At 43.9% G+C, this 144,179-nt stretch overlaps 2 protein-coding genes and 1 long non-coding RNA gene across 6 annotated transcripts; all 3 read left to right on the top strand.

Moving 5' to 3' along the window:
• Positions 1–43,485: 43,485 nt before the first annotated feature.
• Positions 43,486–109,109, top strand: Plac1 (placenta enriched 1). 2 transcript variants are annotated; one of them, XM_045140543.1, is made up of 3 exons: positions 43,486–43,614; positions 67,243–67,314; positions 108,273–109,109. In XM_045140543.1, the coding sequence occupies exon 3, from the start codon at positions 108,334–108,336 to the stop codon at positions 108,853–108,855; it is 522 nt and encodes a 173-aa protein (XP_044996478.1). In that variant the 5' UTR covers positions 43,486–43,614; positions 67,243–67,314; positions 108,273–108,333; the 3' UTR covers positions 108,856–109,109. The 2 variants fall into 2 exon arrangements, with proteins under 2 accessions (XP_044996478.1, XP_004653856.1); XM_004653799.2 differs by lacking the exon at positions 67,243–67,314.
• Positions 87,406–87,636, top strand: LOC101600618 (small nuclear ribonucleoprotein G-like). Its single transcript, XM_045140544.1, has one exon. It carries the CDS (start codon positions 87,406–87,408, stop codon positions 87,634–87,636), a length of 231 nt encoding a protein of 76 aa, XP_044996479.1.
• A 20,949-nt stretch (positions 109,110–130,058) lies between the features above and the next one.
• LOC123456671 lies at positions 130,059–135,933 on the top strand. Of its 3 annotated transcripts, none has more exons than XR_006634613.1 (6): positions 130,059–130,283; positions 131,384–131,988; positions 132,434–132,580; positions 132,696–132,882; positions 134,475–134,585; positions 135,344–135,933. It is a non-coding gene; the product is annotated as an uncharacterized LOC123456671 (long non-coding RNA). The 3 variants fall into 3 exon arrangements; XR_006634614.1 differs by lacking the exon at positions 130,059–130,283 and adding an exon at positions 130,537–131,029; XR_006634612.1 differs by lacking the exon at positions 131,384–131,988 and having other exon boundaries at positions 130,071–130,283.
• The last annotated feature ends 8,246 nt before the right edge of the window (positions 135,934–144,179 follow it).

The raw sequence follows: 144,179 nt of genomic DNA, 5'->3' as shown, positions 1-144,179 counted from the left end.
AGGAAAGAGTTAAAATAACTTAGGGGTGAGGCATTGAAAGCCTGACTCATGGTAGGGGCATATGGTACCAGTGAAAGGATAAAAATATGAGGTAGCTTAAAGGACAAAATGAAGAACTTGGAAACTGATTGGATATAGAGAATGAAGGACAAGGAGACTGATTACAAGAGCTGGTCTGGGAACCAGAAAAGTAAGTGTTATAGCTACTGGGAAAATTGGGTAGATGAGCTCATTTGAAAGTTGATGTTCATGTAAGAGAGCGTCTTGCTCCTTTCATTCCTGTTGCTCAGAGATTTTTTTTTTACAGTGCTATGGATGGAATGCAGGGCCTTGTATACACTAAGTGAGGCACCCTACCACTAAACTATGACTCTACCCCTAACATTGTTATTAAACAACATAATGTATATCACGAGTTACCAGATGAATTCAGAAAATGGGTATTCTATAATACAGCTAAGTATGAACTCTTCAAATAGTCAACATTACACACACACACACACACACACACACACACACACGCACATGAGAACACACACATTTGTAGATAAAAAGACACTAAAACTATATAAGGAAATGTACTGCACAAACCTTTGTTTTGGAATCTGGACTTTAAAAGGATAAAAGACATTCAGAAGATATTGGGACAGTGTGACTAAATCCCTAGTTAATCTAGGAAAGTAGGTAATAAAAGAGACTTATTATTTATTTTCATAGGTATGGATAATTGTTTATGGCTAGCAGGGTGTCTCCTCAGGAGAGATATCCTGGAAAATTAAATGTAGCAGGTCATGATACTTGTATGTATGGACTGAGAGAAACTGAGCTATACAGCAAATATGGCATGTTAATCATGAAACCTTGTAGTATATGTGTGTTCATTGTTTTACTTTTTCAATCTCTTTGAAATTTGGGGGAAATCTAATATATGAGCATTATACAAGGCTAAAACAGTACAAAGAGTATGGAGGGCGCCTTTCTACTCCAGGCACCTGGTACTCTCCCAGAAGTCACGGCTCTAAACATTTCTTGAAATTTTATTTGCATTTATGAGCCCATATGTGTTTTGTAGATTTTTTTTTGTGTGAATGCATGGGCTCATGTTATGAATGTTTTGTTACCTATAACAGACACTGTCTTATCTGTGTAGTTGGGGGACTCGTAGGCCAGTTAATTAGAGGCAGTTGATGTAAAATGACCACGTGGATCGACTAGGCATCTAAGGTTGTCCTACATGTTGTGGGCATCAATCAGTGTGCTTTACAAAGGAAACAGAGAGCGTCCTCTCATCCTGGGAGCTGGCTCCACAAAGATCCATTGAACCAGTTTCCACTGTAATGTTGGCAGCTTGCTGGTTTTTTCACTTCATAAGCCTTCTTGGAGAATGTTCCATCTGCCCCATGTAGATCCGCTTTTAGGAAAAGCAGCTTTTTGGATAAGTATGGTTTTAATCACATCATGCTATGGGTGGCGGTGTGGCATCTAGTTAGAAAGGACGTGCCTGGGTTGCCCCAACTTGGCAAATCATACAGATCACTTGGGTATTTTTTTTTTCTGACTAGTTCCCAAGCTTGTGGTGATACTGCTTGGGATGGGGTACCACCAACAAGATTTCTTGGACAGGATGAGTGGAAGCTGGACTAATGATGCTAATTAAAGACCTGAGAACACACAGAGAAGGCAAGATGCCAGGAAAGTGCTAAAGCCCAAGGACAGAGCCCACAAACAACCAGAAGAGTTGCCATGCCTGTTTCTCCCCCTCCAATGATGACTGCCTCCTGGTGCTGTCCTGGGAAAGGACTCACAGTCTAAACCATGTGCAGCTTGGAATCAGAGGACCCTTCGTAGCTGCCAACACCTGGGCCAATTCAAACTGCAAGCTCAGAAGTCAGATTCCTCCTGCCTGAGAAAATGAGACTTGGGGAGCCACGTCAAGGATTGAGCTGAAATCACCTGAAAAAAAATGAAAGCATTTTTCATAATCAACAACAAGTATTTACTTATTTGCAGCTAGATGCTACACAGCTGGCAAATCTTGGGAGGCAGCCATCCTGTTATCGCTCCTGATATGGACTTGCATTTCTCAGAAATGACTTTTTTTCCCCCTATCTGTAGAATTGAACGCCCACAGGCAGTCCTGTGAATCTTAGCTATAGTGTTTTAAGAACAATCTTTAGATAAGAGCCAGAGCTCTCTGTGGGACCTTGAGCTTGAGTGTCCACAGACCCGTGAAGCTGTCCACTGAGTCTGTTCTAAACATGTCAGCTCGGCATCTAAATCACGCTCTGAATTAGAAGGAGGTAAACTAAGGCTTAGTGTCAGTTGAGACTCAAAATGCCAGAGAACCTCATTGGCTTATGAAACTTAAAAGTCGCTGTCCTATTATACATATATTTTTTTCTTTATTTGCTTATTTTACTAACATACAAAGAATTAGGCTTCATTATGGCATTTTTCGATTTTTATTTTTGTTTTCCTCCCCCTCTTTCCTCCTCCATTTTTGTCTTCTTATGCACTGCCCCTCCCCCAGCCTCCTTTCTGCTTTCATGCCACATGTTTTCTTTTGTTTGTTTGATTGTTTGGTTGGTAGGTTAGTTTTCCAAGGTGGGGTCTCGCTCTAGCCCAGGCTGACCTGGAATTCACTATGGAGCATCAGGGTGGCCTCGAACTCATGGCGATCCTCCTACCTCGGCCTCCCAAGTGCTGAGCTTCTTGTTTTCTTTCTGCACCTTCCCCTCTCATCTAAATCAAAATATCTCAGAGGTAGAGATGGGATCACTTTTTTTTTTTCTTGGCTTTTTGAGACAGGATCTTGCCAGGCTGGCCTTGAACTTGTAGTGACCCTCCTGTTTGAGACTCCCGAGTGATGTGCCTACAGAAAAAACCTCCCCAATCTTTTGAGGATATTAGCTTTACACTTAAGTAAAAGGCCAAATGGAAAAGAGAATAGTTGGTGTATCTGGATTTTGATGCTTGCTGGAGGGTGAGCAGGTACTAGAGAGAGGAAAGGGTGCTCATGCACTGGCAACCTGGACGGAGCCAGAGTTACTGGTGGAACCTTCAGGAAAGAAGAGGATTAGTCCAGGGGCCCAGGGAACAGCACAGTCAACCAGTGCATGGGATCCTCAAGCTGGAACTACACACACACACACACACACACACACTATAATGACCTTGGCTTGGGAAGCACACACCAATTTTCAGTTCCCCAGCCCAGCTTCACCATGACCATGCCAACTTTCTGTGCTCTGACACTGCAGTGATACTACATTCACATGCTCCATAATTGGTGGCACTGACTGATGGTGAAAATCAGCCAGAGTCCTCACACTTCAGGGACCAGACCTCAAGATTCTCGTATTCTCTTTTGTTTAATTTGTTTATTTTTATTTATTTGAGAGTAACAAAGGGAGAGAGAGAGAGAGAGAGAGAGAGAATGGTTGCACCAGGGCCTCCAGCCACTGCAAACGAACTCCAGATGCACGCATCCTCTTGTGCATCTAGCTAATGTGGGTCCTGGGGAATCGAGCCTCGAACCGGGGTCCTTAGGCTTCACAGGCAAGCACTTAACCACTAAGCCATCTCTCCAGCCCTCATATTCTCTTATTGAAGCTCTACCATGTTTCTTTTCTTTAAGAAATATTTTAATTTATTTATTTGCAAGAAGAGAGAGGTAGAAGAGAGAGAATGGGCATGCCAGGACCGCCATGCACTGCAAACAAACTCCAGATACATGTGCCACTTTGTGCATCTGGCTTTACATGGGTACTGGGGAATTGAATCCCAGGCTGGTAGGCTTTATAAAAGCAAGCACTTTGAACTGCTGAGAAATCTCCCCAGCCCCTCATTCATTTCTTTCTTTTAATTTCTTTCTTTCTTTCTTTCTTTCTTTCTTTCTTTCTTTCTTTCTTTCTTTCTTTCTTTCTTTTTTTGAGCTAGTATCTCACTCTCAGCTCAGGCTGACCTGAAACACACTCTGTAGCCTCAAAGCCTCATAGCAATCCTTTTACCTCAGATATCATACCACATTTCCCTACCCCTTTCCCACCAACTTTTAAAAATACATACTATGTTCCAGGTGTTAGAGTAAACATATAAGATGTAGCCTTTAATTAATCCTTACCACACTCTGGAAAGGTTAGTATTATCATTAGCATCATTTTACTTTATTGGTTTTTTGAGGTAGGGTTTTACTCTAGTCCAGGACTGACCTGGAATTCACTATGTAGTCTCAGGGTGGCCTCAAATTCAAGGTAATCCTCCTACCTCTGCCTCTCAAGTGCCAGGATTAAAGGCGTGTGCCACCACACCCGGTTCTATTTTTTAACATTTTATTGACAACCTCCATACTCTTATTTTTTTTAATTCTTTATTTATTTATTTGAGAATGACAGACACAGAGAGAAAGACAGGTAGAGGGAGAGAGAGAGAATGGGCGCGCCAGGGCTTCCAGCCTCTGCAAACGAACTCCAGATGCGTGCGCCCCCTTGTGCATCTGGCTAACGTGGGACCTGGGGAACCGAGCCTCGAACCAGGGTCCTTAGGCTTCACAGGCAAGCGCTTAACCGCTAAGCCATCTCTCCAGCCCACAACATACTCTTATTATAACCCCTTCCTACCAGCCTCCTTTGTACCCATTCCCCTATTCTCCCCTCCACTGGGCCTCTTCTCCTTTCCAACTAGACCCTCTTCTATTTTGATGCATCATTTTTTTAAAAATTTTCTGAGGTAGGGTCTTGCTCTAGCTCAGGCTCACTGACGTGTAATTCACTGTGTAGTCTCAGGGTGGCCTTGAACTCTCCGTAATCCCCCTACCTCTGCCTCCCATGCACCAGGATTAAAGGTGTGCATCACCATGCCTGGCTTCATCATTTTGTTTTTTACCTTCATATTATACAGGTCTTGTGCAGGTAAGCTTAACCATTTTGGGGTTATGAATGCAATGACCATTGTGTATCTGGAATATGGTATTCCAAAGCACTACTCCACATCCTTTGGCTCTTATAATTTTTTTCTTCTACCTCTTCCTCAATGACCCCTGAGTCTTGGAAGGTACAATAGAGGCGTCTCAGTGCTGAACACAGCATTGTCACTTAGCACTTGAATGAGTGTTTTAAATATACTTTGTTTATTTATTTATAAGAGAAAAAGAGACAGAGAGAAAGAGAGAGCGAGAGAGAGAATGGGTGAGCTAGGGCCTCCAGCTGCTGCAAACAAACTCCGGCTGCATGCACCACCTTGTGTATCTGGCTTATGTGGGTCCTGGGAAATTGAACGAGGATCCTTTGGCTTTGCAGGGAAATGCCTTAACCACTAAGCCATCCCTCCAGCCCTTGGATGAGTTTTGATTCTCCCCAACAGTCACTGCCATCTAAAACAAGAAGCCTCTCTAACCAAAAGTGAGTGTATCATTAATATATGGGCATAAACGTGAATATTTAGGGTTGGAGAGATTGCTTAGTGGTCAAGGAACTTGCCTACAAAGCCTAAGGAACCAGGTTCAATTCACCGGAACTCAGGTAAACCAGATGCACAAGGTGGCACATGCATCTGGAGTTTGTTTGCAGTGGCTTGAGGCCCTGGCACACCCATACTCTATCTGTCTCTCTCTCTCCCTTTCAAATAAATGAAAAATTAATAAAATATTCAAACATAAATAGAGAGCAACTGGGTGTGTATTATATATCCAATTAGCCAAACATCAGTAGCTTCCCCCAGGGCTTATGGCCTCCCAACAGCCATGGGCTTCTGACTAGATTTTCAGTACCAGACATCGATTCTCTCCCATGGAGTAAGCCTCAAATTCAGAGTTTAACAGACATGCCACCACTGCACCAGTTGGTACCTTTTGTCTGGCTGGCCAGCCATAAAGCTTGCAGGGTTCACATCTGGTTTAAGACCATCGATGACTTTCCTCCCCTTTCCAGCATTCTGACAGATAGTCAACAGAGAGGAGGCTTCCAACTCAGCTCCAGCTTCCCAATGTCCTATAGCCCAAGCAATTAACGTCATTTTAAAATTTTGTTTATGTTTATTTATTTATTTGAGAGCGACTGACGGAGAGAGAAAGAGGCAGAGAGAGAGAGAAAGAGAGAGAGAGGGCGTGCCAGGGCCTCCAGCCACTGCAAATGAACTCCAGATGCGTGCACCCCCTTGTGCATCTGGCTAACGTGGGTCCTGGGGAATCGAGCCTCGAACCGGGGTCCTTAGGCTTCACAGGCAAGCGCTTAACCGCTAAGCCATCTCTCCAGCCCAATTAAAGCCATTTTAAAGATGTGAAAATGGAGATACAATGCAGTCAGGTAACTTGGCCAGCACTGCACACCTACTTAGTAGCTGAGCTCTCACTAGAATCCTTCAGTTTGCTTTTGCTAACTTAAACTCACTTCTGGCTCAGCTCTCCCTATTGATTTCATTCCCCTGGTGGTAGATTTGTCTGCAAATGAGGTTGCCTGAGATCATCGTGCTATGGAGTCAGCCTCACCACTCACCTGGGGGTAGTTACCTATCAAGCTATATGACAGAAGCCATAAATTTCACTAGGGCTGACCACAAAATACAAAATCCATTATGAGGACCCCAAAATGTCTCTGAAGAATAATAGCCAGATTACCAACCATGCTCCCAGAAAATTACAGAGTGGGATTAACAACTGTCTATACAATTTGAGCCACATGCCTGGCCAACTTGGATCTTTTCTAATAAAAGCTTTTAGTGAATCCAGCTATTCTGGCCTACACTCCTTTTGGAGTCTGCCTGAACTAGCTAGCTGGTTGCAACTGGGCCACTGTAACCCAAAAAGGCTTAATTAAAATCAGTACATATACTTCTCTCCTGAAATGCTATAAACCGTAAGCATGCCAAATTAGGCTGTAAGGACATGCAGACATAAAAGATACTGTAGGGTCAGCATAGTCCTTTGGGACATATATACACACTGGTATAAATTGGGGGGGTGGAGAGAAAAAAGAAGAATTTAGTTGTAGTTAAATATTCTCTCATTGAACCTGGAGATAAAGTGATGACTTGTCTATGATAAATATGATAGAAACTTTGTTTGAATGTGGAGGGAGTTTTCTTTCTAGCTCCAGGGGCTTCAAACAAGATTTGAATGAATAAGCATGTGACCTGGTAGGGAAGGCCACCTGTGGAGTGACTTCTAGGCTGAGAGCCTAAGGGGACAGAGAAAGGGGAGCAGAAGCAAGGGGGAATGAGAGGCTAAAGAATGAAGGTTGGGCACAGGAAAGAGAGGAGACACTAGACACGTTTAGAATCGGAGCCATAAAGCGTGGCGTGTGCAGCGGTCCATCAACACCACATCTCGATGAAGTCATTTCTGTTTACCAGCCATAACTGAGGCATTTTGAAATCTCACACCAGTAATTTAACCAATAGTAGACATTTGTCCCTTTAAGTATTAATAGTTTGGAAACTGGCTTTGGATAGAGAGCGTTTTGTTTTGTTTTGTTTGTTTTGTTTTGAGGTAGGGTCTCACTCTAATCCAGGCTGACCTGGAAGTCACTCTGTAGTCTTAGGGTGGCCTCAACTTATGGTGCTTCTCCGTCCTCTGCCTCTCCAGTGCTGAGATTAAAGGTATGGGCCACCACACGCGGCTAGACAGACTTTTGAAAAGACTGCACACTCCACTGCTTTCTGAAACCAAATATATTGAATATGTGCTGCTAGAGCTAGTTGTGAAATAGACAAGGAAGTTCCTTGAAAAACTGGGTTTCTTCTTGAAAGAGGTATTTGCTCCCACTTCCTGAACTGTGTTGGACTGTGATGCAGTGAGGCCTTTGAGTGTCATAGATATAAATTGGGGGGATGGTCCTTATAGTAAAAGGCTCAAAATGATGGGGCTGGCATGTCCCGATACCAGCTGTTACTTCATGCTGCTGCTGCCACGCTGTTTCTCATCTGCCACGTTACTTAACACACACTTGCCTGAAGTGAGGGTCCTACAGTGACGCTTCTCTGCCACCGAGCTTTGTGATACAGGTTCATTACTCCAATGCATTTCCCCTTCTCGGAGTTCTAAGGATCACTTCCAAGAGCAGTAGAATGGGTAAATGTTTACCGACTATCTTTCTCAGTTGAGGGAAAGGAGTGTTCTGATTGATAGCGTTTGTGGATTTCTGTGGTGTAAATACTCCCATCAAGACCAATTTCAACCTCCCCATCTGATGTCACCAGACAAGGACTGGGAAAAGACGCGCAATAGCACATTGTACAGTATTTCTACTTCATGGACACAATAGACGGAAGCACCCCAAGATTATTGATTGTAGCAAAGTGTGCAAAAATAATTAAGAAGGGAGGAGTTTTGAGAACTCACTAGCTTTGCCTTTACTACAACTTAACTGTAAGTTTATAGAATTGAAATTTTTTTTGTTCATTTTTTAAAATTTATATATTTAAGAGTGACAGACAGAGAGAAAGACAGATAGAGGGAGAGAGAGAATGGGCGCGCCAGGGCTTCCAGCCTCTGCAAACGAACTCCAGACGCGTGCGCCCCCTTGTGCATCTGGCTAACGTGGGTCCTGGGGAACCGAGCCTCGAACCGGGGTCCTTAGGCTTCACAGGCAAGCGCTTAACCGCTAAGCCATCTCTCCAGCCCTAGAATTGAATTTTTAATGATTGCTACATTCAACAAGCTGGATCACAAAACTCAGGTGAATTTGTTTCCCCAGTATGGCTGCGGGTGGTGTTACCTCCCTGTTCTCTTAATCTGAGCAGTAAAATGAGAGGCTGAGGTAGACAGGACCCCGGGAGGCCCAAATTCATTTTAACCACAGCAGCACTGATTATTTATAACGGGGTTCTGTGTTTGCACTAAGGGTTCCACTATTTATTTGTTTGTTTGTTTGTTTGAGAGAGAAACAGAGAGAGAAAGGCAGAGAGAGAGCATGAGTAAGCACCAGGGCTTCCAGCCACTACAAACAAACTCCAGATGCATGCACCACCTGTGCATCTGGCTTTACGTGGGTACTGGGGAATCAACTTGGAGTCCTTAGCCTTTACAGGTAAATGTCTTAACCACTGAGGCATCTCTCCAGCCCTCCAGTTTTTGGTTTTTTTTTTTTAAGTCTTTTTGAGAGTCACTAATATTAATGGCCTTTACAGCTCCTTCAACCTAGAGCATCTTTAGTCAGAGCTTCTTCAACTCTTCCACTAATGATCCTATTCTACCCAAGTAATGGGTAGAGAGAGAGAATGGGCACACCAGGGCCTCCAGCTACTGCAAATGAACTCCAGATGCATCTGCCACCTTGTGCATCTATTTGGCTTATGTGAGTCTTGGGGAATAGAACTTGGGTCCTCTGGCTTTGCAGGCAAGCACCTTAACTGCTAAGCCATCTTTCCAGCCCCCATATAATTTTTATGTGAACCTGGGTATATAGGTACATAAAGTAGGTATACAAACGAAACTGTTACTGGTAATAAATCACAATAATTTTATTTGAAACAATAATTTTACCTTGGGGCTGGAGGGATAGCTTAGCAGTTAAGGCATTTGCCTGCAAAGCTAAAGCACCCAGGTTCAATTCCCCAGGACCCACATTAGCCAGATGCACAAGGGGGCGCACGCCTCTGGAATTCATTTGCAGTGGCTGGGGGCCCTGGCGTGCCCATTCTCTCTCTCCTCTCTCTCCTTTCTCTCTGTCAAATAAATAACTAAATAAAAATAAAATATTTTTTAAAAATAATTTTACCTTGCATTAAAGATTTAAAGTAAAATTTGCATAATAATGACATAGATATACTTGTTGATGTTTAGATGAATAATTAAATCTTGGCTGAATATTTGATACTACTGATGTAGAGCATCTTCAGCATTTTTCTGAGTTGATCAATACTTTGATGTAATCATGAGTTGTCAATCCTGCAGATGCTTCCTGTCATAAAATCATAATACAAACTGGTAGAAGCATGTTTAAGGCTATTTCCAAAATGGTTGGAAATTCTGTGCTAAACCCAAGCCAATTCATTCAACATTTTTTTTTTATGAAAGTCAAGACAGCAAATTAAAGACCCTTTTTAAATTTTTTTTTAATTTTTATTTATTTACTTGAGAGAAAGAGAAAGGTGTACAGAGAGAGAGAGAGAGAAGAGAGAGAGAGGAGAGAGAGAGAGGAGAGAGAATAGGTGTGCCCAGTCCTCCAGCCACTGCAATCAAATTCCAGATGCATGTGCCACCTTATGCACCTGGCTTATGTGGGTCCTGGGAAATCATAACTGGGTCCTTAAGCTTTGCCATTATGGGGTTTTTTTTGTGTGTGGTTTTTCAAAGTAGGGTCTTGCTCTAGCCCAGACTGACCTGGAATTCACTCTGTAGCCTCAAGCTGGCCTCAAACTCATAGCAATCATCCCACGTTAGCCTGCTGCATGCTGGGATTAAAGGCGTGCACCACCATACCCAACAAACCATTCTGTTTCTATAGGAGCAGAAAACTTTGTATATACAGTTAAATAACTGCAATTAGGGCTAGAGAGAAGGTTCAATGATGTAGGTGTTTGCTTGCAAAGCCTAAAGGCCTGGGTTCGATTCCTCAGTACCACATAAAGCCAGATGCACAAGGTAGCACATGCATCTGGAGATTGTTTGCAGTGGCCCTAGTATGCTCCCCATCTCCTCTCACTTGCAAATCAATAAATAAGAATGTTCTTTAAAAAACAAAAAAACTTGAACCAGGTCAGACGTGGTGGCACGTGTGTTTAATCCCAGCACTTGGGAGGCAGAGGTTAGGAGGCTCACCATGAGTTCGAAGTCACCCTGAGACTATCTAGTGAATTCCAGGTCAGCCTGGCCTAGAGTGAGACCCTACCTTGAAAAAGAAAAAAAAAAAAAAAAAAAAAAAACAAATAAATAAATTTGACCTGGGTGTGGTGGTAAACACCCTTAATCCCAGCAGTGAGAAAGCAGAGGTTGGAGGATCGATGTGAGTTTGAGGCCAGCCTGCGACTACAGAGTGAGTTCCAGGTGGGCCTGGGCTAGAGGGAGACCCTGGCTCAAAAAGCCGAACAGAGATTGCGATTCATAACATGCCACGGTGGCAAGTCTGAGCCGTGGTGGAAGGGCTTGTTAGTGTTGTACGGCGCAGACGAAAGCCAATGAGTTATGTGTGCAGAATCAAGGCCACAGTCAAACCATGCAGCGCCCCATGGGTGAGCGCTGCCAGCAAAACCTCATATGCATTATAAGTTTGAATTTGAATTAATTTTTCGTTTGCTCAGAAACCTTTCACTGTTAAAAAAAAAAAAAAATCACAACTCCCACATTCAGTTGCATGACCCCGTATGACCCAGAGTTTAAGAAGCTGTTTCTTCAGTCAGCCATATTTTGGCACCCCCCTATTTCCCCTTTCATGCCTTTGCCCCCTCTAGTCACTCACATCCTATTGCTGCTATTCATAGAGCCTCTTCTGTTCTGTTCCCACAGTCCTTATCTTCACTGTCACCAATTGTAGAGTTGAAAGTAAGATAACAGCCCAGTATGTTTGTGCGCCGCACATAATTCCAGAAGACTTTATAGGACCGTATGAACTCAGGGGGCCAGTTTTCTAAAAGCTCGTGTTCTAAGAAGGGAGGGGGCGACTTCACTGGGTACCCTCAAAATTGTGACACTGCATGGTCAAAGCTGGGTTCTACTTCCCTTCAAAAATCTTTGGATTTGAGTTACCCCTAAAAAGCTACCCAGTAATCAATCTCAATTTCAATCAGTCCCCCACCACCACCACCACCCAGCACACACAGTTATTTCTTTTTCTTGAGTCAAAAATGAAAAGCCTTTTCTAGCAGATGTTTGGTTACTCTTTCCCTGAATGCAAGCTTTTCAGCCATAGGAATGGTGGAGAGGCCACAGGGTGTGGATATGACACAATCCTTTTCTGAAGGCAAATTTACCCTCGTTCGCCTGCCAGAGAAATTATTTTTCCAGGAAAACTAAACAGTAAGCACATACTTGGATGTTCTTTTCAAGCAAGAGAGAAGCCCTTTCTATCCCATTACGGCCAGGCGATTGCCCAAATGATTTGCTTCACTGCCTATCATAATGGGAAATGTGGGACAGAAGCAGCAGGGAATGACTCTCACCCCTTCAGGCCCACAGGCTAGTGGAGCAAAGTGCATAGACCCAGGCTCCCGCTGCAGTAAGGGAAGCTGAGGCTGAGGACACTATGGGCTTCCTCAATACACACACACACACACACACAGAAAGAAGGAGAGGCCCACACACTCCCTCCATTCACAGCAGTCATGAAGAGAGTAAGAACTCTGGAACCAAAGGTTCAGCAGTAGAAGTAACATGGAAGCCAGTGGCTTAGCTGGTAACTGGATGGGGCACAATGGGGACCTTCCCGGTCAGATGCCAAAGGCTACCAGATGCACAGTATTCCAATGCAGGTGACTTAGCCACTGGCCCAGAAGCTCTGAGGGACAGACAAGGAGGCTGTATTTTCTCTGTGAATGGCTACCTTAGAGGACAATGTGTCTTCTCCATAGCCTTGCTTCCTGGGTTCTGTCCACACTCCTGATGCCGATAGCAGCTCCTCTTGTTCCTCATTTTACTCAAGGTTATAGCTCACTATCTGAAGGCTTCAACTGTAGGGCGGTATGTGTGCATGTCCAACACATAAAACAGACCCACAGCCAAATGCTGTCCACTCTAGGCCAACTTCGGCAATAAATCTTGCTCAATTCTCTGGTCCGAATATCTCTGGCTACCTCCGCAAGCCCAGTCTATTCTTGATCCAAAGCTCTTTGGCCAAGATCCCTGCAGTGAGCACTCTCCTCTTCTCTGTCCAAGTTGAGCTCACTCTTCCCTGGCTCCCCCCAAAATCCTTCCCTTTCAGAATCAGAATCGTTTGAACTATAACTTTTACAAAATATCTCTAATTCTCACCTCTAACTTTCCTTCAGTCTCAACTCCTAAATTCTCCTGAACTTACCAGTGCATGTGAATTCAGGGTAATTTAGTTGCTCCAGATGAAAAAGAAAGGTACTCCATATCAATTTAGTAACATCTTACCATGTGCATACATCACCCCAGAAGGCCTCAAGTCATGGTATGATTTCCTTAGGTCACTTACTTTTGATTTGGAGGGTAGTTGTGATTTAAATGTAAGCCACCGGCAAAATACAGTCTTGTCAATGAACCATAAGGAGGGAAAAGAGCGTATTTTTCACAAACCTCCAGGGTACTGTGACTAGTGTGGGTAAGTATAACTTAGAAAATATGAAGGAGGGCTGGAGAGATGGCTTAGTGGTTAAGGCATTTGCCTGCAAAGCCAAAGGACCCAGGTTCAATTCCCCAGGACCCACATAAGCCAGATGCACAAGGAGGTATATGCATCTGGAGTTTGTTTGCAGTGGGTGGAGGACCTGGCATGCCCATTCTCATTCTCTCTCTCTCTTTCAAACAAATAAATAATATTTTTAAAAAGAAGAAGGAGCCAGGCATGGTGGCACACACCTTTAATCCCAGCACTTAGAAGGCAGAAGTAAGAGGATTGCCATAAGTTCAAGGCCACCCTGAGACTACATAGTGTGGCCAGGGTGAGACCCCTACCTTGAAAAAAAAAGAAGGAGGAGGAGGAGGGCTGGAAAAATGGCTCAGCAGTTAAGGCGTTTGCCTGTAGAACCTAACAACCTGAGTTTGATTCCCCACTATCCACATAAAGCCAGATACAGAGTTTGTTTGCAGTGACTGAGCCCCTGACATGCCCATTTTCTCTACCTCCCTTTCTCTCTCTCTCTTTCACTCTCTCTCCCTCTTTCACTCTCCCTCTTTCTCCTGGGCATGGTGGTGCACACCTTTAATCCAAGCACTCAGGAAGCAAAGGTAGGATCGCTGAGTTCAAGGCCATCCTGAGGTTACATAGTAAATTCTAGGTCAGGCTGGGATAGAAAGAGACCCTACCTTGAAAAAAAAAAATAGAAGAAGAGAGGAGGAGGAAGGAGGAAGTCCAGGATCAGTCCAGATGTAATTGTAGAAGTCTCATTTTGCCAAGACCTGTCATAAAGCAAGTCTTTTGGGAGATGGTGAACCTGGGCGACATAGATGGACCCCACCCTTCACCTGGTCATACTTTGACATTGCCAAAGACTACCTGCTGCTCCACTGTGGGCTCCAAAAGCAAGCTGCTTATCATTGCTGCTTTCTAAAAGTAGGCTTCTAACCACTATTTCACTTGATTCTCACTATGACCCTACAAGGTAGGTAGGACAACTATGACTGTTCCCTTGGCTCATTTCTGGAAGATTCCCAAGAGTCCAATTTTTTATGCTTGTAAGTTGACAGCTTTGGTGCCGTTTTTACACGCTAACAAAAATGTAGCCTGATCCAATCCTTATGTAAAGGGAAGATTCATCATGCAACTTTGATCTAAGTGAGGCCAAGAAAAGCCCATCATCGGGGAGTGAGGGAGGGAGGCATCCTGGGAAATATATGTGCCCTATTCCTTTTACCCCTCCTAGAAGATGGTTTGTGATATCCCCAATCTACTCAAACCTTTATTTTTGTTTTTTTTTTTGGTTTTTTGTTTTGTTTTGTTTTTGTTTTTCAAGGTAGGGTCTCACTCTGGCTCAGGTGGATGTAGAATTCACTATGTTGTCACAGGGTGGTCTCAAACTCACGGTGAACCTCCTACCTCTGCCTCCGGAGTGCTGGGGTTAAAGGCGTGCACCACCACACCTGGCAAATCTTTCTTTCTTGAGGATAGAATACTAAGGCTGAAGATTTGGATGCATTCAACCCACCTTATGAATTAATGGGTGCTCACTGTGGGCCTGGGGAGGCCCAGAGAAAGCTGAGATGGGACCTTTATGTCCAGGTGCTGAGAGGTTTGCTGGGAGCTAACCTTGTACACTATACAAGGAAGCATTGCAGCTGGCGCAGCTGGACAGGCGGTGGGAAGAACCGACCAGGCCACACAAAGCAGTCTGGAGCAGCGGAACAGCGGGGAGTTGGGTGCATGAGCTCTGGGGTCAGCCACAAACTCCAGATCTGCCATCACCAATGTGAACCTTGAGTAAATCACTGTACACGGGGACCATGTGACATTGCCGAGCAGAGTGAAGGAGCCAAGTACCTGGCCCACAGTTAAATGTTCAGCACATGGTTTCATTAGCATGTTTAAGAAGCCATCGAAGGGTAGGGTAGAGTTGAAGACACTCTCAGCAAATAGGACAGTACAGGGCCCAGAACTCAACAGTCACTGAGTTTCAAAGTAAGTGGGCGTGTCAGGGGGGCTACATGGTAAAAGACCACCACACAGAGGAATGTGCATCCAATGTGCTAGGAAGCGATGAGCCACTGGACACTTAGGAGCAAGATAGCCACTTGAATGTAATAGTCTTAGAATAAGATCAGCCTGAGGCAGAATTGGTGGCTTGGAGAGGGACTCTGGGACATCCTCGTGTTTTAGGCATGAATTAATATGGGCCTAGACATATTACAGTAAGAAGGGAAAATACTTGAGAAATATTTTCAAGTAAAAGTAACTCGTATTCAGTCTGCAGAATTTGTAGAAATGTCTAGAGGGAAATGCCAGTACCCATGTCCTAACCAGCGTCCTTTCTTTTACTTTCTGACAGAGGCAGACTTTATTCCTGGATAGATTATTATATTTCCTGCAACTATTAACGATTTTGTTCTTTCTTTTCTGAAGCTATTCATTTTTTAAAAATTTATTTATTTATTTATTTATTTATTTGAGAGCGACAGACACAGAGAGAAAGACAGATAGAGGGAGAGAGAGAATGGGCGCGCCAGGGCTTCCAGCCTCTGCAAACGAACTCCAGACGCGTGTGCCCCCTTGTGCATCTGGCTAACGTGGGACCTGGGGAACCGAGCCTCGAACCGGGGTCCTTAGGCTTCACAGGCAAGCGCTTAACCACTAAGCCATCTCTCCAGCCCTGAAGCTATTCATTTTTTTGTTCTTTTGTACTTTGTTTCTTCTGTTTGCTTGTTTGTTTGTTTGTTTGTTTGTTTGAGGTATAGCCTATTTCTAGCTCAGGCTGACCTGGAATTCACTCTGTAGTCTCAGGGTGGCCTCGAACTCATGGCAAGCCTCCTACCTCTGCATCCCAAATGCTGGGATTAAAGGCGTGGGCCGCCATGCCTGGCCTTTATTTATTATTTTGAAAAGCGTTGAATCATAAAATAGTAGTGTAGTACATTCCTGTCTTGTTCAGTTTTTCTTTTTGAGGTGAAATCTACCACTGCCTTTAAACTTCTGGATTCGAGTGACCCTCATACCTCAGTCTCCCAAGTAGCTGGAACAAGAGGCATGTCTGTCATTTTATTATTAACTGTTTGGGCTAGAAGACCGTAATGGCATCCTATTCATAGCCATGTTTATCTCGTTCTTGACTTTAAGGGACAAATTTTCTGTTTCCAAACTTGTAACAACACAGCATTTCAGGGTATGAAGTACAATTATGAACACTTTACTAACATTAGTTATTTCAATTAATCTACAATACTAGAAGATTGATATTATTTACATTTTACAGATGGGGAAACCGAGGCACTTGTCCAAGTAACTTGTCCAGGGTCCGACATTTCAAGCCTCCATTGTCTAGCTTCAGAAATGTCAGCCAGTCAGTCTACCATGGTTGTTACAACTTTAAGTATAGAGTATCCTATAGTTTGTTGATTCTGAGTTAAAGTGTCCTTGTATTTTTTTCTCAGAAGGTTTTTTGTAGAGTTGGTTGGTTTGGTGTTTTTTCTTTGTTTTCTATTTTGAAGGAGGGTCTCACTCTAGTGTGGGCTGACTTGGAACTCACTATGTAGCCCAGAGTGGCTTAGAACTCACAGGATCCTCCTATAGTACCTTCCCAAATTCTGGGTTTATAGGGGTGAGCCACCATACCCAGCTGATTTTTTTTTTTGGAAACATGGACTTGCTACATAGCCCAAGATGGTCTCAAAATCATTATATAGCCTTATTTGCCCTTGAGCTCACAATCCTGGTACCTCAGCCTCACAAGTGTTGGGATTACAGGCATGTACCACCACACCCAACCCTACATAGAGACCCCTAAAATAAATAGGCGCTCAGTTTTCTCAAGCATATTTTGCTGCATTTACAAAAATGATCATATAATCTTTCTCTGTAATATGCACCTATAATGAATTGCATAGGTATATTCTCTGAATGGCAACCCCATCTTGCATTTCTTTTTCTTTAATATTTTAAAACTTTTTTATTTATTTATTTGACAGAGAGTGTGAGTGGGAGGCAGACAGACAGGAAGAGAATGGGCACGAGAGGGCCTCCAGACTCTGCAAATGAACTCCAGATGCATGCGCCACCATGTGCATCTGGCTTTACGTGGGTCCCGGGGAATTGAACCTGGGTCCTTTGGCTTTGCAGACAAGCACCAAGTGTCGTACTGATAAGCCATTTCGTCAGGCGCCTTCCCCATCTTGCATTTCTAAGATAGATGCTTGACTAATTCCTACTTTTTTTTATAATTTTATTTATTTATTTGTGAGTGACAGACACAGAGAGAAAGACAGATAGAGGGAGAGAGAGAGAATGGGCGCGCCAGGGCTTCCAGCCTCTGCAAACGAACTCCAGACGCGTGCGCCCCCTTGTGCATCTGGCTAACGTGGGACCTGGGGAACCGAGCCTTGAACCGGGGTCCTTAGGCTTCACAGGCAAGCGCTTAACCGCTAAGCCATCTCTCCAGCCCGACTAATTCCTACTTAATGATATAATCTTCTTTTGCAGAAGTGCAAGTTTTAGTTTATTACTCATTTATTTAGGGGTTTGGTAGAGTTACTGTTGTCTCCTACAATTTCAAATGGGTAAGATAATAACTGCAAACTAGGATGGAAGCTCCCTATCTCTTTCAACATTCTAAGACAGTTTTGTTGGGTAAGGGGATTGTGTGTTCCTTGTGGTTTTGTACAAGTTACCCTTAAGAATTCGTGTGTAAGCCGGGCGTGGTGGCGCACGCCTTTAATCCCAGCACTCGGGAGGCAGAGGTAGGAGGATCGCCGTGACTTCAAGGCCACCCTGAGACTACAGAGTTAATTCCAGGTCAGCCTGGACCAGAGTGAGACCCTACCTCGAAAAACCAAAAAAAAAAAAAAAAAAAGAATTCGTGTGTGGGTGTGGGTGAGAGAGAGAGAAGGGGACTAAGATATATGTACTTTTGATTCTATTTCAGTTTCTTCTCTAACTTTGTTGATGCAGTCATATGTTTCAATTTGTGAAGAACCATTTTGGGTAACTCATTTCACCCGTGTTTCCAAATGAATTGGCATAAAAATTAATAGTAAATACAAGATACTTATAATTTTCTATCTATACCAGTACTTACATAGTTACTAAGCATATTTAACATTCTCCTGTACGTTTTTGTGGGTGTGTGTTTGTGCATGTGTGTATAGGTGTGAATGCACCTGTGTGCAAAGAAAGGTACATGTGTTAGGGGGTGCACGTGTGCATGTGGAGGCCAGAGATTGCTATCAGGTGTCTTTTTCTTTCTTTTTAAAGAGTTTTAAATTTTTTTCATCTATTTGAGAGAGAAAAAAGCAGATACATATAGAGAGAAAATAGGTTGGCAGGGCCTCCAGCCACTGCAAACAAACTCCAGATGCATGTGCCACCTTGTGCATCTGGCTTATGTGGGTCCTGGGGAATCGGAGCTGGGTCCTTTAGCTTGCCAGCAAGTGTCTTAACTGCTGAGCCATCTCGGCAGCCCTCGGGTGTCTTTTTCTATTGCTCTCCGCCTTCTTCACTGAGACAAGGGTCTCTTCCTGAACTCAGAGCTCACCAATTTGAATAGACTAGCTTGTCAGTGAACCCTAGAAGTGCCCCATTTCAACCTCCCCAGTGCTGGGATTACGGGCATGCACCAGAATGTAGGTTCTGGGGATCTGAACTCAAATGACACTTTATTCATGGGGCCATCTCCCCAGGGCCCCCCTCCCGTATATTTCAAATGTTCTTAATGTAATTCTCTTTCATTTACTTCTTCTCTCTCTCTCTCTTTCTCTCCTTTTCCTTATCTGTTCTTACTCTCAGTGGGTTTTAAAATTTTTTTTAATTAATTAATTTATTTATTTGAGAGGGACAGACACAGAGAGAAAGACAGATAGAGGGAGAGAGAGAATGGGCGCGCCAGGGCTTCCAGCCTCTGCAAACGAACTCCAGACGCGTGCACCCCCTTGTGCATCTGGCTAACGTGGGACCTGGGGAACCGAGCCTTGAACCGGGGTCCTTAGGATTCACAGGCAAGCGCTTAACTGCTAAGCCATCTCTCCAGCCTGGTTTTTAAATTTTTTATTGACAACTTCATAGTTATAGACAATAAACCATGATAATTCCCTCCCCTCTCACTTTCCCCTTCACAACTCCACTCTCCATCATATCCCCTCCCCCTCTCAACTAGTCTCTCTTTTATTTTGATGTCATCATCTTTTCCTCCTACTATGATGGTCTTGTGTAGATAGAGCCAGGCACTCTGAGGTCGTGGGTATCCAGGCCATTTTATGTCAGGAAGAGTGCATTGTAAGGAGTCCTTCCCTTCCTTTGGCTCTTACATTCTTTCTGCCACCTCTTCTGCAATGGACCCTGGGCCTTGGAGGGTGTGATAGAGATGTTTCAGTGATGAGCACTCCTCTGTCACTTCTCCTCAGCACTGTGGTGACTTTCGAGTCTTCCCAGTGGTCACCACCATCTGAAACGAGAAGCTTCTCAAACCAAAAAGTGAGAATAGCACTAATCTATGGGTATGAACGTTAAGAGATGTGCTTACCGGGCAGTTTGGAGAGCGTAATATATGCATTTATCCAGACACCAACAGACGTTACACTCAGTGGCTTGCTTTGAAGAAAAACAAACTTGCTTACTTTCATCCATGTTAATGATCTTTCCAAAGAGCCAGCTACCGCTTGTATTGATCAACTTTGCATTTGGGGTTGTGCAATTCAGTAATCTTTGTTTCAGTCTTCATCAGCAAAGCTTCCTCCTACAAAAGCCCATCTGTGTGGCGTGTCCTGTCCTCATGCCCTTTCACTTGGCTGACTCCTCTTCATTCTTCAGTTGACGCATCATGTCTCTCAAAGCCTTCGCTGACCCACCAGAATGATTGAAGCTTTCATCCTCCTCCCCCGGCAACTTCTAGCCCTTAACATCCCGTGTTATAATTAGTGATCTGTTTGTCTCTTTCTTCCCTATCAGACTATGAATTCCTTGAGGGCAGGGACCGTGTCTAGTTCAGAATTGTATCTCCAAGCACCTAACACAGTATTTGGCGTTCTCAGTAGAAATTCTAGTGGAATTTTATTGTAGGTAGCACCTTCCCCTGGGAGCTAGCAGGCAGACCCAACAAAGGAGCTCACATCACAGTGTGTGACCTGAAGTTTGGGGGCCTGGGGGCCCGGGTTAAGATACTGTGTGTGTGTGTATATACCATGGTACACTTGAATGTCGGTCCTTGCCTTCCACCTTGTGAGGCAGGTCTCTTGTCATTTCTCACTGTATACAGCAGATCAGCTGGCCCATGAACTTCTCAGGTCCTCATGGTCACACAACAACTGCTTTACTTGCTAAGCCATCTCCTCAGCCCCCTTTGGGGGGAGGTCTTGAGACAGACTCTTCCTCTGTAGCCCAGGCTGGCCTCAGACTCGCAACAATCCCCTTGAATGCTGGGATTACAGGCAAAATCTACCTCATCTGATGGCTTTCTTTTCTTGATTTTTAAAATAATCAAAGTCCTTTAAGCGTGTCATTCCACTGGTTATCCCCTGGGGAGGTGTCCTGCCCCTCTCCTCTTACCCCTGCATTCCACCATAGATCTAACAAGTTCAGCTCCAAAAGGAACAAAACCAAGCTTTAGTCCAAACGGAATTGGCACCAATTGCAGTATAAGTCTCCAGACAGGCCCATGGCTTTGGCATTTCAAAGGAGTGCTCATACATTAGGGCCTCTTCCTTCTCTTCAGTGATGGCAAGAGAATCTCATCTCTTCCACTGCTCTTCTTTCCAGTCCCATCTAAATTGTCTTTCTGTCTATTCGTCTTCCTCTCATCCCTTCTTCTCACTAGCCATGGACCACGTAGGCTTTTCTAACTTGTATCCAGAGGTGTTTTGCCAATGTGAACTCAAATAGTAGTTTATGCAATTGGCAACACCCATGCATTGCTACCCTAGGTTTTCTTCTGGAAACTTCTGTGGTTAGCAATCAGATCCAAAGAAAGCAGCATACAGGCTGAACTGAAAGAAAGGCATACCAAAATCATGGAATACCATCAGCACTAGGGTTGGCTTCTGCTCACTTCTCAGCCTCCACTGCCACCCCAAGCTAGACTATTTCTCAAGACAACAATCTGAGGGTTTTCCTCCTCACTTTGAATTTACTTCCTAGGAAACATAGTCTCATTTCATTACATAATCTTGGTTTCCTCTTCCAGGAAGGGATCACAAACTGAAAACATATAAATACTCTTGAAAGAGAACTCATTCTGAAATGGAAAGGAAGTCAGAGGGAACGGGCCTCAAAGCACTCTATACTTCCTGCTGAACACAGAACTCAGGGAGGAGAGAGAGCCTGTGAGGAGCCCTGTGGGCACCGGGGATGCTGAGAAAGGACACTGGAATGATATTGCCAAGCAGTCGGCCACAGACATTCAGTCCACATTTTGTGCAAGAGATTCCATTTATCCATTCTTCCTTTGCACAAAACTTTCCCAACACCTCCTACACACTAGGAAACACAGCGCTAGGGATTCGTCATCCTAGACATGCAGATTTGCACACGATATCCCAAAAAACGTGTGTGTGTGTGTGTGTGCACGCGCGCACGCACACACACATGTACACGTGCACTTATGTGTAGTGACCAGAAGACAACTTCAAGTACTGTTCCTCAGGAATGTCGTTCATTTCTTTTTGAGACTTGGCCTGTGGCATTTCTGTGCATCTGGCCAACGTGGGTCCTGGGGAATTGAGCCTCGAACCGGGGTCCTTAGGCTTCACAGGCAAGTGCTTAACCACTAAGCCATCTCTCCAGCCCAAGGGATGACTTTTTATTCCTGCCCCATTGGTAGAAGATACTTTCTTGAAATGATGGCTTGGAAAAGCCATCTCCATGAGGTGGCTTGACCATCTAATGCTAAGTTTTCAACAGAATCATTTTTTCATCTCCTTTTTGTTATATGATGGCTCTATCCTGGAAAAGGGAGACTTGGGAAATTTTGAGACATGGCCTGCAGCTCTCCAATTAGGATAGGCTGGTTGGCCAGCAAAGTCTGAGGGATCCTCCTATTTATACCTCCCCAGCACTGGGATTACAGGCATACACCACCATGCCTCGCATCTTTTTTGGATTATTTACTTTTTCAAAGTAGGGTCTCATTCTTGTGCAGGCTGACCTGGAATTGGCTGTGAAGTTCCAGGCTGTCCTTGAACTCACAGTGATCCTCCTACTCTGCCTCCCGAGTGCTGAGACGAAAGATATGTGCCACCACGCCCTACCAATGTCTAGTATTTTTACATGGGGTTCAAATTTAGGCTTTCATGCTTGCACTGAGCAATTTCCCCACCCCACCCCAAATTCTTTCAACTTCTTACTGTTTTAAAACGTTGACTTGGAATAAACTGATAGGCAAGTTACATCCACAAACGGGACTATGGGGTCAATTAAATATGGTTAGGGAGCAATGGAGAAGACTATTTTTATTTTATTTTATTTTATTGGTTTTTCGAGGTAGGGTCTTGCTCTAGCCCAGGATGACCTGGAATTCACTATTCAGTCTCAGGCTTTGGCTTGTCCTGGCAATTCTCCTATCTCAGCCTCCTGAGTTTTGGGTTTAAATGCACATGTCACCATACCCAGCCAGAGAAAACTACTTTGAAATAGGGTCATTAAGAGGAATGGCCTTGTGGCAGGAAGGCAAAAAAAGCTAGGGGAGAATCTAAAAGCATTGTCTTCTTTCCATCTGCCTTGACCCCTGTGTGCCCACTGCATGCCTGGGCCACTTGTTACTGGTTCAAGCAGTGTTCTCCTATAATGCTATGGTTACATGCGCCCTGTGGGCATCAGATGCTTTCTCCAACCCACAGCACAGCTCTCAGGAGCTCTATGTGAACACTAGGTTGCCTGAAACTAAGGCCCAATGCCTGGGCCACCTGGAGACCATGGCGGGAAGTAGTGTTCTCTTATAATGCTATGTGTACATATACCCTTGGGCAGAGAACGTGTTCTTCCACTCCTCTCACAGCTCTCTGGGGCTCTGTGTGAGCATCAGGTTGCCTGAAATTAAGGGGAGGCAATCTAGTCAGAGCTGGGGGGGGGGCAGTGCTTCTTGCCATCTATGCTACAGTTAATCCACTGCCATCTGTCTTTATTTTGCTGACTCACTGCTTTCATTTGGGTTGGCAGTTCTCTTGCTATTGGCTGCAGTCTTTAACTGTTTACAGAGGGCTGAGATGGATGGAGAATTAGGGGCTTTGCATTCATTCCCTGTATGAAATCCTACCCAGGTACTGTGGGCCTCTTGTTGAGGGGCTGAGGCCAAGGCCCTTGGATTTTGATGGATGGTAGAGATTAAGTGTAGGGTAACACATCATTTAGCCTGATTGCAAGGCCAGATTTCTCCCAAGTGCTGCCAAATGAGCTGGGAGGTCATGTGAATTGTCTGCCCAAGCGCAAGGGAGCACCGTGCCTTTTAATTAGAACAAGGATAGATATGTAGGACCTTTGTCTGTTGGAGAACTTGGAGTGCCTAAATCCTATACTTCATACAAAGTTCTGCTTAAGCTCCACCTCATCCATAGAAGCCATCCCTGTGCAACATTCTCTCCCCACACTCCTCCTAACCTCTCCACAAATGCACTTTCTTACACGGTGACTCTCATCGGCATTTGGTTTCGATTGTGTCCAATCTTGGCTCACAGCACCATTCTGAACCCAGCCCGCAGCATATTTGAGAGATCTGTTTTTTATCTGAGCAAGGTGGAAGCTCGTCAAGATGCAAAACTTTTTAGTCTACGTGGAGCTGAATGTAATGTTGTTTGCTGCCTAAAGCTAAGATGACCATAGAGTCACTTGTTCAATCTAGGGCATGTTTAAGAGCAAAAAGCAATGCTAAACTGGGTATGGTGGTGCACGCCTTTAATCTCAGCACTTGGGAGGCACTGATAGGAGGATCACCGTGAGTTCGAAGCCACCTTGAGACGGTCTAGTGAATTCCAGGTCAGCCTGGGCTACAGTGAGACCTTACCTCAAAAAACAAAAAAAAAAAAAGTGATATTATTCATAATGGCCTTGTTTGGTAGACAAGAATGGGTACCCAAGAATGGGTAGTAAGAGAAATCTTCACATATACAGGGATACAGGGTACTACCTTATGGTATTAGTTTTGTTTTGTTTTTTTTCTGCCTCTTTTGTTCCTACCCCCGACTTGTAGGCAGGGATGTTCAACACCAAGGCTAGGTAGAGAAATATTTCCACAGACCCTCAATTCTTCATACCACAGAAATGACTGAATGCTGACAGGAAGGGTTAAAATACTTATGACCCCACTTTTCCTTTAGTACAAGTCATTTTATCATTTTATCAGATATCCTCAAACCATGTACACTGGATGAATTTCATTCCTAAAGGCAATTGGTAGCTTTCCCAAGTCTCCCTTTTCCAGGATATAGCCATCCTATAACAAAAAGGAGATAAAAAAATGATTCTGTTGAAAACTTAGCATTAGATGGTCAAGCCACCTCATGGAGATGGCTTTTCCAAGCCATCATTTCAAGAAAGTATCTTCTACCAATGGGGCAGGAATAAAAAGTCATCCCTTGGGCTGGAGAGATGGCTTAGTGGTTAAGCGCTTGCCTGTGAAGCCTAAGGACCCCAGTTCAAGGCTCAATCCCCCAGGACCCACGTTGGCCAGATGCACAAGGGGGTGCATGCGTCTGGAGTTCATTTGCAGAGGCTGGAAGCCCTGGCACGCCCATTCTCTCTCTCTCCCTCTATCTGTCTTTTTCTCTGTGTCTGTCACTCTCAAATAAGTAAATTAAAAAAATGAATTAAAAATATTTAAAAAAAAAGAAATGCAGGAGAGGGCCATTGAGTTGCAACATGGTCTTGAAAAAAAAAGTCATCTCTAGCAATTGGAGCATTCTTATTCTGGTGGAAGGACTGGGAAGTGATGGAATCACCTTGTAAAAAAGTCTGAAAGTCAGTTCTCAAATGATTAAACATACAGTGACCGTATGACTCAGCAGTTCCACTCCTGTGTATATACCCAAGAGAATTGAAAACATATGTCCACACAATAATTTGTGCATAAATGTTCATGGCCAAAATAGAAACAACTCGAATGCCCTTCATCTGATGAGGAGATAAACAAATGTGGTATATTTATGTAATGGAATATTATTGAGGCACATAAAAATGAAATAACAACATATGCTATATCCTGGATAAACCTTGAAAACATTATACTAGGTGAAAATCCATCACCAAATACATCATCTGACTCTATTTTCATGAAATGTTCAGCATCAGCAAATCCATAGTAAGAGAAATCGAATTAGTAGTTGCCTAGGACTAGGTAGAGTGACTAGGTAGCTTAGTGGGGTAGGGTTGCTTTGAGGGTGCTGAGAACATTCTAGAAATGATTGTGGTGATGGTTGCACAACTTTATAAAAATATGCAAAAAAACCACTGAATTGCATATTTTAAATGGGTGTACTGTATGGCATTAAAAAAAAGTAACCTCTAGACTCAAGTCGAATCCAGTAGCAGCTACTGGGACTAGGCGCTCACTCCTAGACTGGCATCAAATCTATGATCCTCCTGTCTCAGTCTCCCCAGTGCTGGGATTACAGGCATATACCAGTACACCTAGTTTTATTAATATTTATTGGAACATCCAACCCAGAGTCACAGGATCTTTCTGTCACAGGACAGAAAGAGCTGTAGTAGCTGGTTATAATGGTGCATGCCTTTAATCCCAGCACTTGGGAGACAGAGGTAGGAGGATTGCCATGAGTTTGAGGCCAACCTGAGACTCCATAGTGAATTCCAGGTCAGCCTGGACTACACTGAAACCCTACCTCAAACAAACAAAACAAATATAAAGCTGGGCATGTGGCGCACGTCTTTAATTCCAGCACTCGGGAGGCAGAGGCAGGAGGATCGCCATGAGTTTGAGACTAGCCTGGACTTCAGAGTGGGTTCCAGGTCAGCTGGGGCTAGAGTGAGATGCTACTGTGAATAACCAAAACCAAAAAAAAGGGGGCCTTCGAGCTTATCCCACTCCCGGTGCATTCTCATCACGAGGAAGTGACTTCCCCATGTCACATATCTAGTCAGTGACGAGGCAAGAACCAGAGCCTCATACTGTACACATCTCCTTCGTGGGCTTTCTCTTGCTCTCATCTCTCCCATTCCCCCTACACGACCCAAAACAGGCCTCTTTGGTCTTCCTGTTGAATCAACACTAAGAATCTAAGCACAAAATCAGGAAAATTGACAATTTTGGAACTATAGTACAGTTTTCCTAAACAGTGGGTCAGGAAATTTGCGTTTTAAGTCTCCCAACATCAGGATGTGGACAAAAGTACAAGATTTGACCCCTGGTACAACTAAATTTGTGGAATAGTCACATGCTTCTCTTTATACTGTATTTGGCAGAATTAGAAGAGAAAAATAATATTCATCTTAGGAAAACCTTGGTAACTGCAAATTTGCTGGCAACCTTATTTCCTCTCGCTTTCTTGGAAGAAACCAAACGAAAAAGCAGCTGTACAAATTAGCCCTGACCACCAGGCCTGGGACCAAAACAAAACAAAAAATAATAAAGCCCAAAACATAACAGGCTAAATATTAAATCAGAATGGAAAATGTCTCCAACTTTATGCCTAATGAAGCTCTTGAAACATGCATCTCTCCTTGATTATCAACATCATCTTTCCAGGAAGTCGGGGCAAAGTGGCAGATTGTTTGAAACTTAGCAAATTTCAAAACCCCTTGATGTGCATTCACATGTTTTTCTGATAGTCCCGTTTTATAGCAGAGAAAACATTGCTCGTGTTCGCTGGAGTCAGATCAGTCCCATAATAAGTGGGAATGTTCTTAGTAAGTCACCGGTCAACAGATGCTGTGTGAGGCACTGTGTGGGTTTGGTAGAGGAGGACATGGGGAAGATATGATACCTACCTGACAGGAGCCATACTTCTCCAGAGTAAGGTAGACCATGGTAGAAGGAAGGGCAGAAGGACAGAGACTGTTGAGGTAGGGAAGTGTGTGTATGTTGAATCACAGTAAAGGCACATGACTCTATCTGGAACCGAGTTCTTTTAAAGGAAATCTATCTGTGGGATATTGGGTTGGAAAAAGTTGGAGATGAATTATGGAAGCGATATAGCATTTGGAGCAGGTGAGTGTCCCGATGAAGACCACACTGGAGAAGTCTTCACCATTCCTTCAACATCGGGTTAGAAGTTCTTCTGCGGACTCCCTCTGGGCCTTAGCATAACAAAAAGTTTCCACGTTTTCCTATAATTTGCTAGCTTCTTGTACTTCTTTCCCTCAAATTGATTTCCTGTGGAAAGAGCTCTCATGCCTATTTGGTGCATACATCTCTAATGCTGAAGTAAAGAGGTTAACATGTAGTTGCCACATGGGAAAAATTTGTTGATGGGGACAGGACAGGATAAGATGGGACTTAATGGAAGGTTAGAACTTTGGAAGACCCACAGGGAAGAGAAGGCAGATTAAGGAGACCGGACAGAAGGATGTTTGTCTGGTACTGATAGGAGGAACTAGAAGGAGGGACGATGAGGAGGCCGCCTGAAGGGCCAATGGGAACCTTAGTGAACACTGCTGACCAGAGGAGATAAAACAAAGTGGCTGTGGAGTCTTCAAGAGGCAGTGCAGTGGGTCCTCCAGACCTCAGTAGGATTAACCAGCCCCGCTTCCACTTTGTGGACAAATTGGTCATGGGCCCAGCTGTCTGTGGGGACCCTGGCTTTTCTATCCTTTTCATGTCTTGAGGTGAAAAGGATGGACCAGACCACTGCCGACCGGCCTTTGCCCAGCTGTCCTTGCCGGCTGTGCTGAGTCCCCAGAGAGCTAGAACTGACCAGGAAGAGCAAGCAGTGACAACCGCCATAGCCTTCTTAATCCTATCCTGTCCACCCAGCCCTTAGCACCTGGAGGCGTCACACAAAGACACGTTCCAAACAAAGAAGAGTGTCAGCCCAAGAAACAAGAGCCTCCTTTTTTCCTCCCCATACCTCTTTCGTTCCACCGTTCTGCTGCTCACAGAGGGAGGGGTGAGAGAGAGAGAAAACCACGGAACTTTGCAAAAAAAAAAAAAATCCTATTTTCCAAAAGCTAAATCCGATTCATTCTGTGTCTCCTGCACAGACTTCATAGTCTGGGTAATGTAAACACCGTGAGGCCACAGCTGTCTGCCAGCTGCAACCTTCAAGCCCATTTCAGGGGGCATGAAAAAACCTGTCTGTAACCATCACAGATGAGAAGTGTTAGCTAATGAATGGGCCCTGCTGAGGCCAGAGCCCAGCTGAGTTATTTCAGTCTTGGGCCTTAGCAGAGGGGTTTTTTTTTTTATTTTTTTTATTGGGTAACACATTTCAAATGCTCCAGTCACTCTTTAGACCCCAGATTGGAGCCCATTGCTCAATTCCACCTACCCCCCCACCTTTAAAAAAACTGATTTACTCCAGGGACATTCCTGGTGGCAGCTAAAGAATCTTGGCTTTTGGAGTGCTGGGTGATTGCTCAAGGAGGGGACAGTGGGGGTTTAGTAATGCCTTGGGCCTCCTCAGGCTCACAGCAGGACCATAGAGCACGCAGTGGCCCTTTTCACGAGCTGGACTGTGCATGGCTTCTATCAGAGCTGGTCAGCATGAGTGACCCAGGGTATAGTTATCTGAGAACTTGGAGATGGCTGTCTCAGTTGAGTCTAAGAGGAATCTTCTTTAGTTCTTTTTTTTTAATATTTTTGTTTATTTTTATTTATTTGAGAGTGACAGACAGAGAGAGAAAGAGGCAGAGAGAGAGTGAGAGAAAATGGGCATGCCAGGGCTTCCAGCCACTGCAAACGAACTCCAGATGCGTGCGCCCCCTTGTGCATCTGGCTAACGTGGGTCCTGGGGAATCAAGCCTCAAACCGGGGTCCTTAGGCTTCCCAGGCAAGCTCTCAACCGCTAAGCCATCTCTCCAGCCCCCTCTTTGGTTCTTGCTGACACCTTTCCACTCCTAATTGTTCTTACTTGTCAAGGTCCAGGGCAAAGCCAACAGAGAACCAAACTGCAACCAGGTAGAATGAAATGAAAGCTAGGATCCAGGCATCTTGCTGGATGTTTTCCTGGAGTGTGAGGACCCCACTGGCTGACCTCTCAACCTCTCTTGGAGCACGCGCAGATTCTCGGCCCTGTATGGGAGAGACTCGTGGAAGAGGATCAAAGTGCTCTGTACAGTCTAGTGGGTTTTGTGGTGATGGTAGTAAAATAGAAATCACATGAGACTTGCTATTTTAACAATTTTTCAAGTGCGCACAGTTTAGTGGTATTCAGGACATGCCATACAGTGTTCACCAGCATGGCCTCTATCTAGTTCTAGAACCTTTCCACCACCCCAAAGATGACTCCCATATGCCCTAAGCTTTCATTCCCCAGCCTTTCTTCCACTAGCCCTTAGAAGCCGCTAATGTACTTTCTGACTTTGTCGATTCAAGATATCCCATCTAGGTGGAATCACACAATATGTGGTCTTTGGTGTCAATCCAGTATTTTGTTGTTATTGTTTGGTTTTGTGGGTTTTTGTATATGTGTGTGTTTGTTTTGTTCTGTTATGGTTTTTGTTTGTTTTGTTTTGTTTTCGAGGTAGGGTTTCACAGTAGCCCAGGCTGACCTGGAATTCACTGTGTAGTCTCAGGGTGGCCTCGAACTTACGGTGATCCTCCTACCTCTGCCTCCCGAGTGCTGGGATTAAAGGCATGCACCACCACGCCTGGAAAGCCAGTATTTTTGACAACCTACTATGTGTTAGTCATCAGTGCAGCCATGAGGAATCCACCTCAGATGCACAGCAGCTGCTGTGTTTTGGGGGGTTGGGGTTTTTTTTTTTGGAATACTTAATTCATGAATAACACATGTTGGGTGACTTATTTGCACTAACCTCTTTCATCCTCATAGCTCTCTGAAGTAGGTAATAGTAATGTCCTCATTGAAAACAGGAGTCCGAGGTTTAGAGAAGTTGGGCAACTAGGCCAAGTTTGCCCTAGTAGCTAAGATTCCAACTTCAATTCTTCAATTAGTAATCATGTCTTTAGCCCTACATAGGGCCAGGTTGTCTACTTGGAGGCTGTACACATATTGCCTTTGTGTTAAGGGCTGCCCAACCCGTCTTGGCCCCCTTAAATTCCCACTGTGATAAAAGCCATAGGCAGAGGAGTAATCCATGAGGCTCTTATGAAAATACCCATGTGTTTGTTGCCAGGGATAAGATCCTGGCATGAGGGCTGGCAATGTAGCTCAGTGGTAAGACTCTTGTCCAGCATGATCCCCAGCACTGCCAAAAGGGCAAGAGGGAGAGCAGAGGCGTACATGCCTGGTCTGAGTACCCTAGTGTTCACATGCCCTTGGGCACACCCAGAGTTCCCAGAGAGCTGAATATACCCACCCCTTTCTCTCCTGCTCATAAGAGCATATTACAATGTCAGTGAGAGGTATTTATGCAGAGATCCTTGAATCGGCTCAAATTCATTTTCTAAGTAAATTATGTGCAAGCTTTGGCGTGTGATTATTGAAAACAAATAACTGGCAGACACCAGCATGTCCTGACATCAAAGACGGGAATCCCTGATCCCAACCTATCTGGGGGCTCCAGGGAAGTCTTGCTCAGCTCAATTGGTTCCAGTTTGCAGGTAAATGCTCAGATGGGCCAGGTCCTTCCTGAGGACTGAGGATCTGATCTTGCAAACAATAGTCTAGAGTGCTCTTTGTGAAGCAGCCTCACAGGCCGCATATTTCATATCTACAGTTTGGTTTGTATTTGAGTTTCTGTGTTTGCTTTTTATTACTGCTGTTGTTTTGAGACAAGGTTTGCTACATAAGCCCAGGCTGCTCTGGAGCTCACTATGTAGTTCAGGCTGGCCTTGAAGTCAAGTTCTTCCTGCCTCAGCCTCTCAAATTCTGGGATCAGGGCTGGGCTCTACCATGCCCAGCTCATACTTGAACTTTTGAATAGTGACTGGCTGCATCTGAAAGGGACTTTCATGTCCCAACCGCATACACAAGAGATAGCATGGAACTGACCCAAGTTCTCCTGCAAAACTTGGGGAAAGGAAAACTGAAAACAGGATTTGCTTCCCTGTTTTATGGACTCCGGGGCGTGTGTTTAAAGGATCCATCCATAAATGAGAACAGCCTTCGGGAAAGTTCAATGCAACTGAAAGAGACAGATATTGATACTCAACAGTCAGCTTCTATAATAATAAGAAGAATGGTACTGCCTGAATTCAAATAAACAGAACAGATGTTCCTCATGTGTTATGAGTTGAAAATCTTTCCTTCATGTGGAATCAGTTAAAAATCAAGCTTAGGACTTAGTGTATGTTTAATATAAAAACTCTCAATAAATAAAAAAGACTCTGGGGGCGAAATCCAAGTGAGGGCATGCAACAATCAGCAGAACAAATAATCAGCCAGTCACCTTTGCCTGAAAGAGATCAAAAAATGTACACGTGTGATCATGATAATTCCTGGGGATGGAGGCGGGGATGGAGAGAAATGCTCCTTGCCATCAAAGCTGACCAGCGCTCACCACAGGTTGTTTTTTTGCTCCTCATAAGTGAGATTTGCAACTTGGAGCTGAGCTGAGTCTTAGAAAAAGGAACTCTCTCTCTTTCTCTTTCCTCTCATTCTTTTTTTTTTTAATTTTTATTTATTTATTTATTTGAGAGTGACAGACACAGAGAGAAAGACAGATAGAGGGGGAGAGAGAGAATGGGCGCGCCAGGGCTTCCAGCCTCTGCAAACGAACTCCAGACGCATGCGCCCCTTGTGCATCTGGCTAACGTGGGACCTGGAGAACCGAGCCTCGAACTGGGGTCCTTAGGCTTCACAGGCAAGCGCTTAACCGCTAAGCCATCTCTCCAGCCCTCTCTCCTCTCATTCTTTTTTTAAAAAAATTTATTTTATTTTTATTTATTTATTTGACAGAGAGAGAGAGAGAGAGAGAGAGAGAGAATGGATGCCCCAGGGCCTTTGGCCACCACAAATGAACTCCAGACGCATTAGCCACCTTGTGCATCTGGCTTATGTGGAAGTATCATTTGTGTGTGTGTGTGTGTGTGTGTGTGTGTGTGTGTCAGGGCCTCTTGCTGCTATAAACTCCAGTTGCAAGCACCACTCTTTCTGTCTGGCTCCACTTTTGCACTGGGAACTGGAACCTGGGCTGGCAGTTTCGCAAGCAAGTGCCTTTAACTACTGAGCTATCCCCCCAGCGTTCTCGTTGTTTCTTTTCTTTTTTTTGGTTCAAGATAGAGCCTCACTATGTTGCATTGACTAACTTGGAACTTGTTGGCCTCAACGTTGCAGCAATCCTTTTGCTTCTGCCTCTTAAGTATTGAAATTCCAGATGTGAACCACACCCCCCCCCCCCCGGCCAATTCATTTGATAGTTAATACCCATAGGAATAATTTTCACAAAATGAGCTCTTAGAAATACATGAGACTGTTCCATAGAATGGCTAATTCCAATTTGAACCGGTCCTATCCAGGCACCGGGGCAGGTATGAAGAGAAAACTTTGCCCATTATCTCTGTCGTCTGTCCATATCACAGAAGAACCTAACATGAGAGCCAAAAGACACACCAGGAAGCAGGATCATACACACTCGCACTTTGCTGAGAAGGAAAAGGGACATAGGTGTCCTTGTGACATGTCCATGGTCACCCAAAGGAACCATTCCCAGGCAGAGCTGAGAACTCTACCTTTCATTCTTCTACTCTGGAAGCCCACTGAATGAAACAGGCAGTGATCAAAATGGAATCTAGTAAACTGTTGCTCTTTCACAATCCAGGCATAAATCAGGAATTCACAAGTAAAACAACAGCAACACATTAGCTTGCCCTTTCATTCCACAGCACCAGTTAACCGCCCTTTTTGTTCGAAAGAATTCTTAGAGTGAAATAGTCACCTGATCCAAAAGCAGGTAACAGAAAACAGACAGCCACAGAGAAAGTCTTGATGAAGTCAAGAAAGGGTCAAGGGCATTGGGAGGCTGCCTAACGAGGCAGCCAGGAAGGAAAGATTAAAGCAAAATAGTTTGGGGAGATGAAGGCATCGAAGGGATGTCATATGATCAAAGTATGGAGAGACTTCTTAAAGGTCATGGCTCCAGGGGACTTAGACATGTCAACCAAAGTTTAGAATACAGAAGAAAGTGACAGACCTGCAATGTGTGTGATGAAAAATTGATCAAAAAAGGCTACATTAATGTCCATAGTGGGTATGAAATGCCCAGTAAACATGAAGAAAATGTACAAGCCAGACATAGGGGTGCACGCCTTTAATCCCAGCATTTGAGACGAAGAAGTAGGAAGATTGCTGTGCGTTCAAGGCCACCCTGAGACTACATAGTGAATTCCAGGTCAGCGTGGGCTAGAGCAAAATCCTACCTCAAAAAAATTACACATATACATATATGCAAAAATCTTATTCCAAAAGGTGTTAAGTAGTTACATAGCATTTCTTGAGGAACTTTCAATGGCTAATTTTGTTTTTCTTAAAAAAAAGACTTTATTGATAACTTCCATAAATCTATATAATACACCTAATCATAAACCTCTCCCACTACCAACTTTGTTCCCCCTTCCAAACCTCTCCTCCTCTGAATCCCTTCTCCTTTGCAACCAGTCTCACTTCTACTTGGTTGTCCTCATTTCCACCTATACAGTTTTAGGTGTTTTTTTTTGCATCATTTTTTATTTTTTTTATTTTTTTAATTTTTATTAACATTTTCCATGATTATAAAAAAAATACCCCATGGTAGTTCCCTCCCTCCCCCCCCACACTTTCCCCTTTGAAATTCCATTCTCCATCATATTACCTCCCCATCACAATCATTGTACTTACATATATACAATATCAACCTATTAAGTATCCTCCTCCCTTCCTTTCTCTTCCCTTTATGTCTCCTTTTTAACTTACTGGCCTCTGCTACTAAGTATTTTCCTTCTCACGCAGAAGCCCAATCATCTGTAGCTAGGATCCACATATGAGAGAGAACCTGTGGCGCTTGGCTTTCTGGGCCTGGGTTACCTCACTTAATATAATCCTTTCCAGGTCCATCCATTTTTCTATACAGTTTTTTTTAAATCTAAACTATTGCTACAATTTTTAAGCACTTATTTTGTGCCAGGCACCATGTTGAAAGAGCTCTACATATTTTTTTCTATGTCTTCCTTTCATCATTACTTATTCCATCCTATGGTAGAGGCGTAGGTACTACTGCCTTTTTCAGATGAGGAAACTGAGGTTCAAAAAGGTTAAGTTGGCTGGGCGTGGTGGCGCACACCTTTAATCCCAGCACTCGGGAGGCAGAGGTAGGAGGATCACCGTGAGTTCGAGGCCACCCTGAGATGACAGAGTTAATTCCAGGTCAGCCTGGGCTACAGTGAGATCCTACCTTGAAGAAAAAAAAAAAAAAAAAAAAAAGGTTAAGTCAACTGTCCTAAGTGAAATAAGTTAGTGGTGGAACCACCAATAATGGCAGGACCCATTCTGAAATCCAGCTCTCTCTTAATTCCAGAGCCTAGAAACATTCTCCATCAGTGTGATGGTTAGCTCCTTAGTACTCTTCCTCTGGCAGAAGAACGATGTGGCAGAGGTGAGATGTTAGAATGTTCTTTATTCCTTCTGCTTTGAAGGATAGATTAAAACTGGGAAAGAGTGGCCCTAGGGACCTATGTATGGGTCATTTAGGAAGCAAAGCCAATGAGGAAATGTGGAGGGAGGGGGGATTCTGAGAAACAGCAACAAGGAATTGACAGACAGTGAAGATGGATGGGATCTTACCATGAAGGACTTTGCCTTTTTCAGTTAGGACATCATTTAGGAACTTCCTGCAACAATATACATAGATCTGTCTTACGCTTGTTATGAATGCTTAGCCCATCACATGAAAAGTACCATTTTACCAACACGAGTTTGGCAAGCACCCTGACTGTCCATATAGGTTTCTTTGTGTACCAGGGATCAAGCCCCTGAAGTGATATTTCTGGGCTGGAATATCTTCAATATTAATAGATTTTGGAAGTGAGGAAAGGTCTTCCATCATGAGCTCATTATTGTTTTAAATTTGGGGTGAGGAAAACCTCCCATGGTAGTATGAAGAAATGATATGTGACAGCAGAAATAAATGGGTAGGTTGCCATTCAGAAGTGAAGTCCATAAGAGTGGGGGCCTTCCTTATCTTCTAAACCCAACGCTCACCAATTCTGTTGAAGCTAATGACAGAAAGAGAAAGAACAGATGGTATGGCAACCCTTTGGGAGCCATTTTCAAATGTTGGTGATCTGGTAACTCATCCTTCTTTATTACTTCTCTGTAAGGGTAGAGGAGCTACCCCAGAGTGCTGAGCAGCTGGATGGCCAATGCTGTCATTTAATAGAGCAAACAACCTGTTGAGAAGCTCCTGGAGGAAGGCTAGCAAGCTGAAATGGGGGAGCCATTTTCAGCTATAATAGCAGCTCGACAAAGTTGGCTATTGTTTTTAGAGGGAATTGAAATAACTTCTTAAAAAAATAGCTCCAGGCTGAAGGGATGGCTTAGCAATTAAGGCGTTTGCTTGCAAAGCCGAAGGGCCCAGGTTCTATATTATACAGGACCCACGTTAGCCAGATGCACAAGGGGGCGCACACGTCTGGAGTTCACCTGCAGTGGCTGGAGTCCCTGGCGCCCCCATTTTCTCTCTCTTTCTCTCTCTCCCCCCTTTCTCTGTCAAATATATATATATATATATTTTTTTTTTTAAAATAGCTCCAGTTGAGCTGTTTGCCTGCAAAGCCTAATGACCCAGGTTCAATTCCCCAGTACCCATAGAAGGCCAGATACACAAAGTGTTCCATGTATCTGGAGTTTGTTTGCAGCAGCTGAAGGTCTTGGCATGCCCAGTCTCTTAATCTGTTTCTCTCCTATCTATTTCTCTTTGCTTTCAAATAAATATATAAAACATTTTTTCTGAGTCAGGCATGGGGGTGCAGCCTTTAATCCCAGCACTTGGAAGGCAAAGGTAGGAAGATTGCCATGAGTTTGAGGCCACTCTGAGACTACATAGTGAATTCCAAGTCAGCCTGAGCTAGAGTAACACCCTACCTCAAAAAAAAAACCCAAATAATAATAATAATAATCATTTTCCTTGTTCTTTGAGGTAGGGTCTCACTCTAGCCCAGACTGACCTGGAATTCACTGTGTAGTCTCAGGGTGGCCTCGAACTCATGGTGATCCTTCTACCTATGCCTCCTGAGATCTGAGATTAAAGGTATATGCCCCCGCTCCCAGCTAAAAATAATTTTTAAAAAAGCAAAAAAGAGCTGGAAAGATAGCTTAGCATTTCAGGCACTTGCCTGAGAAGCCTAAGGACCCAAGTTCAACTCCCCAGAACCCACGTTAAGCCAGATGCACATGGTAGCCCATGAATCTGGAGTTTGTTTTCAGTGGCTAGAGGCCTTGGCATGCCCCTTCTCTCTCTCTCTCTCTCTTTCTCTCACTCTAAATAAGTAAAAAAAAAAGAAGGAAAAAATAGCTCCTCAAAGGAAGGGAAACATAAGTATTAAGGACAATGCTGTCCCCTCAAGTTATGATAACTCAGTAGGCCAATGCTAGAGATGATTCTGTTTGGCAAATCCCTAGCACCAAGTGCCTCTGGCCAAAAAAGCTGCCTAGTCCCAATACCCACATCACAGGCATCACAAACCAAATGAAAAAATAGGGGGTCTATGGAGGGGATGGAGATTTTTGGGGCTAGTTGCCTTTCCTAAATAAGTCAGGATGCAATAAATAAAGGCCAAAAGCTTTCAGAGAGTGAACTATATAGGAAATGATAGGCTTGCTGTTTAAATTTCCATATTTAGAGGCTGGAGAGATGGCTCTGTGGTTAAAGGCGCTGGCTTGCAAAGCCTACAGCCTAGGCTCAATTCCCCAGCACTCATATAAAGCCAGATGCAACATGGTGCGTGTGTCTGGCACTTGTTTGAAGTGGGCATGAGATTCTAGTGTGCCTGTATACACACAAGCAAATAAATTACATTTTAAGTTGCCATATTTCTATCTAACTCACAGCTAGTTTATTCACTCAACAAATACTTACTGAGCTTCTACTTTATGGAAGGTATTATAAGTATTGGGAACACAATATTAAGTAGAAAAGAAGCACCTCATGCCTATCAGTCTTACTGTCCCATAGGAGAGACAGGTGATAAATACAAATATATTCACAGTCTTCCCTTGGGATCTACGGGAAAATTGGTTCCAGGGTGTCTCCATAGGTTCCAAAACCATGTTCAAATTTCCTACTAAAAGGGGTGCAGTATGGCTGGAGAGATGGCTTGGCAGCCAATGCACTTGCCTGCAAAGCTTAATGACCAGGGTTTGACTCCCCAGTATCCATGTGAAGCCAGATGCACAGAATGGTGCATGCATGTGGAGTTCATTTGCAGCAGCTAGAGGCCCTGGTGTGCCCGTTCTCTCCATCTGTCTCTCTTCTCTTTACCTCTCTCTGCTTGAAAATAGATAAAATACATTTTTTTAAAGGGGATGTAGCATTTGCATATTTGCACAATATATCCTCCCATATACTTGATCTCATCACTAGATTACTTATAATATGCAATTCAAACTGGGCGTGATGGCACATGACTTTAATCCCAGCACTAGGGAGGCAGAGGTAGGAGTGAATTCCAGGTCAGCCTGGGCTGGAGAGAAACCCTACCTTGAAAAAGTGAAATAAAATAATATACAATTCAACAGAGACATCATGTAAACAATTGTCTACATGGTGGGCAGGAGGAAGATGGGCGGTGCATGTTCAGTACTGATGCCATGTTTTAGTAAAGTCTTGGGATCTGCAGTTGGTTGAATCCGTGGATATGGAGGGCTTTCATTACTAATGGTAGTGAGTGCTCTAAACAGATTTTAAAAAATAGGTTATATAAAAGAAAAACAAAAACATGTGCGACTCGAGCTGAAGGATCGGGATCACCAGGATGGAGTCCTGAATGAAGGGAAGGGGGTGAGTGACCTCAGGAGCCAGGAGAAGAGCTTCAAAGATGAGGGGGAACGGTTGAAACCGCTGGGCGCTTCTCTGCCTTCTGGCTCTAAGCTTCCTGGTTGGTTGGTCAATGCCCACAGGCCCAGGTGGGTTCCAGAAAGCGACGCGTGCATTTTTCCCAATGGGCATCCACAGTGACAGCCTGCTTGCGGGTTCAGCCAGTGGGATGAGGGTGAGTTTCTAAAGCATTCCTGAAGACTTCAGCCCCAGCGACTTCAGCCCCTGGCACTTCCGATCCCCGTTCCCTGACTTTCTGACTGCAGAGAATACCTGCCCGCCCGCCCCGCGTTGGCTAGGGTTAAGAGCGAGGCAGCGCGGGGCTTCAGGGAAAGTGCGAGCGCAATGGAGAACGAGAACAAGAACAGGAGCCAAGGAAACAGCCCCTGCCAACAACTTCCGTTCCTTCCCTGCCCACGGAGCCCCCAGTGACTGTTTAGGGTGATCTGTTTGTTTCGCAATTAACAAAGAAGGAGGGAGCCCTTTCTGATTTTTTTTTTTTTTTTTTTTTTTTTTTTTGCCTAGAGGCCCCAGATTTCTCGGCATGAAACTGCCAAATGCGCAACTTCGGGTGGAGATTTGGCTGGGGCTCTTTGAAGGGCTTGTCAGTGCCTAAAATGGAAATTGTTAGAAAGCAGAGGAGGGTGGTTGCCAGTAACCATGAAATGGTAATGACCAAATCATTTATTTTTGCAATGAAATGTCATCCATCCCTTAACACTGCAAGGGCAGATTTTTAATTTTTTTATTTTCTGTAGCTTAAACGTACTGACTACCTATAAAACCCTTCACAAGTGATTTGGGGTGCCATGCCCATGTATGCACATACCCGTCTCGCTATCGCCTCTATCTTGCCTTCTAAACTGAACTGCTCCTCTGTGTTCTTGGAGCCCAGCCGCAACCTGGGATGAATTAAGGAGTTGGCTGGTTGTGAAAGGTAATCGGACTTCAGCCAGCCTTCTTATAAAATGTTGGGGAGTTCATTTGGTTCTAAGATGGTGTGTGGCCGACTTTCCTTGCACATGGGAAAATTGGTAGGCAGCAATAGAGTCTACACAAAATCACAACATGGGTCTTTAAATGATCCATTTGAGTCTGTCTATACTTGGACCTAGGAGTCAGCCGACTTAATAAGGGTTTACTGCGTATGTCCGCTCAATGGGCAGCAAGGAGCTCCAGTTTGGTACCTTCTGTTTATGAGCTCTGGTACTTTCTGTGAGTTCAGAAGGAAAAGACTGGAAAATGCATTGTGGGTTGATACTGGGGAGTGCAGAGAATCTGCTAGTATTTCTTTGAAAATAGCCATTAAGATACTGTTCCTTCGGGCCAATTCCTGGGAGGCTTCCACCACAGAGAAAGGTCCAGGTCTTTCTTTCAGGTTTGTTTGTTTGTTTGTTTTGTTTTGTTTTGTCCTTTTTTCAATATTGACTTCTGAGTTGGGCTCAGTGAAAATTTTACCACCATAAAATTTATTTTTTTTTTATTTTTTTATTTTTTTTTTAAATTTTATTTATTTATTTATTTGAGAGCGACAGACACAGAGAGCAACAGACACAGAGAGAAAGACAGATAGAGGGAGAGAGAGAGAATGGGCGCACCAGGGCTTCCAGCCTCTGCAAACGAACTCCAGACGCGTGTGCCCCCTTGTGCATCTGGCTAACGTGGGACCTGGGGAACCGAGCCTCGAACCGGGGTCCTTAGGCTTCACAGGCAAGCGCTTAACCGCTAAGCCATCTCTCCAGCCCTAAAATTTATTTTTAAAGTAATACTTTACAAGCCCTTGGCTTGAAGGTCTTTCAATAGCATCTGTACACGCAATAATGAAAAGTAAGATGGCTCCATTCAGCTCTCATGAAAGCAGGCTTTGGGAGTCATCTTTACATCATAGTCAGTCCAGGTTTGGAGCAGTTTCTTTGTCAACAGAGGTGCTGTTCCCAGGTCATTTGTGAGTGGTAGTGTGAGACCCACTGGATAAACAGATGTGGTATTAAGAAAGATTATAGGAACATTACTATTTAACCATGAACCTTGACCATGCAAAGGTGGCAGTTGCTTGCTCTGTCACGTCATTGGAAGCCCATGCTTCTGTATGTCTGTTATGCAATGCCTATGGAACACCTCACTGGAAAGAATGGCAGACATCTTCCTGAGACTCCCTTGTAGTTGTGGCTCACAGGGAAATTACAAATTAAGCCAGCTGCGCCATTTCACTTCCATTTACTAAGTGTGTGCGTGTGTGTTGTGCTTGTCTGTACATAGAGGGGGTGTACAAGCATGTGTGGTCATGCCCAGCTGTTTATGTGGGCACTAGGGAATCAAACTCAGGAAGTCTCTGGTTCTTATGCTTGCACAGCAAGCGCTGTTATTCACTGAGCCATCTTCCCAACCTCCTTTTCTAACCTTTTAAGAATCTTCTTATCCCTCAGCCCTCAGGTCTCTGATACTATTGCAGTGCCCCATGCTAAGAAGCTGAAGCCAAGCCACCTTCCCTCCAGAAAAGGACCCATTAAATTGTCTCAGCTAAACTGTTGCCTTCTGGTATGCATCCTCTGGTTGTCTATGAATTGGAAGCCTGTCAACAGGCAAGCTGGAAATTGGGTTCTTTCTTCTCAGTAGGACCAAACTATAAATAAATATATTTTCCTTACCAAGTTCTGTTTGCAAATTTCTTTTGAAATACAGGGAAAGTAGGTGGCAGGTGATGGACATAAATATCCAATAGCAACATGCTTTCTCAGCCTCAGTTTCCCTGCCTGTATAACAAGAAAGACTTGAACTAGACAAGTTATTAATTCTTCTCAAACTGCCATTTGACAAATCTAATAGATTTACCAGCAGACAAAAAAAAAAAATACATGACTATTTTCTAACACTTTTCTTTAGCTTAGGGAAAGCCATTTTATATAATATCCTTTCTCTGTGTTTCCCTTTTAAGAGAAAAACGACCCATTTCCAGTGTCATGAAGTGAACATTTTGCAGTCTTACAGGAGGAAACTTTTTTTTTTCCTCTGGAAGGGGCTAGAATGTCAAGGAAACCATGGAAGGTGCCTAGACCTGACAAGTGATACAAGCCTATTGAGATAGGAGGAGCAGTCAGTCTTTAGGAAAGGAGAACCAGCCATATCAGAGCTATCCTCACTCCCTCAAGAATGCTGCCCCACTCAAGACGCATGGTGAGTCACAGCAGACATCCCCGATGCCAGCTCTCTTGCTTGCTACCTGCTTAACCTTGAGTAAGTTAATTAGCTCTGTTTGCCTCAGTTTCTTCATCCAGAAAATATCAAATAGTCATTGCATTGCAGATTAAAGGCGTACAGCTTGGATAATGCTCAGCCAGTATTGACTACTTTCTACTTGGGTCTCTTGTGTCCAGAGATGGATCCAGAGGCTTAGAGAATCTATCCTCTTTCTTGAGTCTAAGACTGCTGCTCTCTTTGTGGCCTAGGACAACGTCTGTCTGCTCTGGAGTAAGTGGCTTTCTCCTTCCTGCCAAGATCCAATGGAGGCCCAGGCTTAGTCTCTCTAGGTTCATGAGTCAGTACCCATGACCAGAAGAATGGAAAACTCTCTGATGAGGGGGAAAATGTGGTCATTCAAACCTCAGCAATAAACCATTGTCTCCCACATTTGCAGAGGATTTAACAGAACTCCGACTTGAAGTTCTTGGAGTTGCCAAAGGATTTATTTTAGAAAAGAATGTTCCCTGGGGGTTCTCCCTGCCTAGGGAGGTCCAAACAAGAGAAAACAGATTGTGGTTAGACTTAGGGAAGACATTTTTTTTTACCACAGGTGGGAAAAAATGCTGGACCAGATTCCAAACCAGGTTGTGGAGTGTCTTTCCCCGGTAAACTGGAGAAAGAATGGCTGGCTCTCTATACTAGATTGTTTCACAGGCCATCAGAGCAAGGAGAGTCCTTTCAAGTTATCTTATCCAGGCCTCTAATTTAAGGATGAGAATCTTAAGACCCAGAAAAAAAAAAAAAAAGAGGACAATTGCCTGATAGTCATATAGCAAATTATTGACAGGACCAGGATTTAAATCCTAGGGCCAAAGATCACCCCACTACAATCATAATGGTCTCTTAAAGTTACACAAACTGCTGTCTCTCCTAATTCTGGAGTGTTCTATAGTACCAACATGCTAAAAAGCAATTGAGGCCCACCCAGAAGGACTCAAAAGGTACTGAGCAGTGCCCAAATTGCAAAGCCTCTAGTTTATCCATCCGATTTTGGAGCTCCGGCTGTCAAAATGTTTCAGCCAAAGTGTTCCTCACTCAACTAACTGGTCTTCTTAACTTACCATTTGAAAGCAGCTGTGGTTAAAGCGGAGCTTGCTGACTCAGCCGATGTAGTAAGGATGACTAAACACAAGAATTTCCTGTGGGGGGATGGAAAATATCTTTCAGATGCAGTTGTGTCAAGGAACCTTTGTGATCAGACAGGAGCTAGCCCACCATGAGAAGCTCAGCACCAGGACAATGTTTGCAAATGTTTTCTCTGTTTTTTTTTTTTTCTTTTCTTTTCTTTTTCTTTTTTTTTTTTTTTTTTTTTTCCTCTCTAAGCAGTATTGTGGCTGTCTCGGCACCATTTTGGTCTGGCCAGCATTTGCACAGAAATCATCTGCCAACTGGTATAACCCAAAGCAGAGCGGAGCGGATGTCTCCCCTCTCTGGAGGGGCCTTTCACATTCCCTTGCTCAGAGGCCTTCCCTCAGGGGTAAATCGGGGCTGATCTGGTTTATCTCAAGGCAGTTTCAATTCAGAGCCCACCTTGAATCATGATGCTGAGCGATCTGAAAACAACGTGGGCTGCCTTCAGTCTCCAGGGCACCCTCTGGGGAACTTTAGGCTGGAGCAGCGTGCATGTCCAGGTCTGAATACCACACAGCGGTTGGACAACTTTAGGAAACGAACATTGACCTTCAAGTGGGATTGTGCACCAGCTTAAGGCATTAGTCCGGTGAAACCAAAATTTGGATAAATATTTCAAAACTCTTGACTGAGACGGAGTCTGCCTTGCTCAATTAGAAAGTTGCAGACACCTGGTGCACTTGGGCGCCACAGGTTTGCTTTACAACTTGTGAATTAGAACAGGGGGGGCGGGGCAGGGAGAGGGTGAACATTCTCAGGCATCTTCTGAAAACCATATATAACTGAACAGTTCGGACATTGAGGATTCCAGTGTGAGGGACCTGCCTCATTCCCTTCTCACCCTTCCCTCGTGCCCACAAGGAGAGAACACGACTCACAGCCTCAGAAGGCTCAAGGAGAGTCAAGGATTTCTTTTGCATAAGTGAGTAACAATTTCTTTTTCCGGGGAGGAGGGAGGGCGGAGAGATGTTTGGGGACAAGCAACGTGGAGTAATGGAACACTAGCCTGGGGGAGGAAGAGAAGAGAGAGAAAAGAGAGGAGAGAAGAGGTGTAGGAAGTGGAGAATATGCCAGTTCCTTGCCATCAAGGGATGTGAGCTTTGAAGTGTTCTTTTGCTTTTGCAAGTCCTGTTTCCAATTCTAGAAAATCTGCCTGAGCTGCCTAGAGCGCCCAGTAATACTAAGGCCTTAATAACTTTCTTTCTGAATAAGTGAGAGGGAGAGGAAATGGAGGAATAAGAGAGCAAATGACTCAGCTCAAAGCTCAAGCTTCAAGTAAAATAATGCTTTGAGTTCTCATGGGCTTGAAATCTTTCTAGTTAATATACTATCTGTATACTCATGTTCTTGTTTGGATCTTCCTGACAGCGAGCAAGATAAATGTCATCTTGGGGCTCACAGGGTTGAGATAAAGTCTCACACCACAGCACAGGCTGGTCTGGAGTTCACTCTGCAGCCCAGGCAGTCCTTAAATTCACAGTCATCTTCCTGCCTCAGTTTCCTGGGTGCTGAGATTACAGTGTGAGCCTGCACACTGAGCTTTCACTAGCCACGTGTTGGGGGGAAACTGAGGCTCAGAGATGGACACGGGCCTCAGACCCAGGTCTTAAAATACGTCACACTGCCTTTCTTTTAGATAAGTTTGAAAAGAAGAGAAAGCACTTCCTATTATTTGTAATAGATCTGCGCATTGTGACTAACCCTTTATGTGAAGGCTTCTATATTGGAGGTGGGTTCAGGCTTTAACTAACAGTGTTTTTAAAGAAGAGGCCAGGGGGAAATGGCCTTGGAATGATTTGGGTCGGGATTATCTCCCAATTTTTGTAAAAGAACAATAGATCCTCTAGTTGGCAAGGAGCTAACAGTTGCTATTGGGAATAACATGGGCCAGTATAAGAAGGTTAACTGCAAACTGAGGTGAGCAAGGCAGTGTGTAGAAAGCCTACCCTGACCAGGCTCCTGGCCTCTCACGAAGCCATCGTTTGCTTAGCAGCTGCAAACCTGCAGTTCACATTTCTACCAGGGGTGCATAGGTCTTAGAACACTTCACACCCAGTGTTCATGGAGCTGCTAAGGCCATATAGTCCAGTCCCCTTCCAGTTCTCCTGTCTTATGAGTGACCGTCTATTCTCTAGTACCAAACAAACATAAGTGTAGTTTCTAGTTGTTTTCTGGCCTGTCCCAGTAAAGGTCAGGCGGTCCCTTGGTGGGTAACTAATAATATGGCAAATTTAGTTGTAAGGAGGTTACACGCAGGCGATTCAACGTTGAAAACAAAAGTTTCTGAAAGCAAATGCTGGGTTGTGTGCCCTTGCTTGGCTTGTTATTTAAAGGAATCATTGTTCTCTAATTTATTACTTTTGAAAGCATAGAATTAGGTTTGCTTAAAGCAGGAGTTTTTAACCTGGGGTATGTTGCTCTTGGATGACACACAAAAAGCTCAATGAATTTTTCTGAAACTATGTGTAAAATTGTAGGTTTGCATTTATACATTCCTCTGAGGCCAGGGTTACAACTTTCCTCTAATTCTCAAAGGGGTCCACACTGACAAAGGTTAAGAACCCTTGGCAGAAGAGGGGTATAATTGTAATCATGTTTGTGAGGCTTACGATATGCCAGTTTAACTGCAATTGATTCTGAAAAGTCGACTTTTTTTTTTTTTTTGTCTGCCGATTGCATGATCTAACTATTCCCTCGGCTGCCTCTGAAGGATAGGCACACATGCGGTCAGCTTTGACTTTCTCTGTCCTGTTTTCACAGTACCAACCATACTTACGTGTCAGAGGAGATTCCACAATTGCAGAGGTTTATAAGCCCACCAATAGGAGTTCAATGGCAGCTTTAAACTGGTACAAGGGATTACTTAATAACAATTTTTTTTTTTAACTCCTTGTCCTCAGTTCTGGGCCACAGAGTGTAGCATACATCTTACAAAGCAGGATATCTTACAAAGATTAAGTTTTAGAATCACATATAACTGAGATCTGGGGCCAGTCAATTCATCTCTATGAACTTTTTCCTCGTCTGTCAGATGGAAAATAACAGGGTTGATGTGAGGATTATGTGTGAAATAAACGATATACTGTGTGGGCCACATACTAAATGCTCAATAAATAGCAATGCCAACAATGTCTGTCCCAGAGAGCCAAGGCATTTGGAAGCTCTGAAGCTTTTTATCTGAGGGCATGGTTAGATCTGTGTAGGAACCACCATGGTGCCTGGGACCACGCTTCGAAGCCCATTGATGAGCATGGGAGCAAAATCAGTTGGACTTTTGTCACTTTATCAAAACATGGAGTTTGGCCTGTTCAACACCCGTGCTGTACTCAAAGCTGTTGAGAAGCCCTGAAACCACATTGGACTACTAAACCCAGCAGTTCTCTGTGGGGATTTAGGCTGTGTTTAGAAAAGGCCAGAACAATTGGAACAGTCAAATCAGCCCCCAAACCTCCAGTCAGTGCTTTCAGCAACAATAAGAGTGTCCAAAGGGCTTCCCACCCAGCTCCTATCTGATTCTCAGAGCAAACAGCCACACGAAGTAAGCGCAGCAGGTGATGGGCACTCACTTATTGGAACACTGAGTTAAGTAAGTCCGATCCTCAGAACTTTGGGGAGATGTGGCTATTGGCAAACAGCATTCAAGTTTCTTGCGTATTAGTCTGTGAGTTCACTGAGGAGAGCACAGAGCTGGCACATGGGAAGGACTGTGTAGCCAGGTGGCGGTGTCAAGAACTATATGGCAACACTACATCAAAAAAGATTTTAGAGCCGGGCATGGTGGCGCACGTCTTTAATCCCAGCACTCGGGAAGCAGAGGTAGGAGGATTGCCATGAGTTCGAGGCTACCCTGAGACTCCATAGTGAATTCCAGGTCAGCCTGAGCTAGAGTGAGACCCTACCTCGAAAAAAAAAAAATTTAGGAGCCACACATGGTGGCACATGCCTGTAATTCCAGCACTTGGGAGGCAGAGGTAGGAGAATCTCTATGAGTTCAAGGCCACCCTGAGACTACCAAGTGAATTCCAGGTCAGCCTGGCCTAGAGTGAGATCCTACCTTGGAAAACCAAAAACTAAAAAAGATGATGATGATGATTTTAGGGCTGGAGAGATGGCTCAGCACTTAAGGACTTGACTGAGAAGGGTAACAACTTCAGTTTGATTCCTCAGTAGCCATGAAAGCCAAATGCGCATGGTGGCGCATACATCTGGAATTTGTTTAGTGGCTGGAGGCCCTGGTGCGCCCATTCTCTTTATATATCTCTGCCTCTCTCTCAAATAAATAAAAAACCAAAAAAATAATTTTTAAAAAAGATTTTAAGCCAGGTGTAATGGTGTGCGCCTTTAGTCTCAGCACTCAGGAGGCAGAGGTAGGAGGATCACTATGAGTGACTCAGGCTGGCCTCAAACTTACAGCGATCCTTTCCTCTGCCTCCTCAGTCCTGGGATTAAAAGCGTGTGCCACCATGCCCAGCTAAATCATTTTTTTATTAAAAATCACAACACATTAGCTGAGTATGGTGGTGCACGCCTGTAATCCCAGCACCCGGGAGGCAGAGGTAGGAGGATCGCTATGAATTCGAGGCCACCCTGAGACTCCATAGTGAGTTCCAGGTCAGCCTGGGGTAGAGTGAGACCTTACCTCAAAACAACAACAAAAAAATTATACCAAATTGAGTATAGAAGAAAATGTCCTCATACACTAAAGACCATTTATGGAAGGCTCATAATGAACAGTATGCCAATGGAAGAAAGCCAAACACTTTTCATGTGAAATTCAGTAGTGGCCAAGAATTCCACTCTTATAGCTTCTGATCAACATAGTACTATTAGTTAAGAGCTGAAGAGATGACTCAGTGGTTGTGGTACTTGCTTGCAAAGGCTGCTGGTCCAGGTTCAGTTTCCAGCAATCCACATAGAACTAGACAAGCATTTGACTGTGGTGGTAGGAGACCCAGGAATACCCATATACACACGTGGGCGTTTCTTTCTCTGTGTCAAATAATTTTTTTTTTAAAAAAATATTTATTTGAGAGAGCGACCAATAGAGAAAGAATGGGCATGCCAGGGCCTTCAGCCACTGCAAGTGAATTCCAGACGCATGTGCTTCCTTGTGCATCTGGCTTAAATGGGTCCTGAGGAATTGAACTGGGGTCCTTAGGCTTTGCAGGCATGTGCTTTAACCACTAAGTCATCTCTCCAGCCCAAAAGTGTTCTCCTTTCTGATTTTTTGAGGTAGAATCTTGCTTTAGCCTAGGCTAACCTGGAATTCACTATGTAATCCCAGGATGGCCTCGAACTCATGGCAATCCTCTTATCTCTGCCTCTCAAATGCTGGGATTAAAGGCATGCACCACCGCACCCAGCTCCAAAAGTGTTTCTTTAATGCTTATTATTATTAATAAGATGTTTCGTATGGATACATCGTATGTTGGTACCCTCTTTTCCCTTGTCCCTGCCCCCATTCCACTGGGACACTCCTCAGTAGGGTTGCAGGTAGTTCCCATGGGGTTGTAGTTTATGGGTTAGGGGAGCAGTAGTCAGTTATTTGGGGGGAAAGGAAATGCTTCTGGGCATGATGTCTCAACCTGTGGCTCTTACAATCTTTCTGCCATTCAGTGTGTAACCTATTGGCTGTGCTTATGGTGTGTCTGTGCAAAAGCTTTTTAGCTTCATGAGATCCCATTGGTTGAGTGCTTGTTTAATTTCCTGGGCTCCTGGGGTTTTGTTGGGGAATTCTTTCCCCACTCCTATATCACGGAGAGTGCCTCCTATTTTTTCTTCCAGTAGTTGAAGAGATTCAGGTCTTATATTGAGGTCTTTAATCCATTTTGGACTTGCTTTTTGTATATGGAGAGATGAGTGGGTCTAGTGTAAGTTTTTTTCATATGGTCATTCAGTTGGTCCAACACCATTTGTTGAAGAGTTTATTTTTTTGCCAGTCTATGTTATTGGCTCCTTTGTCAAAGATCAAGTAGCTGTAGTTACATGACCTAAGATCTGAGCCTTCAATTCTGTTCCATTGGTCTATGATTCTGTTCTTATGCCATTACCATGATGTTTTTGTTACTACGGCTTTGTAAGATAGCTTTAGACCAGGTATGGTGATAACTCCAAAGGTGATTTTTTTTTTTTTTTTTCCTGAGAACATGTTTGGATATCTGAGGCCTGCTGTCATTCCATATAAATTTTGAGATCACTTTTTCAATCTCTGTGAAGAATGATGCTGGTATTTTTATTGGTATTGCATTAAATCTGTATATTGCTTATGGTAGAATTGCCATGTTCACAATATTAATTCTACCTATCCAGGAGCACAGGAAGTCTTTCTTCCCATCTTCTCGAGTCCTCCTCAATTTCTTTCTTGAGATTTTTTGATGTTTTCACTATATAAGTCTTTCACATCATTGGTTAGTGTTATTCCAAGGTATTTGTTTTGTTGTTGCTATTGAAAAGGGTCAGCCAGCCAGGCGTAGTGGTGCACACCTTTAATCCCAGCACTCGGAAGGCAGAGATAGGATTGCCATGAGTTCGAAGCCACCCTGAGACTACACAGTGAATTCCAGGTCAGCCTGTGGTAGAGTTAGACCCTACTCAAAAAAAGAAGAAGAAGAAGAAGAAGAAGAAGAAGAAGAAGAAGAAGAAGAAGAAGAAGAAGAAGGAGAAGAAGAAGAAGAAGAAGAAGAAGAAGAAGAAGAGGGAGAAGGAGAAGGAGAAGGAGAAGGAGAAGAAAGAAAATGGGACAGCCTCACTGATTTCTTTCTGTGTATTTGTCCTTTGCATATAGAAAGGCTACTGACTTTTATGCATTGATTTTTGTATCCTGCCACTTTGCTGAAGGAATTTATCACCTTTAGAAATTTTGAGATGGAGACATTCGAGTCATTTATGTATAGGATCATGGCATCTTCAAATAGGGCTAACTTAACTTCTTCCTTTCCAATTTGAATCCTTTTTCTTTCTTTCTCCTGTCTTATTGCTTGAGCTAGGACTTCTAGTACTATGTTGAAGAGCAGTGGTGAGAGTGGGAACTCATGTATTCTTCCTGATCTCAATGGGAACTCCTTGAGTCTTTTCCCATTAAGTATTATTTGGGATATAAGAACTTTACATATAGCCTTTATTGTGTTGAGATATAAACCCTCCATGCCTATTCTTTCTAGCATTTTGAACATGAAGTGGTGTTGTATTTTGTTAAAGGTCTTCTCTGCATCAATTGAGATGATTATATGGCTCTATGGTTAAGTTTATTTATGTGGTGTATTATGTTGACCAATTTCGCTAAATTGAACCATCCCTGGGATGAAGCCTACTTAGTCAAGGTGGATAATGCTTTTGATGTGTTGTTAAATTCAGTTTGTAAAGATTTTGTTCAAGATCTTTGCATCTGAGTTCATTAAGGATATAGGCTTATAGTTTTCTTGGTGCATCTCTATCTGGTTTTGTTATTAGGGCGATGCTAGCTTCATAAAAGGAGTTAGGGAGGACTCCTTGGTCTCTGGTTATGTGAAATAGTTTAAGAAAAAATGATTTCTGTTCTTCAATGAAGGTTTGATAAAAGTCAGCTGAGAAGCCATCTGGTCCTGGACTTTTCTTTTGGGGGAGGTTATTTATTGCCTTTTCAATCTCCATGGATGTGATGGGTTTGTTTAGGAGATTAATCTGATTTAGGTTTAGTTTTTGTAGGTGCTATGTGTCTAGGAATTCATCCATTTCTTCTAGATTATCCAATTTTGTGGAGTAATGGTTTTGGAAGTATGCCCTGATGATTCTTCTAATTTCATTGATATCTCTAGAGCTCTCTCTTTTTTGTTTCTGATTTTGTTAATTTGAGACTTCTCTGTTTTTGCTTGATCAAATTGGCCAAGGGTTTGTCAATCTTGTTTATTTTTTTCAAAGAACCAGCTCTTCTTTTCATCAAAATTGTTTTCTTAGTTTCCAATTCATTAATTTCTGCTCTAATCATTATTTCTCTCCATCTGGAGCTCTTAGGGTTGGATTCTTGCTTTTCAAGTGCCTTTAGGTAGATACTTACATTATTAATTTGGGATCTCTCTGTCTTTGTTATAAAGACATTTAGTGCTATGAATTTTCCCCTTGGGACTGTCTTCATTGTGTCCCATAAGTTTTGGTAGCTTGTGTTGTCATTGTCATTCAACTCTAGGAATTTTACAATTTCTTTTTTGATTTCTTCCACGACCCATTCATTGTTTAAAAGTGTGTTGTTTAGTCTCCAGTAGCTGGTGGAGTTATTGATGAGTATCTTGTTGTTGAATTCTAGCTTTAAGAAAAAAAGATATCACATGATAAAAAGAAAGAAAAGATCCTGAAATCAAAAAGGAAGAAACAGGGCTGGAAAGATGGCTTAGCAGTTAAGGCACTTGTCTGCAAAGCCTAAGGGCCTAGGTTCAATTCCCCAGTACCCACATAAGCACAAGGTGGCTCACGTATCTGGAGTTTGTGTGCAGTGGCTGGAGGCCTTGGTGAACCCACCTGCACACACATGAATATTCACACAAAAATCAACTTTATTTCCATATACTAGTAAGAAACTAAATGAAAAGATAATTTTTAAAAATATCACTTGCAAAAGCATTGAAATGCTTACAAACAAGTTTGACTAAAAAGGTGAAAGATCTGTACATTGAAAACTATAAAACATTGTGAAACTGAGAAAACATATGAGTAAATAGAGATACCACCCATGTTCATAAAATGTCCATGCTGCTGAAGTGATGATTAAATAAAATTCTCATCATAATTCTACAGATGCTTTTTTTACAGAAATGGGAAAAAAATCTAAAACTCACATGACCCCACAGTATCCCTAATAGCCAAATGATCTTGAGAACGAAAAGCAAAGGCATCATACTTCCTAGACTCAAATTATATTGCAAAGCTTTATGAATCAAAACAGTAAGGCACTGACATAAAAATTGACATTTAGAATAATGAAACAGAATAGAGAACCCAGAAATAAACACAAATATGTACAATCAATGTATTTTTAACAAGAGTGCCAACACAATGTGAAATAAGTGATGTGATCTCCACATGCAAAAGCATCAGAACCCTTGTCTTATATGATATACAAAATAAATCAACTCAGAATGGATTAAAGTTGCAAATGTGAGGCTTAGCCTCCTAAAACACCTAGCAGAAAAATAGGAAGGGTTCCTGAATATTGACCTCCTAATGATATTTAAAATATTTAATTTTGAAGAGAGAGAGAATGGGTGTATGAGAGCCTCTCTAGCCACTGCAAACAGTCTCCAGATGCATGTGCTACCTTGTGCATTTGGCTTACGTGGGTACTGAGGAATCGAACCCAAGTCCTTAGGCTTTGTAAGCAAGTGCCTTAACCACTGAGCCATCTCTCTGGCCCCTCCTAATGATTTTTTGGGTAGCACATCTAAAAGAACTCAGGCAACAGAAAAAGAAATAAGCAAGTGAGAATGGAAATACTTAGTAGCAGAGGCCAGTAAGTAAAAAGGAGACATAAAGGGTAGAGAAAGGAAGGGAGGAGGATACTTAATAGGTTGATATTGTATATATGTAATTACAATGATTGCAATGGGGAGGTAATATGATAGAGAATGGAATTTCAAATGGGGAAGTGTGGGGGTGGGGAGGGAGGGAATTACCATGGGATATATTTTATAATCATGGAAAATGTTAATAAAAATTTAAAAAAAAAAAGAAAAAGAAATAAGCAAGTAAGACTATATCAAACCAAACCAGTTTTCTATATAGCACAGGAACTAATCAACAAAAGCCAGTAGGCATCATACGAGTTAGGAGAGAATATTTACAAAGTCTGGTGTCTAGCTCTCAGGTGAGCAAGAGTGCCGGGGTTGTGGTGAGCATGCTGGGTGGATGGAGGGGCTTTACATGCTGATAATCAGGGCTGTTGCTTTGGGAAGCAGTGGGAATTTAGGTTCAAGAGATTATGAAAGCCCTTGATTGTGCAAAGGTAAGATTTTTGACTTATCTAGTAGGCAGTGAGGAGTGACAAGGGGTGGTAACAATGTCGTCTGGTGGAGAGGAAATGGAGTTGGAGGGGCCAGGAACAAAATATGGACGTCAGTGGTCAGAATGTGAAAGAAAGGGGGGTCTATGGAGCCCTTGCCTAGAGTCACACAGCCTTTTTTCTCTGTACGGAGCAAATCTATTCTTGGTCCTTTGTGTTTGACCAGGCTACGAGATGCCTCTGTCGATACAGGAGCATGTTCTCTGCACTTAGAACACCAGGGGAAAGAACTTGCACAGTGGAGAAATGGAGAGCAGACTTCACGCTGCAAAATGGTTCTTCCCCAGAGGGCACACAGAGGGTCCTTTGATCCAGAAACTACCCTAATGTGTGAGTCACTGCTTGTTTCTGGGATTTGGTCTATGAGGTGACAAAGTACCTCCAAAATCCCCCTCTCCCCCACCCCTCTGCCTCTGCCTGGGGTTCAACTTGATGGATCAGGTCTTGTGAAGGTCTTCAGTTGGAAAAACAGCCCTCAGCCTTCACGCAGGTCAGTCAGGAACTGGTCTCATCCAGAACGAACAGTTGGCTTTTCCACATGAAATGTACACAAGAGAGGTCTGCAAAAGGGCCCAGCCCCCTGGACGCTTCTGAGCATTTCTCCCTTGGATTTGGGCATTTCCCTTGGAAATATGAACAAGTTGGCTTTGTGTGGTGACTCCGGCAAAGCTCAGCAGCACAACTTCTACCTGCTGCCTATACCTGGCCCAGTCCTCAAACACTCGGACTATAGAATGCCAAGGGGAAGATGTGACCCACACTTGGGGTGGAGGGAAAGCAGATACTTGACCAACCAAATGTTTTCCACCAAGCTAGCCTTGGGGACACAGCAGAGCAAAGGTGACGTGCATTCATGCTGGCTGCAAGAAGATTTTGTTTGCACAAACCTTAAGGGTGTAAAGAATGACTTCTTGCCTTTGCTGGATGACGAGGGCCCTGTGACTCCTGGGCTATCAGGCTTCCGTGGGGATTGCACAGTTCCTTATGTGTTTTTGTAGAGATATATTTCCTTATACACAAACATCTGTGTTTAAAAGCCCTAGGCTAAAACTAAGATACTAGAGGGGGTTTTTTGTTTGTTTTGTTATTGTTTTGAATTGTTGCATTTTGGTTTTTTGAGACAGGGTCTTGCTATGTAAGACTCATGCTGGCCTTAACTCACAGTCCTCCTGCTTCACATCCTGAGTGCCATTACAGGTATGAACTCACATGTCCAACATCTCTTGAGGTTTCCATATAGGCAAACATAGTGTTGTAAATATGTGTATCATCTCCATTATATAATTAATGAGTCACAAAGCATACACTAGGGCTGGAGAGATGGCTAAAGGCATTTGCCTGAGAAGCCTAAGGACCGATGTTCTACTCTCCAGATCCCACATTAGCCAGATGCACAAAGGTGAGGCAAGTGCAAGGTCACACATGCCCATTGGGTGGCGCAAGAATCTGGAGTTCAATTGCAATGGCTGAGGCCCTGGCACACCAATTTTCTCTCTCTCACTCTTAAAATAAAATTAAGGGCTGGAGAGATGGCTTAGTGGTTAAGTGCTTACCTGTGAAGCCTAAGGACCCCGGTTCGAGGCTTGATTTCCCAGGACCCAGGTTAGCCAGATGCACAAGGGGGCACACACGTCTGGAGTTCATTTGCAGTGGCTGGAAGCCCTGGCGCGCCCATTCTCATTCTCCCTCTCTCTCTCTCTCGTTCGCTCTCTCTCTCCCCCTCCCTCCCTTCTTCCCTCCCTCTTTCTGTCTGTCGTTCTCAAATAAATAAAATAAACAAAAATTAAATTAAATTAAAAAGTGTAGACTAGCAAGCAGGGTCACCTTCACATCCAGAGGTCAAAACTACAAGGTCTGCCTTACACATTTATATTACTTTTTTTTTTTTTTTTGAGGTAGGGTTTTGCACTCTAGCCCAGACTGACCTAGAATTCACCATGTAGTCTCAGGGTGACCTCAAACTCTGTCTCCCAAGTCCTGGGATTAAAGGCGTGTGCCACCACACCCAGTTTATAATCTTTTACTTAACACTTTTGTTATTAGCCTATGGAGAGGGAGTACTGAGTTAGGAGCTGACCTAAATTGAATTCATTGTGTGTCCCAGACTAGCCTCAAACCTATGGTGATCCTCCTGCCTCACCTTCCCAAGTACTGAGATTAAAGATGTGATCTACCATACCCACCCACTTAATAGTTGTCCTAAAAATATTTGCCTAGGGGCTGGAGAGATGGCTCAGCAATTCAGATGCTTGCCTTAAAATCCTAAGGACATGGGGTTCAATTCTTCAGTACCCATGTAAAGCCAGATACACAAAGTATACATCTGCAGTTTGTTTGCAGAGGTTAGTCCCTGGCATGCCCATTATCTCTTTCCCTCTCTCTGATTCTCTCTCTCTCTCTCTCTCTCTCTGTGTGTGTGTGTGTGTGTGTATCTGCATACAGATAAATAAAATATTTTTAAAATAAAAATGCCAGCCAGGCATGGTGGTTCACACATTTAATTGCAGCACCTGGGAGGCAGAGGTAGGAGGATTGCTGTGAGTTCAAGGCCACATAGTGAATTCCAGGTCAGCCTGAGCTAGAGTGAAGCCCTACCTCAAAAAACGAAAAATATAAATAAATAAAAATAAAAATGCCTATTAGTCAAGATTTTAACAGAGGAGCCAGGCGTGGTGGCACATGCCTTTAGTCCCAGCACTTGGGAGGCAGAGGTAGGAGGATCACCATGAGTTTAAGGACACCCTGAGACTACATAGTGAATTCCAGATCAGCCTGGACTAGAGTGAAACCCTACCTCAAAAAAGGAGGACTGGAGAGATGGCTTAGCAGTTAAGGTGCTCGCCTGTGAAACCTAAGGATCCAGGTTTAAGTAAGCCAGATGCACAAGGTGGTACATGTATCTGGAGTTTGTTTACAGTAACTGGAGACCCTGATGTGCCAATTCTCTCTCTCTCTCTCTCTCTCTCTAAATAAGTAAAATAAATTTTTTTAAAAGTTTTTAATAGTTTGGTATTGTATATATGTAACTACAATGATTGAGATGGGGAGGTAATATGATGGAAATGGAATTTCAAAGGGGAAAGTGTGGGGGGAGAGAGGGTATTACCATGGGATATTTTTTTTATAATCATGGAAAATGTTAATAAAAATAAAATAAAAATAAATGAATAAAAATAATTTTTAAAAGTTTTTAATGGATATACAGAAAGCAATTGTCATAAAATGAGATAGTCACTATTTTGGAATGCTTAAGGTATGTCAAAGCTTCTTAACATTTCAGCACAACTGTGAATGGCTGCAGTTTTGTCATGTCGACCGCAAAGCTTCCCATTCTTTTACCATCTGGCCCCCACGTTCCAGGCTCCATGTGGATGGCTGTGTTTTTCAGTGCAAAATTCCCTTGTCTTGTTCATGGATAAAGAGCAAGTGTCTGGACTGAGCAGAGGGAATGGCTAAAGAGTCAGGAGTGTCCCTTGATGTTGACAGAGGTTGCTGTGGAAGGGGAGTGCTTAATGTTAGAGCGTATATAAGGGATTGAGAAAAACGTCTCTAGTGTCTAAGAAGCTTTTACCTGTTAAAAAAATGTTATTTAGCTGGGCGTGGTGGCGCACGCCTTTAATCCCAGCACTCAGGAGGCAGAGGTAGGAGGATCGCCGTGAGTTCAAGGCCACCCTGAGACTACATAGTGAATTCCAGGTCAGCCTGGGCTACAGCGAGACCCTACCTCAAAAAACCATACATATATATATATATACATACACACACACATACACACACACACACACACACACACACACACACATTATTTGCAAGGAGAGAGAGAATGAGCACACCAGGGACTCCAGCTGCTGCAAACAAACTCCACATGTGTGTGCCACCTTGTGCATCTGGCTATATGTGCATCTGGCTTTTTTAAATAATATATTTATGGGGGGAAGTGCATAGAACGGGTGCACCAGAGCCTGTTGCCACTACACATGAACTCCAGATGCATGTGCCACTTTGTGCACCTGGTTATAGGTGGGTACGGGGGAAGTGAACCGGGACCATCAGACTTTACAAGCAAGTGCCACTATCACTACTAACCACTGAGCAGTCTCTCCAGCCATGCATCTGGCTTTTCAGTGAGGACTGGGGAATTGCACCTGAGCCAGCAGGCCTTGTAAGCAAGTGTTTTAAACTGCTGAGCTATCTCTCTAGCCACAAAATTGATTTTGTTGTTGTTGTTGTTTGTCGAGGTAGGGTCTTACTCTGGCCCAGGCTGACCTGGGATTCACTATGGAGTCTCAGGCTGGCCTGGAACTCATGGCGATCCTCCTACCTCTGCCTCCCGAGTGCTGGGATTAAAGGCGCGCGCCACCACGCCCAGCTCTTGATTTTATTTTTAATAAAATAAAATCTTCTACTACCTTCTCATGTCCCCTTCCCACTCCTGATGAGTTCTTTCTTCCCAAGCAGGGCCCCTCCTACTTTCATGTGGGGTATGTGTGGGTCCCACTTAATTCATTTAGGGATGCTTGCATGATCATGAGTGAGGCATTATTTCCTAGAACATGGACAACTTGCCAGTGATTATACCACTGAATAAAATGTCTTCCCCTCCCCCATCACTAACTGTCAATAGCTCATGAGATCCTCTATCATTCGTGGTGAACTGTTGTTGTTAGGCCCAATCTTGTGCGAGTCTTGTGCAGGTATGGTCATGCGTATAGTGACCATGTCACATGCTTATGCATGGCTTGTGCATTCTTTCCACTGCTTCTCCCATAATATTCCCTGAACCTTGGGGGGAGGGGTGATGCAGGTGTCTCCTTTCTGGCTAGGTCCTTCGCAGTCACTTCTTCTCAGCACTGTGATGAGTTCTGAGTCTCCCCAGTAGTCACCACCATCTGCAGAGAAAGGCTTCTCTAACCTAAGGTGAGAGCAGCGTGAATCTATGGACATAAACATAAATATTTAGGGCACATTTGATGGACACAATATATCCATGTAGTCAAACAACAGTAGTAGCTTCCCCACCAAGGCCTCTACAGTAATAGGCTTTTAAAAATATATATATATATATTTATTTATTTATTTATTTGAGAGTGACAGAGAGAGAAAGAGGCAGATAGAGAGAGAATGGGTGCACCAGGGCCTCCAGCCACTGCAAATGAACGCCACATGCATGCCCCCCCTTGTGCATCTGGCTAACATGGGTCCTGAGGAATCGAGCCTCGAACCGGGGTCCTTAGGCTTCACAGGCAAGTGCTTAACTGCTAAGCCATCTCTCCAGCCCAGTAATAGGCTTTTGATAAGTTTTTCAGTAACAGGCATGAATCCCCTCCAGTTCAGCAAGCCTTAGATCCAACCAGAGAGTAGCTGGTTACTCCAAAACAGTCATGCCAACATTATACAAGTGAGCACATCTTGCCTAGGTGATAGGGTCTACTGCTTGGTGAAACTGTTGATTTTTCTCCCTCAATAGCCTCTATGCATCTTCCAACACTATAGCAGCTAGCAAGCAGAGAGGAAGCTTCCAGCACAGTTCCTGCTTGATGTCTCACTGTACCACAACTAAAGAATGTGGTGTCTTCAGCAATAGGGATTTACCATCTAGTTTTGGCAGGCGACCCAAGGGTAGTGACAACAGCGTCTACTATTTTGGGGACCTCAAGGGCATCCATGAACAACTCACTAGAAGGTATCTTACCCCTGGCACTGGGATGTTCCTTTAATTATTTTTACATTTTCCACTTTAGTATGGGTTTTAATTTTACTTTATTCTTTAAAAAGTGCTGCTTTTACTTTTTAGTTCATGCTCCTAACTTTATCTAAATTTTTTTTTATTTTTCTTTACTTATTTGTTTATTTTTATTTATTTTTTTGGTTTGTTGAGGTAAGGTCTCACTGTAGCTCAGGCTGACCTGGAATTCACTATGTAGACTCAGGGTGGTCTCCAACTCATGGCGATCCTCCTACCTCTGCCTCCCAAGTACTGGGATTAAAGGCATGTGCCACCATGCCCGGCTATCTAAATATTTTTAAAATATATTTATTTGAAAGAGGCAGAAAGAGAGAGTGAGAGAGAGAATAGGTGTACCAGGGCCTCCATTATGCAATCATTTCAGCCCTAAATATTTTTTAAAATATATATTTTATTTATTTATTTGAGAGTGAGAGAAAGAAGCAGAGAATGACAGAGAGAGAATGGGCACGCCAGGGCCTCCAGCCACTGCAAATGAACTCCAGATGCATGCACCCCGTTGTGCATCTGGCTTAAGTGGGTCCTAAAGAATCAAACCAGGATCCTTTGTCTTTGCAGGCAAAAGCCTTAACCTCTAAGCCATTTCTCCAGCCCACCTAAATAAATATTTTTAAATAGAGTCTTGCTTTGTGGTATGCAGCTTAGAACTGGAACTAACTATGCCTCCAAATTATGATGCTCCTGATTTAGCCAATACCTTTATCTCACTTTTTTTTTTTTTTTTTTTTTTTTTTTTTTTTTTTTTTTTTCCAAAGTAGTCTCACTCTACTCCAGGCTGACCTGGAATTCAGTGGCTTCGAACTCATGGTGATCCTCCTACCTCTGCCTCCTGAGTACTGGAATTAAAGGTGTGCACCACCATGCCTGGCTAATTTTTCAACATTATTTTCTCATTTTGTAATCAGATTTTTAAATATTTGCTCATTTAGTTATTTATTTATGTATTTATTTGGGAGATGGAAGGGCAGAGAAAAATAACAGGCATGCCAGGGCATCCAGCCACTGCAAAGGAACTCCAGACACATGTGCATACGTGGGGCCTGGGAATCAAACCTGGACCCTTAGGCTTTGCAGGCAAGTGCCTTAACTGCTAAGCCAACTCTCCAGCCTTGTAATTAGATCTTTCAATTACTTGATCTTTTCATTTTCCTCACCTTGTTTTTCTTTTGGTTTTCTTTTCCGTGGTTTTGTGTGTGTGTGTGTGTGTGTGTGTGTGTGTGTGTGTGTGTGCACACGCGCATACATGTGCTTGTAGAGGCCAGAGGATAACCGAATGTATTATCCTCATGAATACCATCTACTTTTTTTTTTTTTGACACTGTGTCCTTCCGTGGCTTGGAGCTCAGCAATTAGACTAGAGAAGTTCTTTGTCTTCCCAGCTTTGAGACTACAAGCACGTCCCACCACGTCTGCATTTTTACATGGTTACTTGGGATCTGACTCATGCTTCATGCTTATAAGACAAACACTTTGTCGACTTAGCTACTTCCGCGGGCTCCGCCCCACCTTTTCTTTTCTTTTTTTTTAACTTGCTACTTTTTTTTTCACTTTCCCTGCCTCTTCTTTACTTCATCCTATTACTTTCAATTTTATTAATTTTTTTTTTGTTTGGTTTTTCAAGGTAGGGTTTCACTGTAACCCATGCTGACGTAGAATTCACTGTGTATTCTCAGGGTAACCTCGAACTCACAGCGATCCTCCTACCTCTGCCTCCCGAGTGCTGGGATTAAAGACGTGCGCCACCACGCCTGGCCATTTTAGTAATTTTTAACTTCATAGTATGTATTATTTTTGCCATTTTCTTCCTATGATTGCTGGTGGTGTAACAGTTATCTTTAATTGACTGAATGGTATGTTTATGTCTGCTTTGTACAGGTCTTATTGCTGGTTAGGTAGTTTGTTTTCTCCTCTTTGAGTGGTACTGAGGATTGAGCTCTCAAAAGAAATCTTCTATGTGCCTTTTTCACTCTCTTTATCTCTCTCCCTTCCTCAATAAAAATAAATAAAAAATTTTTAAAAAGACTTAAGACATATGAAGGCTTTTGGTCTCCAAGGGAGTGGAGTTGAGGTGTGGAGGCAGTCCAGGCTTTGCCTGGACACTGATTTGAGACCAGCTCAATACAAATGCACACCCTTGGGCTGGAGAGGTGGCTTAGTGGTTAAGCACTTGCCTGTGAAGCCTAAGGACCCCGGTTCGAGGCTTGATTCCCCAGGACCCACATTAGCCAGATGTATAAGGGGTGCCTGTATCTAGAGTTTGTTTGCAGTGGCTGGAGGCCCTGGCACACCCATTCTCCCTATCCCTCCCTCCCTCTCTCTCTCTCTCTCTCTCTCTCCCCCCCTTTCTCTCTTTGTTGCTCTCAAATAAATAAATAAAAATAAACAAAAAAATTTTAATGCACACCCTACAAACAGGCAAAAAACAAAGATATCTTCTCAATAGGACTATCCTTATATAAGATGAAAGATTTATATCCACCACAACAGATGAACTAATCTAACCACAGAGCTACTTCCCCAACACAGCTGATGGCATTTGGATTGTTTCCCCAGTTGACCATTGTGAGCAGTGCTGCTAAGAACACTTATATAGGGGTTTTTGTTTGAATCTCTCCAAAAGAACACACACGTACACACACCACCTAGGAATTAGAGTGGCTGAGTCATGTGGGACTGTGCTTAACTCATTGAGGAACCTGAGTATGACACTGCTTTGATTAGTGAAAAGAAATCCTTAGCAATCCTGGGTGCCTATCTGAGCTGCTTCTATGGCTCCTCTGCAATCCAATGCAGCTCAGTGGGGCACTGCGCAGAACATCACGATGCGCCCTGAGCTCAGGGATGCAGTCCAGGTGTTGCCTGGGTTGCATTATCATCTGGAGCCAAGGGAGGGGGGGGGGCCCTCTTCCAAACTTCTTTGGGATGTTGGCAGAACTCACTTCCTTGCTGCTGAAGCCCCGAGGCCCCTCAGCTCCTCCAGCTGTAATTTTCTCTTTATGGCCTGGCTGCTTCTTCAAGGCCAGCCGGAAATGCACTCTCCAGGAAGGCCTGAATCCTGCTTTTTAATGACTCCCCCCACCAATGAATGGCCACCCAGGAGCATCTCCCTCTTGATAAACTCCACAGCAACTGATAGGAAACCTTAATTGCATCTTGAAGCTTTATTTTTAAACATTATGATAAGTTGCCTGGCCAGTTTCGTGGCAAAATATATCCTGCTCTCAAGGATGACAGTCAAAGTGAGTCATTCAGGATCCCACCCATCACTACAGTTAGGGAAAACAGCCCCAAAACACGGTCTCTGCGATGAAAACGAAATCCCCTAAAGTGTGAGACTGGTGTTTTTGTCATAGCCCCCAGTCACCACTGAAACTGGTGATGTCCTTACTCAACTGGGAACATCTTGAAGCCAAGCGCTTCCCTGAGTCATCCCTGACATCCCAAGGTTAGTAGAAGGAAAACAAGAATGCTATCAGCCCACTAGAAGAGGTGGTCTTAGCCACACTCTCTTTGTTGTGTTCTCCTCCTCCCGCAGGGTATTGGGCCACTTCTCCTCTTCTACAAATCTCCTCTGTGTCAACCATTGCTTTAGGTATGGCACCATTATGGTCACTCAGTGACAAGCCAGTTTATAGCATTTTCCACATAAACAAATAGGCAAGTCATAGAACCCAGGTGTCCCGATTCTGGTTCCAAGCAAAAAGAGCACCGTTGGTGGGCAGTTCCCATGGTCTGCAGCCATTTGCCTTTCCCTTCGGTGAAAAAGCAAATGGATCTAGGCTGGAGAGATGGCTTAGTGGTTAAAGCACTTGTCTGCGAAGCTTAAAGGACCCAGGTTCAGTTCCCCAGTACCCATGTAAACCAGATGCACATTGTGGTGCATGCATCTGGAGTTTGTTTGCAGTGGCTAAGGCCCTGGTGTACTCATTCTCTCTCCCTCTCCCTCTCTCTCTCTCTCTCTCTCCCCCTTCTCTTTTTCTCTCTCAAATAAATATATAAAATTTTAAATTATTTTAGAAAAAAGCAAATGAATGACTGATTTCTGGGTACCTTGAAGCATTTGGAGGAAAATCAAATCTACACGTACAGACTTCCCTGGGCAGTGACTGTCTATGATCCCCTTTGGAGCCTGTCGCGGCTGTTGATATTGACAATACCAGTGTGGGAACAAATGTTGCCATTGTCACAAGGGCCTCTCTTCCCCTAAGCTGGCAGCTGAGGCTAAGTGCTTGAGATCCTTAGGCCAGCTGTTGTGAAGGAAATGGCAGGCAGACGTAACTGATTCTTCAGAGCTGGGCCATTAGCCAGGCTTGCACGGTGGCATTGGTAGAGGGCAAGCACAAAAGTTGGCAAGCGAGTGTTTTCTCGGGAGATTTTGAAAATGCAACGTTGCTTCAAAGGTAGACAAAACACCAATAAGAGGACAGCCTGAAAATTCCTGCTCTGCCTCCCCGCATCCCCTTTAAGAAGCGTCACGCAGTAAAATAGCACTGTAAGCCCTTTCTCAAGGACCCTTCCCTTGGAGCTCAGAAAGATAGCCACACCCTTTGAAGTTATCTGGGAGCTCACAAAGGGCACTGTTGTTTCCTCTGAGGAAGAATGATAGCCTGGCATAATGGTGTCCTTATTCTGTAAAGCTCAGATCTTCTATGATGAGGGGCAAGCGAGCCTGCAGGCTCTGGCGAGGGGGCGGGGACGCCTGTGGCTGATCCACAGGGAAGGTGTTCCTGAGGAGGAGGCAACTGCTGTCAAAGTGGGGAGTCAGTTTCGGAACCCTTCCTAGGAAGATTGCTACTCTAAGATAGTTTAAAAGAAAACACTCGAGGGTGTCTGAAAAAAATGTGTGTCTTCTGTTTCATGTGATGGAGTTCAGTGAAATATGACTAAGGTTTCGAGGTTTGGGAAATAAAAGACTGATTTAAGTCTTTAACAGATTATGTCTGTTGTTTTAAATCAGAATGAAAAGGGTGGGATTTTTAAGTGGAGGGATCCCTATCACACAAAAGCAGTCAGTGGGCTAGAAGGAAGCTGTGTTAACACAGCTTAATAGACAGTTATTAGGGACCAGAGCCCCCAAATTGGACTTGAGCATAGCCTTGACCAACTTCAGATGCCTATGGTATTATAGCATACATATGGTGTCAGGGAACACTTCCAACATTGTGACTCATCTCGCATGCAAAGGAAGCGATGTCAGCCTATGGATCCCACCTCTGGTGTTATCCCAAAACAGTTGTCAGATCTGATGCTAAGCAGTGATTCATTAGGTCTGAAAAGAAGCTCTTTGGAGCAGCGGAGAGAGCCCTAAGCTCTAGTCCTGGCTCTGTTGGCAATTCACTGCCCAACCAAGTGAGTCTGTTGACCAATCTCTATGTTGCTTTCTTTGCTGGCTAAAGGGAAACTTTAACTGGCTGATTTAATGAGGTTCCTTCCAGCTTTAGAAACCAAAGAATGATGGCTGGAGAGATGGCTTAGCGGTTAAGGCACTTGCCTGTAAAGCTAAAGGAGCCAGGTTTGCTTCCTCAGTACCCATGTAAGCCAGATGCACAAGGTGGCACATGCATCTGGGGTCCCTTTGCAGTGGCTAGGGGTCTTGGAGCACCCATTCTCTCTCTATCTGCCTCTTTCTCTCTTTCTCTCCCATCTCTCTTTCAAAGAAAGAAAGAAAGAAAATATTGAAAAGAAAGATAAGGCTGGGGAGATGACTCTGCTGGCTAAGTGCTTGCCTTGCAAGCCTCAGCATCTGAGTTCAGTCTCCAAGACCTCACATAAAAATGCCAGGAGCAGTGACCCATGCTTATCATCCCAGCACTGAGTAAGTAGAGACATGAAGATCCTCGGGGCTTGCAGATCAGCCAGTCTATCCTACTTGACAAACCCCAGGCCGATGAGAGACCTTATCTCAAAAAAAAAAAAAAAAAAGTGGATTGGGGTTCCCAAGAAAGGATATATGAAGTTATCCTCTGGCCTACACACGCATGCACACACATGCCCCTGCACCAGCACTTATGTCCATACAGACAGACAGGCACACTCATACTCATTAAAATTAAAATAAGGGCTGGGGAGATCCCTAAGTGGATAGAGCACTTGGCTCAGAAGTGTAAGGACTGGTGTTTGGATCCCCAGCAACGACATAAAATCTAGACAAGGTAGCAAATGTCTACAATCCCAGGGTGCATATGTTGAGATGAGAGGGAGGAGGTGACAGAGAACCTCTGAAGCTCACAAGCCAGCTAGGCTGGCACACACAGTGATGACCAGGAATCCCTGGAGCAGGGTGTAGTGGCACACGCGTTTAATCTCAGCACTCGGGAGGCAGAGGTAGGAGGATCGCCGTGAGTTCGAGGCCACCCTGAGACTCCATAGTGAATTCCAGGCCAGCCTGGGCTAGAGTGATACCCTATCATGAAAAAAAAGAAACCCTGTTTCAGACAAGGTAGAAGGCAAGGACTTAACACCCAAGGTTGTCCTCTGACCTCCACAGACAAGCTGTGACATGCATTCACACATACAAACACACACGGCAACAAACATGTCATGCACGCACAAAGATTAAATTAAAAAAACCAAAAAGATCTGTTTCTTTTCCCCCATTCAATAATGAATCATAAACATGCATGTAGTCTAATTTTATAATTTTCTTTAGATATGAAAGGGATCCCACAGATCATCTAATCCAACCCCTTTATCATACAGATATAGAAACTGGGGGCAAGAGAAGAGACAGGATTGTGCTTAATTTGTGCAGAGTTGGGGTTAGAGATCAGGTTTCTCCATTCGCAGTCCAGTGCATTTTATTTTATTTTATTTTATTTTATTTTATTTTATTTTATTTTATTTTATTTTATTTTATTTTATTTTATTTTATTTTATTTTATTTTATTTTATTTTATTTTATTTTATTTTATTTTATTTTATTTTATTTTATTTTATTTTAGGGACTTAGCCACGTGGCTACCTAGGTTCTGCAGACTTTTTTTTTAAATTTTTATTAACATTCTCCATGATTATAAAAAAATATCCCATGGTAATTCCCTACCTCCCCAAGTGCATTTTATTATATTCCTCTTTCAAGCTAACACATGAACATCATTTACAACTATAAAAAAAAAATACAGCTGGGCGTGGTGGCACACACCTTTAATCCCAGCACTGGGGAGGCAAAGGTAGGAGGATCGCCATGAGTTCAAGGCCACCCTGAGACTACAGAGTTAATTCCAGGTCAGCCTGGACCAGAGGGAGACCCTACCTTGAAAAACCAAAAAAAAAAAAAAATACAGAAGGGTTTGTCATAAGAAAAGCAACAAGGTCCCTGCCCTCCCCTCCTCACCCATCAGATTCTGTGTAGAGGTAAAACTACCAGAAGACCTGAAAACAGTATTTCTGCCTCTGCTTCTAGTTCTTGGTTTATCCATTTTGGACCTTATCTATTGGCTCTGTGCTACAAAAAGAAGATTTAGCTTATTTAGCATTACTTCCATCATCCCTTTCTGCTACTTCTCCATGTTGGATAGTCATTTTGTGATTTCTTTTCATCCAGTGTTTAAAGTACCATACAATACAGTTTACTCTCTTAGTGTTCCAGTATATGAGTGTAGGCAAGTATATAAACTCATCTCACACCTTGATTCTCCTCATATTGTACAGTTCCATCGTCCAAAAGAACCCTGTCATGCAGTCATATGTAATAAACTCTCCCTGGCTCCCAGCCCCTGACAAGCACTAGGAAGTGTTTGTTTTGAGGTAGGGTCTTGCTCTAGCCCAGGCTGACCTAGAATTCTCTATGTAGTCTCAGGGTGGCCTTGAACTCCTGGAGATCCTACCTCTGCCTCCCGAGTGCTGGGATTAAAGGCGTGCGCCACCACACCTGGCTCTATGGGAAGTTTTATGTTTACTACAAACCAGAATACTATAGAAATGGAATCAAGGATGGAGAGATGGTTTAGTGGTTAAGGCGCTTGCCTGTGAAGCCTAAGGACCCAGGTTCGATTCCCCAGTACCCACATAAGCCAGATGCACAGTGTGGCACATGTATCTGGAGTTCGTTTACAGTGGCTGGAGGCCCTGGCATGGCCGTTCTCCCCCACCCCCATTTGCCTCTTTCTCTGCCTCTCATAAATAAATAAATTAGAAAAAGAAATGCAATCATACAGTATGCAACCTGTATGGCAGTGCCCTTTCACTTACTACAATTACTTTGAACCACTGAGTATAACTAATTGGAGAGTCCTATGCTCATAGTCCATTCTCTTGTATTGCTGGGTAATAATATTTCATCACATGGATGTACCACATTTTAGCCATTGGCTAGTTATAGACATTTGAGTGGTTTCCAGTTTGCCAGTATTATTTTTAGTCATCCCATTGATTTGCTTTTTACCTTGCAATCACCTACTGAAGCCTCCATTTCTTAGCATATCACGCACCATATATGAATCAGGACTTCGTTCTCAGCACAGTAAATGCTTTTGACTCATTTCAGAACGTGGCACTACCATCGTTTTAGACTGTCTTGGAGAGATTTGAGTATGCAATTTTTCACAGGGCGAGAAGGCTCGCTTCGATGCGATCCAGCAGCCCTATTCAGGTCAGCAGCCATTCTGAAGGCCCCGTAGCATGGGAGGCTTCCTCTCATACCAGATGTGCTGGTGCTGAGAAGATCTGCATACGTACTTTCTGTTCTGACCACTGCGAACTCGGGCAGTAATTTTTAGGAAAGAGACCTTTCTTTTTGTGGATTTCAGCTTTTGTCGGTCATGCTTTTTCTGTTCCAGCTGCCTTCACCAGCGAGCACAAAGCCACTTTTCAAAGGAGACTGACAAATTATCCCCAGCTGCCAGGAGGAGGTTAGTTTTCTGTGCATTTCATGTCCCCTTCGCTGATAACCGCCAGGTTAACTTTCTAAAGGCAACTGACCAAAGTGCAATTTGTCCTTTTACCCACATGGGATGTTTTCTGCTTTTTCTTTTGAAAGATGTGGATTTTTAACGCTCCTCTTCATTCCTACTCCAATCTGTCCTGGGAAATACAGTGCAAGTAATCATAACGGAATCTGTGTTTTGCAAGATTATTACTTTTTTATTTTATTGCATTCTTAAGAGTTTATAAGATCTACATTATTTTTAAATAAGCTACATGGGTGTCTTCCTTCAATAGTACTAATTGAAAGTCGAAAGAATATCATCCTGTGGCCATGGAGAGTTAAGTGATATATTCCAGTCACAATTTTTAAACATCTTCATATGTGTTTGTAAATTTTTTTTTCATTGAGAATGATAACGCATGCCTGGCATTTATAAGGCATAAACGGAGTGAGTCTAATTTTCCTGCATACATTAGGTACTTATTAAATGCCCTTAGAATTGAATGATACAATATCATTTCAGCACCCATGATGGTGGAGTCCATGTTAATGCAGGAATTCAGGCATTCTTTAGCATGAATAGGAATGTAAATCGGTACAACTTTCACACAGGGCATCTGGGCAAAATGTGTCAAAACCTAAACAACATTGTTATCCTTTTATATGGTAATTCCCTTTCTAACAAATTAATCTTTGTAAAAGTATATGTGTTATGTGTTCATAATGAAAACCTAGATGTTTAAGGAGATTGAAATACTAACTGATTTAATCTTTACACACTGGATATCTGTATCAAATTACATTATATCCCATAAACATATTCAATTAAAATAGTAATTAATTAAAAATTAAAAATTGTAAAACAATAGGCATGCCCAGATACTAAGAAATTCGTGATAGTATCATTTAAAAATAAAAAAATGGGAGCTGGGCATGGTGGTGCACACCTTTAATCCCAGCACTAAGGAAGCAGAGGTAGGGGGATCGCTATATGTACAAGACCACCCTGAGAATACATAGTGAATGCCAGGTCAGCTTGAGCTACAGTGAGACCCTGCCTCAAAAAACCAAAACAAAAAAAAAATTAAAAATAGAAACATCTGAAGTTGTTTATACTACGAAAGGTGATATAATAACACATCTACTATGAAATGCTATATAATTACTCAAAATTGTGCTTAAAATGTTTAATAGCATGGAGAAATGCCCACAGCCTAATTGAGTAGTGGGAAGGAAGAACACACAAGTGAATATATGCTATGATTCCGTATGTATTGTGTGTTTGTGTGTGTGTGTGTGTGTGTGTGTGTGTGTGTGTAGACAAGAAGGACAGAAATAGAAATGTTAAGAATAGTTATCTTTGTTGTAGGATTGTGATTTCATTTTCTTATTTTTGTAATGACATTATCATACTTTATTTCTCAAATAAAAAGAAATTTTAAAATACTATTTATGATATATGGAGAGCATACGTTCATAAAATCCTAGCAACCTGATACAGATTATTTTATACAGCCAAAATAAAAACCTCTGGATGTGGACTGGAGAGATTGCTTAGTGGTTGAGGCACTTGACTGTGAAACCTCAGGACCCAGATTCAATTCCCCAGGACCCACGTTGGCCAGATGCACATGGTGGCACATGTGTCTAGAATTTGTTTGCAGCTAGAGGCCCTGGTGTGCTCATTCTCTGTCTCTATCACTCTCTCATAAATAAATAAATAAAAATGAAAATATTTAAAAAAACAACCTCTGAATGAGATATAGAGAGTCACTGTAGTGTTCAATTTCCAGAAAGACCAAATGAAGTCCAAAAGTCTTTTCAGCCTTACATGCTGGGAAGTCTTATTTGATACTGAAAGACAAATGTATTTGTTCTTTTCTCCCTGTCTAGTTAATTTTCGTCCTTCCCTCTCCACATCTCACCCCTTTCTCAACTGTCCAGATCTGTGGAACAAAATGTTGGACAAACTAGACAAATAAAATCCATTGGCTTTAAGATCCCACAAAGCTTCCTTTCCAGTGAACTCATGGCTCCATGCCCACTGCGCTCCCCCCAGAGGAGGATAGCATGAAACCAACAAGAGCCCAGCAAGTCTGGAAAGCTTGAGACACACCACACAGGGCTCCTTCCGACCTTCCAAGTGTCACAAGACCTAAACGGATGGGTTTTGGCGGAGGGAAAAAAAATAGTGAGTAAAAAGCCAACCACCAAAGACCAATATATTGTGAATTCTTCCTGTTTCAAAGAAATTGTAGAATCCTAGACCTCTGGCTGTAGAAGGAAAACATTCCAAGTAGAGAGTTCATTCCAAATGTCTGATCATGTGCTGATCCAAATTTTAGTTCATAGCAAGGCCATCTATCAGTGCAGCCCAGTATGTAGGTGAAGAAGCTGAAACCCAAAGAGGGACTGTGAATCGCTTTAAGTTGCATTGTTTGTTGGCTGCCCAGGTGGTACTAGGTCTTACACCTTCTAGAGACTCTCAGGGGAAAGGGGTTTTCTAGTTAGAACTCCTTCTCAGTTGTAGAGATTCCAAACACTCATTGTACATTTGTGCTTGGATAGCTTGCTGCCAGCTCAAGCTCATCAGATACAAAATCAAACTTGTGGTCTGGAGAGATGGCTTAGCAGTTAAGATGTTTGTTTGCCTGCAAAGCCAAAGGACCCAGGTTTGATTCCCCAGGACCCACGTAAGCCAAATGCACAAGGTAGTGAATATGTCTGGAGTTTGTTTACAGTGGCTGAAAGCCCTGGTGCACCCATATTCTCTCTCTCTCTCTGTCTATCTACCTCTTTCTCAAATAAAATTAAATTTAAAATTTTAAAGAAATCAAACTTGTGGGCTGGAGAGATTGCTTAGCAGTTAAGCACTTGCCTGTGAAGCCTAAGGACCCCAATTTGAGGCTCGACTCCCCAGGACCCACATTAGCCAGAGGCACAAGGGGGCACATGTATCTGGAGTTCATTTGCAGTGGCTGGAGGCCCTGGCATGCCCATTCTCTCTCTGTTTGCCTCTCCCTCTCTCTCTCTTCCTCTCAAATAAATTAAATAATTTTAAAAAAAAAAGAAGAAATTGGGCTGGAGAGATGGCTTAGCGGTTAAGCACTTGCCTGTGAAGCTTAAGGACCCCGGTTCGAGGCTCGATTCCCCAGGACCCACGTTAGCCAGATGCACAGGGGGGCGCACGCGTCTGGAGTTCATCTGCAGTGGCTGGAGGCCCTGGCGCGCCCATTCTCTCTCTCCCTGTCCGTGGCTTTCAAATAAATAAACAAAAAATTAAAAAAAAAAAAAAGAAATCACGGTTTTGGTTTTAAAAAAAAAAAAAGAAAAAAGAAAAGAAATCAAACTTATGACAAAGTCCCTCTTGTTTCCCTGTCACCCAGGATCTGAATTAGAGTTTGATTGGCTTTTTATTCTCTTTTAGACCCTACCTTATTGAGACAACTCAACTTCTACCTCCGGAAAATAGTCTTTCTTAGCTGAGCATGGTGGCACATGCCTTTAATCCCAGTACTTGGGAGGCAGAGGAAGGAGGATCACTGTGAGTTAGAGGCCAGACTTGGAATGCAGAGTAAGGGCCGTTAACCTTTGTTCCTCTGCCTTCATTCACACAGCAAGTGCCTGTTGACAGTCTAATAATATTTCGCAGTTTGAAATGGAGCATTTATTGTTCATATCTTCCCAACTAATCCCCTGAAAGGTGAGACCATACCTTGCTCCAGAGTTTCTTCAGTGCTCACTCTAATGCTCGGCAGCATTAGAGACATGCTAGTTCAAAAGCAGTACAGGGGCTGGAGAGATGGCTTAGCGGTTAAGCGCTTGCCTGTGAAGCCTAAGGACCCCGGTTCGATGCTCGGTTCCCCAGGTCCCACGTTAGCCAGATGCACAAGGGGGCGCACGCATCTGGAGTTCGTTTGCAGAGGCTGGAAGCCCTGGCGCGCCCATTCTCTCTCTCTCCCTCTATCCGTCTTTCTCTCTGTGTCTGTCGCTCTCAAATAAATAAATAATTTTTTAAAAAAAGCAGTACAGACTCCAGCAATCTGTCACCAGTTTGTCAGCTCTGAGGATGCTTCAATCTGTAGTTCTGCCTCAACACCTCACAAGTACCCAACACTCCCTCAACAAAGACAACGTATTAGTAGATAACTTTCAGGGCTAGGGTGATGGTTCAGTGGTTAAAGGCACTTGCTTGCAAAGCCTGATGGCCAGGGTTTGATTCCCCAGTACCCATGTACAGCCACATGCACATAACATCTGGAGTTAGTTTGCAGGGGCAAGAGGCCCTATCATGTGCTTACTTTCTTATTCTCTCTCTCTCTCTCTCTCAAATATTTTGTTGTGTGTTTGTTTGTTGAGATAGGGTCTCGCTGTAACCCAGGCTGACCTGGAATTCACTACGTAGTCTCAGGGTGGCCTCGAACTCTCAGCAAACCAAAGTTGCGCAAACATTTGGATTTTGTTTGCAGTGCCAAGAGGCTCTGGCCTGCTCGTTCCCATTCTCATTCTCATCCTCCTTTTCTGTCTCTCTCTCTCTCTCATAAATAAAAACATTTTAAAATACCTACAGCTAAACTAAGAATAATTGGGGAAACAAGCAGGAGTGCTGTTTTCGTGATGAACCTGGTACCAGCACAAGGGTGAAGGAGACAGACACAGAGAACAATAAACTCCTACCAAACCAGATATCCAGAGACACAGAGGCTCCCAGGACCTCATCATGAAGCAGACCTAAAGTGAACCCAACATGGCTCAGGGAAATTTGCGGAAGAGGGGGCAGAAAGAATGTCAGAGCCACATGTTGGGTCATGATATGCAGAGACATTGCCTCTTACCCATAGCTGATGGCTAACCCCACAATGAAAGACCCATATTCCCCAATGAGGAGGGTCCCTGCAGAGGGCGGAGAACAGGGAGGAGGCTAACAAGGGGACCAATTTGACTGTATTCACTGAGTACAAAACTAGTAAAAAAAAAAAAAAAAAAAACATTTTAGTTAATGATGTTGAAAACCTGAGATGCTTTCACACTAAGATCAAAAGGAAGGCAAGTATTTCCATTTCCACCGTTTTTATCCAAAATAATGCTGGAAATTCTAGCCAGTACAATAAAACCAGTAAAAGAAATTAAAGAGACATTGATTTTAAAGGGAGAAACAAAACATTCCTTATTATCATATGGCATGATAGTCTATGTACAGAATCCCATGGAAACGTTTGTTTTTTAATGATAAGGCCTCATGCAGGTCAATCAACTCTGGTACAATGGGGGGGGAGGACAAAAACTTGGATGGGCGTTAAGAGAACTATTGGGAGTGACAAAATTTCTTGCTCAAAGATCTCCCCTCGGCTCCCCACCACTGAGCTCATTTTAGATGCACTTCCTTCTGATTCAAGAGAAAATCTGACCCCAAAAGCACTACAAATGATTTCAGTTTTGTGGCCACATATGAAAAGTGATTATCTCTAAGGTGATATGTTTTTTTTTTCATATTATCTTTTACCCTATATCAACAAGACACAGTTCAAAGATACAGAAGTTTCATGCGATGGGATGCCTGTCCCTTGACTCATCTTCAGAGACGAATGATAAAGATCTGAGCTGTGCTCAGATGAGGGGAAAGGGCTGATAGGAGCAGAGGCAAAAGAGAAGTGGGGAAGAGAGGAAGATAGAGCAAGACATCGATACTGGGAGAGGATACTGGGCCCCAGCTCTGTACCTAGGGCCTTGGCCATTCCATTCATGAGTGCTCACCGTCGTTCCCATCAACAACCCCAAATCTGAGTCTAATGACGATATGAAATGTTTCTTCCTTAGGAAAGGCTGCCAGACCCTAACACGAGGTTGGATCCATGTGTTTTGCATCCCAATAGCTCTCACGCCTAAGCTTGGTAGCATTTATTATAATTGAAATATCAAATGTTTGAGATGAAACATGTAATGTTAGATAAAGAGATATACATTATTTACTTAAATGTCTATCTTGACTTTGGGACTATAAATACTATGAATGTTGGAACTCCATCAGCTCCCTTTTGTATATTCCCAGCACCTAACACAACAAACATACTCAGTACATGTCACTTGGATCAATAGAGGGTAGCAAGATCCTAAAGTAATAAAACATAATTATTCAAAGTCCCATTGTTGCAGTCAGGAGGTTCTCATTGCTGGTAGAAATCACCCAAACAAGAGAAGCTTCTGGGAAAAAGAGGTGTATTTTGGCTTACAGGCTTGAGGGGAAGCTCCACAATGGATAGGGGGAAACAATGGCATGAGCAGAGGGTGGGCATCACCCCCTGGCCAACATAAGGTGGACAATACCAACATGAGAGTGTGCCAAACACTGGCAAGGGGAAACTGGCTACAACACCCATAAGCCTGCCCCTACCAATACACTGCCTCCTAGCGGTGTTAATCCCAAAATCTCCATCAGCTGGGAACATTCAGAACACCTAAGTTCATGGAGGACACCTGAATCAAACCACCACATTCTGCCCCTGGCCGCCATAAACTGATAACCATACATGATGCGAATTCAATGCATTCATCTGACTTTAAAAGTCCCCATAATTCTTATCAATTCCAATGATGTTCATACATCCCCATAGTCTAAGATCTTTTAACTGAGCCATAATACCAAAAAATAACCTAAAAAAAACCCATAATGGCACAGAATAAACATTCGCACTGCAAAAAGATGGCATTGGGCATAGCAAAGAAACACTCAAGCAATACAAGATTTAAACAGGGCAAATATCAAACTCTGTACCTCCGAGTCCAATAACTCTAGTCAATGACAAATTTCCAAGTCTGGTAATTCTAACCAGCAACAAGTCTCTGGCATTCCAATTCCGCCCCTCCAGCTAGGCTACTCACAGTCCTGGAAAACTTCATCCGGGGCCGGCAGCTCCTCAGCAGCCATCTCATGGTCCCGGCATCTCCACTGGGTCTCCACTGCAGCCCACGGTTCATCCTCATGGCCCCATGGGGTCTCTATGCAGGCATCCAGCAAACCTGCTTCACACTGCCCATGGCCATTTCCAAAACACAAGACTGTGTTGCAAACTCAATGACCCTCTTTCCAGCATTTCTTATATTCCACAATAGCAGGTAGGGTGCCAATTTGTTAATCCAGGGGGGAATAAAGCAGACTTTGAAGAACAGGACACTCCTTGGGCACACAGGCCCCTTCAAAAGAGTCTACATTCTTCCTGTTGCCCCAGAGCAGGTCAGCTGGCCCAATCTCAAAAGTTGTAATCTCTCAATTGTAGCTGAACGGGCACCAGTTCACCAAAAGATTTTTCTTTCTGTGCCATATCCCTCTGCTCACACCAGTTCATTTCTACTCAGAGCAACCCTGCACAACTTCTCAGGACATGGGCATAACATCAAGCTTTTCACACAAACTGCTAGTCCAGTCCAGGCAAAGCTCTTTCTCACTCTCATAAGCCAAACCTCACAGTCCATAGTTCTTACTGCATTCAGGTCTTTCAACTCTGACCAGAATAGTCCTTCAAGCTGTACTTACAGCACTGCAAGGCATCTCTTAGGCCAAGGTTTCAAATCCTCCCACATTCCTCTTGAAAATCAGCTCCAAAAGGCCAGGACCACACAGTCAGGTGTCTAGCAGCAACCCCACGCCTTGGTACCACTTCACTGTTGCAGTCAGGTTCAGCATTGCTGGCAGAAATCACCCAACCAAAAGCAGCTTCTGGGAAAAAGAGGTTTATTTTGACTTACAGGCTTGAGGTGGTAACTCCATGATGCAGGGGAAAACGATGGCATGAGCAGAGGGTGGACCCTGGCCAACATAAGTTGGACAACTATAACAGGAGAGTGTGCCAAACACTGGCAGGGGAAAACTGGCTATAACACCCATAAGCCCACCCCCAACAATACACTGCCTCCTGGACGTGTTAATTCCCAAATCTCCATCAGCTGGGAACCTAGCATTCAGAACACCTAAGTTGATGGAGGGACACCTGAATCAAACCACCACACCCATGAAAGAAGATAAACTTAATTTGTATTGATTTTCCTCTCATAGAACAGGAAAACATTGGCTAGCCTATTTATTATGGCATTGGATAAGACAAAATAGATGTGGGAATGTTCTGGAACTAAAAGAGTTGTTCACCTACACAGGAGAAAATCCCAAGGCTCAAATGTTCAGCATCCAAAACTGTGGACATCAGCATTCATGTATAAATTATTGGGGGCGGGAGTTCTTTCCACCTACCAAGGATCCCTTGAAATTATCCAGTAGGTTGATGAAATGTCTGCTAGATTAGCGTGCCAGTGCCCACGTGTAGATAATCAAGGACTGGCATCTGTACAAAATCAAGGTTTCCCTCACCTGTATCTACTGCCTCCAAAGGAAAGTGGGTAGGGAGAGCGAGCATAGATTTGAGAGGTGACCCTACTTTGGACTTTGATGTTGGCCCCCAATGCTCCTATTTAATCTTCATGCACATTGAAACCCTCCCCACTAGGAAGCGCTGACTCCCCCAGTGGGAGTTCCTGAGGGTTTCTCATATTCCAAGTCAGTACAATCCAGGAACAAGTCGAACCTGTTCAGGCCTTCACACGTCAGCTTGCCTTTTCTTTTCTTCTCAGGACACAATTCAGCCCCAAGGTCATCAAGGCTTCCCCTATATCCTCACCCGGGTCCCTTATGGGACATCAGGTCTTTTGTGACTGAGTTCCCTGCTCAATCCCCAAGTGACAATGAACACTGCTCTCCTTACAAATCACCCGCCAACTTTCCCTTGTCTGGTGTTGCATTGAATCAGCTTTTCCCCCTGGGTCCTCCACTAAGCCAGATAGACGCCCCAGCTGCTCTTCTGCTCTCCACAGCTCTGGGTTCAATGCCTCCCTCCTCCCAACAGCCTCCTGCTGACTTTCTCCAGCATGGATTTTTCCCATCTTTAAGTAGGTCCCAGGTTCCCAATGCCCGTTGCTACCATGCCTTGGTCTAAGCCTTTTCTTCATAGTCACTTCACCCGACATCAGCTCTGGTCCCTTCTCTACCCCTCCTGCTGGCCCCTTGCCCACCAGCAATTTCCAGCGGGTTTCTGGGATCACCTTAGCCTCCTCTAATGGATGGCCTAACTCCAAGATACAAAGAACAGAGCAAGGGTCTAAGGGAAAAAATGTGTACACATGGATTTACTGTTCCTGCCTAATTGCATTTTGGTACTTGTTACCGGCTATATATTTTTTTAACAATTATATATTTTACTGAAAAGATTGCATACATTGTATAAATAACTAAAAGAAAGGAATATGTTTCCCAGCACACATAAAAATGATGAATGTTTACAGAGATAGAAACGCTAAGTGTCCTGATTTAATCATTATGCATTATACGCATGTTTGGGATTGCCACATTGTGCTCCATAAAGTATGTACGGTTTAAGAAGTAATCAAAAAGTTAAAATGCAAGATACAAATGTTACAGAATTTTAAAGGTGAGAACAGTTTTCAGAGGAAAAAAAAAAAAAAACACCAGCCAGAGTTGAGGTAGCTAATCAAATCATAACCAAAGAAAATCTATTCGAAGGCATCTCCTAACACGTCCCTGTGCACATACCCGATGTATGTGAGCCTTGTTTAAAGCGCTCCGAGGGAGGAGATGAGAGCCAGAGCCTTATAAATCGGACTTTTCTAGAGTCAACCACATTTTTTTTTTCTAAGCAGGGAGGAAAACTGTCCCAGTTCATAAAAACAAGAAATATGTTGACAGTTGTGTGTGTGTGTGTGTGTGTGTTTTTTTTTTTCCTGCGTGAAACTTGCCCCTTTTATAGCTTGGAGGTTAAGAAGGGAGAAGGAAAGAACAACCTGGATTTTTACCCCCAGCCCCTCCCTACCCTGCCCGATTGAAACACTGCATGTGTCATAAATAACCTGATGAGGCCCCAAGGCCCTGTCAGAGGCCATCCTAACAAACAAGTGAATAAAGAGATAAAGGGAACATGGGACATCTTGCTGGCGCCACTCCTTCCCCTTAACTGTTTCTCCCCCCCCCCCCCCCGTACTAGGGATTGAACCTAGGGCCTCTAACATGCTAGGCAAGCGCTCTACCACTAAGAGATATCCCAACCGTCTCTTAAACATTTTTTTCCCCTTTTTGGACATGGGCTCCCAAAGTTGTCCAGGCTGGCCTTGAACTCACTCTGTAGCTCAGGCAGGCCTTGAACTTATGATCCTCCTGCAGGCCTGAGCCCCTCCATGCCTAGATCTTCTTTCCATGAAAATGGCTGGGAAGAAATGAAGGATTTAAAGAGCCATCCAGGGTTGGAGAGATGGCTTAGCGGTTTAAGGCACTTGCCTGTAAAGCCAAAAGGACCTCATTTCAATTCCCCAGGACCCACATAAGCCAAATGCACAAAGTGGCACATGTGCCTGGAGTTCGTTTGCAGTGGCTGGAAGCCCTGGTGCACCCATTCTCTCTCTCTCTCTCACCTTCTTTCTCTCTCTCAAATAAATAAAAACAAAATATTAAAGGGCCATCCAAGCCAGGCATGGTGGCACACGCCTTTAATTCCAGCACTAGGGAGGCAGAGGTAGAAGGATCATCATGAGTTCGAGTCCATGCTGAGACTGTATAGTAAATTCCAGGTCAGCCTGGGCTAGAGTGAAACCCTACCTCGAAAAAAACAAACAGAAAAAAAAAGTGCCATCCAGATAGTGAAGTGGAAGAGCACTTGCCTAGCATACATGAGACGTGGGGTTCCTACCTTAGTGCCACAAATAAGATAAAGTAAGACGAAAGGAAATAAACAGTAGAGCTGCTTCTTCCTGGAGTTCCTGAGTCATAACAGTGTCCAAAGGAGGAAGGCTCAGGAGGGAATTTCTGCCTTCTGTGGGGAAAGAACTAGCTCTGGAGGATATCAATCTAGCCTTGAGTTCTAGTCTCTTTCTGAAGGATACTCTACCTGGTATGTCATCCAAGTACTCTGAGCCTCGACTTCTTTCCCTCTAACAGGGAATAACACTGCCTCTCCCTGAACACAGTGCAATGTCTGCTATCTTAATGTTTCTTTTATTTATTTATTTGAGAGAGATACAGAGGCAGATAGAATGGGTATACCAACTGTTGTAAACGAACTCCAGACACATGCACCACCTTGTGCCTCTGCCTAATGTGGGTCCTGGGGAATCGAACCTGGGTCCTTTGGCTTCGCAGGCAAACGCCTGAACTGCTCAGCCACCTCTCCAGACCATCTTAGGGTTTCTTTTTTTTTTTAATATAATTTTTTTTAATTTTTTTGTTCATTTTTTATTTATTTATTTGAGAGTGATAGAGAGAGAAAGAGGCAGATAGAGAGACAGAGAATGGGCGCGCCAGGGCCTCCAGCCACTGCAAACGAAATCCAGACGCATGCGTCCCTTGTGCATCTGGCTAACGTGGGACCTGGGGAACCGAGCCTCGAACCGGGGTCCTTAGGCTTCACAGGCAAGCGCTTAACTGCTAAGCCATCTCTCCAGCCCCATCTTAGTGTTTCTTAAATGTCAGCAAGGGAAAGGAGAAGAAGAAAGTGAGGAGATGACCTTGGATTCCTCTGAAGAAAAGGGACCCACCTGCCATCTGTCTCCTTCCCATGCTTCTGCCCTTCATAGCCCAATCCAAGGGTGACTTGCAGACCCCGAGGGTGAACAGCTGAGGCTTTGTTTCCCGATTCCTAGGTGTGCTCTCCTGTGTACCCAGGTGGCACGTTGCTCTCGCCTGCTGCAATTACCCAATGGCTTTGAGGGAAGTGCTGGATATTTTTTTTTTCTTCAAATGAAGCCTGCGCTTGTATTTGCCCACAGTAGATTTTTAAACTACAGAAGATGCTGAGCTTGTTTACTAAATAAATATGTGTGTTTGCATCGATTTGTCATCTCCTCCCTGGCAGATGCCTTTCCTCCCACCCTGGCCAAGGGCTTCAAAAGAACGATGAATTGTGGGGTAGGAAAATGCAAGTTTGTTGGTCTTCTTGGACCCACTAATTATTTACAGAGCACAGGATTTACAGTCAGGAAGGATTTTTTTTTTAAAAAAAAACAGAAATGGGTAAATCCTAGATGCTCTCTATGTATACAAACCTCCTTTCCAACAGTTATGAAAGAACATTTTAAAGTTTAAATGAAAGCCCTGTTAGCAGGACATTCTCCACACTAAGTTCCATCAGGGCATCACACTGAGAGGAAGGAGATCGCATGGAATTGCTACTTTTGGGCCCCAGATTCTCAGTAATGCTGTGACATGGGAAATGGGGGAAAGCTCTTTCTGCGCCCCTCTTTCACTCTCTGGATTCCTTATAGCTGTGAAGTCCAAGCATAAACTAAACATATACCTGTGGACAAAATTCAATCCAGGGTCAATGTGAGACTGGTCAGTTTCGTACAGAAGGCCAGGTTTCAACTCTGCCCTCTTCCAGCAGCTGCTCGGCACCAGCTGCATAACCCAGCTGCCACCACCCTCAGGGTCTGTGCCTCAGGCCAGTGTTACACACACACACACACACACACACACACACACACACACACACACACACACGGTCTGGGGCTCCTTCTCTCATGTATTAGCTGCAGCTAGCCATGCCAGAAGTTAGCTCTGGTTTTTTTACCCCTATTTTTTAATCTTAACAGTGTAAGGGTAACAAATAGGTATCCCTCACTCTCCGCATGTGTGGAATGAGATAAAACCATGAAAAAAGAAAGTTTGCTGAGTCAGATCCCCAGAACTCGATCCAGCCAGAAGCGATGAGAATGTGGAAGCAATCAAGAAGTCACATGTGTTACAAAGGTCTGGCTTAATGGTTCTCTTGAAAGTATTTTTAAAATGGTAAACTTCAGAATGAAGAGTGGAATGCTCACCCTCTTTTTCCAGTTCCCTGTTGTTTTTTATTTGGGGAAAGGATGTTTTGCAGAATTTGTGGGTAACAGGGGATTGGGGTGAAATTGAGGCTAGCAGTTCACAGGGAGCAGGAGGCAGAGTCAAGCCTCCAGGATCTGAATTTGCCACTGCGTATGTGTTGAAAGGTCATCTCACAGGCAATTAGATTAAATGTATATTAATTTTCTAGCAATGCCGTATGAAAATCAGCACATCCGATAAAATATTTAACACCCAGGAAAAGCCAAATGCATCTTCCACATGTGTGTCCTCAAGTAGTGGTTTTCTGGAAGGAGAGCTGATTTGAAACAAATGTCAGAACAGAAGTTGAGCTTATGAAGGACACTGAGAAACCGCAGCCCTAAGCCATTGCGTGTCAAGAGTGTGCTCCTCAGCCTCAGACCCCTCGAAGTTAGCAGGCTCACCAGTGCCCGTGTCCATCCACCTGTGTGTATGGGGGTCTTCGCTTGTTTGCAAACCCCTCACAGCAAAACCTGGTGGTCATATTGCTTGCATGTGCTCCATGAAAAGTGGAGGCAGATTCACGAATCCATTACCTGACACACTGCTGCTTGGTCTCCAGACAAGAAGAGACTCTCCCGGGCTGGAGACATGGCTTAGCCATTAAGGCGCTTGCCTGCAAAGCCAAAGGACCCAGGTTCTATTCTCCAGGACCCACATAAAACCAGATGCACCAAGTGGCGCATGCATCTAGAGTTTCTTTGCAGTGGCTGGAGGCACCGGAGTGCTCTCCATCTCAAATAATGTTTTTTAAAAAAATTAAAGAAGGAAATCTCCAAGCGCTGCATTGGATTATATCTGGATATGCTTTGAGGAGCTGCCCCAGAGTACCATTAGAAGGAAGCTCTGTTTTCTGCCTGCCAGTGAGACATCCAGTGCTCCAAACGCAATGTAGCCCCCCACCCAAACTTCGAGGTAGATATCTCCCAGGGGCCTTGTCATGTGTCACATGTGGCCTTTGCAAAAAGGAGATAGTTGGGTAGGTAGGGGAGCACCCCCCCAAGATAGGATTCCTGGAGGCACCCTCAGGGAAAGTCTGCCACCGCTGTCAGTTCGTTCCCTCCCTCCCTCCCTCCCCTGGATGCCTGCTTGCCGCCGCCTGTCTTTTTTCATTCACTTGTACATACATTCCTGTAGTGTTGACCGAACACCTATTTCAGGCAGGAGCCAGGGCAGGAATATACAGAAGACGTTTGTTTTCTCCTCTCTCTTTCAATGGGTCTTCTCTCCTCTCTCTCCCCATAATTCAGTGGTAACAGGGCTGGATTGGAGGAATATCCAAATTTTGTCTGTGTAGGAAACCTCTGCGCCAGGAATTTTCAACAACCCCCAGAGAGAGAGTGGCAGATTGATGATGCTAGTTGTGACTGACTGGAGAGGAAGGGGAAAGCTAGGACGAGGTTCAGCTCTACAGCACGCAGTCTGCCTGAGCCCATTCTATAGCTCTCACTGATAGGACACTTGTTCTGTGCCAGGCACTGTAACGGGGATTCTCATAACTCCCTTCCGTCCACCAGTCCTGTGAGGCCACGGTTACTATAAAACTGTTTTATATGAGGGAGAAGGCACTTACCCAGAGTGATATAGAAAGTAACAACAATAGCCAGGCGTGGTGGCGCATGCCTTTAATCCCAGCACTTGGGAGGCAGAGGTAGGAGGATCGCCATGAGTTCGAGGCCACCCTGAGACTCCATAGTGAATTCCAGGTCAGCCTGGGCTAGAGTGAGACCCTACCTCAAAAAACCAAAAAAAAAAAAAAAAAAAAAAAAGAAAGAAAGTAACAACAGGGCTGGAGAGATGGCTTAGCAGTTAAGTGCTTGCCTGTGAAGCCTAAGGACCCTGGTTCGAGGCTCAATTCCCCAGGACCCACGTTATCCAGATGCACAAGGGGGCGCACGCATCTGGAGTTCATTTGCAGCGGCTGGAGGCCTGGGTGCGCCCGTTCTCTCTTTCTCTCTTTCTCTCTCTGTCACTCTCAAATAAATAAATAAAAGTAAAACAAGAAAATAACAACAGCCACACTATTTGAGCTTAAGTCTGTATGCGTACCTAATAAACCTGAGCTCTTTGGGGTGTAGGTTTGGGGGACAGGATCGCACTGTGGATCCCAAGCCAGCCTCAAAATCATGGTTTTCCTGCCTTAACCTTCCTCAATATTGGGATGTTTAGGCATGTGCAACCATACTGAAGTTAAAGTTTTTTTTTTATGGTTTGAAGTTAAAGTTTTTAAGTGTGTTTGTTTTCTTGGGGTGCTGGTGGTCAAACCCAGGGTCTTGCACGTGCTATGCAAGCCTTGTGCCCCTGAGCTACATCCTAGGCTTACCTGAGATGTGTTTAATGCCTGGGCATAAGCATGACAGTTCAGTCCTTCAGTGGCTTTTGTATGGAAAGATGGCACGTTGAATGAGACTAGACTGCGTTTTACTAGCTGGATAGTTTGGGTATGACTTGCTAAGCACTGTATAAAGTGAGGAAAATAGCAGTACTTCACAGGGCTGTGGGGATTATGAACTGAAACCATGATGTGAAAACTGTTAGAATCATTTCTGACATATAAGCTCTCAATAAGTGTTAGTTATAATGAAAAATGCATTCATTTATATCTCTGGTAACTCACATTTTAAAGATTCAGATGTGGTTTAGTGTTAACTGGAAATACATTAAGAGTTTATAAAAAGTGTCCTGAGGGCTGGAGAGATGGCTTGGTGGTTAAGGTGCTTGCCTGCAAAGCCAGAGGACCCAAGTTTAAGGACACATGCAAGCCAGATGTACAAGGTGGCACGTGTGTCTAGAGTTCGTTTGCAGTGGCTAGATGCCCTGGTGTGCCCATTCTCTTTCTCCCTCTTTCTCTGTCTGTCTCTCTCTCTCTCTCTCAAATAAATAAATAAAAATCCAAAAGGTGTTATGAATGCTACTTTTTGAAGAGCAGTTTAGTTGTACCTCTACATACAACAATAACAAATTTAATGATAACACTGGTTAAGCATTTATGCATCAGGAACTACACTAAAGAAACTGGCTGGGCCAGGCGTGGTGGTGCACGCCTTTAATCCCAGCACTCAGGAGGCAGAGGTAGGAAGATCGCCATAAGTTTGAGGCCACCCTGAGACTACAGAGTGAATTCCAGGTCAGCCTGGACCAGAGCAAGACCCTACCTCGAAAAACCAAAAATAAAAATAAAAAAGCAGCTGGGGGCCAGGAGGGATGACTTAGCAGTTGTTTGTCTGCAAAGCCAAAGGACCCAGGTTTGATTCCCCAGGACCCATGTAAGCCAGATGCACAAGAAGGCACACGCGTCTAGAGTTTGTTTGCAGTGGCTGGAGCCCTGGCACGTCCATCCTCTCTCTCTCCCTCCCTCTCTTTCTCTCTGTCAAATAAATAAATAAATAAAGAGTCTGGGCATGGTGGCTTATGCCGGCAGTCTCAGCACTTGAGAGGTTGAGACAGAATTGCGGCAAGTTCAAACCTGAGCTACAAAGTAAGTTCCAGAGCAACTTGGGCTCAGAATGAGATCCTGCATCCAAAGAAAAAGAAAAAGAAAATGGTTTGGAGAAAGCACTTGCAAGCATGAGGACCTGAGTTTAGATCCCTAGAACCCAGACAAAATGCCAGGTGTGGTGGTTCAAACCACCACAACACACACACACATACATACGTACATGCATGCACAAAAACCTATGCTAAACAGTTTTCCATTCAAGTTCCATTTCATAATCACAACAACCCTACCCAGTATTATTATTGGGCCTGTTATTAACTCATTTTATAATGGAAGATTCATAGAATTTTAATGCAAAGTCAAACCCTTGTTTGTACTTGTACTTAGAAATAGCAAATGTTATTTAAAACTTGGCTTTTAAAAATAGCCCCCAGGTCTACATCCCCCACAAGCCAAATCCCCAGAAGAGAGTCTAAAATAGAAGGCCTCCCTGGAAATCCATTGCTTTTATAAATAACAATAAACTGGCCCTTGGGGAAGTGTTGCAGATTTCCCTGATAATTACAGCAACCCTTCCTCCTTTTTGTTTTATAAAGCAGGGTCTCATCCTAGCCTAGGTTGACCTGGAACTCAGTCTATAGCCGCAGACTGGCCTCGAACTCACAGCAGTCCTCCTACCTCAACCTCCCAAGCACTGGCAGTAAAGGTTGTGTCACCATGCCCAGCTTCTCTTTCTGGTGTGTGTGTGTGTGTGTGTGTGTGTGTGTGTATGTGTGTGTTGTGTGTCCGTGTGTATAAATGTGGGTACACGTGTGCCACGGTGCACTTATAAAGGCCAGAAGACAACTTCAAGTGTTCACCCTTGCCTTCTACCTTGTTTCAAAGCAAGGTCTCTCCTGGTGTCTGCTATATTCACCAAGATAGCTGACCCACGGGCTTTGGGATTCTCCTGCCTCCTCCTGTTCTCTGTAGGCACGCTGGGACGCCTGTGCTCTGTGTCCAGTTCTGCGCGGTTTCTGAGGGCCCAAACTCACTCCCCATGGAGCCGTCTCCCTGGCCTCTTCCTATTTCTTAAGTTATATTTTCCCTTCCCTGGCTCAGTAACACAAATATGACCAACGTCAAGGCAGCTTCCATTTTGTGCCAAGAATTTCTCTTGCCGGTTTCCAGGCAAATGAAGGAAAAAGGAGTGTCTGAGTTGCCTCCCCATCCTCTATTTGGGGTCATGCCATTTGAAAAGTGATTCAATTTCAACTCTAGGAAGTCAGGGGGATAAAAGGGAGTCTGAACAACCCGTAGAGAGAGCATCTGTTTTAATCTCTGCCCCAGTATGCCACACTAGCCCCTGGATTTGTGAGAGGCTTGCCTTCCACACTACATGGCAGGGACTTCTAATGGGCCTGCGCTTCTGGTTTCAATACCCTAGTCTTGATTTCTAACAGGTGGGTGCTACAGTTGTTCAGCCCTTGATAGGAGCCAAGTTCATGGCTCAAACAATATAGGATTCTTCATAAAGAGCCTGTGAAACCACAAGATGCTATTCATGGGGGATTAAGCTCCACTCCTTTCTCCATTACCTTCAACTAGTGATTTTGAGCAGGAATGAAGAGGGCCTTGGTTCTGTTGCTTTCTGCATCGTCACTAAGTGGGCTCTTCTTCTGAAAGTGAGTCCTAAAATGGGTTTGGAAACCCACCTCATGTCCGAATACAAGGGCTGCCCAGCTCTGACTGTTTGGAATCCAGCACTAATGAGCCGTCACCCACTGACTCAGCTGTATGGCTATTGATATGCCTCCCCTCCCCCTCACCCAATCCCTGCCTCTGGGGATCATTGGGACTAGGTGATTTTCCACTCTGTGAGAAATGTAGAATCTGTGGTATCCCCTTGTTTCCCGCAGAAAACTTTGTTGGCTAAATGAGCAGACCATTCTTTTTAATTTATTCATTTTTAAATTATTTATTTATTTATTTACTTATTTGAGAGCGACAGACACAGAGAGAAAGACAGATAGAGGGAGAGAGAGAGAATGGGCGCGCCAGGGCTTCCAGCCTCTGCAAACGAACTCCAGACGCGTGCGCCCCCTTGTGCATCTGTCTAACGTGGGACCTGGGGAACCGAGCCTCGAACCGGGGTCCTTAGGCTTCACAGGCAAGCGCTTAACTGCTAAGCCATCTCTCCAGCCCTTAATTTATTTATTTACGAAAGAGAGAGCAAATGGGCACACCAGGGCCACTAACCACTGCCAGTGAATTACAGATACATGTGCCACCAAGGACATCTGTCTTACGTTGGTTCTAGGGAATCAAACCTAGGCCCTCAGGCTTCGCGGGCAAATGCCTTTAACAGCTAATCCATCTCTCCAGCTCCCAGACCCTTCTTCATATTTGGAGTTGCCATATCTGGTGGCTTTTTATAGACACCTTACACGTTTCCCTTGTCAACATAGGTTGGGAAGGTCTGAGTATCCAGCATATCCCAAAGTTGATTATATTCTGAGTGTGCATGCAGTGCATGGAATAAATGTGTCATGGAGACAGGGAGTGACTTCATGCTCTTAATAAGTCTCGGGTGCAAGGTGTAAGAAAATATCAACTTGGAGTTATCCACACTAGTTTTGGATTCTGTCTCTCCTTCATTACCTCGGCTTTTCTCTTTCCCACACTTAAAAAGCTAGTAGTTTACTTATCACCTTATACTCTGCTATACCCATCCATAACCCATGCCTCTTGTTTTTGAACACCTTCCCCGTGTTGCCGTACACTAGAAAGGGAATTAGGGATGTTCCAAGAGCTTTGTGCATCCTTCCCATCCTGCTTCTCCTAGCTTTGTATCTTTAGGAAGTTTTCTCACCGGTCTGCGCCTCAGTTTCTTAATACTAGCACAGCTCACATAAGGTTGCACTAGAAATTCAATGAGATTGTGCACATTGAACCTTAGCGTGGTGCCTTATTAAGTTCATTCCCTTCCTTCTGCAAGAGAGTCTTTCTATAGGCAGACAGCTGCCTCTGAGGAACAAGCAGACTTGTATAACGTGTGGACTCAGTTTCCATCTTTGCATGTCACTTAGGGGTAAAATGAAGACATTTTTATTTTGTTTTTTTTTAATATTGTTTTTATTTTTATTTTTTCAAGGTAGGGTCTCACTCTGATCCAGGCTGACCTGGAATTAACTCTAGTCTCAGGGTGGCCTTGAACTCACAGTGATCCTCCTACCTCTGCCTCCCAAGTGCTGGGATTAAAGGCGTGCGCCACCACGCCCGGCAATATTGTTGATATTTTTTGAGGTAGGGTCTCACTCTAGCCCAGGCTGACCTAGAATTCACTCTGTAGTCTCAGGGTGGTCTCAGACTCACAGCGATCCTCCTACCTCTGCCTCCCAGTGCTGGGACTAAAGGCGTGTGCCACCACGCCCAGAAAGAAGACTTGTTATTCTTTTAATATTTTCACTTATTTATTGGGGGTGTGCCAGGGTCTCTTGCTACTGCAAATGAACTCCAGATGGCTGTGCCACTTTGGGCTTTACATCACTGTGGGAGCAATTGAAACCAGGCCAGCTGACTTTGCAAGCATGCACTTAACTGCTGAGGCATCTCCCCAGCCCAGGAAGACTTTTTAAATGGGGGTTTTGTTTTAGGGGATAGAAAAATATTATCTATCTCTATAAAAAATATCAAGGAGCGGCTGCAAACTCTGTGGTAAGGAGTGTGGATCCCACCAACAAGCGGCCATGAGCAAGACCCACCCTCCTGAGCTGAAGAAATTTATGGACAAGAAGTTATCAGTGAACTTAAATGGTGGCAGACATGTCCAAGGAATACTGTGGGGATTTGATCCCTTCATGAATCTTGTGATCAATGAATATGTGGAAATGGTAACCAGTGGGCAGAAAACTAATACTGGGATGGTGGTCATACGAGGAAATAGCATCATCATGTTGGAAGCCTTGGAACGAGTTTAAGCAGTGGTTTTTCAGAGGAATTCATGTCCCCTTCTCAAAAGGCCTATTTTATTATTGATGTGAAATCAGGTCATGTACATTTTCATATTAAACTTTTTGCAAAAAAGAAAGAAAATCAAGGAGGGCTTGGGAGATGGCTTAGCAATTAAGGTGCTTGCCTGCAAAGCCAAAGGATCCTGGTTCAATTCTCCAGGACCCACGTAAGCCAGATGCACAAGGAGGCGCATGCACCTGGAGTTCCTTTGCAGTGGCTGGAGGCCATGGTGTGCCCAGTCTTTGTCTCTCTCTCTCTCTCTCTCTAATAAATAAAATAAATAAATACACTAACAAATTATTTAAAAAATCAAGAAAATCATTGTGTGTGTGTGTGTGTGTGTGTGTGTGTGTGTGTGTGTGTTTCAAAATATCCAAGTGACCCATTTACCCTAAACTTCCTTCTTTCTGCTCTTCCACTGTGGAAAATGCTATAACCTGATAGAAGGCAGGCCACATGGGGAATGAAATAGCCCTCCTGCATCTCTGTCAACCCAATGTCAGTGGGGTGGGGTGGGTGGATTTAAGAGCTGCTGACTTGATCCAAGAAATTGCTGTGTTCAGTGCACTTCTGGGAAGTAGATTCTTTTCATGGGATGAGCGTTTGTCCTGGCACATCCCATTCTCTCGGCTTTTCTAGGAAAGCACAACGTATCTCACCCAGGTCCATTCTTCTGGCCTGGGATACAGACTTCACAAGAAAGCCTAAGAACAGCCTTTCTCCTGGCCTTTTCAAAGTTTGGTCTATCTAGAAAGCCCTACACTTGTCCCAGTGCTCCTTGCCATCTCAGAGCTTCTCTCACCTTCCCACAGAGATAGAACATTATTTCTAGAACCCTGCTGTGGCTTGTGCTTTGCTCAATTTCAATATCAATTCTGCCCTTTCTCCTAAATAACAGCCATCGGATGCTAAGGCGCATTTCCCCATGTATCTTAGAGCAGTAGTCCATAGGCCAAGCCGCTGCAGGACTTCCTTTCACAATGATGCATTCATAATAATGTCTTGCAATTGTGTATCCATCATAATGGGGGAAAGAAAACAAGCAGGCTGATGGAAAGGCCTGAGGCCCAAACTCACTTACCCAACCTTGATCTTGACCAAGGCCATCTGCCCTGCTGGGCCCTTATTTCCACACATTTAACATGTGGTGCCTGTCTTTGGGGACCTTACAAGACAGTCCCAAATAAGTCTTAAGTGGGATAACGAGAGGGAACATGCTGTATTGGCAGAGGGGATCTCTATACAAATAGAAGTTAACCAAAATAAGGGGAAATGCCATACTTTTGAAGTATGTTGCCATGTGCAATACATATATGACCAAATACACTTTTTAAAAAACATCTCTGGCCCAGCGTGGTGGCACACACCTTTAATCCTAGCACTTGGGAGGCAGAGGTAGGAGGACTGCTGTGAATTTGAGACCAGCCTGGAACTACAGAGTAAATTCCAGGTCAGCCTGAGCTAGAACAAGACCCTACCTCAAAAAAACAACAACAACAACAAAAAAAAATCTCTGGTTTCTTCAATTGTACAGTTGCTCAAAACTTGCAAAGAGAAGCATAAGGATATTTTAAGGTCATTACTATTGCTCTATTGTAGGTTAAATAGAAAAGATGTATGCTTTTGAACACTTGCCCTATTTTTTGTAATAGGGTCTCTGTGATCTGTAGTTCCAAGGAATAGAACCCTATCATTTTCAATCAAATGTCAAAACCCTATAAACCAAGGGTGTTGGCACACACCTTCAGTTCCAACATTCAGGAGGCTGAAGTGAGAAGATCACTGTGAGATTGAGGCCAGCGTGGGTCTACAGAGTTAAATTCCAGGTCAGCCTGGACTAGTGTGAGATCCTACCTCAAAAAAGAAAAAAAGCTTGAGGCCAGGTAGATGGCTCAGCAGTGCTTGCTTACAAAGCCTGCCAGCCTGGGCTGCAGAGATGGCTTAGCGGTTAAGCACTTGCCTATGAAGCCTAAGGACCCCGGTTTGAGGCTTGATTCCCCAGGACCCACATTAGCCAGATGCACAAGGGGGTGCACATGTCTGGAGTTCGTTTGCAGTGGCTGGAAGCTCTGGTGCACCCATTCTCTCTCTCTCTCTCTCTTTATCTGTCACACTCAAATAAATAAATAAAAATGAACAAAAATATTTTTAAAAAAGAAAAAAAAGCCTGCCAGCCTGAGTTTGATATTTCCCCAGTACCCCTGTAATATTTTCTCCCTCCCTCTCTCTGCTTGCAAAATAAAAATTATATATATACATATATATACATATATATATATATGGTCTTTAAAGGCATCTCCCAGTGCAAAGTTGTCAGAGGCCATGCCATTGGTTGTCTTGTCTGTCCACCAAATTCCCTGGCAATGCTCTTTAACACATACACACCCTGAAGTAGAGCTGGGAATTATACATTATTACCATTGTGATTATTCCTTGCTTTGAGATAAACTCCCACTATGTGGCCTATCCGGGCATCAAACTTATGATCCAAGTGCTTTAGCTTCCCAAGTGCTGAGATTATAGGTATATGCCTCCATTCCACAGTATTTGCATTCTGACTACTCTCACATATGGCATGACCCACCCTTTCTTCTTCCATGCCACCATTCCCTTAAAAGTGCTACTAACAGCCTGGCATGGTGGCGCACGCCTTTAATCCCAGCACTCGGGAGGCAAAGGTAGGAAGATCGCCATGAGTTCGAGGCCACCCTGAGACTCCATAGTGAATTCCAGGTCAGCCTGGGCTAGAATGAGACCCTTGAAAAAAAAAGTGCTACCAACACATAGTTATATGTAGTCATAAAGAAAATCTTGCTGAGGGATGAATGTCTAACATAGACAGCATTACAGGAATCTGCATCTCAGGTTTAACTGCTTCAGAAATCTATGGCATGGTGAGACTTTCAAGAGAAGACCTATATAAGCAATTTCTGCATGTGTGCACATGTATATGTATGGGTCACAATGTTATATATGTACAACATGTGTACGTGTCTATCCACCACATGCATGGGATTCCACTATAACATGGTAGACTCTTATAGAGAGGACAGAAATTCCCTCTCCAGCCACCCTAACAAATGGTGGTCCAGCCTCTCCCTGTGGGGAGATAAAGGATTCCAGTTCTTCGTCAGCTGTTCCATCTATTTCTGGGAACAACTTTTGGAGTTAGGAAATTTTCCCCCAAAGTTGCATGAGCATCTCCCGTTCTCATTTTGTCTCCTATAGACATCAAACACTAGCATTAGTGGCCTGGATGACAACTTCTGTCTTTTTGTTTTCATTTCCCCTCATCTTTCGAATTCCAAACGGAATTTAATGTTGGAGCAAGGAATAGAACGTACTATATATAGTTGGCTCTTTTCTCAGTAAAGGGGCATGTATATGTGTTCAGTGTGTTAGAAAAATATTAGTTTTCTAGGACAACTGTATAGAGTCCCACAAAGTAGATGGCTTGAAACAACAGGAATTTATTGTATTCCAGTTCTGGAGGCTAGAAGTCCAGGATCAAGACATCGGGGGGGCTGAAGAGATGGCTCAGTGCTTAAGGCACTTGCCTACAAAGCCTAAGGACCTGAGTTCGATTAACCAGTACCCACATAAAGCCAGATGGACAAGGTGGCACATGTATCTGGAGTTCTTTTATAGAGGCTAGGGTCCCTGGCATGCCCATTCTCTCTCTCACTCTCTCTCTTTCTCTCGCTCTCTCCCCCCTCCTTACTCTCTCTCTCTCAAATTAATTATATACATATTGGTTTTTCAAGGTAGGGTCTCACTCTAGCTCAGGCTGACCTGGAATTCACTGTGTGGTCTCAGGGTGGCCTCAAACTTAAGGTGATCCTCCTACCTCTGCCTCCCAAGTGCTGCGATTAAAGGCATGGACCACCACACCCTGCTCTTAAATTTTTTTTTAATTTTTTATTTATTTATTTGAGAGCGACGGACATAGAGAGAAAGACAGATAGAGGGAGAGAGAGAGAATGGGTGCGCCAGGGCTTCCAGCCTCTGCAAACGAACTCCAGACGCGTGCGCCCCCTTGTGCATCTGGCTAACGTGGGACCTGGGGAACCGAGCCTCGAACCGGGGTCCTTAGGCTTCACAGGCAAGCGCTTAACCGCTAAGCCATCTCTCCAGCCCTTAAATATTTTTTAAAAGATACCAGAGGGCTGCACTTTTCAGTGACTCTGGGGGCCTAAGATATCTAGTTCTGGTATTTGTGGGCACCCTTGGGTTGTAGATATATCACTCCTGACACATATCCATCTTATTCTTGTGCATCTTTAAGTCAATGTCTCTCTGTCCATGTCTATCTCTGCCCAAATTTCCTCTTTCAATAAAAACCTCAGTGATATTGGATTAGGGCCCACCATAGTGAAGTCATCTTAATTTCACTGCCTCTGTAGAGACCCTATTTCCAAATAAGGTCACATTCTGAGACATTAGTGGTGAATATTTCAACATATCTTTTTGGGAAGAACATAATGCAGCCCATATATATTTGTAATCAAGCGATATAAATATCAAGATTTTAGCCCTTGAGAACAAATTTAAGAAAAAGGTTTTTTTGTTTTTTTTTTTTTGTCTTTGCTAAGAAGATAGATTATCAGGAAGGAGAAAACTTATTGGGCTGGAGAGATGGCTTAGCGGTTAAGCGCTTGCCTGTGAAGCCTAAGGACCCCGGTTCGAGGCTCGGTTCCCCAGGTCCCACGTTAGCCAGATGCACAAGGGGGCGCACGCGTCTGGAGTTCGTTTGCAGAGGCTGGAAGCCCTGGCGCGCCCATTCTCTCTCTCTCCCTCCATCTGTCTTTCTCTCTGTGTCTGTCGCTCTCAAATAAATAAATAAATAAAATTTTTTAAAAAATGCAATCTTTTTTTTAAAAAAAACTTATTGTTTTGTTGTTCATATAATAGTATTATATCATTTACTTGTGTTATTAGATATAAGGATCGCATGTCTTAGGATTTATAGATAATATGCACATAATAAACACAAGCTCGATCTATGACATATGTGTGTGCACTTTTGTGTGTGTGTGTGTGTGTGTATATATATATATATATATATATGTATGTATGTATGTATGTGTGTGTGTATTGTTTTGCAAGTTAGCCCAGATTGACCCAGAATTCACTATGTAGTTTCAGGGTGGTCTTGAACTCACAGAGATCCTCCTACCTCTTCCTCTCAAGTGCTGGGATTAAAGGCATGTGCCCTCATGCCCCCCAGCACTTTAAAAAAATTTATTTGTTTGCGTATTTGAGAGAGAGAGAGAGAAAGAGGCAGAGAGAGAGAATATGGGTGTGCCAGGGCCTCCAGCCACTGCAAACAAACTCCAGATGCATGTGCCCCCTTGTGTATTTGCCTTACTTGGGTACTAGGGAATTGAGTCTGGGTCCTTGGGTTTTGTAGGCAAGCACCTTAACCACTGAGCCATCTCTCCAGTCCACATGTCTATACATTTTAACTACACAGTAATTACAGGAAGAAGATGCCAAAATGAAACCCTTTGAGCCAAGTGTTTTATATTGCTAGAGTAAGGAGCTATCACACCCAGTGTCAAATCACTGCTACATAAAACGCACAGATGAGAGTCACGGGCAGTGATCTCTACCAGTGAATGCAGCGCAAAGCACTTTTGACAGCATCCAAACAAAACCTGAGGTTGGCTTGCATCTCTCTCTCTCTCTCTCTCTCTCTCTGAGTCTGGAGCTGGCAGAGTGGCCATAGTTTACAGTGAGCCACAGATCATCTTCGGGGTGGGGGAGACTTAATCCACTTGCCTGGGGTCTCCCAGGACCTCTGGTGTGTTCTGGTTTCTCCCGCGGTCTGGGTCCGAGGTGGGGGTGGCTCTGGGGAGAAGCAGTGTACAGCCTGTGGCCGGCGTTCGTTCCTTCTTTAGCTCAGAGAGCCGGGGACCCCAGGACTGCCTCCCTTTGCCCGTAAACCCTGCCGCTCCTGCAGACCCCTTCCGGGCACCCACCCGTGGCTCTTCAGTACCTCGTGGACCAGAAGCTTCTGGTTCTGATGATGCTCTGGACCTTGACCGCCTGGACTCCTCAGTCTGGGTTGGACTAAACTTAAGCCAGGAGAAGCTCTTCTTTAAAAGCTGGCTCATCTCACTCAGAGAGTAGAAAAAGGGTGAGGCATGTATAAAGAGTATTGTCTCCATTTTGGATAGCAGGCAGTGGGGGGCTCTATATTGTCACCCTACAAAGTCTTTCCCACCACTGCTGGCCTTGAACTCAAAGACCTGAGGAGTGGGGGAGGTGTGAGCCAATAACCAGATTGGGGCCTTTAGTTCCTAGACAAGGAAACCCAAAGGCAGGTGATGATTTCTGTGACCATTCATTCTTTTATTCATTCCGAAAATATTTGCTGGTTGCTCATTGTGTATCAGCCACTCTGATAAGATCAAGTCCTGGCTCTCAAAGAACTTATCGACCAAGAATTAAGGAATAAGAAGACATAGGTGGGTGAAGAGCCACGTGAGAAACAGATTGGAGGCTTTTCTTCTACTCTCAGACAGCGCGAGAGATCAACATGAAGGTACACATTGCGTTTGCACATTTCTCTTCCCACAATGCATTGCTGTTTTAGCTTCTCTGGTATGCACACAGGCTTCTCAAGTTGTAGGCTCCCCAAAACTGACAGCCTTTCCATCTAAGGAAACTTTCCTGAACTTTTTCTTCCTGTCAGGTGCCAAGAGATGGAAAGTGGCCCCACACAGTCAGGACGCCTATACATCCATCAAGTAGGCACACACCAAATAAGGTACACACAAGTAGCTCTGGGTTAGGGAAAGATGCATACCAGTCAGATCAGTAAAAAAGCAACTGGGAGCTGGAGCGATGCCTTAGCGGTTAAGTGCTTGCCTGTGAAGCATATGGATCCAGGTTCGAGGCTCGATTCCCCAGGACCCACGTTAGCCAGATGCACAAGGGGCGCATGCATCTGGAGTTCATTTGCAGAGGCTGGAAGCCCTGGCGTGCCCATTCCCTCTCTCTCTCCCCACTTTCTCACTCTCTCTGTCAATCTCAAATAAATAAATAAAAATAAACAAATTTTTTAAACAGCAACCAAACAAGCCAGGCGTGGTGGTACATGCCTTTAATCCCAACACTCCGGAGGAGGCAGAGTTAGGAGGATCATCATGAGTTCGAGGCCACTCTGAGACTACATAGTGAATTCCAGGTCACCCTGGACTAGAGTGAAACCCTACCTCGAAAGACAAAAAAAAAAAAAAAAAAAAAAAAAAAAAAAAAAAAAAAAAAAAAAAACCTCACACTCAAGTCTCTAATACCCATGAAAAGCCAGAAACACGAAATGGTACATGCATCTGGAGTTTGCTTACAATGGCAAGAGGTTCTGGTGTACCTGTACTCATATTCTCTCTCTTTCTCTCACTAACGAGTAAATTAAATATTTTTTTTAGAAAGAGAAGGAGAGGGAATGAATGAATGGGCATGTCAGGGCCTCCAGCCACTGCTAACAAACTTCAGATGCATGCTCCACCTTGTGCATCTGGCTCATGTGGGTCCTAGGGAATTGAATCTAGGTCTTCAGGCTTCACAGGCAAGTGCCTTAACCGCTAAACCATCTCTCTGCCCCAATTAAACACACACACACACACACACATATATATATACATATAGGTTTTTTGAGGTAGGGTCTCACTCTAACCCAGGCTGACCTGGAATTCACTATGTAGTCTCATGGTGGCCTCGAATTCACAACGATCCACCTACCACCTACCTCTGCCTCCCAAGTGCTGGGATTAAAGGCGTGTGCCACCACGCCCAGCCCCAATTAAATAATTGTTAAATCAATCAAACATCCTAGAGAGTCAACTATGCTTGGATTTGGATGTAATCCACCCTTAAGGGGCCATATACATGCACCGCACTTTAAGGAAGCCTGTACCCAGAACTCTCAGTTTTGCAGAGGAGCAAGGAATGTGCCTGGCTTTTGTACAAAACTGCCTAGAGTACTCGTTTATTCACCCATAGGTGTCTCACAGAGGTAGAAAAGTAGCGGAAGGAGATTCCCCCTCTCCATGGTGACACCCTGAAGTCATCTCAAGCAAACGGGCTTTGATTGGATTTGGACAGATTTATCAAGACTCCTAATGGGTTAAAACCGTGGCTCTGGTTGCTGTGGCCCTGAGAGCCTTACCCAGACACAAACTACCTTGTCCTTTAAAATGAGCAGGGACTCTGGGGCTTTGTGGCAAGTGGTGTTTTTTGAAGAAAAAATAAATAAACTCAAATAAATGAGTAAATTAAAACAGAAACTGAGTTACAGGCCTGTGTTTGGGATTTTGTGGAAATTATGAAATATAACCCTTTGCTTGACTTTAATATTAAAGCAACCCAGCTTTGCATGAAAAGGAAGGAGTTCCCATGACCTGAGATTTTCAATTTTCCCTAATGTGCAGTTTTCTGTATTAATCTAGAAATATTCATGTACAACTAGAGCATCTAGTCCCCTTCTTTTCTTACCTTATTATGGCTTGATTTTTATAATGGTCTACTCGGCTTCTAGTAACATTTGTGACCCAATGAAAATTTCTCACTCTTACAAGGAGCCTGGATTCTTACTTATTTCACAACCTTTATTTGTGTATGAGATGAACCATGACATTTAAACTATGCTTGATAGCTTAACAGATTATAAGAACAAAACCAGATGGCCCAAGCAAAAATAATGCTTTGATTGCTTTCAAATTCAACGTCAAAAATTAAAAACAGCTTTCAAAAAGCCTTGACATTTCATCCACAAATGATTTTGAATCATATGTATGTACATGTTACTCACTCCCTCAAATCACGCATATATATAACACAAAACTTTAGGGCCAGGTGTGGTGGCACATACCTTTAATCCCAGCACTCGGGAGGCAGAGGTAGGTGGATCACCAAATAATAATAATAATAATAAAATAGAAAATAAAAGATTTTTGTTGCTGTTGTTTCAAGGTAGGGTCACCCTCTAGCGCAGGCTGACCTGGAATTCACTATGTAGTCTCAGGGTGGCCTCGAACTCATGGCAATCCTCCTACCTCTGCCGCCTGAGTGCTGGGATTAAAGGTGTGCACCATCACACCTGGCCAAAAAAAAAAATTAACAATGCCTACTTGGGAGCTGTGGAGTATTTTCTTTTCTATGTCTCCTAATTTTTCTGCAGCGACTTTTAGGAACAGATAAATATATATTTAATGACTGCTTTTTAGTTTAATTTTTAATGGTGCTATTTTAAAGCATTCAGTCAAGGTGTTTCTGTCTGTGGAGAAAATGAATGTTGTTAAGCATTAGCAGTTCATAATTCTTCTTCCACACAAAATGCGAATAGTGTGCAGTTACTCTAACACGGCACAAAACAGAATTGGTCTCAAGGTGTTCGGAATGAAGGCAAGTTATATAAAAATAGTGATTTAATTTTCTAAGTCACTTCAGTATACTTTCAATACCATTAGTACTAATCACAATTCTCACTTTCTTTGAGAGCAGCGAACCAACTCATACTTTAAAATTGAGCTATAAAAGTATTTTTAGGGCTGGAGAGATGGCTTAGCGGTTAAGCGCTTGCCTGTGAAGCCGAAGGACCCCGGTTCGAGGCTCGGTTCCCCAGGTCCCACGTTAGCCAGATGCACAAGGGGGCGCACACGTCTGGAGTTCGTTTGCAGTGGCTGGAAGCCCTGGCGCGCCCATTCTCTCTCTCTCCCTCTATCTGTCTTTCTCTCTGTGTCTGTCGCTCTCAAATAAATAAATAAAAATTTTTTTAAAAAAGTATTTTTAAATAGGGCGAGGCTGAAGAGATAGCTTAGTGGTTAAGGCACTTCCTTGCAAAGTCTAATGACCCGGGTGTGATACCCCAGTACCCACATAAAGCAGATGCACAAGGTGGTGCATATATCTGGAGTTCATTTATAGAAGCTGGAGGCCCTGGTCTACCCATTCTTCCTTCACTCTCTCTCTCTCTCTCTCTCCTTGCAACTAATTTTTTTTTGAACTGGGGTATAGCCAGTCATGGTGGCACACACCTTTAATCCCAGCACTCAGGAAGCAGAGGAAGAAGGATTTCAGTGAGTTCGAAGCCACCCTGAGAGTACAGAGTGAATTCCAGGTCAGCTGGGCTAGAGTGAGACTCTGCATCGAAAAACCAAAGGGAGAAAAAAAACAAAACTGGGCTATAACATGCCTTGATTTAAAGGTCTTGCAAGCCTTGAGATAGCTTGCAAGGCAAAATTAGAATGTGACTACCTGAATTTCTAAACGACAGAGTTCAAAACATTGGGCTTTTTTTTGTTTTGTTTTGTTTGTTTTGTTTTTGTTTTCCTGTTCTTGTTGTAAAAAAATCTTTATTCCCACTCATTTTAATTTTTTTTCTTCAAATCAGCTTCAAGAGCACGAATAAACTTGGTTGCAAATCAAAGTTCTGACAGTTATATTTCCCTGAGATAATTGCATGCTGATTTGGAGTTTCCTTTTCCCCTCTGTTTCCCTTTGTTTTGACAACAAGATTTTGGGAAGGCAATATACAAATGATAACTTTGCTGTCACAAGTAGACTGAATTTTAAAAATAAATAGCTGTCGAACCAAACAGCTTCCAGGAGCCTATGGAACGAGCTCTTTTCCAAACTGTTCCAAACCAGATGTGGAAATGTTGAGCTAATTCCTTTCTCCGTTCTCCAAGCAGAGTTCATACAAGTCCCTAATGACATCAGAGGAGATGCAGAGACCAAATCCCATCTGCTTTCAAGGATATTTGTGAGACTTCTCACTTGGCTCACTAACATAACAAGACTGATGTGCATGTCGGCTTTTGTCTGTTTTAGAAAGTCTTTCTTCCCAATTAAAAATGTTCATTGTTGCCCAGCATGGTGGCGCACGCCTTTAATCCCAGCACTGGGGAGGCAGAGGTAGGAGGATCACCATGAGTTTGAGGCCACCCTGGGACTACAGAGTAAATTCCAGGTCAGCCTGGGCTAGAGTGAGACCCTACCTCAAAAAACAAAAGGCAAAACAAAAAAAAAAAGTTCATTGTTTACACACATACTCAATCTCTTTCTTATAAGACCTTAAGAAATAGTTTGTGATGAGAAAGCGTTCACTGTCTCTTAGAAATTTTGAAATATGCATTCTCATTAACTATACTCACGAGATTGAACAGCAGTAATGATACAGCCCTTTAATCCCAGCACTTCCAAGGTGGAGGCAGGAAGATCAGGAGTTAAGGTCATCCTCATATATGTAATGAGTTCATGGTCAGCCAGGGTTCCATGAGAACTAGTCTTTTAAGGACATTATTATTATTATTATTATTATTATTATCTTGGTTTTTTGAGGTAGGGTCTCACTCTAGCCCCGGCTGACCTGGAATTCACTGTGGAGTCTCAGGGTGGCCTCGAACTCACAGCGATCCTCCTACCTCTGCCTCCCAAGTGCTGGGATTAAAGGCGTGCGCCACCACACCCGGCTAAGAACATTATTTTGAGTGCACATGAGAGATGTTTCTGCAGTTAAGTACGCTTCCCGTGCAAACCTTAGACTGAGTTCAAATCTCCAGAACCCACATGAGCACCTGTAACCCCAGTCTTTTAGGGAAGCAGAGACCTGGGAATCAGTGGAGCTCATGGTGAGGAGGGAAATGCCAACACTCCAGATTCAGTAAGATGCCAGCTGACCACCAGAGGAGAGCTCTCAAGGACACACATACACACAATACCCGCCCCCTGCCCCTGTGGTTGATTAGTGGTTTTCTTTCTTTTTTATTCTTTTCAAATTTTTTTATTAACAACTTTCATGATTATAAACAATATCCATGGTAATACCCTCCCTCCCCCCACTTCCCCCTTTGAAACTCCATTCTCCATCATATCCCCTCCCCCTCTCAATCAGTTTCTCTTTTATTTTGATGTCATGATCTTTTCCTCCTATTACGAGGGTCTTGTGTAGGTAGTGCCAGGCACTGTGAGGTCAAGATATCCAGACTGGGCTGGAGAGATGGCTTAGCGGTTAAGCGCTTGCCTGTGAAGCCTAAGGACCCCGGTTCGAGGCTCGGTTCCCCAGGTCCCACGTTAGCCAGATGCACAAGGGGGCGCACGCGTCTGGAGTTCGTTTGCAGAGGCTGGAAGCCCTGGCGTGCCCATTCTCTCTCTCTCCCTCTATCTGTCTTTCTCTCTGTGTCTGTCACTCTCAAATAAATAAATAAAAAATTTAAAAAAAAAAAAGATATCCAGACCATTTTGTGTCTGGAGAAGCACGTTGTAAGGAGTCCCCCATCCTTTGACTCTGGTGGAGAGCCTGACATGGTGGCACACATCTGTAATCCCAGCATTCTGAAGGCTGAGGCAGCAGGATAAAGAGTTTGAGACCAACCTGGGCTACATAATAAGGCTCAAGACAAAGTAATGGTAGAGACAGTTAAATGATAACTTAAAAAATGATTATTGACAACTTTCATAATTATAGACAATAAATCATGACAATTCCCTCCTCCCCCCCCCCACTTTCCCCTTTGAAACTCCACTCTCCATCATATCCCCTCCCCCTCTCAATCGGTCTCTTTTATTTTGATGTCATCATCTTTTCCTCCTGTCGTACTGATCTTGTGTAAGTGGTGCCAGGCACTGCGAGGTCATGGATGTATATCCAGGCCATTTTGTGTCTGGAAGAGTGCATTGTAAGGAGTCTTCTTACATTCTTCCCACCACCTCTTCTTCAATGGACCCTGAGCCTTGAAATATGTGATACAGATGTTTCAGTGCAGAGCACTCCTTTGTCACTTCTCAGCACTATGGTGCCTTTTGAGTCATCCCAGAGGTCACCGCCATGTGAAAAGAGAAGCTTCTCTAACCAAAAGTGAGAGTAGCATTAACATATGGGTATGAGCATTCAGGGAAGTACTTAAGGGCAGTTTGGTGAGCATAATCTATACATTTAGCCAGACACCAGCAGGTGTTACATCAGTAGGGTACATGACTTCCCCATCATAGGTTTTCAGTATCAGGCATGTATTCCCTCCTGTGGAGTGGGCCTCCAGTCCAATTAGAGAGCAATTGATTTCCCCCATAACAGACATGCCACTATTGCACCTGTTAGCTCATTTGGCCTGGCTGGCCAAATATAAGGCTTGCAGTGTCCACTATTGAGTATCTTCACTGGTGATTTCTCTCTCTCCCACTGAACTGCATGCAGCATGGCTTTTTCCAGCATTCTGTCAGCTGGTCTACATGGAGGAGGTTTTCAGCTCAGCTCCAACAGGATTTCTCAGTGGCCTTGCAGCCCAAGTATGTGGAGTCTTTAGCAATAGGGTCTTACCATCTATTCCTGGTGGGAAACCAAGAGCCTTGGCAAAATGAAAACATTTTCCTCTTTGTCTATTCATTTAGATCAATCCATCCCATTCTTGTTTGTGAGAAGGAAAATGGTCTGTGTTGGTTTCATACACCCTCGGACTTTTTATCATTCCTAGTGACTAAAACAGTTTTTAAACACATGCATTTGAATTATTTCAAAATCGATTCAAAGAGGAGCTTTGATTATGGGAGAAAGGAATGGGATTCATATCTCCAAGATGAAATACTTCATGACTTTTTAATATAGAGCATTCACCAAGAACTAGTCTTAATAAGAGAGTTCTTGAAGAAAAAATTTAAAAAAAAATAGAGGAAAAATGCTGCTAAAGGGCCTAATGGGAAACGTAGATGCATAAACTGCAGTTAAGAAACAGAAAGTTACTTGTGTTCCACAGCTGCCAGAAAAGCAAACAGTTTGAATCTAGGAGTTAGGAATAGCTCTGGGTTTTCCCCACCTCTCTATAGCTTGGTTCAGGACAGTATGTACCATAGTTGAGCCCTGCTTGGCTAAACCAATATATCTCAGCTCACTGTAAGGAAAATTTGCAAGCAAGTCCAAATGGGGGGGCTCCGATAATACATACCTTGAAACCTGTTTTCTATCAGCCCAGTGGTCTCAGCTGGGACAGTAGTCTCAAGTTGAGCGCTCCTGCATTTTCTCTTCCAGTCCTCAGTACTTGAGATTTGTGGAGACTTTAACAGGAATTCTGTCCATCGCTTCTGGGCTGCTGCGTACAGTTCCCACTAGAGATTGGAAATACCTTCAGTCTGGAAACCACCATAGCCCTCGACTTCCACTTGGCCGTCTTTGGCCCTCAGCTGGTTTTCAGGCCCCTGTACCCAGAGCCCATTCTGCCCGCACATTTCATGTGAGTGTTAGGAAAGCCAGCTCCTGTGATGAATTCACACTATGTGATGAATGACTTCTAACCATTCCCCAGAAGTCAGCACACTGCACTTCTCTCCCTTTCCCAGAGATGGGCAGACAGGCAGCAAGAGAAGGGAATAGCCCGCCCCCCCTCTTTTTTGATAACCTGTACTCAGCAAAAGGGAGCCCAGTCTCAAAGTGCAGTCCTGAGGCATTAAGCTCAGAGTTAGCAAACTCATTAGCAATCCATTCTTCTCTCCTCCTAATCTCCAGGCTCTTCCTTCTCCCCCAGAGTCACATGGCCTTAAGCATGACTTTTCTTCAAGTGTTTTTCTGAGTTCAGAGATACGTTTTCACACACAGAGGCATCTTCATTTATTGCTTCTACCACATGGAAAGCTGTTGCTGGCTTTAAGAAAAACAGAGGAAGGAGCTGGAGAGATGGATTAGCGGTTAAGCGCTTGCCTGTGAAGCCTAAGGACCCCGGTTCAAGGCTTGATTCCCCAGGACCCATGTAAGCCAGATGCATAAGGGGGCACATGCATCTGGAGTTTGTTTGCAGTGGCTGGAAGCCCTGGCGCGCCCATCCCCCCCCCTCTCTGCCTCTTTCTCTCTCTGTCACTCTCAAATAAATAAAAATAAACAAAAAATGTTTAAAAAGAAAGAAAACCAGAGGAAGTTTTCTGAAAGATGGCTCAACAACTAAGAGTACTTCCCATGCATGCATGAGGGCCTGAGGAGACCCAAGAGACAGCTTGAGCTTGATTCCCCAAGACCCACATAAATAGCTGGCCACGGCCATGCACATCTGTAACCCTAGTCCCATAGGAGTGCAGAATCCAGAAAATTGCATGAGCTCTTATGGAAGTGGGGGGGGGGTAGGAATGGAGACCCAAGCAAGCTCCAGGACCAGTAAGAGATTTGGCTCAAGGAAGAATGGGCAGAAGAGCCAGGCGTGGTGGCACACGCCTTTAATCCCAGCACTCGGGAGGCAGAGGTAGGAGGATCACTATGAGCTGGAGGCCACCCTGAGACTACATAATAAATTCCAGGTCCGCCTGGGCTAGAGCAAGACCCTACCTCAACATACTAAAAGAAAAAAAAAAATGGTGGAGTTCCAGAGACTTATTGCTGGTTAGAATTATCAGACTTGGAGACTTGTCATTGGCCAGAGTTGTTGAACTTGGAGCTACAGTTTGATGTTAGCCCTGTTTAAATCTTGTATTGGCTGAATATTTCTTTGCTATGCCCAATGCCATCTTTTAAGTATTTATTCTGTTCCATTATGGTTTTGGGGAGATTTTTTGGTATTATGGCTCACTTAAAAGACCTTGAATTATGGGGATGTTTGAACATCATTAAGATTAACAAAAACTGTGGGGACTTTTGGAGTTGGATGAATGCATTGTATTTGCTATCATGGATTGTTATCAGTTTATGGGGGCAGGGGCGGAATGTGGTAGTTTGATTCAGGTGTGTCCCATAAACTTAGGTGTTCTGAATGCTAGGTTCCCAGCTGATGGAGATTTGGGAATTAATGCCTCAGGGGGATAGTGTATTGTTGGGGCGGGCTTATGGGTATTATAGCCAGTTTCCCCTTGCCAGTGTTTGGCACACTCTCCTGTTCCTGTTGTCCACCTTACATTGGCCAGGGGGTGATGTCCACCCTCTGCGCATGCCATCATTTTCCCTGCCATCATGGAGCCTCCCCTTGAGCCTATAAGCCAAAATAACCCCCCCAAAAAATGGGCAAAAGAGTAATGGAGGGGAACACTAGATGTTCCCCTCTGGCCACCTCATGTGAGCACACACCACCACAGGTGAGCACACAATGTGCTACAGTATACACTTGCACACAACACACACATGTACTTGCACATGCAAAAAAAAGAAAAACATGGACAAAGGAAACAAACTGGTTCAAAGTTGATTTGTACTGAGTGATCTCCTGTAAAGAGTTATGTCACCAAGTCTCTTCCTCCAGACTAATCAAGAAGCAAGTGTGATGGCCTGGAGAGATGGCTTAGCGGTTAAGTGCTTGCCTGTGAAGCTTAAGGACCCTGGTTCAAGGCTCGATTCCCCAGGACCCACGTTAGCCAGATGCACAAGGGGGCGCACGCGTCTGGAGTTCGTTTGCAGTGGCTGGAGGCCCTGGCGCGCCCATTCTCTCTCTCTCTCTCTCTGTCACTCTCAAATTAATTAATTAATTAATTAAAAGATCAAAAAATTATTTTAAAAAAAGAAGCAGGTGTGAGATGAGGAGGTAGTCTGAAATGAATGCTTACTGGCCCACACTGTTGTTTCTTGGGGAATCTAGGCATATGGTAACTCTACTGGGAATATTCGCGAGAGGGAAGGAAGGACAGGAGTATGGGAATGATGCTTGGAAAGGGAAAGGGAAAGGAAATAGATGGCTTAACTCCTGAGAACAGAATAGCCTTACACTTGAGTCTCGGTTGGGGGATTTGAAAACAAAACTGGAATGGAAGAATTGTTTCCTTGGCCTATTCCAGGAAGTACTTAATGAGGAAGTTTTTGTTCAGGGCAGATAGGCCCAAGCTGCAATGTCATGTTAAGAAAAGAAAAAGGAAGGAAGAAAAGAGAGGAAGGGAAACAGAAAGGGAGGAGTGAAGGAGAGAAAGCCCTTCAGGAAGCATGTTTAGGACAAAGTGGTTTTCTTCAGAGCCACCAACAGTGCAGCAGTGATGAGCCACCATCTTCAGTTTCCTAAAGGACCTCAACATCCACCATGCTGGAGCAAGTGGCTGCTTGACTTAACTAGTGAGTCATCCAGGGTCAGCTCACATCAGGAGTTACTTGTTTTCTGTTGTTGTTTTTATTTGTTTTGAGGGTGTAGGATGCAGGGGTGCGTGTGTGTGTGTGTGTGTGTGTGTGTTACTGGTTCTATTTTTGCTTTATGGAAAAAGAAATCCACTCCAAGAGTGACATTTGAGAAGAAATAAAGAGGAAAAGAAAGAGCTGACAAACCTCTTTGGCTTTTCTTTAGACCCCAAAATCCACGGAAAGAAGGAGCAGTCATTAGGAAGAGAGAGAGAGAGAGAGAGATGGGGAGGAGAACGACCTGAACCCATCCTAAACAAAACATTTCATCCAGGCCAGTGCATTTTTCTAGCGGCCCCTGTGCCATGGTTTCCATTCAAGAATGCAACAAATGCATCAAGAGCAAAGGAAGAGACAGAAGAGGCTGCACTCTTGCAGCTGGGGAAAAGGAAAGACAAAAAGCTCTTGGGATGTTTCTTAGACCAGTGCTATGCACATAGAGAGCCCGCAATAAAGATTAGTCGAAGAGTGAAATCATCTGTAAGGGATGATTTGGGGAGTCACTTAGCAGAGGACAAAAAGCTAGTCACAGAACCCCTGCATTTACATACATTTAGGCACCTGGGGGTTGTACATGTGTGGTATGTGTGTATATATTGATGTATTTGTGTGTGTGTGTTCATGTCGGGGTTAGTACATGGAGATTAGAGAGCTGTATTCCAGTCAGGTCTCACCTTCCACCACATGTGAGACAGGATCTCTCATTGTTCACAGCTCTTGATGTGTGAGCTTCTGAGAAAGTCTCCTGTCTCTGCTGCCCATCTTGCTGTGGGGCTGCTGGGGTTATAAAAGTCCCCCACAGCTTGAAGCTTTTACTTGGAGTCTAGGGATCTGCATTCAGTTGCTCATGCTTGCACAGCAAACACTTGATCCATGGAGCCATGTCTCCAGTCCTTTTAGGCACATTTTTCTATTTGTGGGTTTTGTTTTGGTTTTGGTGGGGTTTTTTTGTGTGGTTTTGGTTTTGGTTTTTTGAGGTAGGGTTTCACTGTAGCCCAGGCTGACCTGGAATTCACTATGGAGTCTCAGGGTGGTCTCGAACTCACGGCGATCCTCCTACCACTGCCTCCCAAGTGCAAGTACTGGGATTAAAGACATGCGCCACCAAGCCCGGCTCCTATTTGGTTTGTGTGACTTTAACTTTAAAGTGAGTTAGATAATATTTGACTTCCTTCTTACCACCTGATATCATGAAATAAAGAAAGAAGAGGGATGGGGAGCTCTTGCTCAGTGGTTAAAGCACTTGCTTATAAAGCCTGCTGGCCAGGTTCGATTACCCAGTACCCATGTAAAGCCAGCAGCAAGAGGAGAGGAAAGAGCTGGCATGCCTATTCTCTCACCTTCTCTCTCTCTCAAATAAGTAAATAAAATAAAAATTAAGTAAAGAAACAAAACTGTAGTCAACAAAGAATCTGAAGATTTTAGGAGATACTTGAACGTGTGTGTGTGTGTGTGTGTGTGTGTGTGTGTGTAACACAAACCCAATACTCCTTTTAATTTTGGGGGTTTAACGAATCTTCATATGTAGTGTGCATGAAAATGTAATATTACAACCAGCATGCTGTTTTTTGTTGTTTTTTTTTTTTTTTTTTTTTTTTTTTTTTGGTTTTGTTGTTTTGTTTTTGTTTTTGCTTTCGCTTTTCGAGGTAGGGTCTCATGCTAGCTCAGGCTGACCTGGAATTCACTACGGAGTCTCAGGGTGGCCTCGAACTCACAGCGATCCTCCTATCTCTGCCTCCTGAGTGCTGGGATTACAGGAGTACGCCACCACGCCTGGCTCCAGCATACTTTGTTTGTTTGTTGGTGACAGGGTCTCACTATGTAGCCCGGGCTGACCTGAAACTCACTATGTAGTTTCAAGTTGGCTTTAATTGTATCTGCCTCTCCAGTGCTGGGATTACAAACATAAGTCACCACATCAGGCTCAGAATTTTTCGATTTCACTATGGTACACGGTTTCCCAGTGTGTCAGAGAACCAGTGGGACATAATGACTTATGATGCTACTAATGGAGTTTGAGAAGCATTCATTTAATCACATTTCAGATCCACTCAGTAAAATTTTAATATGTCGGGGACTAAAGCGATATCGTAGTGATTAAGGTGCTTGCCTGCAAAGCCAAAGGACCCAGGTTTGGTTCTTCAGTACCCTTGTAAAGCCAGATGTGCAGGGTAGTGCATGCATCTAGAGTTCATTTGCAGTGGCTAGAGGCCCTGGTATGCCCATTCTCTAACTGCTTCTTTTTCTCAAATAATATTTTTTTAAAAAATTAATTTCAATATGTCATTGTTATGAATAAACTACAATTTCTTCATAGCCTTTTACATTTCATTTTTGGGGGTTTTTGTTGTTGTTTTGCTTTTCAAGGTACAGTCTCACTTTAGCTCAGGCTGACCTGGAGTTCACTATATAGTCTCAGGGCGGCCTTAAACTCACAATGATCCTCCTCCTACCTCTGCCTCCCGAGTGCTGGGACTAAAGGCATGTGCCACCACACCTGGCTACATTTAAATTTGTTTGCTAACCAAGGAGGTCATAAGTAAGGGTGAGAATAATGTATGTGAGGATATACTAACCCTTAAGGCAGAAAGGATTGCCAACTTGAATCAACTGTATTCCCCACCCCTTGATTAAATGTTTAACACAAAAACTGTTTGGTTTGGTTTGATTTGATTGAAGGAGTAGATTCTCATTCTGCACATCAGGGAAGGATATGTGTTTTATACCAAAACAGGATGGTAAAACCACTTTAGGACATGCCCCCCACATCCTGCATATCAGATACATATATCTCACAGGTAGAGCATTTGCCTAGCATGTGTGAACACTTGGGTTCCATCCCAAGCAGCAGAAAACCAGGCATAAGAAGCCATTCTAAACCAGGCATGGAGATGCATGCCTTTAATCCCAGCACTCTGGAGGCACAGATAGGAAGATCCGCTATGAGTTTGAAGCCAGCCTGGGACTACAGATTGAGTTCCAGATTAGCCTGGGCTGGAGTGAAACCCTGCCTCAAAAATCCTACAAATAAATAAACCAACAAATAAATAACCCATCCTAGTTATTTATAAGCATGCAAGTTTCAACAATGGAATTAAGATTCAGTAGTCTGTCCCACATGAAAGCTTCCTTCTTCACAATGCTTTAGGAACACATGTTTGCTTTAAAAACAAATCATTAGGAGGGAATTACCATGGGATTTTTTTTTTATAATCATGGAAAATGCTAATACAAATTTAAAAATAAATAAATAAATAAATAAATATAAATAAAAATAATAAAAACAAATCATTATATCATGCTAGAGATGGCTTGATGGTTAAGGCGCTAACTGGCAAAGCCAAAAGACCCAGGTTCGATTCCCCAGAACCCACATAAAGCCAGCTGCACAAGGTGGCGTGTGTGCGTCTGGAGCGCATTTACAGTGCCTGGAGGGCCTGACACGCCCACTCGCTTCTGATAAATAAATAAATAAATATTTCAAATTGAAGTGGGATATAACATGACCTGTCTCTTGTGTTTTGTGTGCTCCAGAAATCCTCGTGGGACCCCTCTCCGTTTGCGGTGCGCTGCTGCCGATCCCCTGGCTGCCAAGATGAAAGCCTTGCACTTGCTGGTCGGAGCGCTCCTCTTCACCTCCATGGTTTCTGCCTGTGCCGGACAAAATCAAGTGTCTGTGCTGTGCTCCACCGACTGGTTCATTGTCACCGTTCATCCCTTCTTGCTGAACAACGACGTCTATGTACACTTTTATGAGGTGCACTTGGGCCTAGGTTGCCCTGCCAACCATGTGTATCCGCACTTCTACCAGTTCTCCTACCGCGTTACAGAATGTGGCATCAGGGTCAAGGCCATCACTCAAGATGTAGTTATCTACAGCTCTGAGATCCACTACGCGACAAAGGGCTCGTCAATTCGGTATGTGATTCCCGTGTCGTGCGCTGCCCCGCAACGGTCTCCCTGGCTCACTAAGCCCTACGCCACCAGTACTGCAAGCAGCAATGTGGCCGTATCGCAGAAAAGCGACACGTGCTACGAAGTGTTCAGCCTGTCACACTCCAGCCAAAGGTCCAACTGCAGTTGTCCCCCCTGTGTCTTCAAGCAAGCACATACCTAGATTGTCCCACTGCCAGGCACATGCACGGGCCTCTGCAGTCCCCTGACGCCGCTGAGATTTCGGAGGACTGAAGTCTTCGTTGGATGACCTGATTCAGCCCATGTCATGCCCAGATGTGGGGGCTTCTGAAAATTTTGTTTCTAGATTAGTAATGTAGCTTTTTCTACTGTTAGCCAAATTAGTTGATTATAGCTGTTTTTTTTTCACTATTTTTGTATCTTTTGAAGAATAATAAAATTCTGATGGCATTAAAATATCATTTGGACTTTTTTTGCGGGGGGGAGGGGGTTCAAGGTAGGGTCTCACTGTAGCCCAGGCTGACCTGGATTCACTCTGTAGTCTCAGGGTAGCCTTGAACTCACGGTGATCCTCCTATCTCTGCATCCCCAGTGCTGGGATTAAAGGCGTGCACCACCACACCCAGCTTCATTTGAACATTTTTGCTTTATACTCACATACCTAGATTTTACTATGGGCTGAGTACTATCCTAAGTGGTTTGTCAACGTTGGTGGCAGGGCAATTCTCTCCCTAAGATGACTTTTTTTCTCCTTTACATTCTCTGGGCTGGAGGGATTGCTCTGTGGTTAACACACTTGCCTGCAAAGCCAAAGGACCTAGGTTCAATTCCCCAGGACCCACATAAGCACAAGATGGTGCATGCATGTGTGTGTAAAGTTCATTGTAGTGGTTGGAGACCCTGGAATGCCCATTCTCCCCCCCCCCTCTCTCTCTCTCTCTCTCATCTCCCTGTTTCTCTCTAACAAATAAAAAAAAAAATTAAAAAGCCTTCCCTAACAAAATCTCCCCATCTATAGCCCCCTTTTCTCTGTGCCACTGAGGTAGTAGTTAGTTACATGCCTTCTTAGTTTGATCTAAAGCTGCGTCACTTTTCATGCATGGAAAGCATAGGTGATGCCAGTGATTATTTTAATTTTTAATTGTTTTTTTGACAACTTCTATACTTACATACAATACACCATGATATTTCCCTTCCCTCCCCCAATTTCCCCTTCACAACTCTGCTCTCTATCATATCCCCTCCCTCTCTCTGTTAGTCTCTCTTTTATTTTGATGTCATTGTCGTTTTCTCCTATTAGGAGGAGGGTCTTTTGAAGGCATTGCTAGGCACTGCAAGGTCATGGATATCAAAGTTAATTTCTGTCTGGACAGTTACATTGTAAGGAGTGGCACCCTTCCTTTGGCTCTTACATTCTTTCCACCACCTCTTCCACAATGGATCCTGATTCTTGGAGGGTGTGATAGAGATGCTTCAGTGCTGGACTCTCCTCTGTCACTTCTTCTCAGTCATATGTTGCCTTTTGGGTCATCCCAGTGGTCACTGCCATCTGAAAAGAGAAGCTTCTCTAACCAAAAGGGAGAATAGCATTAATATATGAATATGAACATCAAGTGTAGTGCTTTCAGGGCACTTTGGTAAGAATAATATGTGCATTTAGCCAAAAAAGAGCAGCCTTTATACCCCTAAGGCACATGACTGCTCCTGCCATAGGGTAGGACTCCTTACAACGTGCTTCCCCCCAGACACAAAATGGCCTGGATATCCATGACCTCACAGTGCCTGACACTACCTACATAGACCATCATAATAAGAGGAAAATATCAAGACATCAAAATCAAAGAGAGACTGATTGAGAGGGGGAGGGGATATGATGGAGAGTGGAGTTTCAAAGGGGAAAGTGGGGGAGACGGAGGGCATTACCATGGGATTTTTTTTTTTTGTGATCATGGAAGATGTTAATTAAAAAAAAAATTGAAGGAAAGAAAAGAAAGAGATTTGTTTCAACTTACAGATCCAGGTTACAGTCCATCATGGTGGAGAAGGCAATAGTGGCAGGAATTTGAGACAGCTGTCGCATTGGGCACAATGGGGAAGCAGAGGGCTGAACACTGGTACTCAGCCAGCTCTCTCCTTTTTATGTAGTCCAGGACCACAACCCATGGCACATGCTGTCCCTAGTTAAGGTGGGTCTTCCCACCTCAATTAACCTGATCATGATAATCCATCACAGACAAACACAGCGGCTAACCTAATCTCCATAATCCCTTACAGCTAATTCTAGTCCTGTTGTTGTGTTGAAAATCAATAGGAACCATCACAGCAGGACAACAGGAAAGCTGTCATGGGAAATTTTTCCCTTAGGAAGATGCAAGCACACACCTTCACCCCAAGATAGGCCACAGATAGACAGACCAAAGACAATAGGCAATTACACCAAGATCAGTTTTGGCGACCTGTTGAGTGCATCGGTGTTATTTACAGAGTAGGACGACATGTTTGTTATGGGCACGTGAAGTACCCAAAGCAGTCACAGCACCAAGAAGTCTCATCCCATGCTGGATAATGGCCTCCCCATTGCTGCTTCAAGGAGCTCCTTGTGTCAAAATTACTTCCTTCAGTGCTTTTCCTTTACCATCAGGGTGGATGAGGGGTTGCTTGCAGGAGCATGGAGACCCGAAGGCAGCTGCAGCCCCCGGAAGCCACCCCAGCAGAGCTGACGACTCACCGAGCAGTTGTTTTCACTGAAAGAAAGACTAGAAATCCCCTTAAAGGGAGGAGTCTTGCAACCTTTTCCCAGACTTGTTGACTTCCTGAATCTCCTGGGTTTGCTTCCTCACCCCATGTTGCAGTCCGGTTCACATTGCTGGTAGAAATCACCCAACCAAGAACAGCTTGTGGGTAAAAGAGATTTATTTTGGCTTACAGGCTCAAGGGGAAGCTCCACAATGGCAGGGGAAAACGATGGCATGAGCAGAGGGTCGACATCACCCCCTGGCCAACATAAGATGGAACACAGCAACAGGAGGGTTAGCCAAACACTGGCATGAGGAAACTGGCTATAAAGCCCATAAGCCCACCCCCAACAATACACTCCCTCCAAGAGGCATTAATTCCCAAATCTCCATCAGCTGGGAACCTAGCATTCAGAACACCTAAGTTCATGGGGGACACCTGAATCAAACCACCACATTCCGCCCCTGGCCCCCATAAACTGATATCCATACATGATGTAAAATACAATGCATACAGTCTGACTTTAAAAGTCCCCATAGTTTTTATCAATCCCAGTGATATTCGTACATCCCCATAGTCCAAGATCTTTTAACTGAGCCATAATACCAAAAAATAACCTAAAAAAACCATAATGGCACAGAATAAATAGTCACACTGCAAAAGATAGCATTGGGCATAGCAAAGAAACATTCAACCAATACAAGATTTAAAACAACCAGGGCAAATATCAAACTCTGTAGCTTCAAGTCCAGCAACATTAGCCAGTAAAATCTTCAAGTCCGATAATTCTAACCAGCAACAAGTCTCTGGCATTCCAATTCCGCCCCTCCAGCTAGGCTACTCACAGTCCTGAAAAGCTACATCAGGGCCAGAAGCTCCTCAGCAGCCATCTCATGGTCCCGGCATCTCCACTGGGTCTCCACTGCAAGCCACGGTTCATCCTCATGGCCCCATGGGGTCTCTATGCAGGCAACCAGCAAAACCGCTTCACACTGCCCATGGACATTTCCAAACCACAAGACCGTGTTGCAAACTCAATGATCCTCTTTCCAGCATTTCTTATAATCCACGATACCAGGTGGGGTGCCAATTTGTTAATCCAGGGGGGAATAAAGCAGACTTTGAAGAACAGGACACTCCTTGATCACTCAGGCCCTTTCACGAGTCTACATTCTTCTTGTTGCCCCAGCGCAGGTCAGCTAGCCCAGTCTCAAAGTTTATAATTTTTCAGTTGCAGCTGAACGGGCAGCAGTTCACCCAAATATTTTTCTTTCTGTGCCATATCCCTCTGCTCACTCTAGTCCATTTCTACACAAAGCAAGCCTGCACAACTTCTCAGGACATGGGCATAAGAGCAAACTTCTCACACAAACTGCTTCTAGCCCAGTCCAGGCACAGCTCTTTCTCACCCTCATAAGCCAAACCTCACAGTCCATAGTTCTTACTGCCTTCGGGTCTTTCAGCTCTGACCAGAATAGTCCATCAAGCTGTACTTACAGCACTGCAAGGCATCTCTTAGGCCAAGCTTTCAATACCTTCCACATTCCTCTTGAAAATCAGCTCCAAAAGGCCAAAGCCACACAGTCAGGTGTCTAGCAGCAACCCCACTCCTCGGTACCACTTTACTGTTGCAGTCGGGTTCACATTGCTGGTAGAAATCACCCAACCAAGAACAGCTTGTGGGTAAAAGAGATTTATTTTGGCTTACAGGCTCAAGGGGAAGCTCCACAATGGCAGGGGAAAACGATGGCATGAGCAGAGGGTGGACATCACCCCCTGGCCAACATAAGATGGAACACAGCAACAGGAGGGTGTGCCAAACACTGGCATGGGGAAACTGGCTATAAAGCCCATAATTCCTGCCCCCAACAATATACTCCCTCCAGGAGGCCTTAATTCCCAAATCTCCATCAGCTGGGAACCTAGCATTCACAACACCTAAGTTTATGGGGGACACCTGAATCAAACCACCACACCCCAGAAGGGTATTTTCAATTTCTTGTTTTGTTTGTTTTTTTTTGCAAGGTAGGGTCTCACTTTAGCCCAGGCTGACCTGGAATTCACTATGGAGTCTCAGGGTGGCCTTGAACTCACAGAAATCCTCCTACCTCTGCCTCCCGAGTGCTAGGATTAAAGGAATGTGCCACCATGCCTGACTCTCAATTTTTTGTTTGTTTGTTTGTTTGTTTGTTTGTTTGTTTGTTTGTTTGTTTGTTTTTTGACATAGGGTCTCACTCTAGCTCAGGCTGACCTGGAATTCACTATGTAGTCTCAGAGTAGCCTCGAACTCATGGCAATACTCCTACCTCTGCCTCCCAAATGCTAAGATTAAAGGCATGTGACACCACGCCCAGCTTTCAATTTCTTTTCTTATAAGTATTTTTACTTATTTATTTGGGAAACAGAGAGAGAAAGAGGCAGATAGAGAGAGAGAATGGGCACAGGAGGGCCTCCTGCCACTGAAAACAAACTCCAGATGTATGCCCCACTTTGTGCATCAGTCTTTACTGGATACTGGGGAATTGAACCCAGGTCATTATGCTTTGTAGGTAAGTGCCTTAAACACTGAGCACTCTCTCCAGACCATATGTTTCAATTTCTGATTAACATTGGTCAAACTGTGCTTTTAATCATTCCTATGACCTCAAGGAGTGTTTGTGTGACCTTTTAAGTTTCAGGTCTTCCCAGACTTGACTTCGTGAATCCCCAGAGCCACTTTTCTGTCTTCAGGAGGGAATATTTCAATTTGAAGGAATCTGCTACACAATACAAGCCAAGGTGGAGAACCATAAGATTCATGGAATTAGGGTCCATTGAGCTGAAACATATATGAGAAAATTTCATTGGTTGAAAGGAAAGGCATCCAAGGCCTGTAACAGCGGGAAGAGGCATACAAAAAAGCCACTGATTGGTAATCATATTTTGCATTGGTTAATATCACAACATAATTAGGCATTGTTTAAATTTTTTAAAAATTATTTATTTATTTGAGAGAGAGAAAGAAGCAGAGAGAATGGGTGCGCCAAGGCCTCCAGCCACTGCAAAGGAACTCCAGACGTGTGTGCCCCTTGTGCCTCTGGCTTCCGTGGGTCCTGGAGAACCAAACTCAGATCCTTTGGCTTTGCAGGCAAACGCCTTAACTACTAAGCCATCTCTCAAGCCCCTAATTAGGCATTTAAAAAAAAAATTCAAGCCGGGCGCGGTGGCTCATGTCTTTAATGCCAGCACTCAGGAGGCAGAGGTAGGAGGATCACCATGAGTTCGAGGCCACTCTGAGAGTACATAGTGAATTCCAGGTCATCCTGAGCCAGAGTGAGACCCTACCTCGAAAAAAAAAAAGGTGGCATTTAAAAAAATTTCAAGTGTTATGAATTAATCTTCTTAGCTTGATTGGTGCTTCTTAAGACTCAAGGAATCTATTGTTTGTTTTGTGTTTCTCTTACAGGGTACTTGGTGAAGGTCTCCAGTCAAGTTGACTGACCGGTACTAAAAAAAAGCCTAACCAGTGAAAACCAATAACCCCACTGAGAAGGGCTCTCAGTGGAATCAGGGTGGAGGAGGAAAGGGAATATAACCAATATGTAAGGTGTTTATACAACAAAGTTCACAATTAAAATATTAATTAAATATAATATAATATATTAATATAAAATATTAACAGAAAGCTGAGCATGGTGTCACACTCCTTTAATCCCAGCACTGGGGAGGCAGATGTAGGAGGATCACAGTGAGCTTTAGGCCAGCCTGAGACTCCATAGTGAATTCCAGGTCAGCTTGGACTACAGAGTGAGACCCTACCCCAAAACGCATATATATATAATATTAAAAGATACAAGTGAGATTCTTTGAGCAACCACTTGCCTGTGAAGCCTGGGGACCTGGGTTCAATTCTCTAGTACCCACATAAAGCCAGATGCACAAAGTGGTGCATGTATCTGGAGTTTGTTTGCAGAGGGTAGAGGCCCCAGCACATACATTTATATTGTCTCTCTCTCTCTCTCTCTCTCTTTCTCTGTTTACAAATAAATTAATTAATTAATATAATTTTAAAAAAATAAAGAGATTTTAATCCCAGCACTTGGGAGGCAGAGGTAGGAGGATCACTGTGAGATCGAGGCCACCCTGAGACTATATAGTGAATTCCAGGTCAGGCTGGGCTAGAGTGAGACCCTACCTCAAAAAAAAAAAAAAAACAAAGACAGAGAGAGAGAGAGAGAGAGACAGTCCATAAACAAAGAAATCCTTCTGAAAATGGGAAAAATCAAAACTTTTTTTAGGGCTTGAGGGATGGCCTAGCAGTCAAGACACTTGCCTGCGAAGCCAAAGGACCCAGGTTTAATTCCCTAGGACCCACATAAGCCAGATGCACAAGGTGGCGCATGCATCTGGAGTTCATTTGCAGTGACTGGAGGCCCTGGCATGCCCATTGTCTCCCTCCTGGTGTCTCCCTGCCCCCTCCCTCTTTCTCTCAAATAAATAAATAAAAATAATGAAATAAGATAAAATTTAACTTTTTAGCCGGGCGTGGTGGCACACGCCTTTAATCCCAGCACTTGGGAGGCAGAGGTAGGAGGATCGCGTGAGTTCGAGGCCACCCTGAGACTACATAGTGAATTCCAGGTCAGCCTGGGCTAGAGTGAGACCCTACCTCAAAAAAACAAAAAAAAAAATTAACTTTTTAAGTATATTTTATTTATTTATTTGAGATACAGAAAGAGGGAAAGAGAGAGAGAATGGGCATGCCAGAGCCTCCAGCCACTGCAAATGAACTGCAGATGCATGCACCCCCTTGTGCATCTGGCTTACGTGGGTCCTGGAGAGTTGAACCGGGATCCTTTGGCTTTGCAGGCAAATGTCTTAACCGCTAAGCCATCTCTCCAGCCCTAAAATCAACTTTTCACAAACCCATGGAGAATAACTGCAACCCCACTGAGGAGGGTCCCCAATGGCATGGGGGAAGGGACGAGGGGAAAGGGTATCAACACATGATGTATCCATACAAAATATGTTGTTAATAATAATAATAAACATAAAAATCAGCCTTTTAAAAAACTGTGGTTTTAAAACATCTTTGTGGCCAGGTGTGGTGGCGCACACCTCTAATCCCGGCACTCAGGAGGCAGAGGTAAGAGGATTGCTGTGAGTTCAAAGCCAGTCTAGGACTACAGAGTAAGTTCCAGATCAGCCTAGGCTAGAGGGAGACCCTACATTGAAAAACCAGTGTTTGTGTGTGCAGGAGTATGGAGGTACACATGCCACACTGGGCCTGTGGGGGTCACAAGATAGCCTTGGGTGTCATTCCTCACCTACAGCGTCTTATTTGCTGCTGTGTTGGCCGGGCTAGGATGCCCTTAAGCTTCCAGGGATTCCGCTGGCTTTGTGTGTGTCTCAGGTTGTCTCAGGAATGCTGGGATTACAGACACCCACCACACCATCTGGCTCCATGCAGGTCCCTGGGGATCCAAACTCAATTCTTTGCACTCGTTTGGCAATTCTGTACCTACTAATCCATCTCCCCAGCCTAAATACTGTTGTTGGTGTGTTGGTGTTTTTTTGTTTTTTTTTTTTTTGTTTTGTTTTTTTTTTTTTTTTTTTGGTTTTTCGAGGTAGGGTCTCGCTCTAGCCCAGGCTGACCTGGAACTCACTCTGTAGTCTCAGGGTGGCCTCGAACTCACAGTGCTCCTCCTACCTCTGCCTCCCAAGTGCTGGGATTAAAGGCCGTGCACCACTACACTTGGCTAAATACTGCATTTTTCAATTGAATAATTTAATTGCTTTTGGAAACACCACTCCAAAGGGTATTTTCCTCCTTTAATGTTGAAGTGTTCAGTTATTTTTTAAGATGACATGACTTATAAAACTCCACAACATAGTGTTCAGCATATTTGTGATAATAATAAAAAATGTTCTCTTACCATCAACATCAATAAAATGAATATTTTCACCTTTCAATCTCTAGCCAAAAATATCTCAAACCATTTGTTATTATAATTGCTTGTCAAATATTTAAAAATCAGAGGCATAATGAGATTTTTCATCCATAAAAGGAGACTCAAGATAATGTTCAAATTTTGGTTCAGTGGTAGAGCGCTTGCCTAACCCATGTGAGGCCCTGGATTTAAACCCCCAACAGTGGCTGAGAAAATGGTCCAGTGGTTAAAGGCTCTTTCTTACAAAGCCTAATGGTTCAGGGTTCAATTCCCAAGTTACTCACATAAGCAAAAAGTGGTACAGGTATCTATAGGTTATTTGTAATGGCAAGAGTCCCTGGTGCCCCTCCCCCACCACACACACATATACAAATAAATAAAACATGAGAAAAACTGTTCTTGTGGCCTGAAAATAGAAAACTACATTTTAATTGTGTGAAGTATTTGGAAATTCTAAGAATAAAAGCTTTATCCCTAATTTGAATGTATAACTTTTTTTGTTTGTTTGTATGTTCGAGGTAGGGTCTCACTCTAGCACAAGCTGATCTGGAATTCACGATGTAGTCTCAAGCTGGCCTCGAACTCACGGCGATCCTCCTACCTCTGCCTCCCGGGTGCTGGGATTAAAGGTGTGCGCCACCACGCCCAGCTTTGTATAACCCATTTTCGAGGTGTATAAAAATGTCGTCATTCCTCTCTGTCTCCAACAAAATGAAAATATAGTCAAACACCAAATTTATAAACATGTTCACAATACAAACATGTCACACCATATCCATAAGAAATACATTATCAAGGGACAAATGTTTATTGTAAGGAGAAGGCTGGATTTCACACACAAAAAAGTGTCACTTCTAATTAGTGTTAATCCCTATGACAGATCTCTACAATATCCTGTTGGAATTGTAATTGTACTTGTTTATTCCCAAAGAGAGAGAGAGTTTTAGTGGTGTGACAGCTACAACTTTTTCATCATATTTCAGCACATGTTGGCAATGCAATTAGAAAACATTTTGCATTAGGTATCTATTGTCGATTAACAAAAGACCCCAAAATGCCAAGCTCGTATTGTCTCTGAGGCGGTGTGGGCCGGGAATGTGAGCAAGGTTCAGTCTGGCATCTCTGGCTTAGGGTCTTCCAGGTGCAGGAGCCGAAGGCCATCACACCACACCCTCCATCTGACCACACTGGAAAACCCCACAAACACAGCCTTCTTCACTTGATTTATGTATCTATGTATATGCAGCAGTCTTCAATTTATTCATATAAATACATATGGCAAGATAACAGGAAAAATAAGTTCCATAAGCTACTGAGTAATGCTGAAAGTCATTACCCAAGAAGTTTCTAGTCACTTTTATGAATAGCCATTGATGAAGTATTTTCAAACAAAGAGTGTGGGCTGGAGAGATGACTTAGTGGTTAAGGCACTTGCCTGTAAATCCAAAGGACCCAGGTTTGATTCCCCAGGACCCACATAAGCCAGATGCTCAAGGTGGCACATGCATCTGGAGTTCGTTTGCAATGGCTGGAGGGCCTGGCACACCCATTCTCTCTCTCTCTGTTTCTTTCTCCTCTATCTCTCTCAAATAAATAAATTAATGTAAAAAAAACAATAGTGTAAACTAGAAATCAAACAATATAAAAATGTTGGGTAGAAGCACTAATGATTTTTCCCTAATTGTTCCTATATTTGCGATAATATAAACAAAATAATTTTCTAATGTAGGAGCTGGGTCTGTAACTCAGTGATGGAGAAATTTCCAGGCCTATCTGAAACCCCCGGCTCCTTCCCATGCACCGCAAAGAGACAACCAAAACCATCATCTAATGTAATGAAATTCCCATTGGGTAACAGTCCTCTAAATCAACTCAGGATAAATTGGGAAGGTGGGAGATCATGCGCAGCCTGCCCTCTGTACCTACCGCCTCCACAGCCTGGAATTCAACCAACTATGAGTCAAAAACTTGCATCTGGACATCAAAATAAAAGAGAGACTGATTGAGAGGGGGAGGGGATATGATGGAGAGTGGAGTTTCAAAGGGGAAAGTGGGGGGGGAGGGAAGGAATTACCATGGGATATTGTTTACAATCATGGAAGTTGTCAATAAAAAATAAATTAATTAAGAAAAAAAAAACTTGTATCTGGGCTGGGGAAATGGCTCAGCAGTTAAGGCACTTGCCTGTGAAGCCTAAGGACCCCAGTTTGATTCCCCAGGACCTATGTAAGCCAGATGCACAAGGTGACAGACACATGCATCTGGAGTTCATGTGCAATGGCTAGAAGCGTTGGCATGTTCATTCCCTCTGCTTGCAAATAAATTAATGAATGAATAAAACTATTTTTAAAAAGCTTGTATTTGAAAGCTGGATGTGGTGGTGCACGCCTTTAATCCCAGCACTTGGGAGGCAGAGGTAGGAGGATCACCTTGAGTTTGAGGCCACCCTGAGACTACATAGTGAATTCCAGGTCAGCCTGAGCTAGAGTGAGACCCCACCTGGAAAAACAAACAATAAAAAAACTTGCATTTGTACTGAACACGTATGCTTTATTACTGTAGATCATTTCCTAAATAATTCAGGATAGTAACTATTTACACCGTGTTAGGGATTATAAGGAAACTGGCAATGATTTCAAGTTACATATATATGCTATTCCATTTTACACAAGCGACATAAGCATCCAAGTGTTTTGCCACCCGCAGGAGGGGGAGTCCAGGATTGTGTTTCTATATGTATATTTGTATGTATACAAGTACAGATATGACAACTGTGTGCATGCATGCATATATATTTTCCCTTACTAGCCAACAGCTAAAGGTAAGAGGCTGAGGGCTCGGCTTATTGAGTTTCTGGAGTTACATGAGGATGTTAACTTCATGTTCCCTAGCTTGCGACTTCAGGTTTTTGCTTAGTTTTTATGTAACTCCTCGCCATCTAATGTGGCCAGTGTTGACGTTCATGTGACTTACCTGAAAGATGAGGTATGAAACCAAAGTAGCGCACAGAGAAACACCAGTATCTGCGAGAGCTAATGTGTCACGGGGAGATGGTGGGACTACAGAAGACTTCAGGTTTACAGAAGGAAAGTGACAACCTTGCCCTTTGCCACGTGCTTTGTCACTACTTACTCTGACAAGCAAGGAGAATGACTTGGAAGCGGAGAAGCAAATGCAAATATCAGCTGTCCGACATAAAGGCACATAAAAAGATCCGTTGGTAGCTGTCTCGAAATGGAAAGTTTGAAGACATCTATGTGCTACAGTTATTGGGAGGAATATATAAATTGCCCATTATTGTCAGTGTTATTTTAACTTTGCCACACATTCCATACAAACAAAAAGGCTCACTTTGGGCTGGTGAGATGGCTTAGTGGTTAAGGTGCTTGCCTGTAAAGCCTAAGGACCCAGGTTTGATTCCCCAGGACCCACATAAGCCAGATGCACAAGGTGGAGCATGTGTCTGAAGTTTGTTTGCAGTGGCTGGAAGCCCTGGTGCTCCCATTTTCTCTCTCTCTGCCTTTTTCGTCTCTCTCCAACAAATAAGTGAAATATTAAATAAAGGCTCACTTTTAGTTCATCACTAAATGAGACATCTCTATCACACCCTCCAAGGTTAAGGGACTATGTTGAAGAGGTGGTAGAAAGAATGTAAGAGCCAAAGGATGAGGAGAAGTGCTGCGGGACACTGTCTTCCAGACACAAAATGGTGACTGCATTTATGACCTCACAGTGACAGTCTCTACCTGCACTAGGTCTACATAATATGAAGGCAAAAAAATATCTTCATCTTATTTATCCAGCTCAGTCTTCAACTCCTCCTATATGAGCAATCCTCCACCCAGCTGGTGCTATCTCATTCCTTGAAGTTCTCTTCCAGCACTGGGCCTCTGAAAACAGTTCCACCCATACTCCACTTTCCCTTCAAGGTTCAGCTTAAAATTTATAAGTAATGATGGGTTTGCAGGAGAAGGTTAATAGTACTGGGCAGCTAATTTTTTTAAATTTTTTGTTTATTTTTATTTATTGATTTGAGAGCTACAGACAGAGAGAGAAAGAGGCAGATAGAGATTGAGAGAGAGAGAGAGAATGGGCACATGCCAGGGCCTCCAGCCACTGTAAACGAACTCCAGACGCACCCTTGTGCATCTGGCTAACGTGGGTTCTGGGGAATCGAGCCTCGAACTGGGGTCCTCAGGCTTCACAGGCAAACGCTTAACCGCTAAGCCATCTCTCCAGCCCTGGGCAGCTAATTTTAAAACAAATTAATTCCATATTATTTCAGGGGAATAGATTCTAAATGTCAATCCCAAATGGTCTTCTATTAAGTCAGCTGGGCAGTTCTGGGCTAAACTCCCTTCCATCCATGCAAAAGACACCAGGGGTGTTAATCATGATCTTTAGCACCAATGCTACACACCTTGCTGTGGCTTCTCTCCATTTCCTCTCCTCCCTCCTCAGGTATTCACTCATTCATTCAACAAATATATGTTGGACACCAACTGATGCAAGTTACTGCACAAAGTACTCAGAAATGCTTGAAGCAACATCTCCTTGCCATCTAGGAGCCTTCTATCTGCTAGGAAAGACAGGCTCAACAGAACTAGTACCCTTAAATGCCCTGAGACTACATAGTGAATTCCAGGTTAGCCTGGGTAGAGAGAGACCCTATCTCAACAAAATAAATAAATACATTCATACATAAACTAAATATATATATATATATATATATATATATATATATATATATATATATATATATATATATATATGTGGTGGTGCACACCTTTAACCCCAGCACTCAGGAGACAGAGGTAGGAGGATCGCCATGAGTTCCAGGCCACCCTGAGACTCCATAGTGAATTCCAGTCAGCCTGGGCTAGAGTGAGACCCTACCTCGAAAAACCATAAAAGAGAGAGAGAGAGATGAGAGAAACGAATGTCTCCATGCAGGAGTATGAGGAAAATAAGAGCTTCAGGAGAGCAGGAAGTCCTCCCCCATGGGGAAGACTGGAGCTGGTTTGGACATGGTCTTGAATGCCACTTTCTGGAATGAAACTTTTTAGCCATATAATTGTTCTTTGCAAATGACTAATATGATCAAAATTGTGGGTTAGAAAATATATATTTATTTGCACACAGAGATAGAGAAGAGAGAGAGAGAATGGTCACACTAGGACCTCCAGTCACTGCAAAGGAATGCCAGATGCATGCACCACTGCGCATCTGGCTTTAAGTAGGTACTGGGGAATCGAACCCAGATCATTAGGTTTTGCAGGCAAGCACCTTAACCACTGAGCCATCTCTCTAGTCCCAAAATTGTGTTTTTGAGGCAGAACTTAGGTGAGAGATTAATGGGGAGTCTAAGAAAACCACCATAATGACTTAGTGGTGACAAATTAAGGGTCTGAACTTGAGGACAGACATTAGAATGGAGGGGAAAGACTTTTTTTTCTTCTCTCACCTTTTTTCTTCTTCCTCTCTTTTGTGTTGGCCCTCACTCTGCTTCTCACCCTTGTTTTCATTGTATGAACCAGGCCTTCCTGGAGACCCTGGGCTAAAGAACCTGCTGAGCTCTGGGTTTCAGACAAATGCTAAAATCAAGGACTGAATCCAAATGGGATCCAATGCCTGTAATCTCAGCATTTGGGAGGTTGAAGTAAGATCAGGAGTTCAGGACAGACTTGGCTACATAATGAGTTTCATGTCAGCTTGGCCCTGGCTCAAAAAAAAAGAAAAGAAAAGAAAAGAAAAAAACAGAATTATGTCCAGATCTACATTTCCTTTCTCATGCCAATAGATGGAGTTTTACTCTGGTCATTAACCACCGTGACCTCCCACGCAATTGTAAGCCTACAAGTGCCTACAAATTATTTTAAGAACTGGGTGTGGCTTAGTAGCAATGCTTGCCTAGCATGTACAAGGCCCTGGGTTCAATCCTTACTACTGCAAAAAGAAAACAACACAATTATTTTTTAGAGACAGGAGGTAAAAGAAATAACATGTCCCATGATGTCTAGAAATTCTACCAAATTTGTTTTTTATTTATTTTTTGTTTCTGGTTGTTGAGATAGGGTCTCATGTAGCCTAGGACAGCCTTGTACTCACTATGTAACCCAGGCTGGTCGTGAACACTACCTTAGTCTCCCAAATTCTGGGATTACAGGAATAAACTATCACACCCAGTTTGTGTGTGTATGTGCATGCATGTGCACATGTGTATGCATGTGGGGGTTAGAGATCAATGCCAGGTTTCTTTTTTTTTTTTTTTTTTTTGAGAGCAACAGACACAGAGAGAAAGAGAGAGACAGAGAGAGAGAATGGGCGCGCCAGGGCTTCCAGCCACTGCAAACGAACTCCAGACGCATGCGCCCCCTTGTGCATCTGGCTAACGTGGGTCCTGGAGAATCGAGCCTCCAACCAGGGTCCTTAGGCTTCGTAAGCAAGCGCTTAACCGCTAAGCCATCTCTCCATCCCAATGCCAGGTATCTTAATCAACCACTTTTCACCTTTTTTAAAAAAAGATTTTTTATTTATCTGACAGAGAGAAAGAGGGAGAAAGAAAGGGAGAGAAAGAGAGAGAAAATGGGCACGCCAGGGCTTCAGCCACTGCAAACTAACTCCAGATGTGTGTGCCCCCTTGTGCATCTGGCTTAAATGGGTCCTGGGGAATCAGAACTGGGTCCTTTGGCTTTACAAACAAACACCTTAACTGCTAAGCCATCCCTCCAACCCCTGCCCCCCCTTTTTTTAAGTAGAGTCTCACTCTAGCCCAGGCTGACCTGGAATTATGTACTTTCAGGCTGACCTCAAACTCCTCACAGAGACCTTAGACCTCTGCTGGTATTAAAGGCATGCGCCACCACGCCTGGCTTCCTCCTTTTTTTTTTTTTTTTTGAGACAGGATCTTACTGATTCTGGAGCTCACCAACTCTGGCTAACCAGTAAGCCCAGTGGACTCTCCCGTTTCTACCTCCCCAGCACTGGGAGTATGGGTGCACAGCAGCCTACCTGGCTTTTATGTGGGTGCTGGGATCCAAACTCAGGTCCTCATGCTCCTGTGGTGTGTACTTTACTGGTGAGCCATCTCCCCAGACCCCCTCCCCTTTCTGTTTGTTTTTCCGAGGTAGGGTCTCACTCTAACTCAGGCTGACCTGGAATTCACTATGGAGTCTCAGGGTGGCCTCGAACACATGGGAATCCTCCTACTTCTGCCTTCCTAGTGCTGGGATTAAAGGCATGCACTACCACGCCCAGTATCCCCTCATCCCCTTTTTAATACAAACATTTATGTTATGGGGAGAAGAACAAGAACCTTGAGTGAGAGCTGGGGAAACTGCTCACTGGTTAAAGGAACTTTCTTGCAAAGCCTGTCAGGCTGGGTTTGATTCCCCAGTATCCACTTAAAGCCAAATGTACAAAATGGTATGTCTGTCTAGAGTTCGTTTACATGGGCAAGAGGTCCGAGTGTGTCAATGCTCTCTGGCGCTCTCTCTCTCTCTCTCTCTCTCTGTGTGTGTGTGTGTGTGTGTCTTTCTCACAGACATAAACATTTATTTATTTACTGATCACTTTTTCCGAGGTAGGGTCTCACTCTAGCCCAGGCTGACCTGGAATTCGCTATATAGTGGAAGGGTGGGCCCCGAACTCATAGTGATCCAAGTGCTGGGATTAAAGGCATGCACCACCATGCCTGGCAAAACAATATTTTAAAAAATGAACCTTGAGTGAGTTTTAGATAGTTCAGTCTTAACTATCCGAGAACTGTTTCGGTTTTTTACGTGAATCTGTCCTCTTGGATTACAACCAAGCATGCTGTTCTTTGGAAAGCACATAAGTGCATCTTGGTTTTAAGCAAGGGTAGCCTCCTTTAGCAGCCTTCTACTTCCCGTTCCCTCTTCCCTCTTACCAGTAAGATATTATTTGCCCCCAGGGGTATTCTCCCCTCCCAGCCCCCAGCCAGAGCCTGAGAGTGATATCACTCAGGCTTGGCAGCGTGCCATGCTTTTTCAGGACCTCAGGACTTCCTTGGGCCCAGCACTTTTTTTGGTTTGTTCATTTTAGGTTTTTTTTTCAACTTTTTAAAAAATATAAATGGAGCAACGGACTGTCCAAAAGCACTTCCATTTCCCTGTGTTCAGGGAGATTTGATATACTGAGGCACTGACCTATATTGCGGTTCCCTTTTATTTTTAGGGTTTTTTTCATAATTAGGTTCCAAAAAAGTAACCAAAGTGTAAAGTTAAATCGATCACCATATTTTTATGCACATAAAAGATGGGTTTTCTAGCACACACCTTTAATCCCAGCACTCAGGAGGCAGAGGTTGATGGATCGCTGTGAGTTCAAGGCCACCCTGAGACTGTATAGGTCAGTCTGGGCTAGAAAGCGAGAACTTACCTCAAGAAACCAAAAGAGAGAGAGATGGGTTTTCTGTCTCCAAGTTTCTGTCATTATTTTTTTTAATTTATTTTATCCTGTCCTTATCAGTTCACACTGACCAGAAAGCAAGTCATGTTCACTGACAGCACAGTCACCCTGGTCACACAATATCAAGGGAGATGAAGGCCACCCTACACCCCTTCGCTGTGGCCCTCCTTTGTGCAAAAGACTGATCATTTCTGTCATCTGAAATGGTCTTTGATTTAATGGGCAGAAATCCAGACATTATTACGACAATAATAGTACACACCCAACAAGAAAACATACTGTGTTTAAAGAAGAAATCCCAGCAGCACTGAAGACTGCCAGTGTGTGTCTTTGGGAAGGAAAGCAGATCTTGAGATCAAAAGACACAACCTCCTTGACAGAAAGGAAAAAGTTACTAATTCATTCAAAGTTTTTTTTTTCTTTTTCTTTTTCTTTTTCTTTCCTTTTTTTCTTTCCTTTTTTTTTTTCTTTTTTTGGTGAGCTCATGGTGGTGAAAAAGTCAAGATTTAAAAACTTTCCGCAAAGTTAAGGTTCTCAAGGAACCAGTTTTTTGTTGTTTTAAGGAACCAGTTTTTTATTTTTTAAATCATACATAACATTATCAAGGAAAATAAAAATTACCAAAGGGCACTATATTTTTGGTTTAGTTTGTTCACTGGACAAGAATTATTATATAGTTACTATTCACTTCTAGCCTTTGCTTGAACTCTGGGGGGAAAAAAAGACCTTCACAAACAACACAGTAGAAGCTTCATAACACGATTCCAGTTGTTTTCCTTCTGTTAAATCTGTAACTGTATCCTGATCTTATCTCTCCAAAGACTTCTGGATATTTACAACCTAAGGAAAATCTTGTTATCCAGACTAAAGGCCTTCACATAAAAACACAATCATAAAACATTTCTATTTAAAATTCAAGCTGTCAAGTTTTAGAATTTTTTGGTAATTAAAAAAGAAGAAGAAATTTCAGTTCAACTTGATTACTTAATACCTATTTCCAAAGACTACAGTTATTTTTCCAAGACATTTTCCCCAAATGCCTCTTTATATATTCTTTCTTGTTGAACATCTCCAGGCTCAGGCTATTTAATTTTCCTCAATTATACCTTAAGATCCTCCCAAGTGTTGCTAAAAACTCTCTTCTCTGGATGAGTACGATTATTTTTTTTTCTCTTTTTGTTTTTTCGAGGTAGGGTCTCACTCTTGTCCAGGCTAACCTGGAATTCACTATGCAGCCTCAAACTCAGGGCGATCCTCCTACTTCTGCCTCCCCAGCGCTGGGATCAAAGGCGTGCACCACCATGCCCGGCTAGAATTATTTCTCATCAAGATAATTTCCGAATTTTAAATTGAAAAAAACTGAAAGAAAAAAATGTGCGATGGGGGGGGAAATATTCATTTTAAAATAATATTTCAGAAGTGAAAAAAAATGAATTGTATATGGTGTGTATTTAGTTTCTGGGTCTGAGTTGCCTACTGAAAAATTGCCTGACTTCCCAGTTAGAAGTTCTCTAACACTCTCGTTGGTGAGCTGTGTTCCCCTTTTAAGCCCAGGTTGATCTTCTGAACACTTTTTTTTAGGGCAATTTTGTCTGGTGGATTTCAAGATGTGAAGGGCCTTATAAATGAGAAGCCCTTTGCAGAATCAGGGTTTGCTCCAGAAGTCCTAAGAAAATCTTTGAGACACCATCTTTGAAAAATATTTGAAGATTGTTCACTTGAGTAAATACTTAAGCCTGCCCTCCCTCACTTTCTTGGGCCTGTAGCCATATTACTCACCCTCAAAGAATTCATCAATATTCAACTGGCTCTCTTAATATGCTGATGTAGCAAAAGGAGTTTAATAAAGAAAGCCGTTGCCATTTTTCTTTAGAAGACGTGTCACAAATTCAACTTTCATCTTACAGCGCTGGAATCTTCTGGAATTTAAGTAGGGATATGAAGGCTTGCTTACATGCAACAATCCAAACAAACTGAACCACCACACCGAGCCTTAAAATTCCCAAAAAGAGAGTCTTTCACCCCAAGGACACCGGACCTTCATAAATGATCTGAGATTCAGAAGCTTGTTCTGTCACGTCTGACAGCCCGACACTTTCAACCCTGTCCACGCTGTTAGGAGGGAAACTAACTCTTCATAATAGTCTCCCACCGAAACTGTCCTCATTATCAGTTCTTTCAGACCCTTTCCTGTAAAGGAAAGCTTCGTTTGCAAAATCTTTTTTGCTTAATTTTGCCAAAGTGTTTTTCAGATTCTGGAAGACTCACTCGAGCCCCCACCCCACCCCATAAAAAGAAAAAAAAAAGTTCAGGGCACCCACATGAGGTCAAGAGAGTCGTGCCACTCTTTGCGTCTTTAAGAGAGCCCTTGCACAATTCAAGTTCAACTTTTACATCGGCTCGGCAGAAATATCACCGCAAAATACACGCGAGAGAATCCCGCAGCCCAAAACACTCGAGCGGGAATCACGGCGGGATTCGTGGTTTATATTTGTGTTTTAGACTGCATGTGCGTGTGTCTGTTGACCGATTTCACTGTTGCTTTCTTTGGGCACCTAATAGCTTTTGTTGGGTTTTTGTTGTTGTTTGTTTGTTTGTTTTTGCCCCGCTCCGGCACGCGGTCCTCCACGATCCTGCGCGCATTTGGACACGCAGCGACAACTGGGGCTTTTGTCCCTGAATGTGGGGGACTCCGGCCACGGCCGCGTCTCCAAGCATACAGCTCTGCTCCTGGGGACCCGCAGCATTTCTCGGCTCGTCCGCAGCGCGGCCAATGGAGCTCACCACGTCTGTGTCCCCGCGGAGGCAAGGGTGTCGCCCAGAGCTGCTGGAACAGCAGCAAGTCCCCCTGTTCTCAGGATAGCGCGACAGGCAGCTCCGGGGGTCCCGTTCCCCACCTGCGCCGAGGTTTCCGTGGCCCCTTCGGGCCTTCCTCTGGTGTCTGAGGATGTGACAGCTATGGGTCAGCGCTGCTCATTACTCTACCCGTCCAGATCCGTCTGAGCTTGAGCCTTGTTGGTTCAAAGATTTGTTCCACCCGGGAACGAGAGAGAACGACGCCAAGTTCACGTTTAAAGTCCTGGCGCTATTTTTATAAGGGATTTCTCCTAGCTTTTGCAAAAAAGTATAACATTTTGCAAATATACAAGAAAGTTGAACAAAACTGTACCAGGAGCTCCCCGGCAGGGCAGGATGCGACAACTGTTTACCAGAATGTTGCAACACGTTCTCTCTTCGCTCTGAATGTGTGCACGCGTTAAGGGCATCGTTTGCGAGTTGTGGCCATGGAGACATCTCACCTCCACATTTTATGCATCGTGTAAGAGTAAGATCATCCTTCCAATGTCAATATCCTTCTCACACCAACAAAAGAGTATCATCCCTGAGACTATCTAAGCGCGCAGAGAAAAGGCTCCTTCCTCAGACCCAGCTCCAGCCTCCAAAAAAAAAAAGCTTTCAAACCTCTCTTCTAGGACCGCACATGTTGATCCCTGCCTCCACGCGGTGACCCCCCAGTGCTCAGCCTGGACTTAGAGGGCTCTTCGACCCCAGTGAGACTTGGCAGAGCGGCCTTGGTAGGGGAGCCCCCACATCTCAGAACCCCAAGGCGTGGAGAGTGCCAAGCCTGCTGTGTGAGGTCCCTGGTTTGCAGTCCTGTTTTAGGCACCCCAGGAAGCACAGCTCCCAGTGGCTTTGCTCAGCCACCAGGTGCCCGCCTGGCAGCTCCAGGGACAAGAGGAGAGAAGGGCTTGGGTGAGCGCGGGGTAGCCGAGACCCTGGATCTCTGGGTGTGCGCTGCGCTACAGTGTGTCTGTGACATTGCTTTTTGGGCACTCTCGCTTTGGGTCACACTTAATCCCAACTCCTTAGGCTCTGTATTTGGCTCCTCTAGGCGTCCACGTCCTCCTCGGCCCTTCCCGGCTGAGGGCCAAGGCCGTGGCGCTTGGCGCCCTCCTCCCCCCCCTTCTCCCCCCTTCCGCCCCCGGGCCCCGAGGGGAGCGGGAGAAGCGGGGGGCGGGGACGCGGGCCGCGCCAGGCCACGCCCCCGGAGCCGGCTTTTTCTAGGGCCGGGGCAACAGGCTCGGCGCTGGCTGCTCCCGGTCGCCTCCCGAGGTGCGCTTGGCTCCAGCCCTTCGCCCGGCTCCGCTCCGCCGCCGCCGCCGCCGCCGCCGTCGTGGTCAATCGCTGTCGCCTCGCCGAGCTCCGGTGCAGCCAGCGCACAGCGCGTCCCCAGTGCCGCCACCAAGGCATCCCGCGCCCTGTCACCAGTCCCGGGCCGCTCTCCCCGCGGCAGCCCTCCGCCCGCCCGCCCGCCCGCTCTGTCAGTTTGTCTCGCTGTCTGTCTGTCCGCCGTTCTTTCCGCTTCTCCACCCACCTTTTCCTTCCTCCCTCTCTCCGGCTGGCTCGCTCGGCCGCTAGCTTAAGGACGCGGCGGAGCAGCTTCGCAGGAAAATCCCAGAACCCTTTGCAAAAAGCTTACAATGAAATTGAAGAAGTTCTTCGATTTCGGCGCCATTTTCGAGTGGAGTGAGAGGTGACATGCGATGTTTGATTTTTTTTTAAAGGGATTCCTTGCCTAGCGTGTTCCCCAAACATAACGTTACAGACTGCAGGCTGTAGCCGATGTGGGGCTAACTCGGGGGGAAAAGTTCAGGGTCGCTCTGGGGTTCGAAAGCCCGTTTGCAGATCGGGGTGGAAGGGGGCCCAAACAGACCTTTAAAATGTCCAACAACAAATGAGTGTGGCCAGAACTGTTCTCAGGAAACTGAAAAAAAAAAAGGTAAAAAGTAAATATGGAGGGGAGGGGACAGAAAAAGTAAGTCAGGGGCAGTGGCCTCTGTTGATCTTGCCCGGCTGGGGAGCGGCTGCCTGGGTTTGACAGAATGTAAATGGACTTTTGGCGCCTCAAATTTGTAAGCAGTAAAGTAAGTCTTGGAAAAAAATGTGGGATTAATTTTGACATTATCTCTCGCGAATTAAAACTTCAAGGTTGTTCAGTTTTCCCTGGAGGAGACGTGACATTGTTAGTTTCGCCCTAATGCGCCGAGGATGTGTACATCGTGTGTTCAGGGCGGGTACGAGATATCTGCAGCATTCCAACACAAAACGTTCTAAAATACGGCCAAAGAATCGTGTTCTTTGGCTCTTAAATTGTTTGACAAAACGTCGCAGTTCTGGAGGGGGTGGGGCTATAGTAACTCCAAAGTATTGATCCTTTGTCTATTGTATCAGCGAACGACACTCCAGAAGGGACCAGATGCCACTTTGTACTCTTCTTTCGTAAGTAAGGTTTAGTTCAAGGGGGAATACATAAACCAGGAAACCGAGGGGGCTTTTTAAGGCTTTAAGTCGTTGTACTGACACTGGAAGAGAAGAAAGAAGTAAAAGATGTGAATTCGATTTCGGTGTGTTCGCTTACAAAGCAATCGAGAAGGGCCTTCGCCTTTGATACTGTTGTTATTTCGAATGAACTTTTGTTTTTCTAAGTAAGGAAATGCTAAATTAAGAGTGATTAATGTCTGATGTGATGGTTCACATATTTTTGTGGCACATAAAATTTAATTGGGAGAAAGTTATGAACTTCTCAAATATAAATGTACATTTGCTAAACATGTTCTTTTTTTTCTTTTTAAGGGCAACCATCGACACCTTTTTTCTCCATTATTCCCAAACGTCAATGTAAAAGTTCCTTGTAAAAATCATAGCCAAGACTATGGAATTTAGAAACATTTAATTGTCCCGATTTAGGGAGTGAGATTATTGATGGCTTTGTTTATTCTTACAGTGTATTTGTTAGCCCTCCACCCCAGTCTGACGTGTAAACAACTTTGTACTTATATTCATTAAATACTCTGTACATTTAATTAATACATAGGACACAGCACCATTGTACTAATTTTGAAAAACATAATTTTAAAATGAAACAAAACAGGAGACGTAGTTATAGTAAATCTGTTTACATGTACAGAAATGTATTTAACGTTCAAAGTCTAGTTTTGTAGCTTTAATTTTTAGGTTTGTGATTGAGGGTGCACGGAGTTTTTTAAAGCTGACTTGAATATTTTGTTGAAACAAAGGGAGAATGTATGTAACTTATTACAAATGTGTGTCCATTTTAAAAAAAAACAAGTGGTATCTAATGAGTTAATCATTAAGAAGTATGCACAATGCGGCCATTTCAGGACGTGAAAGAGTTTCTGTGGTGCTGCTTGAGACCGGAAGGAGCGATTTGACATCAAGTAATTAAACTTCTTGATTTGAGTTTTAATTAGTGGCATTGATAGGTATAAATTATTTATAACTATGTTTGCCTCACCAGCTTGATGTGAAGACATCCAGGTATTTTTATCTAGAGAAAATTCTCTCATTGCTTGCCTTGAAAAATAACTCAAAGCAAGGTGTTTACTGCAAGAATGAAGAAAAAAAAAAAAAGGCTAAAACTACTGGCCTTGAGTTTAAAGAGGACGTCTGTGCTTGCATAGACAAATCTATGTGGCATTCAAATCTGCTGATGCTAACAAGAGGGGTTTTGGTTATCCTGTAAGTTTTCTGCGTCTATTTCCAATAAATGAATGATACACAGCAGGGACAAGTTTCACCAAGACTTTGAAGTTGGTTAGAGTGATCCAAATATCGCCCAATTGTCTCAATTTATTTAATCTTATTTTTCCTCTACTTTCCTAGGTAAGAGTCTCTTCCACCTTAATTATCTCCCACCATACTGGGAGGGAGGAGGGAGAAAGAGAGACAGAGAGAGAGAGAGAAAGATTGAATGAAAGCCACGCCCTTCACTCTGCCTTAAGATCCTGGGAAGAAAACGACTAATAAAAAGTACATCCATGTAGAGTGATGCGTAGCCCTAATCCTGCATTTTCTTTAACTTTTGCCTCTTGGGTGGGGCGGGGTGGGGCTTCCTTCTACCCAGGGAGATTGTCCCCCTTCGCAGGTCCCCCGGTGTGACAACTCCCCCTTCGTTGACCCCGAGGGGATGCAGCAGCAATTCATGTTTTGGAGTCTTGAAATGTTCAAAACATGAAGCGCTGCCTCACCCCTTCGTGGGGAAAGTAGAAGGCGGCGATCTGCAGGATAAGACCGGGCAACATTTGTTTCCTGAAAGTCCAACTCCGGAGCAGGTAGGTGGTCAAGGGCTTAGCTCTCTTCCTTGCGGGTCTGCGCACTGCCCTTGCGCCATGGCCTTGGACTTGGGAGGGCTTATACTGCGTTGCTGGGAGGGGGCGCGGGCCGAACCAAGGGAGCGTCAGGAGGAGCACGGAGGTCGACGGGACGTGGTGCCCCATGCTCAGCCGTGCCCTAGCAGCGGGAACAGTACTGCAGTAAGCGTTTGGGGCTCTGGAGTATTGTTTCCGCTGCCAGAGTAAGTCTGGGACTTCCACACGGGCCCACCCGCCAGGTAAGTCTCAATCCACCGCTTGCAGCATCAACCCCAGGGGGAGCGAGAGTCCAGACTAAGGCACAACAACATTTTAACACACCCTTCACTGCCAAAGTTCAACAACAACAACAACAACAACAAAATAATGGCAAAAGCACTTCCCCATCACCTATTAGAACATAGCAGGACAGCTATGAACAGAGATCGTCTTCAGTCCCCAGTTACAAACGGGCGGAGGTCCCAACCAAGAGTAAGGGTAGGCAGGAAGGGTGATTTCACTTGATCGCCTTAAAGGGGGCTTAAGATAGAAAGGACTTCTGAGTTCTGGAAAGATTAAGAGGTCCTTTCCCCACACCTCTGCCCCCAACATCTCAGGCATTAAAAAAAAAAATCGGGCCCCGTACTGGGTCGGGGTCTTGCATGCAGTGAGCCCCAGGTGACATGGGAAGGCATGACCTTCAGTTCTGAAGCCCTACATGGTGAACCGGTCTGCTTTTCTAGCTTATTTGTACCCTTTCTCCCAAATCATCCCAGCATTCCGCCTCGAAGGCACAGCTTCAAGGACACCTTTGTCACTATGGGCGGGCAGTTCGGGAGGCCTGCACTGGCTTGATAGCCCCTGGGGGAAAAATTGTAGCACCAGAGCTGTTGACTCAAGAGCCCTTTGTGACTATGAAACTGAGCTGTGGCTAATTAGTGCCGTGCCCCTGTTGTCGTCTAAAGCCATTGCCCCTCAATGGACTGGCCTTTTGAGAAAACTACACCCAGAGTCAAGAAGGAACTTAACAGCTGGCCTAGAAAAAGGGGTTAATTCTCCCGGTGAAGTATCGCTTTGTGGAGATCACTTTAGATATATCTCTTTTAATTTGGAGCATGGGCAGGTAAAGGAGTATAAGGAAACACAAAGGAAGGCCAAATCTTTTCCCACCCTCATTTTAAGGAAAATAATAATAAAAAATAAACCACGCAGCCCTCTGATCTGAACCAGCTACCTTTAAGTTATCTTCCTCCATGAGGCTGGGCGTGGTCCCCCATAAGTTTTTCAGTTGGGAGAGGCCCTGAGTTCCAGGGAGACAGTGTCCTTGCAAAGCACCACTCTCCCAGATTCCTTTGCGCTTGGGCTGCCAGTGGAGGGGTGGGGAGGGAAGTGGCTTGGGTCCTTGCCAAATGGACCCTCTGGCTCCGGGAGCACCAATACCTAGGCCAGGCCCAGTCCGCCCCTACCTACCCCAAGCTGCTTGAGGCCCTGTTCTCCCAGGTTCTGCCCCCACCTAGCCCCTTGGGGGGGGGGCTCTTTGCTCCTCATCAACTCCTCTTCCTTTCCCCACACAGCAGGGTTCTTCCTTAATCCAGAAGAGAGTGCCACAGGATACTAGATGAACACCCCACCCCGAAGGACCCCAAGTTCTGCTGCTCCCTCCAGCCAGCACCAGCAAGACACAGGTGAGATTAGGAACGGTGGGGGCTTCACGGGGGCAGGGGAGAAGTATCCTGATTTAGGAGCACTGCCTTCCAGAATCCTAGGGGCCTTTGGCCAGAATTCCCAAGAGCACCAAAATTGAGTTCACCCACACAACACCCTGACTGCTCAGCACCCTGTTCTAACTCACAATATGCCTTGCACCTTTAACACAGTCGAATTGTGATGTGCCTGGAGTTTCTTCCAAGGGCAAAAATGTGAATAAAGCAATATTTTAGCCAAACATTTCAGTGTCAATTAAGAAGATCGTAATTAGTTCCAGACTATAAATTCTCTTTTACAACTCCCTAAGGTATCCTTTTAAATTGTTTTTTTCAACATTGCTAAATGTACATCATAGTGTGTGGGAGACTTGTATAAAGTGATTTAGTTTATAGTTGCCAGATTAATTGATCCATTGTTACACATGCAAGAGGCACCTCTCCATTGTTTTCTCCTTTTCCCCCAACACATGTTATTTGTTAGTGAGGAAGCTACGTGCACGTGGCATTGTATAAAGTTTATTAGACAGGCGAGGCTCTTAAAACTAGAAAAAGCTTAGCCCAGCTCTAAATCTAATCTCTGACGTTTCTGTAAATTGTGGGACAAGATATGCAGGTAACTTTGTTAGCCTGGAATTGAACACGATTCTATAACAATTTCAGTAACAGGGATATTTTTGAAGGCACCCAGAATCTTGAGTTACTAATACTGGGTTTTTTTTTTTCCCCCCCTGATAAAGGAACTGTGCATCAAAAATCCTGGCGGGAATATGAACACAGAAGACTCCTGTTTCAAGAAAATGCAATCATCTTTCAAAAGCTGTAATTTATATGCATTTTACCTCACTAGGTATTGAAAACCACCGAATTGGGGGGAGTTAAAATATAATCAATCACTAAGTGTAATATTATACATCCTTTAAACATGTTACTGGAAAGTGTTTTATGATCTGTAAGTCAACAGTCCTGTTCCACCATTTTCCTTCCTGCTGACCCCCATACCCATGCTTTTTTTTTGTTCTAGTTGGCATGTAAACTTGTTTTTCCCACCAAATGAGTCAGTCACGATGGGAGCATCAATTGATTCGAACAGATGTGTGTCAATGTTACTTGGAAAAAAACTACATGCCAATAACCAGGGAAAACAGAAAAGGCAGTGGTTGTAACTCTGTAAAAATTTATGCATGCACACAGACAAGGACAAAAGTAGAACCCTAAACAGGAAAACATTTGGATATACTCCAGCTCTGGGAGATGGAATAATTGTATGTTGCTTTTGATTCCCATTAATATGGGCAACTGTCCAATTAAACAAAAAAACTAATAAGGACTCGGCAGTGCATGTTATTTGCTGACTGTTCTAAAACACTATACCTATCAACTTATCAAGGCACAGGGAACAGCAAGGGAAGGGGTTCCTCAAATCTTGTACAGTTAAGGGCAACACTTGGAGAAAACATGATGTTACAAGATGCAAGTTAATTTACAGGCAGCTTTTCAGAGGGAATGCAATATGACAACAAAAATAAGTTCAAAAGGCATGCTTGGGAAGGATCAACAAATATGTGTTGATAGGAATTAAAAGAAGAGCTGGGGACTATATCCAAGATGGCATGAATTTTTCGAGATATATCTCCCATTGGCTAGCAGTATCTCTCATAACCCCAGAGATTTATGTATGTGTTTGTACTTAGAGTTATTACATAACTCTTAATGAAAAACTGTGTGTACACCAACCATAGCAAATATATATCTCCCTGCCCCAGCACAGCCTGCTCATGCCTACCCATTAGCTGCTGCTCGCTCACTGAATAAACAAGGATCTGCTAGCTCTTTCCTAATCTTTCACCTATCTGCTTCCCTTCTTGGCTCCACGACTAAATCTCCTCCACAAGTTCAAAAGGGCTTAAGGCCCAGTGGGGATAATAAATTGAATCATTAGGGAGGAACCCTGAAAGACTTCCACTTCCTGTGGGCCTTAGAGCCTTAGAGAACTCCCCTTACACGATGGAGCTCCATTATCTGAGCAGTTTGGAGAGGAGGTCCTGGCCTCAATGCTGCAGTCAGGGAGCTGGGAATGGTTGCTTTGAAGTCTGATTCTCCCAGGGCAGTTCCCTCACCTGTCCCTCACCCCCACCTCCGCTGCGCAGGCTTTCTGGGCCACATTATTATTACCCCAAGGCCAGATTGCTGTGCCATCGAAACCCTCAGCATCTTGCCTTTTTCTCCTTCACTTACCTTCTTTTCCAAATGCTTTCATATTAGTTATTTGCAACAACTTTGAAAGATAGAGTAAGGCAGGGGGAAGGCTTCTGCATGTGTGTGGCAGCCTCATCCAGACTCCATACTGTGTGAGCTAGGCCTTACCTGGTCATCAGACATCTACTCCTTAGTGCCTAGAGCAAGAAGTAGGGCTGTGCAGGTATGTTCAGTTCGAAAAGGTGTGAGTGAAAGTATCTCGTCTTAACATGAGCTAGACACTTCCCAGTTGATTGGTCTCAGAATTACGAAGTACTAACTAGAGATCACCCACCTTGCACAAACCAAGAAAGCCCATGTAAATTCATTTAAAATTTCTGCTCTTTGATTTTTTTTTTAAAGTAGATTCAGCCAAAATACCCTCATGAGGGGACAAACAGAAGGTCCAAGCAGAGGGCTTAATTTAGTGGCTAGCCCAATAAAACCTTTTTTTGGCCCTCACAAGTAGTCATTATAAAGACTATCTAAAAAATACATAGGATAATAAGTTTTTCAAAAATCAAGGTCACAGGGTCACATGGACTCCATTAGCTGAAAAGTAACAGAAATTAGAAGGAACCTACAAAACAAAAATGCTCATTGCGTAATGGAAGTAGGGTTTAGACCAAATGCTTTCTCCTTCTCTGCTTTTTTCATTGTGCTGTTCTGTTATGCCATGTTTTTTGTTGTTGTTGTGTTGTCAAACATAATTCTCTAAGTAGTCTTTAAGGGTCATGGGAGATACAGAAATTGGGGGTCAAAGATACGCAGACCTCAGACATCTCGGGGATCATCATGTCACGAGATACCACTGTGCACTTGTGACAGATTGATAACTGAAAGGTCTGGGAGCCGCTTGACTTCATAGGAATACATGTGGTAAGTATTATAGGACCAACCTAGGAAAAGATCGGAGAAAAGTAAGCCCTAAGCAAAGAGGAAACTCGTTGCCATGGAAGGGTGGGCATGAGTTTCATTTCCACAGGAGTATAAGGAGAGGCGTCTTATTGCTTTCAGTTTCTATCTGGTGAGTTGAAATGTAAATGTAAATGTAAAGTCTCACTCTAGCCCAGGCTGACCTGGCACTCATTCTGGAGTCCCAGACTGGCCTCGGATTCATAGCGATCCTACATTTGCCTCCCTAGAGCTAGGATTAAAGGCGTGCACCACCATATCCAACACATTTTAGGATAGAATAATAACATATTTTTACTCAAACTATACAGGCACATCTTTGTTGAGTCACATAAGTGGTCAGAAACAACAAAAATCTACAAGTTCAGAAAGTCACAGAAAAAGAAAATTATGTTAATCTCAGTATGGTATTTTTTTTTAAATTTACTTAAGAATGGGTCTCAAGGCGCCCAGGTTGGCTTCAGATCTGCTGTACAAGCTGAGGCCGGATTTGAACTTTGGCTCCTAATGCTTTCATCTCCCACCTGCTGGGAATGCTCCACCAAGCCTGACTTAACACTTTTTTGAGACATAATCTCACTGATTGACCCAGGTTATCCTTAAACTCACTCTTAGCCCAGGTAAGCCTTGAACTTGTGGTCTTCCTGACTCAGACTCATGTGTAGCAGATTACAGTCCTGTACCACCAGGTCTATTTTCATTTCAGTCATTTTAAAATGAAAATAGGAACATATTGAATCTCTAACATAAATAAATATGGTTTGTCTAGTGTAAAGGAATAGGATGCTTTCATTTAAAATATTTCTGAAGATATTTTTTGTGATATCTTTTCCCTCCTTTGTATCTTGGTTTGCCTAGATAGTAGCCATGTATAGATAACAACGTTATGAGGAACTACATTATGATGGCTGTCTCTCAGTATTTCTGTGACTTGTCATTGAACAAAGATGCCAAGGGCTAGGGGTATGGCTCAGTGTAAGAGAGAATGCACAAGACCCTGAATCTAATCCTCAGCAAAATGCTAGGAAGGAGAGTGGAGAGGGAGGGAGAGAAGGGGAGGGAAGAAACAAAGATGCTAAACTATTTTTGCGATGTGTTCCTAATATGTACTATGAATATATTGGGGACATTTTGCATTCATAGTTTTGCATTGATCCCATGGGGAAAAGCTTAGGGGGGTGTCTACCAAATGCGTAAAGGTCGGTTACCTCTGAGCTGTGGCACCACAGTCAAAGAAAGATGCTAAACTGTTTTTGCGATGTGTTCCTAATATGCATTATAACTATATTGGGAACATTTTGCATGCATAGTTTTGTGTCAATATCCAGACAATGTGGTGGAGGAAAGAAACCAAAAATCTAATAGTTCGTGGTTTGCTTTTATAATATAAGTAAGGTACAGAATTATTTTTGCAGTATGTTCCTGAATACATACCATAAGCGTATTGGGAACATTTTGCATGCATAGTTTTGTATCAATATATGGGGGAAAGGGCCTTAAAAGTAGTTATATCTAGGTTTCTAATATTAGAGTGATGTTTGTTTTTCTCTTTATACTTTTATGGTTTTTTCCAAGTAGTGCTTATATAAACAAAATGTATTACTTTTATAGCAATAATAAAACTGTTCATTTTTATGAAGAGTCTGGATTTACTTTTTTTTTTTTTGAAGCATGGATCCCCAACCTGGGGATGGGGGAAGACTTCTATCTTGGAGGTTAAGATGTTTGTCTGAGAAGCTGAAGGACCCCCATTCAATTCCCCAGGACCCATGTGAGCCAGGTGCACAGCAGTGGACCCTGAACACTTTCAAACCAGTCTGGAAAAATCATACAGAATTTCTGTATGAGCTGCAAGGGAAAAGTGTGTTTTTATTTGCTCTTGGCAAAAGAAAATGAAAGTACCTATTTAAAACCTAACCATGAAGCAAAATAATACTAAAAAATAAAATACAACCATGGCAGCCTGTCATGTTGGTTCATACATACAATCACACATCATTTAGAAGGCTGGGCCAGGAGAAGTGCCATGAGCTAAAGACCAGCATGGTCAACATGATAAGACTGTCTCAGGAAAAATATATATATATTATATACACAGAGTAACAACAGTATTATTGCTAACAGATTGCTATCTCCTGACTACTCAAAGTGACATCCTGAGAAGGAGAAAGATGAAATGGGCTTATTATTCTTCTAGAAACAATTCAAGAAGGTGGCACTTGGGTCCACACTTGCCAGTTGGAGACATGCCTGAGTCAGAAAACACCTTGTGGAAAGCCTGCTCTCATGTACCTACTTTATGCAGATGCACAAACTTCCCAGCTCCAATGTCACATGGGTGTTGGAAAATTCAGGCAGCCTCCCCATTTAGCTGACTGCTCCTCTAGTCCTGGTAAGAGATGGAACCCTTAGGTAATTTACCAGGCCCATAGTATGACAAAGCCCCCCCCCCCCCAAGGGTTTTAATCTTCCTCAATTCCTCACATGGCCCCACATTACAAGAGGAGCTAGGGTCCCTCTGGGTCTTTTTTCTTTAAAATATCTTATTTATTTATGAGAGAGAGCAAGAGAAAGAGGCCTGTAGTCACTGCAGATGAACTCCAGACACATGTGCCACCTTGTGCATCTGGCTTACGTGGATACTGGGGAATCAAACTTGGCTCCTTAGGCTTCGCAGGTGAGCATCTTAAGTGCTAGGCCATCTCTCCTCTGAGTTTTTTTTTTTTCAGGTACTCTGAGGAAACAGCTGCAATACAAATGTCACTGAGCACTCTAGCGAGCTCATATTCCTAGGCATTGGTTTTAAAGAATGCAGCCATCCTGGAGAGATGGCTTGGAGGTTAAGATAGTTGTCTGAGAAGCTTAAGGACCCCCGTTCAATTCCCCAGGACCCATGTGAGCCAGATGCACAGGGGGCACATGCATCTGGAGTTCGTTTGCAGTGGTGAGAGGCCCTGGCATGCCCATTTTCTCTCTATCTGGCCTCCCTCTCGCTCTAATAAATAAATAGAGGTTTTAGAAATGCAACCATCATAGTCCTTACAGCAGAAGCTACCATTGTGAGGCCAAAGTGTTCATTCAGATACGTTAGGACCATTCTTTCCTGTTCCTTACAGAATGTCCCTGTTCTGCTTAACAAGTAATCACACAGCCAAATGTGTCTTTCTTCTTTGCCACACTCAGTCAGGGCATTTCTTCCAGGTGCCCAGCTCTGTACTCAGCCAAGTCTGGAAGAGAAGCCCGAGTGCAGGTGACAGGCAGCCAGGGAGACCTTGGATGCTCAAATCCCCTCCTCTGTCTACTACCTGGTACCAAGCCAGGATCCCCTGGAGCTTTGACCTGCGCTGGGTCCAATCCCACAGAGAACTTGTTTTGCTAAGCTCTGTATCTGAGTGGCCTGTCCCTCTCCCCACGCCCCCCCCCATGCTAGTCCTTGCTAGGCAGGGATTAAGGAAGGGAGAGGGGCAGAAAGAGGATGGATTCATCTCTGGGCGTGAGAAAGAACTCCCCCAATTTGAGCACTGACCTTCAAGGCCTCCCATTTAGCAGTGGAAGAACATCATGGACTCCTGAATTTCTGAATCACTGAAATAATGGTAGAATCTGGCCAGTACAGCAAACACACCTCTTAGTTGGAAGTCAAGAAGGGGAGGGGGTCAGAAGGAAGGAGAGTGTCCCCTTGCTAACAGATCAGTCCAAGCCTCATTTTACGGAAGAGGAAATGGACCTGCAGAGAGAGGAAATGACTCAGCAGAGGGGTCACAGGGAGAATTGGTAGCAATGTTAGAAATTGAACGGTGGTCTCCAGGGCTTACAGTGTCACACTGAATCTAAGGGACACAGGGGGTGCCTTAATTAGACACTGAAGGATGTGGGGCTTGAGGCACACTTGAAAAGGTAGGTGGAGCTGAAATAGGCAGGAAAAAGTAGGGTGCTCGCTGGATTTCAAGCAGAGGAGGACATGCATACAGGCTGAATGTGTCGCCAGCACTGGCAGGAGAGGGTCTGGGGGAAGGTGTCAAGGACAATTCTGGTTTCTGAAGGAGGGCTATTCCCTGAGGGCCTAACAGTGCTATAACTGCGCAGATGCAAAAAAAAAAAAAAAAAGCCCTAAAAATATGCATATTTGATTCCTCTGTTTGAAATTGAAAACACTGTTTCTCTCTTCTTCTTTCTTTCTTTCTTTTTTTTCTTGGTTTTTCGAGGTAGGGTCTCACTCTAGCCCAGGCTGGCCTGGAATTCACTATGGAGTCTCAGGGTGGCCTCGAACTCATGGCTATCCTCCTACCTCTGCCTCCTGAGTGCTGGGATTAAAGGCATGAGCCACCACGCTCGGCACTGTTTCTCTTTTCAACGGGTTTAAATTACAATGCATTTTAAAAGGTGAAGTTGAGACCTCAAAAATCACTTCAAATTTGTCAATGGGGTCCTCCACATTGTCCAGAGACTCCCATGCCAATCTCATTTGAGAGGAGTATTCATTCAGCAGGCTCCAAACATTTGAATTTTGGTTTGTTTCTCCTACCAGGACCTGATCCTCCTCCTTGCCTTCTCTTCCTAACAGTTCCCTGATTCTTTTCTTTCTTTCTTTTTCCTTTTTATTTATTTATTTGAGAGAGTCGGGCAGATAGAGAATGGGCGCACCAGGGCCTCCAGCCACTGCAAACGAATTCCAGACGCATGCTCCACCTTGTACATCTGGCTTATGTGGGTCCTGGGGAATTGAACCTAGGTCCTTTGGCTTTGCAGGCAAGCACCTTAACCGCTAAGCATCTCTCCAGCGCCCTGGTTCTTTTCTCTTTCTATTTATTTATTTATTTATTTATTTATTTATTTATTTATTTATTTATTTATTTGAGAGCAACAGAGAGAGAAAGTCTGATAGAGAGAATGGGTGCACCAGGGCCTCCAGCCACTGCAAACGAACTCCAGATGCGTGTGCCCCCTTGTGCATCTGGCTAACGTGGGTCCTGGGTACTCCAGCCTCCAACCGGAGTTCTTAGGCTTCACAGGCAAGCACTTAACTGCTAAGCCAGCTCTCCAGCCCCCTGGTTCTTTTCTTTCTTTTTTTTTTTTTTCTGGTTCTTTTCTTTAGGGAGCTACCCGCCCCCGCCAGAATTATGGAACTCTTGAAGAGCTGTCATGTAAACGGATGAGGGGGTCCATCAGTCATGTGTTCAAGAACAATCCAATCATAGTACCCCTCCTCCTTTCCCTCTTGTTTGCCTGAGGACCTTACCCTAGCCAAACAGAGTAAGTCCCTCGGATTTGTATCTTTTGTAAAATTGTGAAATAGTCGTCTGCAGTGTCTAAACCCAGAACTGTATTTGGCAGTGCCTACTATCCCCTATCTGTTGATTCTTTCTTTGATTGCCCCTTTTGTAGAATGTGGATTGGACCAGGTCCACATTGGTCACCATCCAGCTGGTGGCAGGGGGAAGGGGAGGGGAAGGGCTTCCTTGTCTACCGCTGGAGGACTACCAGCAGAAGACAACACAGAAGGGGAAGAGAGCGAGAACGGGGCTGGAGAGATGGCGTACTGATTAAGGTGCTTGCCTGCGAAGCCCGAGAGCCCAGGTTCAATTCCCCAGTACTCACATAAACTAGATGTACAACTTGCTGCCTACATCTAGAGTTGGTTTGCAGTGGCTAGAGGCCCTGACATGGCCATTCTCTTTCTTTTTTTTTTCCCTCTTTCTCTCTTTCCCTCTATCTGCCTCCTTGTCTCTCTGTTTCAACTAAATAATTAAATAAAAACTTTAAAAAGGTGTGAGTGGGGCTGGAGAGGTGGCTTAGCGGTTAATCGCTTGCCTGTGAAGCCTAAGGACCCCGGTTCGAGGCTCGGTTCCTCAGGTCCCACTTTAGCCAGATGCACAAGGGGGCGCAGGCGTCTGGAGTTCGTTTGCAGAGGCTGGAAGCCCTGGCGCGCCCATTCTCTCTCTCTCCCTCTATCTGTCTTTCTCTCTGTGTCTGTCGCTCTCAAATAAATAAATAATTAATTAAAATAAAAAAGATTGGTGAGCTGGGCATGGTGGCGACCACCTTTAATCCCAGCACTTGGCAGGCAGAGGTAGAGGATCTCCGTGAGTTTGAGGCCACCCTGAGACTCCATAGTGAATTCCAGGTCAGCCTGAGCTAGAGTGAGACCCTACCTAAAAATAAATAAAGAAAAGAAATGAAAAAGAGTGATGAACAAAAGAGGTCTTCCCAGACCTGCTTCCCTGAGCCTAAGATGCTAGATGAAACAGGGCATCCGTTCCTTGCAAGGGAAACAGTGCTGCTTGCCAGAGCAGAGAGACTAAGGAAAACAACTGGCGACTGACAAGTTTCTAGCTGAGGATTCACACCATCTGTCATAAATGTCCAGATATGAGGCTCCACTAGTTTGGAACCAGAAGTACCAAAATTCACAATCCTCCTGTT

This window comes from Jaculus jaculus, chromosome X (genome assembly GCF_020740685.1).
Source record: "Jaculus jaculus isolate mJacJac1 chromosome X, mJacJac1.mat.Y.cur, whole genome shotgun sequence".
Classification (NCBI taxonomy): domain Eukaryota; kingdom Metazoa; phylum Chordata; class Mammalia; order Rodentia; family Dipodidae; genus Jaculus; species Jaculus jaculus.
This window is presented reverse-complemented; position numbering and strand designations above follow the sequence as displayed.

What these genes read in the sequence shown, in the direction of transcription:
- Plac1 (XM_004653799.2), top strand. Translation starts at nt 108,334, where the DNA reads ATGAAAGCCTTGCACTTGCTGGTCGGAGCGCTCCTCTTCACCTCCATG.
- LOC101600618 (XM_045140544.1), top strand. Translation starts at nt 87,406, where the DNA reads ATGAGCAAGACCCACCCTCCTGAGCTGAAGAAATTTATGGACAAGAAG.